General features: G+C 37.7%; 7 protein-coding genes across 8 annotated transcripts; 4 read left to right on the top strand and 3 right to left on the bottom strand.

Moving 5' to 3' along the window:
- Positions 1 to 3,604: 3,604 nt before the first annotated feature.
- LOC100888149 (signal peptide, CUB and EGF-like domain-containing protein 2) lies at positions 3,605 to 24,499 on the top strand. The gene is made up of 20 exons (XM_030981156.1): positions 3,605 to 4,237; positions 6,506 to 6,871; positions 7,410 to 7,838; positions 8,466 to 8,582; positions 9,234 to 9,362; positions 10,853 to 10,978; positions 12,038 to 12,157; positions 13,084 to 13,236; positions 14,027 to 14,152; positions 15,386 to 15,514; positions 16,341 to 16,463; positions 16,968 to 17,054; positions 18,129 to 18,239; positions 19,076 to 19,267; positions 20,116 to 20,340; positions 20,979 to 21,115; positions 21,588 to 21,690; positions 22,432 to 22,716; positions 23,992 to 24,165; positions 24,376 to 24,499. Exons 1-20 carry the CDS (start codon positions 3,982 to 3,984, stop codon positions 24,414 to 24,416), a joined length of 3,429 nt encoding a protein of 1,142 aa, XP_030837016.1. The 5' UTR covers positions 3,605 to 3,981; the 3' UTR covers positions 24,417 to 24,499.
- Positions 24,500 to 27,166: 2,667 nt separating this feature from the next.
- On the bottom strand, positions 27,167 to 34,664 carry LOC584680 (histone PARylation factor 1). The gene is made up of 7 exons (XM_784534.5): positions 34,403 to 34,664; positions 33,308 to 33,449; positions 32,614 to 32,751; positions 31,365 to 31,551; positions 30,687 to 30,785; positions 28,607 to 28,845; positions 27,167 to 27,681 (listed from the first exon to the last, which is right to left on the bottom strand). Exons 1-7 carry the CDS (start codon positions 34,526 to 34,528, stop codon positions 27,380 to 27,382), a joined length of 1,233 nt encoding a protein of 410 aa, XP_789627.1. The 5' UTR covers positions 34,529 to 34,664; the 3' UTR covers positions 27,167 to 27,379.
- A 247-nt stretch (positions 34,665 to 34,911) lies between these two features.
- LOC576465 (kinesin-like protein FLA10) lies at positions 34,912 to 53,263 on the top strand. 2 transcript variants are annotated; one of them, XM_030981155.1, is made up of 21 exons: positions 34,912 to 35,039; positions 38,165 to 38,320; positions 38,860 to 38,907; positions 40,937 to 41,083; positions 41,733 to 41,804; positions 42,839 to 42,918; positions 43,697 to 43,816; positions 44,736 to 44,827; positions 45,311 to 45,341; positions 45,723 to 45,778; positions 46,058 to 46,101; positions 46,578 to 46,715; positions 46,980 to 47,096; positions 47,606 to 47,710; positions 48,142 to 48,234; positions 48,518 to 48,614; positions 48,876 to 49,018; positions 49,814 to 49,975; positions 50,957 to 51,166; positions 51,933 to 52,083; positions 52,812 to 53,263. In XM_030981155.1, the coding sequence occupies exons 1-21, from the start codon at positions 35,037 to 35,039 to the stop codon at positions 52,892 to 52,894; spliced, it is 2,148 nt and encodes a 715-aa protein (XP_030837015.1). In that variant the 5' UTR covers positions 34,912 to 35,036; the 3' UTR covers positions 52,895 to 53,263. The 2 variants fall into 2 exon arrangements, with proteins under 2 accessions (XP_030837015.1, XP_030837014.1); XM_030981154.1 differs by lacking the exon at positions 46,058 to 46,101 and having other exon boundaries at positions 45,723 to 45,822; positions 52,812 to 53,261.
- Positions 53,264 to 55,860: 2,597 nt separating this feature from the next.
- Positions 55,861 to 62,988, bottom strand: LOC575056 (40S ribosomal protein S3a). The gene is made up of 6 exons (XM_774945.5): positions 62,878 to 62,988; positions 60,018 to 60,121; positions 59,330 to 59,517; positions 57,585 to 57,793; positions 56,889 to 56,998; positions 55,861 to 56,200 (listed from the first exon to the last, which is right to left on the bottom strand). Exons 1-6 carry the CDS (start codon positions 62,937 to 62,939, stop codon positions 56,076 to 56,078), a joined length of 798 nt encoding a protein of 265 aa, XP_780038.1. The 5' UTR covers positions 62,940 to 62,988; the 3' UTR covers positions 55,861 to 56,075.
- A 2,431-nt stretch (positions 62,989 to 65,419) lies between these two features.
- LOC756521 (PDZ domain-containing protein 11) lies at positions 65,420 to 83,703 on the top strand. The gene is made up of 6 exons (XM_030981153.1): positions 65,420 to 65,507; positions 77,969 to 78,098; positions 78,458 to 78,601; positions 79,101 to 79,199; positions 80,049 to 80,109; positions 81,005 to 83,703. The coding sequence occupies exons 2-6, from the start codon at positions 77,991 to 77,993 to the stop codon at positions 81,052 to 81,054; spliced, it is 462 nt and encodes a 153-aa protein (XP_030837013.1). The 5' UTR covers positions 65,420 to 65,507; positions 77,969 to 77,990; the 3' UTR covers positions 81,055 to 83,703.
- Positions 75,855 to 76,675, top strand: LOC105441457 (3'-5' ssDNA/RNA exonuclease TatD-like). The gene has a single exon (XM_011672572.2). The coding sequence runs from the start codon at positions 75,900 to 75,902 to the stop codon at positions 76,614 to 76,616; it is 717 nt and encodes a 238-aa protein (XP_011670874.2). The 5' UTR covers positions 75,855 to 75,899; the 3' UTR covers positions 76,617 to 76,675.
- A 1,733-nt stretch (positions 83,704 to 85,436) lies between the features above and the next one.
- On the bottom strand, positions 85,437 to 112,827 carry LOC576623 (probable protein phosphatase 2C T23F11.1). The gene is made up of 9 exons (XM_776910.5): positions 112,681 to 112,827; positions 102,539 to 102,647; positions 100,163 to 100,246; positions 99,081 to 99,212; positions 96,515 to 96,588; positions 95,563 to 95,704; positions 94,564 to 94,647; positions 91,692 to 91,837; positions 85,437 to 90,888 (listed from the first exon to the last, which is right to left on the bottom strand). Exons 2-9 carry the CDS (start codon positions 102,639 to 102,641, stop codon positions 90,703 to 90,705), a joined length of 951 nt encoding a protein of 316 aa, XP_782003.3. The 5' UTR covers positions 102,642 to 102,647; positions 112,681 to 112,827; the 3' UTR covers positions 85,437 to 90,702.
- Between the last annotated feature and the right edge of the window lie 5,118 nt (positions 112,828 to 117,945).

Here is a 117,945-nt window from a genome sequence, read left to right as displayed (position 1 = left end):
GTTGGGAGGTCTGTAAACAACTCCAGCAATAATGTTCTTTTTTTAGGTAATTTGATTTCAATAAAGACGGACTCGAGAGCATCCGTCATATAATTAAATTGCGGTATTAGTAGGGCGATCACACTGCCTGTGCACACAGTCTTCCCCGCGAACACACACACACACACACAACAGCAGTCATTTGGTAGAAATAGCAAAATTTTTAAATGTATTTAAAAAAAACTAAACAATATTTTAAATGTTTTAGTTCACATATATTTCAAGCATACCTTTAATTACAATTCTGTGTAGATTCATTGTTATAAGCATGTGGGAAATATGTTAAATGATTTAATTAGAATATTGTCTTTTCAGCCATTGTGTGACATGGCCCGTTGATCGCCCATTGACTCGCGCTGCTATTCTGCGTGGTGAAAATGCACCTCAATGTATAAAACTCCCCTACAAAAAATGCAATATCCTCATGTGTTTCGCTAATTGAATCAATTTGTTGTTTAGACTTAAGGTAGCCACAACTGTACTGCGGTCACCAAATTTTGTTTTTTTCTGAAAGTCAGTCCCTGTGGAATGTTATGGCCTGTTGAATGGCTCCTGAGAAAATCGTCATAAATCCTCAAATCTGACATTTTTTAAAAAGAAAAATATATTGTGATGTAGCTGAAAGTCTGCAAATTCTTATCATTTGATCGGTTTGATCTGAATAATTTGTGAAACACATGAGGAAATAGCTGTGACGGTGATCCAAGTAATTTCCATCGCCATACTTTATTGGCATTGCAAAAATATTTGGAATTTAATGTTAATATTTGGTGTAAATATGATCTATAAATATATGATTTAAAAAATGCCAACAAAATGAACAGTTTGACTTTCCTATATGTAAAATTAGCCGAAATGACCTAATTTGCATATTTGATGAATATTCTTTCTTTTTTTTCTTCAAATAAAACATATTTCCATACCTGTCTGATATACATAGGTTTCACTGATGTATCATGTTCGGTTTTGATTTAATTACATATGCGCATATTAATTAGGCGGACTTAGTTATTTTCACAACTTTTTCATATCTGCAGATTCGCAAAAATGGCAAAAATAACTTATTTTGTTGTTTTCTGTTTTCAAAATGGTAATAGATATATGAATTTTCTTTTTTGTATTTTTTACCACAAAGATGATATTTTAGTGTCTGATAATTTAATTTATTATTTGTGTCCGAGAAAGTGATGAATTAAGTTGTCAACTTTGTCGAATTTTGCCATTTTTGCCAATTTGACCATTTCTGGCAGGTTTTTCGGTAATTTTGCGATTTCAAAAAAATGATATAAAATCACAACGCATTGACCGATTTCAATTCTATTTTTTTGTTTTTTGAAGCTTTCATATAAAGCTTGATCATTTACAATCATCAAATAACATGTGTTTGTTGTACTTATGTTTGGTGCGCTATACCTAGTATTAGATCAGAGTTAAAATGATTTGAGATATATGTCGCGACACCGCAAATTTTTTTTCTTCTGTTTTGATTAATTAGTTTATATTCATGTATGTTATAATATTAGTGAGGGTCATTACGCAACCATGTCTCTGTTAAGCCTATCACTGAATTTGGAGAATGATGAGTAATTAAAAGTTGGTGTAGCTGAAAAAATTCAGTATCGAAAACTCATTTTCTTTCGTACATCTGATGTATTAAATTGATTAACAGTTAAACATTTCGACGAGGACAACGTGGTTACAGATTCAATTGGATCAATATGAAACAAGTATTCCGGTGTATTATTATTGAGTTCATCAGCAATTTCAGTTTCAAATTCTTCAGCACTTCTCGTAGACTGATCGTCTGTACTGATACGGAAGAGGTTAAAAGCTGGATTTGTGTATATGTGCAGGTACTGGCAGAGTTAAATGAGGAAGTCGTCATCCTGCATGAAATTAAAGGGAACAATGCTCATATCAGCCATATTTATATATTGAAGTCATTTTGTGCGTCGGCACGATTAATAGTGAGTGGCTCTTGCACAAGTGAGTATGCGAAACACTTACAGCGCGAGAATCGCGCTCTCTAGGGGGATGGGTGCAGTCCCTTATGAAGCGCGGAAGCTTTGACGTTTCATTAAATTATTAGAGAAAGGATGCGATTCGTTGTACCGTTCTCGACTCTTAATCCTTGTCTGAATTTTCAAAAATGTTTCTTTGTCTGCTCCTTTTTCTCCCTACGTCCTTTTTTTTTCTTCTCTAGTCTCTCTCTTTTCACGCCTGCCTTCATGCCTCAACTTTGATAGAGGCATCAGCATCGGGCTTTAATATTTCGGGAGTTTGGTGTATAAGCAGTCTACAGGCATACACCTTCAACCCGATCTCATGTACTCAGCTACCGTGAATGAGGTCTAATTATGTTTGGAGGAACAATAACCGGAAAGCTAAATTTTATTTCCGCCAAACCAGGCGCTTGTCTGCAATAAACACATTGGTTCTGCCAATCAAAACGATTGCTCCCGACCGACATTGAACCGAAATGTATTCCAAGTATAAATAGTGCCATTCATGAAAAGTGTCACTCGTCTAAATTCCGGCCAGTAGTACGTTCACTGCAATCACTAGTAAGAAGAAGAAAAAAGGGTAGAAGAAGAAGAAGAAGAATTAGAAGAAGAATAAGAAGAAAGAAGAGGAGGACGAACAAGAAGAATTAGAAGAAGAAGAAGAAGAAGAAGAAGAAGAAGAAAAAGTAGAAGAAGAAGAAAAAGAAAAAGAAAAAGAAAAAGAAAAAGAAGAAGAAGAAGAAGAAGTGGAAGAAGAATAGGAGAAGGAGGAGAAGGGGGAGAAGGAGGAGGAGGAGGAAGCATACTCCACCAATAGCTAAATCTAGTTTACCCTATTCGGGGAGCAAAGTGTTTTTTCTACTCTTCTGATACATGTGCGTGGTAGGATAGCTATTACGAAAAATATGCACAATGATCACGGTTGTACATTTAGAAATAGACTTTACAGAGCTCAGCTCCCAAAAAATACAAGTACCTGCTGGCCTGCAACGTGATCTAAATTCAGCTGGCCATTCCCTGATCGAACAGTCATATCAGATATGAAACTAATATCACACCTTAAACTTTATCCTTGATCCAGATTTGATTCAAGTTAAAGGTAATATTCAGAAATACTATGAACATGATTTCCTTTATTTAATTGTATAAAAAGGAGTTTATTAGGTCAGAGAAATCAGACTGAAAAAGTATGAAACATAATTATTGTCACCGATTGTGTTATAAACAGAGAGTTGTTTATTTTTTTATTTCGTAAGTTTATGTGCACTGCTGAAGGAATATACCTTTGTATTTTTTAGTTGAAACTTTGGGATATATAGTTGTCATATACAGAAAGTATGATGATGATCCTGAAGGGGATTAGTGATTCAAAAGTAGTCGGTGGATGAAGAAATGTTAGAACACTCCATGACTAAAATCATGGGATAAATTTGGCGTAAAGTCTCTTGAGCCCCAATTACTTAAATACTTTTTATCTTCTTTTTCCTCTTCTTTAGTTCAGGCATGACGTATTTTTTCTTCTAGTTTTGTTATTGTTTAGTACTGTGAGTTTTGAGTGGATTCTGCACAGAAAGTGAAAGGAAATTGATTCTTTGTATTTTTCCTGTCTGTTTAGAAAGTGTCTAACAGGAAGTTCACCGTGTAGTAGAGCTGGTTGACCTCAGGCTAAACAGAAGTCGAATAACATACAGTTGGATGAATATAAATACAATTGTGTTCTTGTCGTACACTCTTCCTGTATAACTTGGTTACGCTATTTATCACAACCTGAAGCTGAACATAGTTTGTCAGGAGTTTTTACCAACTATGGCAGAACTATAAAACTGACTCGTGTAACATGCCTTGATATCCAGCATACTTGTTTAAAAGGACCATTAACGGATTACTTGAAGTAGTCTACAATCACGTACATCCTACGGTGAACTAATCGCCATTCGGTATGCCGTTATCGATACTATTTGCTGTTGTCTGTCTGATCTCTGTGTTGAGTTTTCCCGCCAATTCTGCTGCAAACTCTGGATGGCAGTCGTATCGTTGTGGAGCCCCTAATCCCGTCAAACACGGATCCATGTCAATCATTGGAGAAGGGGCGTATGCTTCCTACTTATGCAACCCCGGCTTTGCATTGTATGGAGCACGAAAGTTGCGTTGCCTAGGCAATGGACAGTGGTCAGAAGAAAGTCCACTATGCGTAGGTAAGATATTCGAATCTATAATATCTGTGTCATATATACAGAGTGTCCCTAAAAAGGAACCCGAAGTTCAATGGGAAAGTACTAAATGATCCTAAATCAAATCTGTTTCGATGTATATATCATTAAAAAGCTTGATTTCTCCTCTTTCATAATTATGACACCAGAAATATCACGCATGACTGATTAAAGACAATTTGAAATGGCGGTGACGGAAACCTTATTGTCCAAAATAATAAATAGCAAATGACTATTTCTATTAGGTCATTAATATCATTAAAGAAAAGAAAACTTGGTATGATATATATATATGTGTGTTTTAAAGGGGGATACACATCATTTAAAAGCTCATATAGTCAAATTCATCATTTGATACCGTAATTATGATGGAAGGATCATATATGACTGAGCAGGCGAAATTCGTAATCTATAAGGTACATGGACAGTTGTTCAGCTAGCTCGTTCATTTCCTGCAACAAATTCGATGCGCATAATCAGTTGCAAATTATGCCGAATGTGCAAGAAATGTGTGATCCTTCCTGATCTCATATGCAAAGGGACAATTTGAGTTTGGAAAATTCATGTATTTTAAACAATTATTAATTTAAAATCATTCCTTATCTTTCAAAAGCACAATTAAACAACAGCCACCCCCCCCCTGATTTTAAACAATTGTGTTTTTGACTACCACTGTGACTTATTGATGGGGTTTTGATGTCATATATAATTAAGAGCAAATCTCGTTTATACATTTACCAACATAATCTGGAATTATTGATTAATTTACCTGAACATTTGGTTTCCCTTTTCAGGGACACCCCTTATTTTGGCCATATTTTCTTGCACGACGTGCTTCATGTCATAAATCAAGAATATTTGATTTGCACCCGGGTTTTATATTTAATGAATCTGTGCGTGTACTTAACGAGGTCCAAATGCACATGGTTTTTATTTTGTTTAGAGAATTGTGTAAAATCATAATGATTATAGTTATATAGATCATGAAAAAAGTTAATATACGGTAACCATATGTGAAATACATTTTTTAAATATAGTAAATACTGGGAAACAGTGGAGTAAGAATAAAGTGTTTTTTCCCTTTACTTCTGTTGTTCATAATTATATCTAACTGATAAAGATAATATGAATAGTGAACGAAGATTATGATTTATTGCTCAGCTATATAACCTAAAGGAAGTATATAGGTGCAGCAAAGCGGAAGAGATGGCGGAAATCACAAGGTGAAGAGACGTAGCTCTTCTTCTCTTTCCTCAGTAAATCGAATCAGACAATTTTACTTTCTTTCGCTGCCTGGCTCAATATCTATTCATTCACCAAGTCTCTTATACTAGCTACCAATCTCACTTATTTTCTCATAATAAATGACTTACAATTTCTAACCTCTCACTTTGATTCTCTTCATGAAGTTTCTCTCAGTAGGGCATACTCCTTCCAAATTTGCATTTTTTTAAACAACGCTCTACATAAGAGCTTCTTCTACATCCTTGGTAGTAATATCCTTAACAGAAAAACAAAAGTAGCCATTAGGATTGGGTCTTTTCATCTTTATAAGATGTAATTTTTTTACACAAATCGGATTTTTTTTTCCGCGCTCGCTTCACTCGCTCGCAAATGAATTTTCAGACCATCACATCCAACTGCAAAATATAATGCTTAAGCAATATATTCTATGATGTATACAAAAAAATATGGAAATCATCACTCATAATGAAATCACAATGTAGGGGTATATACCAATGTCTAAACAATTGTATATTTTCTCCTTGAGATTTCCCTTTTTAGCGGGTGCCTTTTTCAGAAAGTGCCCTTTTTTGTTGGTGCCCCCCACTTTGGAAGTCGTTCCGCCGTACAATTTATATGCATATATACAATAATAAACATTAAAATGAAACATTATAATGTGGTGAGAAAAACAATCAATGTTATTCCCAAAGACAATAAGATTTACATAAAATGTTTCCTCAATCTACTAAAACCAAGATAGAAATTTAAAAAATGAAAAAAATGAAACAAAACATCAACATATAGAATTAAACTAGACAATCCATTACAAAAACAAAAGCAGAAATGGCATTTAAATAAATGTGCAATCCTTACATCGATTATTTCTTAATCAGAACATGATTTATATGCCTAGTGTTTCCCCAAAAATTTTGCAATTGTGTTTACATTGAGTACCGTGTTCAAGATTTTAAATGCTATAAATACACATGTTTCAATTATATGTTTCTCTATGATGTTGATCTTCAGCTCGTGGTTGTAATCCTCTACCCAAGTTCTCTAAAGGGCGAACTTCGATCCGCATGAACGGAGCCGTCGTGGTCTATAAATGCCCACAGGGGAAATGGATCCGGGGTTCTAAGACCATCTTCTGTAATGGCGAACGCTGGAACGACACCGTCCCAACCTGCAAGGGTAACCCGTCCTCTCCAGATCTAGACTTCCTACCGATCTCCAACTGCCCGTTACCACCCAAGGCCCATGGCGCCGTTGCTGTGAAGGGTTTCGAATACGTGACCTACACATGTGTCAACCGTACAGTACCCACGCTTGGTTCAGGAATATTGAGATGTCTTTCTAATGGCGAGTGGGACAGGCAACCTGTGGTCTGTGCAAGTACGTTAAGTTTTTTTATATTCCTTTTTTTACTTATTTCCCGCTTACATCTACTTCACTTTCTACATCGTCGATATAATGAATTGATGATAATGATGGTGATGGTAATAGTCTTCACATAATTATTATAAACGACGATGTAGATGCTGATGGTGATCCTGAAAGAGATTGATGATTTAAAAGTAGTGGGGGCAGTGATGATAATGATGATGATGGATGTTGATGATGGATGTTGTTGTTGTTGATGATGATGATAGAGATTATGATGTTGATGAAGGCGCGGTCGAAACGACGATTCTGATGACTTTAAAGGCAGGCTTTACTACTTCAGCCAAAAGGGATTAGACCACACAGCGAGCCAGCAAGGTTACTGTGACAGCTGGCTATCTCATTAACTCAGCTCTCATTTAACATAAGAAAAAGAGGATCATGGGGGACCAACAGGCACCGATTGGGGAAGTTTTCTAAATAGAGGGAGCAAGTAGCTACAAGTAGGACAGTGTGCCTTTAAAGACCTATCTCGACTATTTAAATCTAGGACCAGGATGCTCCCGCCTCACTGAGCCAACCAATGGACTCATCATCGAGAAGTTCGGCCTTTCTGTGGCGGAATTCCAATGCTTCCTCAACTTTCACCTCCTCGGCTCCCCCGTCTTGTTCTGTGACGGTCGGCGATGGAACGGAACCATTCCCTCCTGCGTCCAAGAACTCCCGCCTGACCCCTCACCACCTTACTCTGGTCCCGAGGATGGACCCTTGCAAGAGTTTACCGTCCAGGACGGCACGAGCTGTGGTCAGTCACGAACCATCAGGCACGGACAACCCAGCTACTCTACAGAGTTGGATGACCGGGGTAACACGTACTGGGCTGTGGAATATCTGTGTGATCCTGGCTATCGGGTGCTTAGGAATGATAGACTGTTTTGTTCTGCTGGTGTCTGGATCGGTGAAGAGCCTCAATGTGTTGGTAGGTATAACATCCCAATGATCTTTTCCAATATTTGGCTTTGAATAGGTCCGTGGAGATTTAAGACATATATCGCACTCTTTATAACAGTATCGTGTACAAACATATTTCGATTTGTAGGGGACGTAACGAGAAGAGAAATAAGGCAAATCTTTCACTGCAAAATAGAGAGAAAGAAGTTCAGATTGAGAAAGATAGGGGTAGAGAGAGAGGGAGTCTGTGCCGAGTCTGTGATAGGGGGATGTGGGTGTGTATGTGCTTTAGTATATGAACTTGATGAGTTTGCTACGTGAGAAAGCACAGTCAGAGTAACAAGAGATTGAGGTAGAGGGAAAGGCTATATTGCAATGTGTGGAACAGACAAAACACATAGCAAGCAAGTGACTTTCTGCCAAACAAATGCGTTTCCCCTAACATTAATATAACAATTATAAGTACGTGTATACTGAGCTGAACGTAATTGTACGTCATTTAATTAAAGTAAAAACAAACGCAGTATATGATTAGATTTACAATGGTGTTTTAGTAACAGACTTTGCTTTGACATCATAAACAAAATATGACTTTTAAAAAGGTTGAGTAACTTAATGATTTATCTTATTGCTTGGAATAATCCTCTTCGTCCAGCTTTCTGTGGCATTAATAATGGGGGTTGTTCACACAACTGCCTTAGTATCAACGGGCGTGCAACTTGTACATGTAGACCAGGATATAGACTTCACATCAATGGGAGGAGCTGTAATGGTGAGTGTAGACGAGACACTGGGCCGTGTATACATTTAAGTCTTTGAATTCTTTTTTTAAACTGGAGAACGCATAAAGACTGAAATTGAAATTGACGTTGACATTGTAATAACTATCTTTTCATTTTACTGTCTGCAAGCTATTTAAATGTGATATTTTGATGGTCAAGTTTGATTTGTTAAATGTTTTAATTTGACTTTTCTATATTTAAGCATGATGTCTACATTATCGATATTCATATTAAGAAAATCTTCATTCAAAATTCGTCATCACTGTTCACAAAGTATCAATGGCTATATCGTAGAAGTGTAGTGGTCTGGTGGATACGTCTTACTGTGAATCACACGGTTAGCGATCTGAGTCCCGCCGCGGCGCTGATGTCCTTTGGCTAGATATTAATCTACATTTTCCAACCTCCACCCAGGTGTAGTAAATTGGTACCCGGTAGAAAATAATTCCTCTAGTGCTTTATCGCCGTATCACTTTAGCTCGGGTAAAGCCAGTGTATAATAATATGAGTACAGACCCCTCGTCGAGAACAGTATTAATATTGATGAGGCTATCTTGGGTAAACAAGACATATCATTTATACTATATTTTATTATTATTATTATCATGATAACTATTATTATCATTATTATTACTTCCTAGATGTGAATGAGTGCGCTCCAAACAGTGGACGTGGACCATGCTCTGAATCCTGCAGTAATCTGGAAGGTGGATACGAATGTAGGTGCCAGAGAGGATACAGACTCAACGTCGATGGGCATTCATGCTCATGTGAGTTATTTCGTTATTAACTTTGTAATACTCGTGTATTGAGAGTGAGGGTGGCGAGTCTAAATACTTGTGTAATGAGAGTGGGGTTGACGGGTCTAATACTTGTGTTATGAGAGACAGTGTGACGATTCTAATACTTGTATTATGGGTGACGAGTCTAATATTTGTGCATTGAGAGTGAGGGTGGTGAGTCTAAAAACTTGTGTAATGAGAGAGAGGTTGATGGTTTTAATACTTGAATTGTGAGAGGCAATGTGACGAGTCTAATACTTTTGTTATGAGGCGGAGGGTGACGAGTATAATAATTTTGTTATGAGAGGGAGGATGACGAGTCTAGTACTTGTGTTATGAGACGGAGGATGACGAGTCTAGTACTTGTGTTATGAGACGGAGGGTGACGAGTATAATACTTTAGCTTTGAGAGGGTGACGAGTCTAATACTTGTGTTATGAGACGGAGGGTGACGAGTCTAATACTTGTGTTATGCAACGGAGGGTGACGAGTATAACAGTTTTGCTTTGAGAGGGTGACGAGTCTAATACTTGTGTTATGAGACGGAGGGTGACGAGTCTAATACTTGTGTTATGCAACGGAGGGTGACGAGTATAACAGTTTTGCTTTGAGAGAGTGACGAGTCTAATACTTTTGTTATGAGACTGAGGGTGACGAGTCTAATTCTTGTATTATGAGAGGGTGGCTGACGAGTCTAATACTTGTGCTATGAGAGGGAGGGTGACAAGTTTATTACTTTTGTTTTGAGAGGGTGACGAGTCTAATATCTGTTATTTGAGAGGATGACGAGTCTACTAGTTGTATTATGAGATGGATGATGATGAGTCTAGTACTTGTGCTATGAGAGGGAGGGTGACGAGTTTATTACTTTTGTTTTGAGAGGGTGACGAGTCTAATATCTGTTATTTGAGAGGATGACGAGTCTACTAGTTGTATTATGAGATGGATGATGATGAGTCTAGTACTTGTGCTATGAGAGGGTGGCTGACGAGTCTAATACTTGTGCTATGAGAGGGAGGGTGACAAGTTTATTACTTTTGTTTTGAGAGGGTGACGAGTCTAATATATGTTATTTGAGAGGATGACGAGTCTACTAGTTGTATTATGAGATGGATGATGATGAGTCTAGTACTTGTGCTATGAGAAGGAGGGTGACGAGTTTATTACTTTTGTATTAAGAGGGTGGCGATTCTAATATCTGTTTTTTGGGAGGGTGACGAGTCTTATACTTGTGTAATGAGAGGCAGGATGACGAGTGTCATAACACAAGTGTTAGTTAATATTTGTATGAGCTGTAGCAGTACTACTACTACTACTACTAGTAGTAGTAGTAGTAGTAGTAGTATGTATGTATGTATGTATTTATGTATGTATATATATATATTGAATTAGAGTAGTGTTTACAACTAAAAGCTACGTAGTATATATGTATTTTATAATGAGGATGCTTAATCTATATTTGATCTTTACGACTTTAGATCAGCCGACTGATCCGTGTTCTCGCATTCGTTGTGCGTACGGATCATGCGTGTCCGTCAACGGGTCAGCGTCGTGTCAGTGCGCAAGAGGTTTTGTGCTTTCTCGAGACTTACGGACATGCACAGGTATGATTTATACACAGGGAGATTAGATTGGAAAATTTGGAATGTGATAAAAGTAAAATATTGATCCAGTTACTTGTCCATTGTTTCACAAGGAATTTTGGGCGAGAAAAGATTCTATTTTATTCTGCTGTATCTGAACCCCGGATCTGAACAGATACATTGAATATTTACCAATACAACAAGCTCAAGATTTTCTGTGATCTTCGGAATTAGTTATATTTTGGGGTGTGATATTTTGTAAGACGTTAAAATTTTTAACATTCTAGGTATTAAGCCTCGAATATAATATTTGCATTTACCTGTAATTTCTTCTTTTCAAAATTCGCATACATACAAATGAAAATTTTCAGCCGTGCTGAATAAGTTTAATCCTCATGTCTTTTTTAAGTGCCTCGTTACAAATTATTTCAATTACCTGTAAAGATATCACTTTACTTCGATAGTCAGAATACGATTTGCACAAATTAGTTGTTGCTAGGTAGAATAAATAGTATGGGTTGTCATACATAACAACAATTTGCATTCTAACTATTGAAATACAATCATTCGAAAAAGGTGAATGTAGTAATTTTTAACGCGTTAACGGGGCATTTAACAAAGACTTATGCATTAACTTTAACTACATTACACAAATGGTCACATTAACCACAAACGTGGGGTGGGGTTACGATGTATGATGTTCTGGGAAGGTGTATGTGTTTAAGTGTGGTAGGTTAAATCAGTGCCGATATTATGGGCAGGTTTGTTGATTTCTGAGTACATATATTGTTAGTAGATCCCATGGATGCAGACTTGCAGGTAAACGACAATGCCGTCGTACTTTTGGATAGTTGGCGTCGGCACACATTAACATTAGCGAAGATTAAGGTGTGGGTGGTTTCAAATTCCCGAAGAGCAGAGATTTTGCAGAGAACCATGAAGCATAATTTGTGTGTTTTATAACTGAATGAATTCTTGAAATCTATTCATTCATCCATCGCTCTTTGCATTCATTCATTTATCCATTGTTCACCCTCCTTTCCATCCATCTTTTCGTCCATCTTTCCATTCATTTCTCAGACATCGATGAGTGTAAGACAATGAGAGGACGGTGTGAGTTCGAGTGTCGGAACACATACGGTAGTTTCCAGTGTCTTTGCCCTGCAGGCTGGGCCTTGAATGACGGGGGAAGATGTCGAGGTAGGCTTGGGATAAAAACAGGATCCTCATTCCATAATCAGGATTCCAGGGAGGGGTGGTAGGGACGGGCTATCATTCTCAAATTGTCAGTTTCCCAGCAGGCTTATTATCATCAAAACCCGATGGTCATCCAAATGACCGGCTTATTAAACGGTACAGTGGCATAGTCAAATAAAAACACATCGTGGCTGAATCTCAGTTCCTTTCCCCCTATAGAGCGGAGAAGGGGAGGCGGATGAGCACCATGGTCACTACATTAAATACATAGTTAATCCCGTAATGATTATTAGTGATGGTTGGATACAACCGAGACCCAAGGATTTATGTTCCTGATCAAACGGTAGTATATTATCTGTCATCAAATCTCAATGCAGCCTCGATATCATGTTACCTTGGAAACAAAGTAATATGGTACAAAGACTAATTGGATTATACATCCACACAATATGTTACTAGGTGAAAAGACGTTAGAGTACCAAGTCACAGTCGAAATGTTAAAACCAATTTTATTTCCATTTCCTTCTCTTGTTTATATCATATTTGCCAAGTCTTTAAGGAAATATTATCACATACATCAATTCAATTCAATTCACTTCAATTCATTTATTTCCACAAAACTCATAAAAACAGTAAAATACTTTATAACATGCTAATTTAGTATATGTGGAGGGACTAGCAAAGGCCGAATGCCTATCGACGAAGGTTTGCTAATCCCCAGTGAGATTAAGATAAGTTAATAATTAAGCTAAAATAGTATGCACTCATTTAGAACAAAATATGGGACAATGTAAAAAAGCATATTTCGATCGTATTATTCTGACCAAGCATATGATTTTTTTTTAGATTACAGAAAGTAGTAAACGTTCTTCCATTTCCATCCATGCACATTTCTACCATTAATTAAAGTAGTGACTCTAATTTCACAGAATGTGTTATCAATACCTACGTGAGCTCTAATGGTAAGCGGTGCGTGGCATGCCCCGAGAACTCCAGGACTCGTAGCTCTGGTCAGACATCTAGTGTAGCATGCATCTGTGATGAAGGCTTTGAGAAAAACCCAGGAACAAGTTCCTGTGATGGTAAGATAAATATATCATACACTTTGATTAATCTCCTACGCACCCCATATGCATGAAACTATGGTTTTGATTTGTTTTTTAATCGTCGTAGAGTATTTCATACATGAAATCATCATTGCTGCCTAAATGAGAGTCATTTTAATGAATAAAATGTCCATAAGTTATCTAAGTGAATAATATAACTACTAAAAATTACCCAAGTGAATACTATAACTACTAACAATTAATCAGCTTAAATATTGTAGTTTATGGATACATGTTACTCTATTTTCTTTATGAAAAGAGATATATCTTTGTGGATGCACAATTTGTAAAATCCTACTCCGGAAACCACCTAATTTTGTAACTGGATCTAAAACGCCATTTTACTTAACACGTGTATAATAACTGTGTGAAACATCATATACTCGTAATTATTATCCGACTTCACCTGCATATACCAAATTTACTTGGATTTACTTGGATTTAGAGACGTAAAGCTTAGCTTATTTCCCCCCCCCCCCCCGTCACGTCGGGTAGTTTCAGATAGGGTGAAAACTTCAGTGGATGAGTTTTCAAGTGCCTCTCAAAAACAGATTTGAACATGTTAACACTAGTGGCAGAAAATGCGTCCTCTAGTAAAGCATTCCAATTATTTATGCTTCATACTTGATAAACACTTTCCAAAGATGTATATATATATATATATATATATATATATATATATCTTTGTGTTCTATGTGTTATATGGAATATATACCCCATACATTTACCCAAAGTATTTCAGCATAATATCCTTCCACCTTATTAGATATCAATGAATGTACCACACGTAACGGAGGATGCCAGCATTTATGTCAGAATACGGACGGATCATACTTCTGTAAATGCAGGCCTGGTTATGCGTTAGATACTACGGATCAACATTCATGTATAGGTAAGCTAATAAATGCTACATACAATTAGGGATAAATTGAATGTTGCTAGATAAAGGGCCGTATATATGGGAAGATTATTCGAGGTAGCATGCACTCACCTCCAACTCAACTCATAATTCCACACAAATTGAAATGTTTGAACTTTGACAGACAATTATGATGTACTGTCGATTTTCATTTCTAGTTTCCTGAATTTCAAATAATAATAATAATAATAATAGTGGCTTCTTATATAGCGCACATGTCCGTCACGTTGTGACGCTCCTGGCGCTGCCCCGATTATTACCCTGGCTTTAGCAAGGCAGCCACTGCGGCGCACTAGCATTTCAAGGAATTAATTCCTGCCAGGTACCCATTTACATCACCTGGGTTGAGTGTGGCAAATGTAGATCAATGTCTTGCCAAAGGACATTAGTGCCGCGGCGGGACTCGAACCGCGGACCATAAGATCGACAGTCCGTCGACGTATCCACTCGACCACGACACCTCTACAGGGTATTTAAACAAATAAATAAATAAACTAATTACAAGAATGTTTTTAGTGAGTTCTGATTAAAATATTAACACAGTTGTTGAATTAAATGCAAGAATGTTTCCTTTGCGAGTCACAAAAAACCAAAACGCACTACTCCTTTTGTTAACATGACTTTTGTTCTTTCACTCGATAGCCGATTTGCAAAGAGCTATGGTCGATAAAATGATCAACTTCAGTGATTTACTTTGGCATACATTTCCTATTTAAATCAGTACGGCAGTTGATACTTTTACTTATTTATTTCATTTGTAGATTTGAAAAGATGATTTTTACGTTTAAGATATTACAGCCAACATTCTGACCTTGCTGATGAGTACATTGACATTGAAATAAAGTCAGACAAAGTCTAAGATAATAATAATAATAATAATAATAGTAATAATAATAATAATAATAATAATAATAATAATAATAATAATAATAATAACTTCTGCTTATATAGCGCTTTTTGTAAGAGATTTATATCAAAGCGCTTTACAAAAAAAAAAAATAAACAGAAAACGACAAGAGAACAGTGGTGAAATTATCACACATAAGATACCAAGGTGAGGTAACAATTTAAGAACTAGATAAATATGACTTTTCCATCAGATTGGTTTTTAATTTTGGTCTAAACAAAGTAATATCAGACATACCACACATGAGCTATAAATTATTTGAAATTTATCTTTCTTATGTCATTGATATTGGTTTACAGAGATAGATGAGTGTGCCCTGATGAGCAATGGAGGCTGTCAACATGAATGTAGGAACTCACCCGGAAGTTATTCATGCACATGTATGGAAGGTTATGCAGTCGACCCTTACGATCGGTATCGATGCACAGGTATAATCAACTTTTAAAGTTCATTAAATGTATTGATTTTAATATTCCTTGACTGGACTTTAATTTGAAAGGTAGAAAATTCAAATACCAAATATGGTATGATAATCTTGTGGAAGGTTAGCCTTGTGCTAAACAAGTAATCCAATAAAGTCCATGCACTACTACTGCTCATAATAAATTTCCTTGATTGATTTTATATATTCAATGACTTCAATTTCAACGACTTCAATGGTAGGGTAGAGAGTTCAAACCTCTGCCCAGTACAAAGTAGAGTCGTTTGAAAAGACATTAATCTACGTTTTAATACTATTCTCAATCCTGCTGATAATGTTCGAGCGATGTGCTACATTAGGAGCGACGAACCTATTATGCGAGAAGTGAATATTGTTATTATCATCAACCACAATGTGTCCTTTTGAAAACAACAAACCAAAAACTGACTGCTTTCAATTGAATACCTCATCATTGCTGTAGACGACCATGTAAGAGATGTTTATACAATTCGTTTTTGTTCAAGAATGAACGTGCAAAACATGATTCAAAGTACTTTTTTTAACGACACAGTTCGCACGCATCATCGGGTTGAGCGAAGTTTTGCTCTCATATGATATATAACGAAAGCATAACAGTGCAACCGAAAAGACAATATATACGACATGATCTCGGACCTTGACAATAGTATAGTTTAATTAAGGGTTGAGAATACAAGCAGAGGATACCCTGGAACTTAAAAGTTTTTTTTTTTTGTTGCTTCAAATATAAATTACACTGACTTAAAATTTGTAATTCATCTGTCGATCGTGAAAATATTTCTTTTCTTTGATAGATGTGGATGAATGTTCCTTTGATAGCTCCAGATGCGAGCAAGTTTGCATCAATACTGACGGCGGGTTTTACTGCGAATGTAACTCTGGATTCACACTCAATGCTGACGTTAGAACATGTATAGGTAAGACATTCGAAAACCCGACTATGATGACTATGGGCGATTTTTAGGAGTAGCAACAGATTCTGGGGGTTGAACCGCGGAGAAAGAGGGAGAGAAAACAAATGAGGAGAGAGAGAGAGAGAGAGGTGGTCGGGGAGAGGGAAGAAGAGAGGAGGGAGAGGAAGAGAGATAGGGAGAGAGAAAGAGAGTTAACATTTTGTCTAACGTAACATATTAGATATCGCACAGTGATGATACAAAATGAAATGTATTTTTTAATATCAAGTTTATTTTTGTATCAATAGTTTGAGTTTCATATATATTTTCGCAAAAGACTTAAATACATAACTGAAAATTATCATTTATTCCCATTTAGTTCAGACTATGATTAAAATAAATATTTGTAAGACATACACGTGTGCTATCTACAAGTAAATGTCGTCAATAGAAAGTATAGTATGCATCTGACTCATTAACAATTTCATATGCTTTTAAAAATATAAAAATACACACTTTTGATGGCAGCTGATGTGTGCCCGCCCCTGCCATCACCAGACAATGGTCTGATCAACAGATCTTGTAGCATCGGACTAGGTGGAGAGCGTTTGCGAGGTAAGTATGATCTTTCCTTTTGAAAAGGGTGAATAAACATTGTATCTTTCCAAATCAATAATTTGTTATTTTATTATTTGGTAAAAAATGGTGCAAAATAAAATGTATCGTCTCTTCGGCATTATTTTCATTTGCAAAACGATAAAGATGAAATTAACTAACCTCATTACATGTTATCAAAGCTCACGTTTACATTATTTCAGCTAAATATAATAGAACGTCAGGAGTGGCAATGTGTCTGACATGATTGCTATATCCACTAGTATTGAATCATGGTTGAATATCACTGTAGTATGCAACATACTACAACTATTATGCCACTAATTATCCAACCTAGGCGGATGAATGAAGCCTGCATGTGTTATGTGTCAACGTGCCCCTCCCCTGTTCCATAGATGCAGGCCGGGTTACAGTGAAACACACTCCGTCCCTCGGATAGGACGTTAAATGGAGGCCACAAGTTGAGGAGAGTCACCACTTTTGCGCGTTAAGAACCCACTGCACTTTTTGTTTAAGATTAGGGGGAAACCCCGGTGTTGTGGTCCACCTGCACACCCAATTATTTATACCGGGAGGAGAGACCCGAGGGTCATAGTGATTCAGTTCACTTTTGCCTCCCAGGCACAGGTGACACCAAATACTAATAATAGTTGTAACCATATTCCATCTATTCAAATATATCTAGACACGCTGGGTTTAAGAGGATTGTCCTAGCTTAGTAAATGCAGAGCCAAGTAAACTAATTAACCAAGTCAGTGGTGCATGGAGGGGGTGAAACCAAGAAAAGGGAGGGGTAGGGATTGTGGAAAGGGAAAAGAAAAGGCAAAAGGGAAGATCTCCCGCTCGGTCGCTCTGTCCCCTCGTATTTCATCCATTAGTCTCAGTACTAATGCTCTCTTAGTGACTTCTTGCTGCGCTTTATCTGAACACACCCTATTCATATTTTTTTCTTCAATATCCTTCCTCCATCATCTTTCTATTCGTATGTTTCGAGCCGGAAGAGCATTAGCTCATACTTTAACACAAGTTTAATGCCTTCTGGCTCTGAACAGACGCTTTGTTTCTTCCAAATAGTTGGATCGACGTGTGTCTATGAGTGTGATGTTGGATTCGGATTGAAAGGAGACACGGAACGGTCATGCTTATCGGGTGGTCAGTGGTCTGGTGTTACTCCTATGTGTGTCAGTAAGTTAACGAATTCAACAAGTGGCGTCAAATATAATTATATATATTTATATACACTTAGCAACAAAAGTGGACACTATTTATAATTAAGATTTTCAAATAAATATTTGATATAAACTTATCTTTCATATAAACATAAACATACATTCATACTCTTTAAGCTGATATGCAATTGGAATCATACCATTCACGTAAGAAGGAGAGTGGCCATTTATTTAACGGTGAATGAGTCTCTAAAAGAAAATTGCAAAAATGGGGCATCTGGCCATTCAAATGATTATAAGCATATCCATTTTGAACAGTCAAATACAAAATAACGAAGAGAAAAAAAAATCAATCACAAGAAATACGAAAGTAGGGGCATCTCCACCGTGCATGCCTGAGACTACAGTTTGAAATCCAGATCTTAATTCTCCTTATTGTTTTTCATTGTTTGCTTTCATTGCTGAGCGAGACTGTCTTACATATACACATGTTCATTAAGATATAAATGGCTACTTGATTTTTTCTATTTTCTTAATCAAGCGTGAAAGTTTTAGACTCGATTTTAATTGATGTTGGTAGAGTGGTAATCTTCTTTTAATTTGATGTTTTGTTATATTTTATTGACGGCTAGCTTGTGCGAAACTTTTGAACAATACGAGTGTCCAGAGATTTTCTCACGTTGCTTGAAGAACAAATATATTGGAAAATACATGCTCTCCATGAATATTTTGCACATCTGATTCAATGTTTCCTCACCTTCCATTAAAACAAAAATTCCGCGCTACGCCACTTTTACCACCAACCAAAAATTAAATTGAAGATATATGCGTATTCCTCATTATTCCTGACAGGGATACAGTGTCCAACGCTCTCGGCGCCAGAGCATGGTAGAACGACGCCAGAGGTTTGCCGGCAAGGGCCCATGGCATCCGGGTCGACGTGTCGATTCAAGTGTACTAGTGGGTATAACCTGCTGGGACGTGCTACCCTGAGGTGCAACAAGAAAGGGGTGTGGTCGAACAGGGCCCCCATCTGCTCAAGAGGTGAGATCAAATTAAAGCAAGATGATTTCACGTAGTTTCGAATGTTTCGGAAAGGACTTATACTAAGTAAGATTGATTTTAAATCGTTTATTCCATTTCTAACGTTACATAGTGGTGTAGTGGCTCATTCATTTGACTCTCAGTCCAAGGGTTGAGGGTTCGAATCCAAACATGGGACTAACGATTTTGACAAAATATAAATCCACATGTGCCACTCACCACCCATCAGGCAACTACTGGGGTAATAATAATTGTATAGGGCCTCAGAAGAACATCATTAATGCTGATGAGGCTTCCTTGAGTAAACAACTATACTATTATTATTAATATTATTATAATAATAATTATTATTATTATTATTATTATTGTTATTGTTATCATTGTTATAATTATTATCAATGGGCGAATAGTCAAGATCTAGAGATCTTTAATCTTAATCCCAACCAGGCTCTGATAAGTTTTTGTATTTTGTACGCTTATAAGAAACAGGGGCGGATCTAGCTTTTTGCCAAGGGGGGGGGGGGTTTGACCCAGTGGTGGATCCAGGATTTTCCACAAATCGTGCCGTTTTACTGTTTTACTTTTTTTCTTTCTTTTTCCCACTTTTTTCCCTCCCCCTCCCCTTTTCCCTTGTTTTCCTCACTTGGTCGCCCAAGGGGGGGGGGGGGGGGGTTGACTGCCAACCCCCCCTAGATCCGCCCCTGAGTAACTGTTATTACTCTATGTGTTCCTTTTTTAAATGCTTTTTCTTCTTCATAGTTTATCATACACAGTCATGCACGTTTTATGTATTGAATTTTGTTTTGGTGAGTGATAAACGAATCTTGAATATTGAATCTGCAACCAAGATGCCCTAATACGATGTCCTGATGACGTCACGACCCGGTTACCACGTGGTGCATCTGAGATGGTCATCGACCTTCCCGATCCCGACCATCTTCTGGACATGGTCAATACCACCCATTCATTGACTGATCAGTTGTTTGGTGCTGGTCAAACAATGGTCACGTTTACAGCCTACACGATTGACCTCAATACTCAAGTGTCCTGCACAATGACAGTGACTGTCATAGGTAATATTTTTCATTCATATTTGATATTACAGTATCGTCTTTGAAATCAATGGTTTGTGGTGTATTACCCCTCTCCATCATTCTGTTAGGAAAAAAGTCAGTCTCCTGTAATAACTTACAAAATTGATTATATCAGGTCGCCAGAGGCCATGAGCCTGAGCAGCCGAATTGGCTATGGCTAATTAAAAATCAATCAATCTCTTACATATCCCACATCTAATCTAGTGAAACTTATGATCAAACAATTAAAATACTAATAGCTTTGATTAGCATAATATCCCTAAAATAATCCTATATGTTGATAAACGAAGAGACAAGAAGTGTGTTCGCCAGTTATAATATTACCTTTTCCGGAAGTTTTATCAAAATAAGGCAACGATATAAAAGAATGGTTAGTAGGCTTATTTAAAGAGAAAAAAAAACTACATTCGTGTTTTATCATTACAAATTGCAACAATGCACAAGAACTGCCTTGTGTAGCCCGCTTCTGGCGCTTCATGACATCCAATGAAACAAACCCGCCCTTCCACTCACATAGGGAGAAAAAAAGAAGACCCGAATAAAAATATCTCATTTGCATACCCGACGATGGAAACTATAAATTCGTCTTTTCTTCCCTTGAAATTTAATTCAAACAGACAAAGAGTCACCTAGAGTAGTACAGTGTCCACAGACACACACTATAAAGACTGAACAGCAATATGTGACGTCACTTGATGTACCACAACCTATCTTCAGTGACAATGTGGGTGTCACCAACGTTACAAGGACCATAGTGAGTTTACTACATGCTTATACAGTGGGTTTATGAGACGAAATAGCGCACGTGTGTGTATGTGTGTGAGTGTGCGTGTGCGGTGTGCGCGTTTGTGTGTGGGTGTGCGTATGTGTGTAAGATAGAGAGAAAGACAGACATACAGACTGAGAATGAGAAAGAGGGAGGATGTCGGATAAGAGGAAAACAAATAGTGAAATGAGAAAACTATATGAAATAGTTGATGCGTGTGTGTGTTTGTGTGTGTGATAGAGCAAGAGAAAAAGGAGATGGGGGTAGGGATGGGGGAACTATTCAATTAAATCATTACAAAGTCTGATATAAAATTCAAACCATATGAAAATATGCCTGGTTATTATTATGAGCCCAAACCGGGCTTTACTTCAGACGTAAAATGGTTAAACCAACAAACATTGTTGTTTGATAACTCTTATCATTTCCCCTAATGTTTTGTAATTCTTTGTTTGCTTAGGAACCTGCTGGTCTCATCACATTGGGTACATATACGATAAAATATGTTGCATCTGATAGCAATGGTAACACGGCTTCTTGCAGCACATCTGTTACTATACAATGTAAGTTAAGACAAGAGTTATCCTAATATTGTATATCATATGCGAATTTCACATTTTCATTGAAATTACAAATGTATCTAGTAAAGAAACACATAGTTCTCAATGGGAAGTTTACACAGTTCAGGTATTTCCCCAAAAGCAGGTAACAGATGTTATACAAAAGATTTCTGTGGAGTAAATTAAAATGTTTTCATTCTGCTGTAGTTTCTAAATTACGATTGCCTGTCACGTATATTATGTATATTACTTGTGTATACATTGTTTGTATTTTTAGGACCCTCAATGACAGCATTGTTTTCACCTTAAGTCAAGGCTGATGGAAGTTATAACTTATAAGGGTGACTTGCGATCATTAACGGAGCATTTTGGAGTCGTGATGAACTTAATTATTCACTTTTTAAAACATGTAGAATAGTCCAATTTTGTAGTTCTTCGTATTATTTAAATTAGTCTTTTTTATTGTGATTTTTATTTGAGAATGGGTGGTCTGGCTGTGAATTAACTAAATGTATCTGTAACCCGATTGCAAAGATATTCAAGAAGCAATCCTTGGGCAATTCAAATAGCATTGTCTTACATCTTTGAAATGTGCAAACATACCATAATGATGAAAGGATATAGACACTACAATAAGGTACTGAACTTACCCTTGAGTCGGTTTTGTAAAAGCCTTTGCGATTTTGTTCTATTTTCTATTTCTAAAAAAAAGTCTTATTTTATGTATCTGATATTAAAACGCAGCTCTTTCTGAAGATTGCGGGATCCTTGATGGTCCTTTGAACGGCAACCATTTCTGCACACCATGGCTCAATGGACAGATATGTCAGCCCACCTGCTTGCCAGGTTTCTTTTTCTTCGATGGTCCCTTGGCTACACCGACGTACATCTGTGGTCGGGACGGGCGTTGGGACCCAGCGAAAAAAGCGCCAGACTGCACGGCATTCTCATTCGTTGGGAACACGTCAGTGCCGTGTGCACCCGGGAAGGAGATGAAAAGTTATCCTGCCATGGATGGGGTGGCATGCAGTAAGATTGACTTCTATAGTGTACCGAAGCTGTGACATCATAAACATTTTTTTAATAGAATTTAACAATTTGAACTTCATTTTCTGAAAGAGCATAACAAATGATGTCCAAATGTTGAAAACCAATTGAATGTGTTGGCTGAGATATGACCATCCGAATAAATAGATATCAATAGGAAATCACTGTTAATTTGCCCTGGTTCGTAATATTATGAACCAGAAACAGTGATTTCCTATTTAAATAAATTCATTCGGATGGGAACACAACACATTCAATTGGTTTTCAACATGGGGACATTATTTTTATGCTCTTTCGGAAAATGAAGTTCAAATTTGAGAACTCTAAAAACTGTTTTTTGATGACGCACGCTTGACCACTCTATAAACCTAATTCAGTTAAGACGCGGCAAAACCGCATTCACATTTCTGTACTTTATTAACCTTTTAACCTTTATTGCAAGCAGTTGCCATTCATTTACCACTAAAAAATTAAAAAATAAGAAATTAAAAATATTTTAAAATGGGATTTTTTTTTTCTTGCGACAGTTTACCGCGATATATGTGAACAAACCTTTATATTTTTTGTTATTACTCGTAAAGAAATCCCTACAAAACGGAAATGTTGACGACCAGGCCTAAACAAATCTTCAATGTAGCTCTTTCAATCATGCAAACACGATAATCAACACAAGTCCTTTATACAAATTAAAAAGATACTAAAACCAAATCTAAACCCTTTTTAATTTTGGTGCCTTAAGTCAATTTCGATGCGTTCATCTTAGGTAGATGTAAAGCTAGCGTTGATTTAAGTCTGAAAGAGTGCGTCCCCATTAGAAAGTATTCACTGTGACTGATTTATTCCTTTATGGCAGCTTTCTTTTTAATACTATCTTCCTTTACCACTCTCTTTTTCTCCAACTATCTCTCTCTCTCTCTCTTTCCTCCCTCCCTTGCTCTCCCACTCTGTCTCTTCATTTTTCAACTTTCATTTCTCCCTTATTAACTCTGGTATATCCATTTGCCTCTCTTTTTCTATCACTCTCTCTATCTCGTTTTCATTTTCAACTTTCAATTATCCCTTAATTCCATCCACCCCCTCCTCTCTCTCTCTCTCTCTTTCTCCCCCTCCCCCTTCCTCCCCTCTCAATCTTATGTTATTATTGTAATCAAAATAAAAATTAAATCCATTTTTCTTGTCTTCCACGTAGACATGCAATTCTCTCTGATCACAATCACCTCAGTCTTTCACGATTCTTTTCCTATATAAATTTGACAGTGGATTGTCCTCGTGGTATGTACTCATCGGACCTCGGACCTGCCACCCAGCCCATCTGCAAACCATGTCCTCAGGGTCTCTATCAGGATAGGCAGGGTCAAATCTCCTGCCATGTATGTCCTAGCGGTACTACCACCACCTCCACAGGCGCCACCAACGTCAGACAATGCAAAAGTAAGGAAATCGGTTACTTAAATTGTTCGTCTGATTCTAGTAAGTCTACAAGACTTAATTGGGTAATTAACTCTTTGTATGCCACACATATAATCTCCATGCCCCACATTGTATTTATCATGGGATCATGGGAAGATTATTTAACTGTTTCCAGAGCAAAATTATTGATGAATGAATTTAATTTAATTTCTTTCTTTCTCATCAATACAGGTCTCTCGGCACAAGCTATCGAAGCAGAACCACAGCCCTAATCTTAGCTCACTGGGAATCATTAGCACAGGATATGCCTGCCTTTCTTCTAGAGAATTTCATGATATCTACTCATCCCTTCTTCATATTAGTTATGCCTTAACTTAGCAATATCAGCAGATTAACTTTTTCAATTTTGGCAGAGCTCTGTTCTTTCCTTTTTCAAGTGCAAGTGATGCTAAACTGTCCATTCTAAAGGCTTGTTCAGACATGGCACTGTTAAACCTCCTCAAAACACCCTGCTGCATTTGTTTCCAACTGCGCACAACAAAGGACTTGTGCATATTATAAGATAGAGAAATGTGAAGGATATTACACTTTTTAGGCGGTGTCACATAGAAGAATCCCTTGAAAAATCCCTTGAAAAATCCTTTCAAGGGAAAATTTTCTTGCTTCGTTAGAGGATTTTTAATGAGATAGTTGATGACAGACAGCAATAAAGAGGATAACTAAAATCCGGATATTTGGCCTCTGTGTGACATCGCTTTATATCTGAACTAGGCCGTAGGTCAACTTACAAATTTGAATGGTACAGTAACCTGGATGAAGTTCCCCTAATAAAGGTCATTGAGATGTGTCAAATCATCTTATGCTAATGAGTGGAAATGAGTAACTGCTAGGCTCACTCAAGTGATAAATTCACTTTCTTAGTATTTACATGTACTATTAATGCAATTTTGATAATATATGTACTTTATGCAATCAAACAAATAACATATTTTGATATGAAACTTTTGTGGAATGGCATATCTCAATTTTCAATTTTTCAAAGCCACACAAATAATGACACATATTGCTTTGGTGGAAGCACCCTCCCAAAGGGCAATTAAGTGGGAGTAGGTAGAAGGGGGGGGGGGGGAGTGACCATTGTACCAAAGCTCTTATATCAGGGGGCTTTGAAGCCAGTTACATGCAGAACATGAAGTTGGTGGCTACAGTCATAACAAACAAATCTTAGTAACAACAACTTAACAAAAGTATTTCAAATTTTATTTGAGCTATGTTTAACATACTTGTGATGGATATCAAATGCCTAAATGTACAAAGAAATCCAAAACCATTTTACCTTCATTAAGATTGTCCCTTGTACTTTTGCCATCTGTGCTTTTGTTACCATACTATGTAAATTATATCTTGCCTTCTCAAGACTTCATACATATACCGTACAGTAGACATTATAATAACACACTCTGTGGGATGGTGGGGAACCTAGAAGTAATCATAACATTGAAATATGGCTTAAAGATAAATTTGAGTTCTGGTCATGCGATTGCATTATGTAAAAATCAATCAGAAAAGGTTGGTCATCAGCTAGCATATAAGTATTGGTGTGTAATGCAAGGTTCTGGAATCATCAAAATGATAAGAAATTTGGCCCAGTCTTGGTAAAGTTACAAGCACTATACACTAAAAGATGTTTATGGGACTACATAAATATGTGGCATAAAAATCTCTCCTGATTTGTATGTTGTTACATGCCATATTTAGAATATGAAGGCATTTGAAGAGCCATGCTTTTCAGGAAAAATGTTTTATCTGATGTTCTTCCACACTTGCATAATAACAATGGTAACGCTCACAAATTATTTTTCACCTCTTCCCAGAACTAAACCTTCAATCTCTTTAAACACAATAGAATTGAAAGCTCTTTGAGTGGGCAAACTTATAAGAGTTTTTATAGACATACTCTAAACAAACTTTTCACTGTAATGAAGTTTCATGATTGATTAATAAATATTACTTTCCACAAAAGATATTCATGCTTGTTGCCCTTAATATAACTGCCTTAAACTGCTATTGTAAAATAATCCTTTCATCTGATGCTCTTTCTAATCCCAATCTTCTACATTTATAGGTTTTGGCTAATTAACAATTTATAGTTCTTTAAAAGGCACAGGTATTATAGGACATGAGAGGAAGTGGTACTTGAAAAGGTATGTGTTATATTTTTTTTCTGGCATTATTACTAGACCAGTTTGGAGATACCTCATGTCCAAGTGACTGCCAAATATCCAAATATCTTTTACATATGGAGAAGTCCTACTTTGTGCATTTTTAGCAGGGAAAAAAATACTTTACAAATTTCGGGGGCTACTTTTCAAGCTTGCTTGAATGAAAATAATACTCTTTAATTTGTTTGGTATAGAACTCTATGCAATTTTTTTGTGGCTCTTTTATGACTTTCGGGGGCTCTTTTTAGCATTTCAGGGGCTTATTCGCCCAGAGCCCCGTGTATTTTTTCCACTGATTTTTAGAATAATCACTGCCAAAATGATGGAGGTCATTAATGAATAACTTTCCATTTGCCCTCTTGAAAATAGTTTTCCACCTGTGTTCCATAGAATGTGCCATTGATGTATAAAGGAATAATGATTACATAACTTTCATGAACTCACATCCAGCAGTCATCTCAATGGGTTTTACAGTTTATGCAAATGACCTAACCAGAAACTGTCTCTGAACTGGTTTATTCCCCGATACCACAAACAAATTATTTCACTCTAAAATGGTATTTGCACAAAAGAATCTAATACCAATTTTCTTAACTCCTGGAAACATGCAAAACTTGAACCAAAATTATGCAGACAATGCTTGTACATCAGTGATTCTGAAGAAGCGGTCATACCTGAGAGACACCTACTTCAGAAAGATTGCTCGAGGCTTCCTTGACTTTTCACAATATCTACCTTATGCAAGTCAAGACACACATAACCAATGGTAAAACTGCTTGTTTGGAGTTGGAATCGCTCAATATTTTCTCTCACATAAACCATTCACAAGTTAGCTTTGATAATCTCTAATAACAGAACCACTACGTAAAAATCCAGTCATCTCTTCTGCATTTTGCTTGCTTCAAGAGCCTATTCTAACTGAAACAAAATGGTTTGAAGATTCCTTCTTCCTCACTGAAGCTATCTCTGACATCACTCAAAATGAACTTACCCATAAGAAAGTGTATTTTGGGCTATAAGATTTTACTAACATTATCCTTCTCGCGTTCTTTCAAGTGAGCATCTAGGATTTCCCCAAACTCTTCTCTCCCGAGAAGCTGGTAGGCGACCGACAGAAGCATTCCGATCATCGAATGAAAACGTTCATTTCCAAAGCAGAAGAGATCTAAGCCCAGCTCGTAGCCCTGGCCGTAGTCGCACTCATCGTTAGCAAACTGGATCAAGGTGATGATCTCCTGAAGGCTGTCTGAATATCGAGCTCTCACCTGCTCAGTTTCACTCTCAACGATCTTCTTCAGGATCTTCTTCAAGTCACCTAGGGTCAGAGGGGAAGGAGATACAGTTAAACGTGCTTTAGTGACCACCTGTCTATAAAGACCACATTTTTTGTTTCCCTTGAAAATGGTTTCCCATTGAAACATATATTAAAGGAACCTGTCTACAAAGACCACCTGTCTACAAAAAAACACTTTTTGTGTTTCTCCTGGGTGGTTGCTATAGACAGGTTTGACTGTACATCTTGAGAAAACGTCTTAAATTGTTATTTGCAGTAACGACAATCAACTAAATTCAGCTATTCATGAATACATAAAATGTAATCATATTGTAATTTACAGTAAGAACATGACAGTTACCATGAAGAATGGTCATATATTACAGCAAGAAACATAACTACTACAATTGCATGAACTTCCAAACAGTTGTCTTTGAGTAGCTTAAACAGATGTGAAAATATCCACAACTCAATTTAATCAACTTAAGAGAGGTTTGAAATTCCACTAGCTTACAGTACAAAACATATAATAACATTAGTGGGTTCTTGTAAAGTGCTCATGTCTGCCAGACTTGCCACTTTTAGTGCTCCACAATTATTACCCCAGGTTTAGCATGGCTAATATTAAATGTGCTCTAGCATTTCAAGGAATTCATTTCTGCCAGGTACCCATTTACCTCACCTGGATCTTGTGTGGCAAATAAAGATTGCCAAAGAACATTAGTGCCGAGGCAAGACTCGAACTGCAAACCATGTGATCCACAGTCCCGAGACATAACCACTAGACAACAACACCTCCACCTTATGTTATAGAATGACATTTGAATTCTGGTAGACCTGTCCAAGAGCCCTAAACCTCACTGAATTGTTTAATCCCAAGTTCAAACATCTTTTATTAAAAAAAAACACATTAACGAATGCAAGTTTGCCACCAATTTTACACTCCATAATAAGAAAAGACAATTACCATCTGTTTCTGGAAGTTCCCTGTAACCGACCCCCGTACTGTCCAAGGGTACAACGATTCCAGCCTTGTGGAATGTCTTAGTGACCACCTTCTTATCTCGACCTTTCATGTTCTTTGTCTTAGCTTCCAGAGAGTGGTTAGATTTCTTGGCCCACTCTGTCAGAGACTTATCCACCTTCTTCAAACCTTCTAACCTCTTCTTGTCCTTGGTCTGTTTGATCAGTCTATCTATGTGTAACCTGTGGAAGAGTTTAATAGAGAGGACAACTTTAAATAATAGAAAATAGACATTCACATCAAAGATTAAAGGGACTTGGTAACATTGTTCAGATGAGAGATAGTGGTGCTAAGGTAGTGACTTCAATGCTAGATGTACAATTAAAGATAATCTAAAAATTTGAGGGAAAACGGACCATTATTCATGGTACAACTTGGGAAAAACTGATCTGATCGATTTCTTAATTCTCCCAACTATATTATCACAATTTAATTACATTTTAGGTGAATGGAAATCATCACAAAGCAATAAAATGGCTCTACATGCCATTCCAGACATTTAAGTGTTGACAGATTTTTTATAGCCTGTTTTATGTCTTTTTTCCATGGAAAAACGGTTGGGGAAAATTCAAAAATTGTTGGGAGAATTTACTATTAATCACTGTTAGAGGGTGTTATACATCGACTCCTTCAAAGAAAACCATATATATCTTTGTGGTTTGAGAATTTTTTCAGGATTTTTTGCATGTCAGAGGGTTAGTACAGTAGAAGGAATAGTAAGTAACATTTTATACAAAAATTAAGCAATTTTTTAATCAACCTTCAACAATGTTACCATGTCACTTTAAGAGTTACATATTTGCCTCTGACTGCAAAAGTTCTTGATACAATAATAAATCTCTAACCGTGGAAAGGTTGGGTCTGAAAGTAACTGGTGGAAGTGTTAAAGTTACTTTGTCCCTTTTGCAGCCAACCTCAAATTCTGTAAAACTTGGCAGGAATTATGAATATGTCATGTATGTCCTATCTGTGAAATTTAAACGTTAGCAGTGTCCTCATATTCAAATTATGCAAGGAAACCCGTTTACTTGCTAGACTTAACTGTCAGACACTATTGAGTGACTGACTGGCTTTTTTTCTTCTTTGGTAATAACATACATGAAAAGAGTTGTAAAGGGTACATGAGCATTTGTCTACATCAATAACCCACTTCTTGTGATGGCCAAGATTAAACTGATTGAATCTTTGCGCAGCATAAAACGTATGACCATTCGGTACAATTGTCTGAAAATCAAGACTATTACATTTGGGCTCTATAGCCCTAAAGTCGATTTAACAACTAATAGTCATTATTTTCCCACTTAAAGACATTTTCAAGCCCCACCTTTTTAGGGAAGTTCTAAATTAGTACTATCTTTTAAATGCAATTGGAATTCAACTTTTTCATTTTTTGGCCTGCAAATGGGACATTTAAAGGGGATTGAGATGGATGGATCATGAGTTGAGAAAGTTAGATGATAAACCTGTGGGATTCAAAAGTGGATGGCATAAGAGGAAAAGGAAGACTGAAGGTTTCATGAGAAGATATGGTGAAGATAGAAAGCATCACGATTGGTCTAAATAAGGAGGATGCTCGAGACAAGAAGAAGTAGAGGGAGGATTTGTCATCATTGCGCAAAAGTCAGTAAACCCTCGTAAGAAGGAAAATACTGACTTTAATAAATGATGAAGGTGGTGATAAGTCTTGGATCTAAATTACGGGTGCAGTGGCAAGGCATGAAATAGGTCATCTTTTCACATTTCTTTGGTCTTGTCTCTCTTCCTCTCCCTCTCATTCTGTCTCTCTCGAATTTCTTTTCATTCCTTAACAGCTTAATCTGGTGAAAAATCCCCCCCCCCCCCAGGGTGTGCATGCAGAAGACTTTGAAAATGATATTTCAACAGTTTATGTTTGGTCCATACCAATGGCAGATGGAATAGTAAAGGGAAGTACCCCCATAACCTCTCAACCCCCCCCCCCCCTCAAAAAAAAGGGAGCCAAAAAAAGAAAAAGGTGAGAAGAGAAGTAAAAAATTATACTCACTTCACTGCAGCAAAGATATTCTCTCCCTGAGTTGTAATGGTACAGCCCTCTGTAGCTGAGTTTGACGCAATAAAAACTGGAACTTTCTGTGGTTCATCCCTGGAATATGAGAACATTGACTTTATTAGATTCAGCTAGAACATAGATCTAAACAGTTTTAAATAATGAATTCACATACAAGCTTTAGTAGGTTTGTGATCCTGCAAATCACTATACCATTGCTAATGAACGAGTCAATGTCTAGAGAATTAACAGGCCATTACAAAATAAATGTCCGTCCGCAGTGTAGAGATTATTTTTTTGATAAAAATGAATGATGTGCTTTGAGTATATTTGGCAGCAGAACCTGTGCAAAACAAAAATGTACATTTGCTGTGTGCAATCCAAAATGATGGTCAGCGATACAGTAAAACATCAAAATATAGTCTAGGCTCTCTGGAAGATTTTTTTGTTTACAATCTCCCAAATGTGATATTATCACATTGTTCCTCAAGAATTTCAGATTTTTCAATTACATGTACATGTATGGACACATCATATAATTTCTAAAAAAAGTGTAATAATGATAAAGGATTGAAACTTGAAAGAATCCCCACTTTGAAGAGGGTTTCTCTCTGTTTACCTTTGATGGCCTTCATAGAGAGATGACTATCAAACAACAAATTGAGACTAAATTACCTATAGTACCCCAGGTGATGTTGTTTCTTCTCGTCTCCTAGAAGCACTGTCTGAAACTCTGGAGGGTCGTAGAAGAACCTATGGTGCAATAAATAATTGGGTCTCTGACCTTTGACACATTTCAGCCTGCCTGCCATGACATCATACGGACCTCCAAGCACCAAGCCAATATCTTCTTTCAATGCTTCTACAAAAAAAATATGGGAATAGAAGAGTCAGGCAAACGTCCAACAACTGTCATTTTTAAGAATTAAAAAGAAGGGAGTGTCATTTGAAGAATGACTCAAAAACATGAGCAAGAGCATGAACCATGTAAAGGCAAAAACCTCTTAAATCTTAATTTCTTTTACAAATGGAAATTTAAGAAAAGTACAAAGATTATGATGGGCAAGGTGAAAAGGAAAATTGTAACTGGTCCAGGCGAATATTGATCTATATGTCTCTTCATAATCAAATGTTAATAAATTCCAAATGAGCAACTTTAGAAGTGATTAACAACATTAAAACAAAACAAGAAACACCCAAAATTAAACGCTACAGACAGGGTTGAATAGTTTCCATCAATGCCTTTATGTAATCTTAAGCCCCAGTCCCATATAAAGCCGGACCAGCACGGACGAGCACGGACCACTCCGGACCATCCCGGACCATGGTCTGGGGTGATCCGGGATGGTCCGGGATGTTTTGTTCAAAAAAGTGTGATGCTTTTAAGCTACAGTCCCATATACGTCCCGGACCGTCCCGGACCATCCCGGACTCCATCCGGGGTGATCCGGGATTCGGTCCGTGTTGACACCGTGTTGGCACCGGGGTGGTCCTGGATGGTCCTGGATGGTCCTGGGCGGTCAATAACTCACTCCCGGACTGCCACGGATCAACACGGACCGCCCCGGCGCCACTACGGATGACCCCGGACCCAGCACGGTGGCTACACGGATCACCCCGGATCAAACTGTTGTCCCGGACCGTCCCGGACCACCCCGGCAGTTTTTGACCGTCAAAAACATCCGGGGTCGACTCCCGGACCGCCCAGGACCATCCAGGACCATCCAGGACCACCCCGGTGCCAACACGGTGTCAACACGGACCGAATCCCGGATCACCCCGGATGGGGTCCGGGATGGTCCGGGACGGTCCGGGACGTATATGGGACTGTAGCTTAACTCTCACTTAACTACTTCTCCACTGAAAGGTATAAATAAAATCCCTTTTCATCTACAAAGGTGTAAAAGAGAGATTGTATAATCACCTGAAGGCTTGGCTGGATTGATGCTCTTACAGTAATCCCAGAAATCAAAGAAATCTTGTGGCATCTCAACTTTGAACTTTAACCTCAACTCTTCTTGGATGTCTATGTTTGGAGGAGTACCAGGGTTCTCATCAGCATCTAGAATAGTAAATATGGAAAGAATAGTCGTACTAAGATTTGAAAGTTAAGACTAATTGTGTGCATCCAAATGCTTGATTGAATGGTTGCAACAACTTGTTTGAACATTAAAAAAAAAAAAAAACACAACAACACTTATGCATACTTAATTCAAATACAACTATTTGGCTGATTCCCATACAAACTCTTCTCTATGATCCCACAAACTAAATCTAATTCATTTCAAATTTACCCTTCACACTGATAAATCACTCCTCCAACAGAAACAATAAGAACTCATCTAATTCATTTCAAATGGTGGCTCAGTCGTTAGAGCGCCCGCCTCATGAACGGGAGGTCGTGGGTTCGAACCCCGGCCGAGTCATACCAAAGACTTATAACAATGGGACCTTCTGCCTTCTAGCTAGGCGCTCAGCATATTAGATTGGAGAAGGGCAGTAATAACATATTATGTTATGCAGGGCCCGCTGGAAGAGCAGTTATATAACTGAAGTGGCTACCCTGGGTAAATAAAACATTATTATTATTATTATTATTATCTAGACCCTAGCTATACCTTCATTTTCAATTGGACAAGTTTCCTCCAACTCCTCTTCTTCAAGCTCTTCAGTTCTGCTAGGGAGCTGATTCTGCTCTTCACAATCCGCTTCTTGATCTTCAGACAGTTTTTGACGTTTTGATGGTTGACTTGTCAAATCCTGTGACATTTTAAAAGAATAATTTAAAACAGAGAAATATATTACTGATTAGGGTTCACATGACATTGTACTAGACTATTTCTACTTCCTGCATGGCGAGCTGGCTTGAAAGCTCAAGTAATATTATGACAATAATGGCAACAAATAAGCCTATTTATTATCCCATTGTAAAATGTTATAATCCAGAATACTTTTATTAACACATGTGTCATGACTCTTGTGACATTGTGCCTATTTTCATAAAATTTCATTATTCAAGTAGCCTAATATAAGGCAATAAGAATATGCAAATAGTCTAGAGTCGAGTCTATTTGAAACTCATCCTGAATTGAACATTGTTTGTAGTATTGACTATTGTACAATATACCATCAGGGCGCATTTGCGACAAACTACATTAATCAATTATTAAACACATCTCAGCTCACTCAACATCATTATGATTATCAACATTCTTTCTGATTAGTTAGGTTTATACAACACCTACGTGGATCCTTGTCATTTGATTGGAGGATTGTTGGTCACATGATATTCAATAGATGTTATATTGCACGGTCGTGCATTTTTGGTTATATGCGCCGTGCAATTTTGGTTATATGCAGCCTGCGTTCCTCTCAGCCGTGCGCGCGCGTATCCCTGCGTGTATCTGACGCGCAGGCAATCTGAATGTAATCGAGAAGGCTTGACTCCAACTTTAATTTATCTTTGATATAAGGAGTAAAGCATAATTTGTTGATAACGTTCTATTAGATCTTCTTCGATGTTGTATAAAACAAATAATGAATGTTTTTCATTCATTCAATGGTGCGAATATTTTCATTCGTTGAAAGATTAACGTTGATTCTATTCAACTCGGCTGACGCCTCGTTGAATAGAATGTTAATCTTTCAACTCATGAAAATATTCGCACTATTGAACTCATAACCATTCATTATTTGTATACTATTAGTATTACCGATTCATCCTCCTCCGAGGCCGAGTCCTCGTTTGTTCTCCTTGCTGGATGTTTGAATTTCTTGAGATGCTCCTCACTCTTTCGGTAACATTTCGCTCCATATTGACAGTTAAGGTTCTCTGCCATGTCAATCACTTTAATAAAGTCTAGGCTAGACTAATCTTTGTAATTATTAGCGCGAGTGTTCAACACAATTGTCCTTGGATTATGATCTGAACAACTTCAACATTCACTTTACATGTGTGGAGCTAGACCAAAACAATCCAGGCGCGCGCAATATTCAATACATAGCTCTTCTACAAGGATTAACCATTATTGATTAAATTATTTAAAAAATTTAATGAAAATAAACCAAGATCAAATCATTTACTGTACATTTTTATATAATTAAATTGCTTAATGAAGTGTTTTGCAAGAATTTAAGATAACAGTAATAAAATATATCATGATAGTATTCAATAATACCTCCTTAAAGACTTGGAAAAGGTCACTTGCTTTTATGGTCACCTGATTGATCCAAGATCGTGTATGGTTTACCGTTGACGTCATAGTTGCCTGGTTTCGGTCAACAGTTTTCTCGAGGATCCGGGAAAAGGACGATTATATTTTCAGCGAATTCTTACTATCAAGCATCATGGTTCGTATATTACTTGTGTTTTTGAATTTGTACATGTTAATGAATTAATGAATGTGTAGATTTGGAAAGCATTGATGCCGATATTTGCTAGTTTTGTAAACGTTTTTCATCATCCGTATTCCGTAATCATAACGAAACGGTAACTTCTTAAAGTAGCTTAGCCTTTATAGTGGCACTAGACTAGTGCACCGCGCCGCGGCTGCGGTGCCCTAAGGTACGGTAGTTTGTACACTTTCTACAATGTACGTGCCAGTATTAAATGATGTATGATCATGATGATGAGTACAAACTTAAGGGCAGACGTGGGCCATGTCGTGGGCTGTGGGCTGTGGAGCTAGCTAGCCTTCATCACCCCCTCCCTCCATTACCAGTTTGCAGGTGCATGCAATTGCAAACAAATTATTTTGTGAAACTTAATATGATGAATGTGAGTTAGGATTAAGCCAAGACTTCTTCTTTGTCGTTGTTTTCTTCTTTGTCTTACTTGTCTTCTTCTTCGTCTAATTCTTCTCCTGAAGTCGTCTCTTTTTTTCTCCTTTGTCATATTCTTATCCTTCTTCTTTTCCTCCTGCTCCTTCTCCTTCGTTTTATTTTTCTTCTCGTCTTCGTCTTCTTCTTCTTCGTCTTCTGTATGTGATGACAGATTGTCTAAACCATTTAAAAGACACTAGAGTAGAGTCTCCGGTTTGCGGCATCGCCCGGCTTGCGGCCAGGGGTATTTGTTTTAAAAACAAAATGAATATGACTCGATAATAATCATTGAAACCTACCGTGGACTCCACGGTAAGTTCTGCTTTGCCGAAAACGTCCGTAGCAGGTGCTCCTGTCGGTACGGAGTATCCGTCAGCGATGTCGGAAATCTACGGCACCAGTCGCCGATGAAAATTCCAGCAGGTGCTAACTTTTAAGTTAAGAGATCGAGGCATGACTAGATCAATATTGTAGCTCTATTTGTCCGATATTTGTCCGATTGGAGGTGAAATTTGATGTTTTTGTGGAAGTATGATGGCTGTGGTCTGTCTCCTATCGCAGATATTTTGATTGTGCCACCACATGGCCAGTTGCATGGGGTGGCCGCAAACCGGCACGTAATTACGTGTTTTTCTGGTTTGCGGCGGGGGGTGTTAATACACACATAACATGCGGGATCGTGTATGATGGTATGTGTGCTGATGTGTGTACCCGCTATGACCCGATAGTTTCTAGTAGTACGTACCCCCGTATGGGATGATCCATTCGAGGAAAAGGTGAAATTGATTCAGGGTTGTTTGATTTAAATCATGTCGATTTAAATCATGATTTAAATCGTGATTTAAATCACTTGATTTTTTTCAAAAAAATCACTGATTTAAATCAACTTTTATGAAAAAAATTAGTTTTCTCTATTTTCTCTTCTTCTTAACAGATGCTTTCAATGTAATCATTTTCATTTCTGTTCCACATGCTTTAGAGATACTTTAAAAGAATGATACACCCTCATGGAGTCTGATTTAACACCACTGTTTTATTTTCAAATTGTAAAACAAGCAAAACTGATGAAAACAACAAGTTTCTAACGAAGTAATGATAAATAACTCTCTGTATGTACACCAAACTGTTAAATCTTCAATAAAATAATATATAAAATCTACAAAGGTGCTCAAAGTCCACAACTTGGATACTTTTACAAAACAGCTGAACTACTTGTATGTACCTCCTTCTTGTTACTATTAATACCCATTCTTTCAATTACTTAAGTTGAAGGCATATGTGTACATTTGATAAGAATTACATGTATATTTGCATGCTTGTGTATTTTCTTATCAATACCCATACATTCAATTACACAATTTCAAAGTACACATGTATACTTAATAAGTAAGAATTTAAAAATGGGAAAGTTGCTGGGCAAGTGTTACTGTATGCAGCAATACAACTGCTGTGCTTGCTTGTTCATGTAATAGTTTGAAAAAACAGCACATCAATGATGTGGTGGACAGTGGTGCTTATCCTGCATCTTGCAACGAAATTTATTGAAGTTTTATTTGGAACTGAGGTTACACTGTAATGAAAACATAAAATGTGTATTTTGTTACAAGCATATCAGGAAGTCCCTATTGCAAATCTGGTTAAATATTACATTCAAATTAGATGTTAACGTACAGACTGATATAAAAATTTCAAGAGTTTAAATGTATACATAATACATAACATTACTTGGGCTTCCATAAAATGTTCCTCTCTATAATGCAAATAAATAAAAAAAAAATAAAAAAAAAAAATTACCTGTATATAAGTGGATTATTGTGTCAAATAGTACAATACACAATGTTCAAAAGACTACTTGACCACTATTATTGGTGTAAAACAGTTTAAATATAGTCTAAAACTTGTTAAGTGTGACCATTATTTTTCGTTGGAAAATTTTTAAAAAAATCTGATTTAAATCATAAAAATCCGATTTAAATAAAAAAAATCAACAACCCTGAATTGATTAAAACTTGACAAATTTACCGTAGCAACAGATAAACATGAGAATTTGGGTTACCCGCAGTAATTTGGTACATGCTTTCATCGTGACGTAGCGCATAAAGCTTTGTGACGTACGCGTGCCGCAAACCGGTAATGCGTGCCCGCAAACCGGGGAACTCGAAGCATTTCGAAACGTGGTCAATGCTGACCACGCTGTGGGTCAGTTAGGTTATTTGTGACTTCTATTTAATAAGTAAGTATATGGACTCTTTATTGAGGGTATTGATGAATTCTGTGAGTATTCCAATAAAAATAGAATCGGCAGTTCCCGCCGATCGGCCGCAGACCGGAGCCACTACTCTAGTGAATTATATTTGTTTGATATGTATTAGCCTTTTGGATTAGGTTAAATGTGTAGGGATGTAATGACTGTTGTAAATGATACTTTTATGTAAAGTTTATTTAGGGCCAGGTTAGTCTGGTTTTGGGATTAAGTTTAAAGTTAGCAATTGAAATAATGCTGCAAATGGACCATTGAGCAGTTGCCACCTGAGTAGATGTTGAAAGATCATATTTACGTCACTGGATGCTTTTCCATGCATCCAGTTTTGTCTATTGGTTTAGAAATGTCCATGAAGTCACCATTTAAATAATTTGTAATGCCTTCATTTTAGCCTGACTCCAAGTCTGCAGAGAAGGTAGCAGTGAAGGTGGTAGCAAGATGTCGACCTTTCACAGATACAGAGAAAGAGAAGGGTGCGTCAAGAATAGTCAAGATGTCTGGAGACAAGACTACATTGCAGAATCCACAACAGGGGGGTACTGGAAAGGTTTGTAAATTTTAGTCAGATTTCAGCGCTTTATTTTTATGATTTCAAAAAGTTTCCAAGTCTCATGATACTGCTGCCTCTCCTTCATGACCAGACATAAGTTGCCTATATTAGACTCATTTACCAAAGAAAACAGCAATCTTTTTCTATCAAACTTTTTGAACATTTTATCGGTATACAATTTGAAATACCATGATATTTATCAGCAATGCAATATTAAATGACTTCACCCCTAATTTGGCAATATTTCGTTATGCTATCTCAGTGGAATATATGTAATTTGGATGTATTTTGTTGAGCATGAGCATTTTCAAATTCATTGTAACATAAGTTCCGAGGGATACATTTATCTCTCACCTAGAGAAATTTCTCTGTTTGAAAAATTAGAATTGTTATAGTTTGTTGTATACATGTCTGTATCCTCTAGTCCTTGTAGACTTTATTGCATCATTGAATTTTGTCTTGAATACAGGAAACACTGAGATAGAACTAATTTACTAACTAGTATATGATCACATTTGTGTTTAATCACAATGTAGGAAGCTGTTTTTGCTTTTGATGCTAGCTACTTCTGGGACACAAGGACGGTGAGTATACTTTTACAACATTATACATTAGTTATTGAACTACTTTAGTGAGATCATAAAGTAGATACATATAAAGAGCTTTTATAATGGTTGCATGGATTTCTTATAAACCTCAGGATTCTATTCCTCAGATTCAATTCAATGTTTGAAAAAATATTGGCATGATCAAGCAACACAGTTTGAAATCATTTGCAAGTAAATGAGAGAGAGATCTAGGTGATATGAGAATGAAGCCTCTAAAATATATATCAACTGCTCATCTTGGCTACTATTATTTGTATTTTCCACTCTTTAATAAGTTTAAATTTATTAAAATGTGTAATTAATGAAAGCAGTATGAATGAAAATTACAAAAATGTAATAATTGTCAATATATATGTACATGAAAAGAATAATTATAAATTTCACTGTGCATTGCCAATTTAGAGGCTTTAATTATTATTTTTAATTAAATTGCTGTCATTCACGAACAACTTAAGATAATGCTGCATGTTTGCCTCAAGCTATCATATGTTAAGTGTTTGGGACCTGGGTGTGGTCCTTAGTGAGAGGCGTTGTTGCTCTCTCTGCATGTTTGTCTGTTTCTCTGTCTTGCTTTTTTGTTTGTCTGTGTTGCTCGTTGTCGTTTACTGTTACTCGTACACTGTAAATGTTAAAAAATTCCTCCAATGGCCTTATATGTATAAAGTAGTTATTGGTTATCATGATGTATAATAAGTTGAAGATTATTTCTATGAACTGTAGAGGTCTGGGAAACTCTCAGAAAAGAAAAGATGTACTAAACTATTTAAATGCAAAACATGCTAGCATTTGTTGTTTGCAAGATACCCACTTTGTGCCTGAGATAGAATCTGTTGTTAAGCAAGAATGGGATGGAACTTGTTTTTTTGCAAACAAATGCTCAAACGCTCGGGGGGTGGCGATACTCTTTGACGTAAATATTCAATGCGAAGTTAAAAAACAAATATGTGACAAAAATGGTAATTTCATTGCTTTAAGCATTTGTATGGGACAGTTGGAGTTTTCTTTAATTGCACTTTATGCCCCAAATGATGACTGTCCCATCTTTTTCCAAGAATTGGAGAATATTATATTAGATCTTAATGATCCTCTTGTAATTATGTGTGGGGATTGGAACCTACTTCAAGATTTTGATTCGGACTCTTGTAATTACGTTAGATTAAATAATAAAAATGCTCAGCGCAAAGTTTTGGAAATGAAGATCAGTTTTCATTTAATTGATCCATGGCGCTGTACCCATCCAGACATAAAACAGTTTACCTGGAGACAACCTAGTCCTTTAAAACAAGGGCGACTAGATTTCTTTTTGATATCAAACCAGCTATTTTCGTTAGTATCAGATTGTAAAATAATAGCTATAGATCTGATCATGCAGGGATTAGTTTGGATCTTATGTTCGGTACTGGTCTAAAGAGACACAAATATTGGAAGTTTGACAATTCTCTCTTAAAGGAAGAGCAATATGTACAAACTGTAAAGGATAAAATAAAAGAAATCACTTTAGATTATATTGAAAAAAATGATCAAGATGATACAAGGTTTGAGGATATTGACAAAAACAGTTGTAAATTTATTCTCAATGAACAATTTTTTTTTGAAATTCTTTTGATGGAATTGAGAGCATGTACTATTATATATGGAGTAAATAAGAAAAAAGAAATTGATAAAATAGAAAAACAATTAGAGGATAAGATCGAACAGTTGGAATTGAAGTTAAATTTGGGCATTAGTGATAAAGATAGCATATTAGAACTTAAGATAATGCAACTGAAATGGACTCGTATTTTCCAGTGATTTTTGCACTTCTGCTCTTGACATATGTACAATTTGTAATTCTAGATCAAAATATAAAACTAAGGGATCACTAAAAGGTGACACTAAAATAGCTGCTTAATAAAAACTGCAATTTTGTGTGAAAAAGTGACCAAGAGATGTTCCAAATCCATTTCACACACATGTGCTTCTTACACACTTTCATTGTTGTTTTGTTTTGTTTTGTTTCCTGCAGAGTTTAGTATACAAGGAGCAATGTGAGCCCCTATTGAAGAGAGCTATGGAGGGGTATAATGTCACCATCATTGCATTTGGTCCTACAAACAGTGGCAAGACCCATCTCATGTCTGGGCCTATGGAAGATCCTGGTCTTGTTCCTATGGTAACAGCATGTTCATTTTCAATCCATAAGACACATTTTACTTGCAGCCATTTTTCCTACTTAGAATGCATGAGAGCATCCAAAGTCACGTCATTCCTATTATATACTTGTGATTCACGTAGAGCTATATACAGTGCGTCCCAGAAAAAACTAAACCGAGAATTATCGATGTTTTACTTTTATATTTGATAAGTGACATATTTGGAAAGCTTAGATCCTCTTTCATTTGATGCAACTCATATAATGCATATTTCAGGCATGAGTGATTAAAATGAATTTTGAAGAGAGGAAACAAAAAAGTCATTTGGCGGAGGGTATCTGAAGTCAAGGAGAAAATCACATTTCTAAAAAGTTGAGTTTCTGCCCTTTCATATGACACCTCAATCAGGAAAAATGAGCAAGGAATCACAAAGTTCTGTTTGTTTAAAGGAGTGCTTGCATTTCCATAATTTTATCAAACGAATTTGTTTTCACTGGCTGCCTACCGTAGCAGCAAGCAATCAGCTGTAGACGAAAGACTCCATTTATGGCTGATTGTCAACGAAACGGTTGTCAATTCTGCTTAACACGTATGATTTTCCCCAACTTCTTTTTATTCCACTTGTAACTGATTTTAATAATCTATAGTCCCTTGGTTTGTGGTTTTCAGATCAATCGAAGTCTCTTCAAGCAGATCAAGAACTCCAAGAAGCAGTTCCTTATTACAGCATCGTTCCTTGAGGTAAGAAGCCACTATGCTGTCTAAATAGAACTTAAGTAGTGCTTTCAAGGACACTTATATCATGAACTTGTACACAGGGAGGGTATCTTTTAAAATGAAGTACTCAAAAGGGTTGATTTATATTGACCAAGAAAAAATATAGTCTAATGAGCTTGTATGAGCACTGGTATGTAGAGGTTCAACATCAGGCTTTCAGTCAGAAGGGGGAATGTTTGAATACTTGTCTGGTGGTTAATTCCTTAAAACCAGGCACTTCATCAACAATTGTCTCTCATTACCCAGGTGTAGTAGGTATAGGTACCAAGTAACATTCATTCTTTGAAATGCAGGGTATGCACTGTGCACCCATGATGGCTGATGGAGCCAAAGTCATAAACAACCCCATCCCTCATCATCCATCCCTCATCATCCATCCCTCATCATCCATCCCTTATCATCCATTATCACCATCCATCCCTCATCAGTTTAGTTTCAGTTTGGTTTCTTTTATTTCACATGGAAAAAACACACAATACATTAACAAAACATAGCATATTTACAAAATTGATATTCGTGAACAATGAAGACATCTACATAGCATAAGTTTGTATGGCATTTACACTAAATAATTTCAAAAATTACATGTGAAAAAAGGAACTTAATAAAAAGCATATAGCTTTTAGAATTTAAATTCCTCAAAATAATTTTGACACAGTGTCATTCATAGTAAGGTAGAAGTATAATAATACAAAAAGCAAAGTATACAGACAAAAACAATGAAATGATATGGATGATATGTAAGAAAGAAGAGAAATAGGAAGAGAAGGTAAAGCATGGGGGTCAGAAAAAGAATGAGGAGAGAGAAAAGGAAGTTTTTAGAATAGAATGTTTAAGGTCATCATCATCCATCCCTCATCATTAAAAACAAAAATGAAAACCCATAGAGATGAAATTAATGATTCATGCTCCTCAGAACAAAATGTGATTATTCCTGTATTATTGTGGCACTTTCTGATGATAATTGTTATCTTTTTTTCCCTTTGTTTTGCATGTAGGTGATGGATGAACACATGACTGATTTGCTGAACCCACACACAGATGATATGCAGATCAGACAACACCCTCAGATTGGAATGTAAGTGGTGTTTGATAAGATGAAAAATGCATTGATTGTCAAGTTATCCCATAAAATATTGAATTTAGCGAGCCATGAATGTTTAGAAATTTTGATCATTGGCTTGCTGCTCAATAATTATTATAATAGTCTGGGTTTATATAGCACTTATACATATACAACGTCTCTATGCTTTACAGAAATATTATCACTCCGGTCATATAGGATTCTTGCTTGCCCACACGCAACTTATATATGCACATTCTCCTCTCCCTGGGGAGCATTCTAGCCAGGCGCCATTTTACAGATGCTCACAATTCTGAGCAAACTACATTGACTTTCCCATCCTACAGGGTACCCATCTAACACCTTGGCGGAGAGGAGCAATCTCATGAAAGGACACAAGTGACATGCTGGGGATTGAACCCACAACCTTTTCATCTTCAGTCAAGTGTTACCGCTCACCTATGAGACATAGTTTGTAAAAATGATTCTTAAATTAAATCAACATAGATTATTGTTTTAGATTATGAGAATTCAGCTGTTAGAAATTGCAAGTGCATGATGCCATTATGTGTAGAGGTATTGTGGTCCAGTGGATAAATCTCTGGACGACGAACCACAAGGTACGGGTTGAAATACTAATGTCCTTTGGCAAGACATTAATATACATTTGCCACACTCTATCCAGGTGAGGTGAATAGGTAACGTGCCAGACATGAGCGCCATACAAGATTTCACTAGTATTATTGTTATTATTATGTGAAACTGCCATTTTTATATGAACATTGCTTTTCAGATTTGTTGATGGTCTGTCGGAGCTTGTAGTGAAGAGTGGTGAAGATTTGTCTCGATACTATGACCAGGGTAGCAGGGCTCGCAAGATGGGTGCAGCTGATATCAAGGCACATAGAGCAAGGTAAAAACAAGCTTTCTCTCTCTTACTCCCCCTCCCCTTGTCCTCTTTCCTCTCCCTCTCTCTCTCTCTCTCTCTCTCTCTCTCTCTCACTCTCTCTCCCTCTCTGTTTACCCCACTCCGGCCACCCTTCACTCCCTCTCTCTTTCTCTCTCTTTCTCTTTCTCTCTCATTTTTTAAATACTTGTCCATTTTACTCTTTGTCTGCCCTCTTTTTTTTACCCTGCCCATCATGTTACTCTGTCTAGCTGTCTTTCTTCTCTCTTAATGTGAGGTCAAATTCTGAAAATGATCTGATCTTTAATGATAGTGAAATGATATCAATTGTCAGAACAATTCAAATTAACGATAATTCATTGATCAATTACTGCGCAAGGCTGGCTGTGTTCAAGTTTAGTGAAAAGAGACATCTGCGTGTGTAACCACCAACGGTAAGTTTGATTTCGCGCAATTTGAGTTTGTTATGACAACTAACATAATTTTCCTTTAACAAGAAAAATAACCTTGTTTTAAGAATACAGCCCCTGATTTTGTTTTCTGCTTCACCCTCTTACATTTCCTCCTTTTCACCCACAGTCTTGACTCTTCATTGACCCTATTCTTGTCTCCTTTCTCCAGGCTTTCCCAGTAGACCTATATCCCTCTCTGCCACTTCTTTGCTGTCTCTCATCAGCTGCCCCCTCTGATTACTGCCTTTTGTACCTAAGTACTATTTTACAATCTGTCAGTTCTCAGTTTGTTTATACTCTTTAGATTTCTATCCTCTGTCCTTTCTCTACCTATCTCCTTTTTTTCATATTTTCTCTTCATCCAACATTGAAATCATTTTCCCTTTTCATGTGAATGTGTAGTTAGCTTGATTCATTTGTCACACAATTGTCCATTACAATGATCCTCAACTCATTGTGATATTTTCCCTTAGGGCTCATGGTATCTTCACTATCAGTATCGAGCAGAGAGGCGGAGATGGAGGAAAAGGACTGAGGAGCAAGATTGTATTGGCTGATCTTGCAGGTATATATCAATTGCTGTTTGTTTGTTTTGTTTTATTTATTCACTATGTAAAGTAATTGTTTACGGATAATAAAATTCAGTGGGTTACATCGAGATACACAGTAGGAACAGTGCATAAAAAAAAATGTTTGAAGCGCAACGTCCTTAAGATAACATAGTTGATACTTATTAGGTCTATATAGAACATGGCTAATTGAAATAAGACATTCTGTAATATATTGCTGACATGTTAATCTTTTCATAAATTCATACAGTAGATGTTTCTTAAATGTAGGAAACATGTATTCATAATTTTGATTGAATATGATATACTAGACTTAAGATCTTTCTTCTTTGTCATGTTTTTACTTCTGCATCTGCTTGACATTTTACAGTCCTTGTTTAGTTTTATGCATTTTCGTATAATTTGGAACTATATTACATGTATTTCCTTTGCACTTCAGACTTTGATTTCAATCTATCTGTTTTTGTTTTTTGCTTCAGGTTCCGAAAGCGTACAGAGTAAAGACAAAGGGTAAGAAATGAGCAATGAAAGTACTTCATCTGTAGGTTTTAAAATCGACTTGGAGTAAATTTCTTAAAAAATTAAGATTAAAAAAACATATGTATGCTTGAGTTTCCTGAACAACTTGAGATATACATGTATGTACTAGATTTGGGAATCAAAAGAAAAATGTCCATATGTTAATATGACTTTCAAGTACTTTTATACAAAGTGTTTTGGGAAAAATGAAGAAAAAAAGGGCAATAATTTACATGTTTATCTAAATTTTCTTCAGTATGAATGTGATGAGAGCATCTTCAAGGGAAATTATTGATGTGGTGAGAGTGCATTGTGCAAGGAAGTTACATAATTGTTCTCATTAATTTTTTCTTGTTTCATCTCTCTTCTCAGACTTGGTGCCCTAGGGGACGTGATAAGTGCCCTTGGTGATCCTCGTAAGAAAGGGGGTCATGTACCTTACAGAGAGTCAAAGGTCACAAGGTTACTTCAGGTAATTTGATAGTTTTCTCATTCACCACTTCCCATCCCCTCTCTCTCTCTCTCTCCCTCTCTCTCTCTCTCTCTCTCTCTCCCTCTCTCTCTCTCTTTCTCTCTCCCTCTCTCTCTCTCTCTCTCTCTCTCCCTCTCTCTCTCTCTCTCTCCCTCTCTCTCTCTCTCTCTCTCTCTCTCTCTTCTCTCTTGCTATCTCCCTACCTATCAATATGGTGATCCTCGTAGGAAAGGGGGCCATGTACCTTACAGAGAATCAAAGGTCACACGTTTACTTCAGGTACGTCCTTTCTCTCTATTACTCTATTGCAACTTCGCTTTTGAATATGCAATAATTTTCACAGATTTCTTAATATAATTCAAGATAATATTTTGTTAGTCAATTAATGATATCTCCTCTAGGCCATTTTTGTGATGTATTAAGATTCATGAGAGTTTACTAATCGCAACAAGCTATTACATTCACCTGTTGATTGAATGTAGTTCAATTGTCAGAATGTGAATTGCATACATTTATTATTGCAATGTAGGGCAAATATGGGTTTTCCTACCTAATAACATATACTGTACGCAATTTGCATTCTGATCATTGAAATTTGATTATCCATATCAGGTGAATGAAAGAATTTGTAATGAGGCCCTTCACAAAATAGCCTATATATAAATGAAACTACTACAAGGCAAATAAGGTCTCACCGATATATGTTATCATGTGAGTATAAATTCAATGTCATATGAACCTTCTCTATATCCCAGGATGCCCTTGGAGGTAACGCCCACACGCTGATGTTTACGACCATATCTCCATCTGATACCTGCTACAACGAGACACTGACCACCCTTCAGTACGGTCAATACTGCAAGAACGTTATCAATCACCCAGCAATAAATGTGGTATGTCATCCAGCCTCCTTGCTCATCTCAACTCAATGAACATGTTTACAATGCTTATAGGATCAGTAATTTGTATATATCGTATATTGTATATAATCTTAAATGTATCTTGTATGTAAGTTGTGTTGAAATGTATTCATTAAGCTTTTGCCTTTCCTTCTTTATTGCTTTAGTTAAACTATCGTATTTGGTATCTGAAAGATAATGCATGTTATTTCAACAACTGGTCAGAAATTAAATGTTTTTAACTTTTTTTTTTGGTAGGATGATAGTGAACGACTGACCACTCAGCTTCGTGAGGAGATCTCTCGTCTGAGAGAGAAGCTGACCGGTACATCACTCACTGAAGCAGGCAGCAAAGAGGAGGTGGCCAAACTACAGGTCAGTCAAAATGAAGTAGGGTCATTGTTTGCTGATGATGACCCATAGCATGGCGGGGTGTATTGATATTTCATGATTTCAGTAAAAGAAAATTAACCATCAACATCAAAGATAAAGGAAATAGAATATTTCAAAAACAATGTCTGATGTCCTGTCAAATAAAGTGATGTGAATTCAACAAGACAGTGAAGTACCTTTTTTCACAGTGGGCCAAAAATTGGGGATGCAGTTGATAAACAATGATGGATGGTTTATACACAAACTTATTTACAGTATCAATGTTTTCAGTACTTTAAAAGCAGTTGTAGCCTTCTGTTTTATTTTCTACAATGTGTGTCCTTGTGCCAACGCAGGTGGACAATTCAGCATAGAACTGTAATATTCTACATTAAGCTTGTTAGTGTGAAACATTGCTTTGAGTGTTGTTTTTTTTTGCCTCCAACAATTTAAATTTAGCATTAATTTAATTTTAAATAATTTCTGTTCTCCTTTCTGCTTCTCCCAATCAGGATTTGATCAAGGATCTTCAGATTGCTAAGCGTCAGGGATGGGAGGAGAAGGAGAAACTATCAACTCAGTATGAAGAGGAGAGAAGAGAGAACCTGGCCAAGAAGGTATCACACAAACATTAACTCTTCGGTCCCTTCATTCGCTTCTCTGCATAGTCGCATGTTTTCCACATGTGCTATTTTGCTTAAAGCAATAGCACTAATTGACTGAAGGATTACTTTGTGTAACACAATGGCTTTGCAATATTACCCATATATATCCAGTCTTGATTAGATCCATGATAACCCTTTTAACATAGGTATGAATTAATCTTATCTATAATAATTCCAATTAGAACCAAAGAAAATTCCTATACATGTATATGAATTATTAAGATCAATATGTTAGACATTTGTATCTCCTCCAAAACTCGAAATTTGTGCAACCAATATTGCCGTAGGTTTCTCTCATCATCACAAAATACTATGCACCTTAAATGGGTTGATATTATGATGATCGAAGATAAAATGAGATGAGATTTTTGTTTTCCCTACAGGGTATCTTGCAATGGGTGATGGCTGAGAGTGTACATAGAGACAACAGAGAGATGCAGGAGCGCATCTTACTCATGCAGAAGGAGAAAGATCAGGTAAGGTAAAAAGAGAGAGGAATCCAGATGAGGGATGAATGATGAGGGATGGATAAGTGAGTCATGGCTATGTGTAGAGAGATGAAATATCTGCTAGATTGTTCAAGTGTCGCTATGAAGGTTTTGCTTTTAGCTTTTTTCCCTCGATGATAGGCTTTGACTAGCTCAAGTGATTGCCCCTACTCTGCATTGTGACTATTTATTGAAATTTATTGGCCGTATTTACTTTTCTTACATGTTTCCATTTTTCATGTGTTTTACTTCTTTTCTTTTCTTTTTGTAGCTGCAACATGAATACAAAGAGAAGCGATCATTGGTTGATCGACTGAAGGAAGACCTACAAGCCAAGATTGTGGACTACACCAATATGGCTGAAAGTGGTAAGATTATCAATTAATTACTAAAGCTTTCTTCCAGTTTATAGAGATATAAAACAATTATATTATTTCTACCCCTTCTCTTTCTACATTATAAACTTACCCTCTAAATGCTCCCTCGGAATAGGATAGAGTCCTTTCAGTAAAACTGTACTTATTGTAAATCAACTCTTACATTTTCTTATTCTGTTGAGCTGTATTTCCATACAAGTTGGACGGTATAGAACTTTTTATAAATCTACGTCTGTGTTTGTTTCTTCACAGGGAAGGGGAGTGACTCCGAGACCAAGGCTAGAGTGAATGCTATCCACGAAGTTAAAGAAATGATCAAGAGAGAGAGCGAGCATCTGAAAGATGTCAAACAGAGACTCAAGGAGCTTCAAGAAAGACAGAAGAGGGAGAAGGAGGTGAGAGACATGGAGAAATATATTCTTGAAATCTGTGCTGTACTTGACCTCATGACCTCTGTCTGTAAATGTATTCCTAAAATTACCTTTCCCATAAGGCCTAAAGAAAAAAGATGTTGTACTGCTCTTTAGGTGCCAAAACATGGGTTGGTCGGTGGAAAAAAAAGAAAAAAAACTTAAAAAAAAAAAAAAACTCCCTCTTTGGGCTGATATTTTTCAGTTTTGAATGCTTTAATAGATTTTTTTCTCTAAAACACAGTTAAAAAAACACACCTTTTTTATAAATGCTGACCGTAGATTTCAAGATTTTCAATACAACATCTTTTTTGTTTAGGCCTTATAGACCCTAATAAAGTTACACAGTCCTTTCTAAGCATGGTAAATGTATATTTCTTCCAATTTATTTGTTATTTCTCCTCTGACCCTCTTCATAATCATGACTTTTCTCCTATGTTACATGTATTACACTCTTTCACTGTTGTGTATTTTAAAATATTTGTTATTGTCCAGTTTTTATCTGCATACCCACTCTTAATCTCATGGGCCTGGACATGAAAGGCCATTACAGTGTTATCATGACCTCAAATTTGAAAGGAGAGGTACAAATCCAAATATGGAAATGTCAATCGTACTATTGATAACTGAGTTCTTGGAAATCTCTGTTGACTTAAGCCACTCATACCTTAATCTAAACTGTTTACAATATATTTGTATAATAATCCTATGAAGAAAAAAAAGGTTTACCATGATATGTCAGGATATTAACCTTCATTTGATTTGTTTTCCTGCGTGCAGGACATGAGAAGCCAGCATGCTGATTTGCATCACAACTCTGACCTGCGTCGTCTGGCCCGTGCAGAGGAGCGGAAGCGCATGGAGGCGGAGCATGCTCTCTCGTTAGAGGAAGAACTTGAGAGAATGCGGATGGAGATCGATCACCAAAAGGCAGAGATTCAGGTATGATTAATTCAACATTCATGACAGTTACCTTAAGTGGTGTAACCGCTCTGAATTTGAACAAAACTATTTCAATACTATTAGAAACAATAGGTAACAAAATAATTACAAAGTACATGTATCATATGGAAAGCTAGACAGACAAGTCAACATTTGCTAGTCTTCCTTGTTTATTAAATCCTGTGGTACAGGAAAGTAAAATTCCCATTTTAGATATGTATATGTAGAGGTCCATCGGACTGTGAACGACATCATGGTATTGGGTTCAAATTCCTGTCGCAGGACTACTGTCCTGTGGCAAGACATCAATCTACATTTGCCACACTTTACCCAGGTGAAGTAAATGGGTCAGAAAGTCATTCCTTAAAATGCTTGAGCACTGTAATAGTAGTCGCTCTAAAGACGGGGTAATAGTAATGGAGCACCAGGAGTGACAGTGCATGAGCGAGACATGAGTGCTATACAAGACTCCACTTATATTACTATGCAGAAATTCATTAGAATACTTGAAAATATTTTTAAAGACTTTTGTTCAAAATAACAAGCTTAACTATCATCACCATCATTAACATCACATTTATCTTACTCATCATCATTGTCAATACCAACATAAGGACAGCAATTATAAAAAATCTAACATTCTGCTCTTGTGCTAGCTATCCTAGCTAAGAACATAATACCAGCATAGGGACAGCAATTGAAATTGAACATTCCGCTCTTGTACTACAGTCAAACCTGCTTTAGTGATCACCTGTCTACAAAGACCACCTGTCTACAACAAGCACATTTTTTGTTTCCCTTAATTTGAAATGGTTTTTCATTATAACATTTACTAAAGGAACCTGTCCACAAAGACCACCTGTCTACAAAGACCACTTTTTTTATTTCCCTTGGGCGGTCGCTATAGACAGGTTTGACTGTATTAGCTAAACAGCATGAGGGCAGCAAATAACATCTAACATTCCCCTCTTGTGTTATTAGCTAAGAACAGCCAATGGTGGCGCTGGATACAACCAGGAGCAGTCCATGCAGATTGAGATGAGTCTCGTGAAGGAGAGAGAAGAACGTCGGGTCGTTACCATGCAGCTCCAAGCTATGGATGCAGAGAAAGCTCTTCTCATTGCTGAGCTTGACGAGGCGTATCTTAAGCACAAGGAGGAAAACGAGATACAACAGCTGCAACATTTCCAGGTCAGAATTTGAAACTGAATAATTGGATGTTTACATTGTATTCGTTGCCTATGTAGAGGGACCCATTTCTCTTACTTGGAAAAGCAACAAGATATAAAATGACGCCCTTTTTTTATATAAAGTATCTGATTTTAATACAACAGCTACAGCGTATCCAGGTTAAAATTTGAAACTGAATTATAGAATGTTTACATTGTATTCATTGCCTATGTAGAGGGATCGACCCATTTCTCTTTCTTAAAGCAGCAAGAATAATGAAGCCCCTTTTAATATAAAGCATCTGATTTCAATGAGCATCATAATTAGATATACATGTACACATGAATAGGAATTCAGGCAGATATCTTATAAAATGTTAACTCTTTAAATTTTCTTAAGAAAAATATGATTCATGTTTTAATGTATTCACCTGTTAAATCTCTATTTCACAAATTTGCAAGAAATCACTTTCTAAAATGTATTTGAATATTCTTCTCTTTGACAATCCGCTCCTTATTTCCTTCAAGCATGGTGGCTCAGTGGTTAGAGCGCCTGCCTCATGAACGGGAGGTCGTGGGTTCGAACCCCGGCCAAGTCATACCAAAGACATATAACAATGGGACTTTCAGCCTTCTAGCTAGGCGCTCAGCATATTAGATTGGAGAAGGGTAGTAATAACATATTATGTTATGCAGGGCCCGCTGGAAGAGCAGTTTCATAACTCAAGTGGCTACCCTGGGTAAATAAAACTTTATCATATTATTATTATTATCTATCGCTCATTCAGACATTCCGTAATTACCGTGAGGCGTTTGAAGAGCAGAAGATGGCCCTGGAGCAGAGGTACCGGACTCTGCTAGAAGATGCTATCCAGGATGCGGTCTTTCTCTCTGCTCGGAACTCTGAACTAGAGCAGGAGAATCAAGCCATCAGACAAGGTAAGAGTCTGCTAACAGAGGATAAATATGATGCTTGGCAATAGGCACGCTCACAGAGCTCACAAAGCGCAATGAGCACCGAAAGGTGGACCTGTGCGCTATACAAGTAGCCACTATTAATATTATTATTATTATAACAATAAGTGTGATTTGGATAGCAAAGCAAAGATCAATTTTTTTATTTTTTTTGGGGGGGGGGGGCGACCATTCACACATGTCAATTTAGAGTGAATTGGATCACGATGCAAAAAGCTTGAGGCGACCATTCACACTCATGGAGAATAGTCACTCGACAGCAAGAATGCCAAACTGCACATGCGTGAATCTCGAAGATATGCGCGCTTGGAATCCTGGGATTAAATGAATCGATTTTAAATTCTCAATACCGCCCATTCACATACATAGGGCCTGGCAAACTATCCCGATTATTCTGAAAAAATTGCAAGACTTATAGTTACTGCTAATTGGATCACAATGCGAATCGCGAAGATCAGTGAAATTATTTTGTCCACGCACGAAGACAAAAACAATTGGGAGAATCGTATTCTAAGCTAACATATATCTGTCGTCTGAGGTGGGAAAATAAAACAAGTAATCAAAGAAAGACGGGTGAAATATATTGGAAGTGCATGTATTGAAGCTTTTTGCATCAAGAATGACCTCTTTTTTGTAAAAAATCAGTGTATAGTATGGAAAATCCTATAATCCTTGTATTTTCTCTTTGATAGATGTTGCTGAGTTGAAGGACAAGGTTTCTATGATGGGAGGCAGTTCTAGGAGTAGGCCATCCTCAGCAGCAAGCATACGCTAGATCAACAATCCTCAGGTTAACACCCGCAACCATGGAGAGAATTGACATGGGATGTGGTATATAAATAAAACAAATATTGACTGCTTATTTTTTCGGGTCATTGTTAAAACTATAGCTCCTTGGTGATCTCGAGGCTGCACTATGCCAGTACAGTACAGAACAGTTTGAGATCACCTTGGACGATAGATTTGAACATGCCCCTCAAAGCAGTCAATAATTGTATCCTGTCCTTTCAATGGAATGAAAGGCCAGTTATTCATTTATTGGCATCGGTGGTAAATGTAGTACCGTATACTGTCTTTGAATGCAAAGAAGAGAAAGGATGGTTTGGGTAAAGTTGTGGTAATAATGTATTTATAATTTACATATTGTCAAGAATAGACATCATCAACTCATTAGAGGAATCAGAATTTCTAGGCAGAAGCCTCTGTATATTGATACGTTGTCTGTTCAGATCCAGAAGGGCAGTAACAGTGTGTTGAAGTATATGAGTTGTTTTGAATAGATTTTGTTGTATCTATTGTATATTAAGCAGAAACTAGCCGCATAGGCTTGGAGATAGTAGACTTTCTGTGGACCTAACAATGTCCAACCTATTAAAGGCATCATTTAACAAAGTTAAATCTGAGATGCATGGCCCTACGTGGAGACAAAGTACATGGCCGATATAAACAGGTGGCCGATATACACAGGTGGCCTTTATATAGAGGTGGCCACGAAAACAGGTTTAACTGTATCTCTTTTCTTCTCCTTTGAGTATATCAATTGCTTCAGACATTTACTTGTTCTGTATCATTATGTATTCTAATATGAATTCATATTTGTACAGTACAGTTGAATGGTGTGGTAAAATAATCTCTAGAATGATATCTATTTCAACAAATCACAGCAAGAAAACTCAATGGTGTCTCTGTATGTTTAGATAGATGTGTGAAAATTATTGTTTATTCATGTGCGATAAGGACTTGAGAAAAAGGTTAACTTGGATTTGTATAGATACAGAATACATTCTTTTATATTAATCACGATTAGCTATTTTTAATGAATTTTTCAATAGAGAGATATTATATTTGGCTTATCATGTGCTGAGAATTTTTTTTTCAAAACATGGTTTTGGATCATGAAATGTACTGTAAAAATCACCTTGGCTATCAATAATTTTGTCCAATGATTTATGCAATTGCTTTTATAATCACCTTGATAAGCAAATTCTAGTGTGTTCTATGACAGTTCCGTCCTTTTATATGTATAATACAGTATATGAATTTTTAAATCTATTTTTGATAATCAGTGTTATTGTATATCTTCAATTCCATCCAAGTTCTTGTTTAATTATATTTCTTTAAATCATGTTTGTTGTGAGTTCTCTACATCCAATTATATTGAAATGAAACTTAATTGTTTATTTTGTAGAAAATCTATTTAAAAATATTTATTGTAAATTGTTTACTCATAGATGTATATTTACGACTCTACGAACTTATACTTGTGTGAAAAATGTTTTATCATGTAGATATCATTGTATATGTGATGCGTTCTATCCAACGGTGTAGTGCTTTCTCAGATCAAAATTATTACATTATTATGGGGAAAAGTATTTCCAACTGATGTCACTACATTTTTGTTGTCTTTCCCCTAAAATGAATCAATTCCATCACCATACTCTATTGAGGAATGCGCAAGTTTCAATCACTTTATACATTTATGGTAAGATTCCGAGGACAGATGTGTGGATGATCGACTAAATAGCACAACTAGAATAGGCCATACATGTATTCATAATGTAATCACACGTCTTTGATCCATTTCTCTATCGCAAGTTTACCAGGATTGCTTAGAAATTCATGTATATCCTTTTACCCACTACAAATTGTTTTTATAATGGATTTTTAAAAAAAGAGTGATACAAATTATTTATTAGAATATGTGTGTGTAGATGTTCCTGTTATGTCTTTGTAAAATAAATCTATTTAACTACATTTTTGTAGATATCTGTTCATTCATTAGAAATTAAAAGGGCCTGTGATATGGTATAATAGTGAAGCCTTACTAAAAATTGAGCTTCAAAATGATCATGAAGTGCCTCAAAAAAGTAAAAAATCTCTTGAGTAACTGGTTTTTACCATACCCATTTTCCCCAATAGACTGTAGTGTTATAAAAACTGTTCGGAAAACAGAAAATTTGATATTGATTTCCATGGGGTTCCTAACTGACCTAAAGGTTAATAATTATCATTGCAGCACGAGCTAAATCTAAGATTTTGTTTCAGAATCTGAGACGATGTTACCGAGTCACTAGAACATCAACAATTCTCTAACCGTTATTGTGGATCCTTTATCTTACTCTTTCTCATCTTCTCTATTCCTGATCCATTTTCTTTTTCTTTCAAAATACATACTTAAACTTCACATACCTTGTATCTGTGTAACCTACAGATATAAGGTTCAGATCAATGAATGTAAAGCAATTTCAAATTGGCAAGTATGAGGTCATGTAAGGGCAACTCTTCCATACACTTTGTTTTCTTCGTTTCATATACATACGAGTAGAGAAGTAAAAGGTGTAGAAGATGAAGTATATGTGGAGTACATATTAAATTGAAAATGGGCAGGTTTTGTTTTGTTTTATAAATAGGGATTTGATAATCAATTCATAGAATAGATATAAAGATGCAGATAGCCAGTGTTCATATCTACTGAATGCATGCAATCATTATTCACTTTGTCCTACAATGTTCTCCAAATAATCAAATCAAAGATCTGTATTCTACTAATGTTGAAACCCAACGCTTGGGTTGATTTTTGTTCAAAATCAAGCTTTGTTATTAGACCCAGGGTCGAGTATTAACTGCATAAGTAGAATACAGACCAAACACATTCTATCACTTAACCCCGTCAAAGATGACAGGTGCTGCGGCAACATTTAGTCAACTGCAAACACGTAAAGAAGACAGGACACAATAATATTGGTTTTTGTCATTTTATTTTGCATGATTCTTGCAAAGTTACATAGCTCGCTCACCGATGTTTGGCAAACGGTAGACAGTTTTTGTGAACAATGGCGGTTGGCGGTTCATGGTCAGAATGTTACTCTTTCATAAGAGAATAGTTCCTTTGTGATAAGGTATGAAGAAGAATTGGTTGACTGAGGGTGTGTTCATTGCTGTGGGGAGTTGTGTGTCTAGACGCTTTCTTGGACTGGTGGTTCGTAGCCGTCTGGCCTGTCGACCTGAGCTCCGGTGTCATCGGTTGTGGTCGTCTTTCCTGTGGAAGATCCCTCACCGTGGAGCTCCATGAGACGGGATACTGTAATCATTAAAACAAGATCAAAACATGATTTAGATTTTAAAAATAAAACAAAATGTGTACCATTTTAACTCATCTTACAGAGATACTCGTTTGCGGCTTTGAAAATGAAATATTACAAATACCACGTTACATAATAGCTTGTGAACGCATTGTCAATACTGACAGATGGATTACTATCAAACTCGGGACAAGTATGTATCTTGCAAAGCCAATGACGCGATTAGATTTTAGGGTCACAAGGTCAAAGTTCAAACGTGTAAATGAAAAATAGCTTGTAATCATGATATTCTGAGAACCTATTAATGGATTACAATCAAACTTGAATATTCAAATTTTGCTTCTTTTTTGGTTTGTCGAAGTTCCATGACTTTCTAGAAGAATTTATTTTGCCATGACTTTCCAGGTTTCTCCATGACCGTGGTAACCCTGTTTATATGTAAACAGTGTTTACGCATAGTTTTATCCAAAATGAAAGCAATAAATGATGAGAGGAAGCCAGGGAAAAATTAATATCTATTTTTCGGGGGCTACTTTTCAAGCTTGCATGCATAAAAATAACATTGTAAAATTTGTTTTGCATTGAACTCTATGCAAATTTATGAGGGCTCTTTTCTGATTTTCGGGGGCTAATTCGCCCCGAGCCCCCGTGTATTTTTTTCACTGGAGGAAGCAAGGAGAATCTTACCGTCAAACTTGGGCTTCCTGAGGACCTTGACCTTGCGGATGTGGACATCATGGAGAGGGTAGATGCGATGACAAGCCTTCTCAATGTCCCTGGCAATGCTGTCTGGGATCCTATTCAAATCAACAACACATTGGATAACAGTTACTCAATGGGCAAATCTAATCAACTAATTTTTTTAACTGATTACCATTACCATTACCTTTCATGTTTGTACCTTTCCTAATGCACTTATATGTATCATGTATTTCATCTTTTGCACAAGCTGCACCTTGAGCATTTGACTGTCAAGTGGATTTGGCACCTTATAAATCTAATGTATTATTATCAGGAAAAAAGACAACATGTAAGATGCAGAAACCGAAGGTAAATGCTAGTTGTTTACATGCCACACACCAACTTTTACTGCTAAGATATTATCACCATGATGTTGCAAAAAAGATTGTAGTATAAATATTTGTGTCTGACACAATTTCCCTCAAAAGGATTCAATTAATTTTTTCTATTCATATATATATTTTTCAGTATTCACACGTTTTGTGTTGTCAAACTTGCATGACCATGGCTCTGGAATATTAGTGCTAATTACCTACTGTACATGACAAGAATCTTTACAACCTTGAAAAAGCTGTAACATCCTGAAACATTTGAAGTGATTTATAATTTATAAAAAAAAGAGAATAGCTTATGTTGACTTACAGCTTGTTGACGACTTCCTTGAGGTCGTTGGCTGCGCACTCGCGGGCCATGATCTCAATCATCTTCCTGCGGATAGCACGGACCTGGGTGCTCTGGGCGTAGGACGTCTTCTTGATCTGGTTCTGCCTGCGCTTGGTGAAGCCGATGCAGAAGAGACGCAGAAGGTAACCATCGGTGGTACGCACGTCAATGTTGGCGTCGATCAGAGTCTAAGGAAATAAAACAAGCAAAAGAAATGTACCTCTATTACTTTATGACACCTGCAGAAGTAGAGTAGCTTAAAAACTAAGATATTTCCAATAAACAAGCAGGGCGCGACAAACCCGCTTGCCCGACGTCCCGGGGCAACCAAATTGAGCCGTCGGGCAAGTAAATCAAATTATCACTTGCCCGATTCGGGCAAGTGATACTTTTACAGTAATTTCCTAGTGTCCAAGAACTCTACCATTCACCCGTCAACTTCTTACCCGTCGTCAAAATCCAGAAGCAAAAAAGCGATCGTTCCGATTTCGAAAAAACTTCACAGACAGCTAGCCAGCTCAGCTAGCTCAGCGCGCATTCAACAGTGACACTTCAAGCCATGAATGCCGCTCCGCCTCCACGCACGGCCGGCCGTGAGCTAGCTAGAGACAGCTAGCGCGATCGTACCAGCTGCGAGCTTATTCGCGCTCTCTCTCTCTAGCTCTGCAGGCCGCACCGACAGGCCTTTGCTATTCTCTGATTGCCGATTGGTTGAATCACGCCAAATATGACGTCATTATTCTAGGGAAATGAACACGTGCGAATCGGAATGGAATAAACAACAGGGATTTTCTAGTAAGTACAAAAAGTCAAATGTTTGATATTTATTCATAATGACTGTTAATGATTGTGAACATATTATTTAAAACTCGCTGCTCATATAAATCAGATGAATGTTTTTGTCTCGTTTTCAATTTATTACTGCGGTCTCAAGATCCGACCGAGCGAGTCATTTTGATAATAGTATCGAGACCCCCAGAATATAAGCCGTTGTTGTTTTGTTTTCATGGTTTTAGCGACGTTGTTTAGTCTAGTTTTCGCATACTTATCCGAGATTTATCGTAAAATATCTTCAATATTATTATTTAGTAAGAATTTACAAATTTTGGCATGATATTTATAGCAGTGAATGATGAAATAAAAATGTCCGTACTTTATTTAAAATAGTTGATTACCCATTATTTACATGACGTTTCTTGATGGAAGAGTTACGAGATAATAAATGCTTTAACCTCGAGTCCTTTTTCGCTTTAAAGTTTTGGGCAAGTGGAAATATTGTTTGGGCAAGTAAATTGAAAACCCACTTGCCCGACAGGGCAAGTGGTGAAAAAAATTCTTGTAGCACCCTGACAAGTTCAAGAAAACTGAACTCTTCACATACATGTATATACAATGCTCATACAAAAATAAAGTTTTATTAACGTAAGGAAATAAATAAAATACATAGACATTTTGAGGAACAAATTTTCCTCTGCTAAATCCTTAATAAAGCTAAGTACAACTTAAGTCCAAACTAAACATGTTTGTTAACTTGAAACAGCTAGTTTTGGGGGCAATACAATTCATCATCTGACATAAACATTTACAACAAGCAAGCAGCAAAATTAGACCAAATCCTTTGTTATAGGTTGTTCCTAAAGTTGTATGCACCAGAAACAAGTGGAAAATATCGTGATCGCTCACCAAAGCGAGGGGATGGACAAAAATTGTCTTTCATTATTTACCTGCCACTTCTTGACCATGGAGCAGTACTTGTCCCTGGTCAGGTTCATGCCATGGAAGTTGGTCAGGCAGTTCTTCCCGCGGACATCTTCAACCATCAGCCTGAACTTGCGGAATGCAACCTCATCGTTCTGCAGATCAGCCAGAGAGACCTCAAACACACGTCCCTTCAGACCGTCAGAGGCGATTTCTGGTAAGAAAAAAAAAGATGAAGAGTATGGAGTTATAACTACGAATGTGACATACTGTTCTTTTCAAACAAAGAAATATTTAAAAAGAATCTGGCTAAAATGGATATACATTATGAACTACAATTCAAATTATTTAAATTTAAACCCGCTATGATCTGTAAATTGCTACCAAAGAAATTGATAATTAGTTCTTTCCACACAATCAGTAGAAGGATTACCATAAGTACTTTTTCAACCTGCTTCTGCCTAAAGAATTAACATTATTTTTTGTTTAAATGAACAAACTCATGGGCCCGAATTCACAAAGGAGGTTTGTCGACAAACCTAGGTTTGTAAAAAACGTGTCATATGAGTACGAAAACCAAGACATGTTGACAAACCTCCTTTGTGAATTCGGGCCAAAATGTCTTGCCCAGTTTGAAAGTTGAAAAAATTTCTTGGAAAAAAAATCAGCTTGTTATTTCTTATCAGGATAGGACATGAAAATGCTCTTTCTTACTTGTTCCCTGTGTCCTGGTTACGAGAGTCTTGCCGATGTTGCGGATGTTGAACATGGCTGGAGCCTTGACATCGTACCATTCTTTCTTGGTGAACGGATCCAGACTGTAAACGGGAAACACAAAAGAAAAGAATATCTATCAATATGATTTCAATGCATAATCAACAAGTTGGATAAATTAAGATGCTGATCCTGTCTGAAATACTTTATCATTTACTTCTTCATACCATAAGCCCAGGTTGGAAAATGCTATTGCAGTTAAATGTCATGTAGGGAATGAAATGGCAGGTTGGCAGGTCTTGGAGACAGGATGCCAATATAAAATCTGTGATCTAATACATTTTCAACTTGAGCAGTGCAATTTTTTTCCCCGCAAACCTAAGCTATGCAGTAGGGGTGCTGGTCCGAGAATAAGGATCTTCCGCATATAAGAAGATCGTCTTCGTAAATGCGGACAGACTTGTATGCAAAAAAAAGGATCGTCCGCATTTTCGCTGACAATTCTGATTTCCGATTAAAATGCACATTGGCTATGTGAAAAACGGATTTCGCAATGATTTTCTTGATGCATTTCACATCGACTTTGCACAGAGACTTTCACGTTATGAGTGATAAATCCTCTGGAAGACGGACAACCCATAAAAGTAGACGGTGAACTGGGGGTATTTTATTACACAGAATCAGTTTTGTTGCAATGCCAGTGGGCAGATCGAGGAACCCGAAATCCGCAGAGCGCCATTCTGTCCGCGTTTACAAGGATATCCTCGTTTGTGCGGATGATCCTCATTCTCGGCCTAGCGCCCCTAATAATTAAAACACCTCATTTATCGAGTATCACCTAGATCTACAGGATCATGAGCGATAAACAGTAGGGGCACTAGGGGGTTCATGTTACAGAACCGCCAGCTGGCGATGCCAAAAATGGATTCCCCGTGGGGAAATAACCCTAGTTCACCGTCTCCTTTAATGGTAGGGTGTCTGAACGATTTTTCAATTTTCAATTTGGGATCGTTTTTCACCATTTTTGTTTGATATCTGAATAAAAGATGTTATCAGAATAATACATTTCAAATTTCAAGTCTCACCGATGTTTCTATCAAAAGTTACAGCCCCTCCAAAACGCTGGTATATTCATATCATTTTGGTCAAAATCGACGAAAAAGACGTCTACGCAGAGTGATGTTGTTTTGCTAAATTTAGCCAAACAGCTGTATCGCGCGATATGCAAGCGTATGCATATCGTACGCATGCTGCTAAGCCAATCCGCGACTTGCAGCTTGAGCTACGCTGTCTCCGCGACATGTGCCATTGACTAGTATGGTTGGCGTTCGTCGCACAATAAACCCGGAAGTGAATGCACGTTATAGTCAATGGCAATATCGCGGAGATGTCTCCGCGATATTGCCATTGACTATAACGTGTATTCACTTCCGGGTTCTATGCCGCGAATGGCCACCCATACTTGAATTTGGGGTTTCGTTCGTGCGCAGAGATGTTACGCGATGTAACCATGGTTTGGACTGAGCGGAGCGCACGCCCCCTAATTAGCTGATCCACCAAATAGCGAGAAGGGTATTTTTAAACTGTTATCAGTTGTGATCCCTGGGGGCTAGCGAAAATATAAGCACATAGAATTGTTCCTTAGGACTGGGACTACTTATCGATCGGGGCGTCATATCTCAAAAGTGACAAACCTCAGAGTTAGCCAGGACACAATGTTTCAATTGCTGTTTTGACCAAGATATTTTTAGAATTTCGGGGGCTACGCCCCTTTAGAAATATTGGAATTTACCTGCTCTTTCATATGACACCTCATTTATTGATTATCACCTTCAGGATCACAACAGATAAAGGTTTGAATCTCAAATTGAAAAAAAAAAATTGACTTTTTTTGCATGGTCGCGCAATGCACGTAGACTGCATAGGGATGCGTGTAATCTCTATGGGAAGAATTTTAGCACACAACATCGGGTGCGCGATCAGACACCCTATTAATGGGTTGTCCGTCTTCCCAAGGATTTATTGCTCATAATGTGAAGGTCTCTGTACAAAGTCAAAGTAAAATGCATCAAGAAAATCATCTCAGAATCCATTTTTTGCATCGCCAATGTGCTGATCAAAAATATGGAACATCTGCTTTTTGGCAGACGATCCTTGTTTTGGAGGACGCATTGGTCAGCGTTTACAAAGACTATCTTCATTTATGAAGACGATCCTTATTCTCGGACCAGCGCCCCTACTGGTTACCTGAAACCCACAGAGCGCAGATGAAAAAAAGTCCTCGAAAATGCAGACGATCCTTTTTTTTGAGGACGCATTTTGTCTGCGTTTATGAGGACGATCCTCATTCTCGGACCAGCGCCCCTACTGTCTACGGGAAAGTTTTAAGCACACAAAACCGAGTGCTCAATCAGACACCCTAGTAAACTGAAAGTTAAATTAACTCCAACATGCCACAATTTAAGGGGCACAGTGCAACAGCAACACATTATTCAGTAAAATGTTAATGTTGAGTGCGCCCTCAACATCTGAACGTTAGCTCAAGTAATTAACAGAATAATAAAGATTATCAATGTACATAAAGAAAGACAAGTTAATATACTAGATTGAACAAATACAATGACATTTGACATGCAACTTCTTAAGAGAGAGCCATGTTTTGTTGACACGAATCGAAGTGTCGAGTGTGTGACTCGCGTGCAACGACGTACAAACCCACAGTATGGGCATCGCAGTCGTGTCATACAGTCATCACAATCTATAAAAATCTATATCATCCTTATATTTCTATACACATATGTTCAAATACTATTGAAAAAAATATATGAAAATTACGTCTGAAAACATAATATGTTCTTACATCTTCTTTTTGGAGCCTTTCTTGCCTCCTTTTGAGAGGCGTTTATTCTTGCCCACCGCCATAGTTAGGGAGCTAATCAAAGAGGAAGTTGAACGCGAAATGCACGCTGGGATAGGAAATGGGGAGTTAAACCTCAAAACATGCATTTTTTATGGATTTGTATGTATTGTAGTTGTATTTCATTTACTAAAACCTTTTTTAAAAAAAATTGATATAAAATCATAGTAAATAATGCAATATACTACAAAAATCTATAAAAATATAATTCATAAAACCGCTATAGGTGGATATTACTAGTATTAGGTGTAATGTAGGTGTTAGCAGACGACGGGTTAAAAATACTGTAAACGATCGAACGCATAATTATGTTCGGGGGCCATGCAGACAGAAACACAACTTGTCAAGCCTCAAGGGTCATTTGTCATTGGCGAGATACCAACACTAATATAATGAATGTGTATTTTTCATATACCTCCTTCACATCGCTAAAAAAACGGGTAAACTTAACCGAATCCAAACTTGCCTTCTTGGTCATTAATTGGGAAGTATTTCTATTATTCAAAAAAAAAAAAAAAAAAAAAAAAGACTTTACGTGGGACCGCACCTCGAGATTTTCCCTCTCATAGCTATAGACTTTTTATGAATTTATTACAAAAGGATTTTAAAAAATTGAAGCAAATGGCCAGAGTGAAAATAAGAATGATAGACAGATGCATGGAACTCGATTTAGCTCTTCCTGCCCATATAGGCGACAAATAGCTAGCTAGCTATTATAGCTATAACTTTATTGATTACACTGGTTATTAGAGCTATAATATGGATCAAACCGGAAAAACATGTGCCAACACAATGCATATTTGATAACAATATTGAAGTTATTATATCATGAAAAAAAAGAATTTTTAAAGATTTGTGAGGTCGCAGTGCGAAAAATTAAATCTTTTAAAGAAGAAAAAAAAAATCCCCAGGGCGGCCAAGTGAAGAAAAAAAAAAAACAAACATTATTTTTCGAATTGAAAAATCGGGGGCAAAATGTTTTTTGTCTAATGAGCGAAATATCGGTCAGCGCGATTTTGGCAGAAAGCTAGATCCGCCCCTGATCCTGATGGGGTTATAAGCACGTTCTCATAATGGACGACTGAAAAGACCAAGTAACATAAATGTATCATCTATATAAATTGCTCTTAGTCGCTTTAAATTAGGGGCACGTGTAATGATGAGAGAAAAGGGTGACACTTATCAAAAGGGATAGAGACACTTATTAGAAAATATAATAAGCACGTGTCAAAGTACAAAAGGTAATTATCAGAGGTGAAAGTGGGGCATTTCTCACACCTGAAAAGAGGGTCTCACCAGAGATGAAAAAGGCATTATGAGAATGGCAAATGGGTATTTGTCGACGGAAAAGGGGCATTTATCATGTAAATGTGAAAAGGGGCAACTGGAAATTATTAAAAAGGAAAAGAGGCATGTATCAACAAAAAAATGTATAAAAATGGCACTTATCGCAAAAGAAAATATACATTATATTGAAAGAAAATGGGCACCGATCAAATATTAATAGGGGTGTTAATTATTAGAGTTGAAAATGGGCACTCATCAGAGATGGAGAGAGCAGGGGTAGGCCTAGCTACTTAAAAGTCAAAGTAAAACGAGCATCTCTCAGATTTGAATAGGGGCAATTGTCGGAGGTGAAGGGGGCACTTATGAGAATGAAAAGCGACATTTATGAGAAGATAAAGGTGCTCTTTTTTGTTAAATGGGGGCACTTATTAGAAAAGAAAAGGAAAGGGGCACATGCAAAAATAAAAGGTGCGCTAATTATCCGAGCTAAAAAGGGGTAGTTATCAAAAGGGAAATGAGAACTGCTTACAAATTAAGGAAGAGGGGCACTTGTCAAGATTAAAGAGGCAGCTCTGACATAGGGCAAATATTAGATGTGAATCCCCCATTCACATCTTATATAAGTGAGAAGGGGCACTTTTCGTACCTGAAAAGGGGCACTTAGTAGAGATTAAAAAGTGCACTCGTGTAAAAACGAAATATGGACACTTATTGCAAAGGAAAATGGGAACTTGTCCAAGAAAAAGCCCGGAGGGGGGGGGGGTAATACTTTAGATTTGGTGTGTACGGGGGTGTGCCGCTCAAGCCTCAAAACCCCTACCAATTTTTAAGAGTCATTTGGGGGATTTTTCTGAAAGTAAAGCCCATTTTTCACAATTTTGTGGTGTCAAAAGCGAGAAGGGGCACTTTTCGTACCTGAAAAGAGGCACTTATCAGAGGTGAAAAGGGGAAGGGGCACTATATAATCAAAGTAAAAGGGGCACTTTTCCTACGTACAAAGTGGCACTTTAGGGGTAATGGAAAAAATGGGGCACAATGCCCCCCCCCCCCCCGTCACCGCCGCCTCTCCAGAAAACTTTTTTTTTTTTTTTCCAAGTAAAAATTAATGCTCATTTGAAGCGCTCGATCATTATTTATAGCGCCATCTCATATATCGGCGACAAACGTAAACACACAATTGTATTCATTTATTACTGCTCTGAACTGTGACTCTCACTCTGTCTCTGCCATATCTGACGTCTTGCATCCTCTTTTTCACTCTTGTGTCAAGAACATATACCAGCGAGGTAATATAGACTACATCTTTGTATTTTTATTGAATCTAAGTCAGAAAGACAACATAAGTTTACCAAATCGAGATCGAGTTAGGCGTGTCGTTCTTTGAATAATAACTCATTGTGTGGTCCCATAAGCTTAACTTTGTGTTTGCAAGAATGAATGGAGATGTCAGGGCGCTAGTTCAGAAGCCTATCCAAAATTTGACTTGTAAGTTGTAACTCCGGCGAGGAGATGGCCTACTAAAACATACCCAAAATGAAGTAAATATTCATTAAATGTCCAAATAAGATCATGAGTTAAACTTCGCTATGTTTATTACCTGTTTTGTGTTGATTTTCTTGTTATTTTTGGAGTATTTTTCGGAAAAACGTTGATATTACTGTTAATTAGTAATTAGTATACACTTTTTCACAGGTTTCACGGCAAACCACTGCACAATACAAGTGAATGCCGATGGTGGGTTGCGGGCAGGCGCGCGCCTGTTGAACTTATCTACCGTGTTTTAGACCAAGCTTGAGTTTGAGTGAGAGAGTGAGATGGAGCCTGTTCTACTTTGAATGTGCCTTTAATTTAAATTAGTCAATGTCCAAATTTGTCATCGAGAAGGCCGTTGAGCTTTGCAGCCGTACATTACACATAAAAAAAACCTCTCATAAAGACAATCATGTTCAAGTTGTGGAAATTTCAGATATCTTACAAACACAAAGTCATTAGGTTTATGGAACTCACAATTAAATGATAACTTTTGATTCATCATGTGAATTGTCTTCATTAATTTCGGTAAAAGTAATTGTGTCATCCTGATTAACCCCAACCAATGTTTTGTATTTTGTATTTAAAATGTTTGAAAGTGTAAAGAATAGGTGGAATGGTATGAACTATGAAGAAATGAAAAATCCTATTTACATGTACCAACATCTTGTTTATGTATGATGACTTAGGTTTGCTTTGTCAATTTAATTTAAATCTAACTCTAAGGAAATCAATAGATTTATGGGGAATTATTAATATGGACCGCACGCATGTGCGTGCGTTGGATGGCGTTCCATACTTGATTAGCACGTACATGCGTGCGTCCTATATAAGCAGGTTATCCGCACACCGTCGGGGCAGAATTACCAGTAACCAGATAACAGAAGTATAGACTACGCATCGGAGTGCACTACAAGCAACGGAGATCATCACAGCAACCAGCAAAGGACAGCATCGACGGATTCTGACATATAGTGACGACTCTGGTGAGTAGATTTTACTTTAGTGGCGCTGCGAGACTTCGTTCCTGCGCTATTTAATTGACGAATTATCGTTGATATTTGTATTATTGAGTGTGTGACTTGATTCTTGTATTGTGTACGTTAGTTTGTGGTTGACATGTGCGTGCCGTATTTTGGCTTGTACATGTGTACGGCGTAATCACGGACAAGTTCGTGGATCCACCGAGCTAGTATAACAGGTTAGTAGTATTGCTTGTTATTTTTGCTTTTGATTGATTGGAGGTTATATTTTTAGATTTTTTTCCGTGGAGTGGTGGTTTGAAGGCAGTTTTCTTCGCGATTTTTTAATTTTGGGTGTGGCAGGGGACGCTACGTCGGCACGCCCTAGACGCTGTTATTGCATTCTTTCTTTTGTGTACTGCGCCCAGGCTCGCACCCTATGGTAGCTTATTGTTATACTGGGGTGGAGTTTTTTCGGGTGCGTACCTTGTATGAGTGATTGTTTGAGGCTGGGTTTATCCCTTCATTTACCTTGGCTTTGGCGTATTATCTTTGATATTTTTGATTGTTTGGGAGTGAAAGTATTTGCTTGGTGTGATTTAGGGTTCATTCACCTCTTGTTGAAATTGTATTTTCCACCCAATTTCGGAGTGCCGATTTTTTGTGAGTGGGGAGGGAGAGTGAACCACAGTGGTTTGTTATTGCATTGTTGCTGGAATTAAATCATCGCTAATTTAATAAATCATCGCTAATTTAATAAATCATCGCTAATTTAATTAATCATCGCTAATTTAATTAATCATTTTTTGAATTAGAGTTGCCCTCTTACAATTAATCAGTTTGGAAGCAGAGTTGCCCTCTTACAATTTTAAGTAACGGGCTTCTCGCTCCGAATGATTTATTGGGCATATAATTAAATATACTGTTAGGGTTTATATTTTATAAATCGTAGTTTAAGTTACTGTAGTGAATACAAATATATATTTAAAAATACAAGTTTATTAAGCTGTTGAATTGGGTCTGAATGTTAAAGCAGTGACATAGTGACCTAATCAACGGCTGTGAATATTGTGTTTGAATATATTGTATTTAAATTTATTGATAGGAAGTTAATTAATTTATTAATCGTAGGGTAAGTTACTCCGCCAAAGATATATTGCGGGGACATACAAATATCTTTAAAGAATACAAATTCATTTAAGCGGTTGAATTTAGTCTGAGTGTCCACAGCCAGGGACATAGGGACTTTATCAGCGGCCTTGAATATTGTGTTTGAATATTTGGGTTTGAGTTTGAATTATTTGAGGACAAGTCTCCTTCTTTGAATTAAATTCTGTACTTGAATGTTTGAAGGTTTGAATATTTGAGTGTGAATTTGGATTGAAATTATTTGGGTTTGTTTATCAGGAAAAGTCTCCGTTTGTAAATTAACATTCTGTATAACAGAATAGTAAATAATTGTTCGCCTGATTGAACAATTCTCGCGTAATATTTTAATAGTAAGTTAGTGAAGAATTGTTCGTTTGATTGAACAATTCTCACGTAATATTTGTATAGTAAGTTAGTAAAGAGTTGTTTGGTTGATTGAGCAATTCTTGTGAAATATTGTAATACTAGGTTAGTAAAGAATTGCTTGTTTGATTGAGCAATTCTTGCGCAGTATTGTAATACTAAGTTAGTAAAGAATTGTTTGTTTGATTGAGCAATTCTTGCGCAATATTGTAATACTAAGTAGTAAAGGATTGTTCGCTTGATTGAGCAATTCTTGCGCAATATTTGTATACTAAGTTAGTAAAGAATTGTTTGCTTGATTGAACAATTTTTGTGTAACATTTTAATACTAAGTTAGTAAAGGATTGTTCGCCTGATTGAACAATTCTAGCGCAATATTGTAGTACTTAGTCAGTTTTTTCAGGTTGGTACGTAAGTTAGTTGTATTGTATCATGCCGAAGATACAAATTAATTTTTGTAAGGTAGAAGAGCTGTTGCAGGTTCCCGGCATCGGCAGGACTTTAGCCGACCGGATTCTGGCTCTTCGAGAGGCGAGTGACATCACCGCAGAGTCGCTTGTAGAGATTCCTCATATAAGGAACCCCTCTGAGATTATCGAGCACTTCGATTTTGCGCCTTTTACGGAGAGATTGAGCGTTAGTGGTGAGCGGTCTCCTTCTAGGGATACTCCCACACCCGAAGCCAGTCGGCCACCTTCTCCGTATCCGTTTGATGCGTATCCTAAGGATGCGTTACCAGCTCACATTGTGAACCCGACGGAAGGGGAGGGAAGCCAGTCAAAGGTGACTGAGGACAACCCAAGGGAGAAGGCGAAAGCTATTGACCGCGAGACCTCTCCACAACATAAGGCTGTTAGTTTCGATTCGCCCAAGAAGTATAAGTCTTCGACTCGGGAGAGGGTTTCTCCGGTTTCTTCACCGGATCGCAAGGATCGCAAGGACTCTCGGAGAGATTATGATGACGAGGGTCTCTATTCAGATTCTCCCCCTCGAAGGTCGCGGCAGGGCCGTGACCAGTACGAAAGTAGGGGCGAGACAGATCGCAGAGGGAGTCGCCATGACTCCCCTCGATCAGATCGCAGAGGGAGCCGCCATGACTCCCCTCAATCAGATCGCAGAGGGAGCCGCTATGATTCCCCTCGATCAGATCGCAGAGGGAGCCGCCATGACTCCCCTCAATCAGATCGCAGAGGGAGCCGCTATGATTCCCCTCGATCGGAGCGTAGGGGGAGTCGCCATGATTCCCCTCGATCGGAGCGTAGAGGGAGTCGCCGTGACTCCCCTCGATCGGATCGCAGAGGGAGCCGCTATGATTCCCCTCGATCAGATCGCAGGGGAAGTCGCCATCATTCCCCTCGATCGGATCGCCGAGGGAGTCGCCATGATTCCCCTCGATCCGCTCGCAGAGGGAGGCGTGTCGATTCACCTCAAAACCGGAGGGAAGGCCGGTACGATCATGATAGAGAATCGAGATATCACTATTATGACCAGGATTCCCCTCGAAGTCACCGGAGTGACCGTAGTGAATCTAGAGGCCACAGGCATAAATCTCCTTCCCCATATCGAAGATCCCCCCGTAGGTCGCATGATCTGCCTAGGCGGGATCAGAGAGAGGAGAGTAGCGAGGGTGTAGACTTCGAATTGCCACCCCGTGTGAGAAGGACGGTTTACCATCACTCGCCCAGACCCATGAGAGCGACCATGGATGAAGGGAGGAGCGTAAAACTGGTGTCTCTTCCCAAGTCCATTGCCTTCAATGGGACTGGGAACTGGCAGGCGTTTATCGCCAAATTCAGGCTATACGCCAGCGAGAGTGGTTGGGACTCCAAACAATCTCGCAATTACTTGTCTTGGGCCCTGGATGGGGATGCTAGTATATATGTGGCTACTTTGCTTGAGCGGGAACCCGGCACCACATATGAGGTACTGGTAGGAAAATTGGAGAGGCGTTTCACTTCTCGGGAATTACCTGAAGTGTCTCAAATGCAATTTTCTTATGCCAGGCAGATCCCCGAGGAGGATATCGTTGAGTGGGCTGCCAGGCTATCAACTTTAGCCTCCCAGGCATTTCCCGATTTGCCGGAGCACTACATTCAACGCCAGGTCGTCATGCGTTTTTGCCAAGGTTCCGCGGACAAAGAGGCAGGTCAACATGCCTTGAATTCTCGTCCTAAGACCGTAGAGGAGGCAGTTGATCTGGTCAAGTGGTACCAGCACTCTCATAAGGCCATCTATGGGAAGCCCAGGAAGGAAGTGAGACAAGTCTCACAGTCCATTGAGGCTTCCACTGTCAGAAAATCGATCTTGCCCACAACAACCCCTCCGGCACAAGGCGGTTTGGAAAAGAGGGTTGCTTCTCTGGAGGGCAAGATGGACTCGGTGATTCAACTTGTTGAATCATTGAAGACGTCCCTTGCAGTGATGGGGCCTTTACAGACGACAGTACAGAGTCTGGTTGAGAGTGTGAGGAAATCACAAGCTTCTCCCGCCCGCTTCAGGGGCAGAGCCTCTCCCGCCCAGGGGAATTTCTCACCGGGCCGGAGTATGGCTTGCTACCAGTGCGGGAAATTAGGGCATTTTAAATTAGAATGTCCCGAGAGAAGTCCCGGGCTGAAGGTTTCCTTTGTCTCCGAGGACCCGGGAAACGACTCTGGATCGGCGGAGGAGGTCCAGCCCCGATCCTGAGGAGTGAGGACCCCTATCCAGCTGTGGGGTTGGACAAGGGTGGACCAGCGGACAATGCTGTAGCATTTGGAAGGGATTCGCCTCCCCCAGAAACAGGGATTAATGGTGTTTCCCCTGATGTTACGATTATTAATAACATCCACGAATCCAAACCGATTGGTGGCGGCCAGAATAGCATCGGTAAAGTGGAAGGGCCGAGGGAAGTTCCCAACCCAACTTCTAGTCAGAAAGAGCTTCCTTCGCCCTCCCCTTCCGAGAGTGCGACCCATGGGATCAGGCCTCCGATGGAGCCAAGTCCATGGCTGGTACCCCCCTGGCCACCGCCTACCAGTCAGAATCCTGACAACCCAAAACTGGAAACGGACGTAGTAGTTTGCCGCATTAAATCACCATCTACTTTCAGTGTAAGCATATGGATGGGCGACAAGCCCATTCGGGCAGTAGTAGACACGGCTGCAGAGGTGACTATTATATCCGATAGAATCTATCGAACACTTCACCCCGTTCCCCCAGTTGTCAAGACTGTTGTTTTGCATACTGCTGGTAGGAATATGAACATGACTGGAATGATTGTGGGACCGGTTGATTTGATTTTGGGTGGCAGCAAATTCAGTGAACATGTTTATGTTGCCCCAATCGATGATGATATGTTGTTAGGAGCAGACCTCCTGCAGAAACATCGTGCATACATCAATATACCGGACTCCTTATTAACCTTTCAGGATGAGTGTATTAAAATGACTTGTGGCGAAGATGCGAATACGTCTCGAGTATTCCTTGCGAAGTCAGTAACCATTCCCCCGATGACGGTCAAACGGGTGCGATGCACTCTCGATTCATTACATATGATGGACCAATTCATTGTGGAGCCGGTTGTAGCCTTGGCCGGGTTTGTCCCGCGTACTCTACATGGTGGGAAGGGTTCAATACAGTTGTATGCTCTTAATGCAACTAATGTGTTTCTAAAATGGAAAAAAGGGAAACTCATTGGTGAAGCTCTCGGAGCCTCTGTTATGGAACACACCGAGTCAGATATTCCAGCCCAGAAGATCCGTCAAGTAGATTTGATAGGGGATGCACCAATTCCCTTCCATCTGCAGGATCTTTGGGAACGTTCTTCCGAGTCTTTAATCCCAGAAGAACAGGGAATATTGAAGGGCTTGTTGATAGAATTTGAATGTGTCTTCGCCAGAGACGAATTTGATTTGGGTAATTTTACGACAATTACTCATTCAATTGATACAGGCGGGGCTGCCCCCATTAAGCAGAGAATGAGGCGCACTCCCATGAACTTTGCACAGGAGGAACGAGCATGCCTGAATAAAATGCTGTCAGCTGAAGTTATCCGACCTTCAATGTCACCATGGGCATCAGCCCCTGTACTGATTAGGAAGCGAGATGGAAGCGTCCGATGGTGTATAGACTATCGTAGACTAAATAATGTTACGAAAAAGGACGTCTACCCCCTTCCTTGCATTGAAGAGTGTTTGGATACTCTAGCCGAGAATACATGGTTTTCGAAACTGGATGCCAACTCGGCTTATTGGCAGATTAATCTCAGGGAAGAAGACCGTGAGAAGACAGCATTCATCACCAAATATGGGCTATATGAGTTTGTTCGTATGGGTTTTGGTCTATGCAACGCCCCAGCTACATTCTCTAGAGCAATGAACCTCATCCTTAGGGGATTGACTTGGGACATTGCATTAGCCTTCTTGGATGATGTAGTAGTCCTTGGCACCTCGTTTTCCGATCACGTCAACAATATCAGGAAGGTGTTGGAGCGTTTTAGGGACTTTAAGCTCAAGTTAAAGCCAAAGAAATGTGCCCTCTTCCAACGCCGGGTAGAGTTTCTGGGCAGAGAGGTGGATGGAAGTGGTCTACACCTTAAGGAAGAACACATACAAGCCGTAGTGGGCTGGCCGACCCCTAAATGTACTAGAGAGGTGGAGCAGCTCCTCGGTCTTGTGAATTACCATCGAATCTTCCTTAAAGACTATGCCCAAGTAGTAGGACCATTATATGGTCTTACGGGCAAGAATAAGTTCCATTGGGAAGAAAAGCATCAAGATGCTTTCAATCGAGTCAAAAGACTAATGACCACCGCCCCTGTACTTGCACTACCCAACTCTGTGGATCCGTTCATTCTGGATACCGATGCGTCAGGGATCGCCATTGGTGCTGTGCTTTCTCAAGTTCAGGAGGGACAAGAACGAACTATTTCATATAGTAGTTTTTCCTTATCCCCCGAACAGCGACGTTACTGTGTTACCAGACGGGAGCTCCTGGCAGTGTTAAGGTTTACCCGGCAGTATAGACACTATCTGCTGGGCAAGCCATTCACGGTACGTACGGACCATGGAAGTTTGACGTGGTTAATGAACTTCAAGGAGCCACAAGGGCAGTTAGCTCGTTGGCTCGAAGAATTGGGTCAATATGACATGGCAGTCAAACACCGACCCGGCAAGAAACACCAGAATGCAGATGCATTATCTCGGATACCCGACGGTGAATTCCTCTGTGAAAATTACCGATTGGGTACCGATCCTGAAAGTTTGCCTTGTGGTGGTTGTTCATACTGCATGAATGCTCATAAGAACTGGGCAAAATTCACAGATACTGTGGACGATGTAATCCGACTTGCACAGAGAAATAAGGTCTCGGAAGTAGTAACTCTTACCCCCAGAGATGATGAGGACCTCCTGATCACTCATTTAGATATTGGTCATATGGATGGCCCCTTCTCTGTTAAGGTCAATGGGGTGACAATTGACAATACCGATCTCCGGCCTGACGTCGATCTCACCTCGATGGAAGTTCTCCGGAAAGAACAGGAGTCCGACGATCAATTGACACCCCTGCGTCAGTGGTTGGTTAGTAAAGAGGAACCAGATGAGGGTATCATTCTTTTATGGGACCCCGCTGGAAAAAACCTCTGGATAAACCGAGAGCTATTTTTCATCAAGGAGGGTGTCATCTGGAGGAAAAAAGATGATGACACCCAGCTAGTTGTGCCACAGTCCTTGCGCGAGGAGGTGATGAAGTTGAATCATGACCTTCCCTCAGCCGCGCATGCTGGTGTGAATCGTACGACGAGTAAACTGAAGTCCAAATACTTCTGGTATGGAATGTCTAGGGACATCCAGGAGTACATCAGAAGGTGTGCCACCTGCAACCTAAATAAGAAGGCGGTGAGGTATGGGAAGCACCCCATGATAAACTATCATGCGGGAGCCCCCATGGAGCGAGTCCATCTGGATTTCATGGGCCCACTGCCTAAAACCTCACAAGGGAATGAGTACATCCTGATGATGGTGGACCAGTTTACTAAGTGGGTCGAATGTGTCCCCTTGCCCTCCCAGACGGCTGAGGTAACTGCCCACGCTGCGGTAAGTGAATTTTTCTGTCGGTTTGGATACCCATTTCAGATATTCACGGATCAGGGCAGGAACTTTCAGAGTAAGCTATTTGTAAACATGTGTAAGTTGTTACACATACACAAGGCTAGGACTACCCCGTACCGACCCTCAGCTAATGGCCAAGTTGAACGCTTCAATCGGACATTAATGGATGCGGTCAGATGTTACATTGGGAAGTCCCAGAACCAGTGGGATCGTAATCTCGCTCAAATAGCTGGGGCCATTCGCTCTACCGTTAATCGAAGTACTGGATTCACGCCCAATCAATTGATGTTGGGGCGTGAAACCAATCAGCCAGCAGAGTTAGTTTTTCCCCTTCCCCCATCTGTCCCTGACCGCTCACTTGATGAATATTCAGCGAAGCTGGTAGAAAGTATTCATAATGCACATAATGCTGCGAGAGCTACCCTCAGGTCGACGCAGCGACGGATGAAGCGGGATTATGACGTAAAGGTATATGTACGTCAGTTTAAGGAGGGTGATAGGGTGTACCTTTTGGATTTGGCGACCCCCAAGGGAAAATGCAGGAAACTGCAATCTCCCTGGAGGGGTCCAGCTTTGATCGTACAAAGATACACACCCTATGTATACCGAGTGGTATACCGTAACAAGGCCCTGACCTTAAACCATGATCAGTTGAAGAAGTGCTCTGATCATAGTGAACTTCCCAATCCCAACTGGAGAAAGGAAAAATACTGTTATTGCAGGACGCCTGACGATGGTTCCCTTATGATTCAGTGTGATGGGTGCGATGAATGGTTCCATGGTGAGTGTGTTGGTGTTACCCCGGCAGAGGGAATGAGTATGGATAAGTATTTTTGTCCTTTCTGCAAGTGTAGGTAACCCATTTCCTTTCTCCTTTGCAGTTATGGATCCTGACGACGCGATGGAAGTACATGCCGGCGAGGCATTGGAGGAAGTTCCGGAGGAAGTTGGGGGGGGAGACCCGGTAATCGAGGGGGGAGACGACCCGTTAAGAGCAAGGATGGGGCCAATCCCACCCTCAGGGTCAGCCCGTAAGAGAACTTGGCTCCGTAAACTCCGACGGTTGAAGGGCAAGCTCCGTGCTGGGACGAGGGATTCGCCTCAGTCGGCTTCGGCCACTGGAGGAGTTCCCCTTGCCCCAGCCGGAGCTTCGGGTATACATACTCGTCCCAAGAGGGGGTTTGGTAGGGGGCGTGGGGCTTTTGTCAATTGCCCACCCACTACAGTAGGAAGGGGGAGAGGGTTTGTTGATAGAGGACTTGGTAGGGGGCTTGGTAGGGGGAGGAACCCACCTCCACCTCCAGGGGGTATGGGTAGGAGGCTTGGTGCTCCTCCTTTGAGGAGCCCACCTCCTCCCGGGACGAGGGCAGGGTTTGAGGCTCGAGAGAACCCACCCATGCTGGGGGGTAGAGGGAGAGGCATGCTCCAATATATGAGCCGGATCATGGCTTCCAGCCCTCCGAATGCCATCCCACTGTCCGGGTTCGATTCTCATTTTCACCCGGATAGGTGTGGATGGTATGGGGGCAGGCGTCGGCAGTCTAACATCTTGCCTGAGCACCCGATAGGGTTGGTTGGGGGGGTTATGAACTTTTGTGACCCCACTACTTACAGGGAACCCAACTTCCTTAGTCGGGTGCTAGCCTTACAGTCACCGGTTGGGGGTAGTGGCTGGAAGCTAGCCCTTGGAATTCATCCCAAGCATGCAACAACATACACGGAAGAAGATTGGGGTACATTTGTCGCCCTGTTGCAGAACCCCCTCGTAGTTGGGATGAGTGAAGTCGGTTTCGACTTCTCTGTCCCTTCCCAACGGTGGCCTGACCAGGAGGCGCTGTTCCTTCGCCTTCTAGGTCAGGGCACCCAGGGGAGGGTCCTCATCTTGCACTTACGAGGGGGGGCACACGCAGACACAAGCTATGCGGTGCACAAGTTGAGCCGGAGGCTACTCACCAGACAATGCTCCCCACTTCAGAGGATCCATTTACACTGTTATAACTCTGATGAAGTACAGGTGAAAGCCTGGGCCATAGCCTTCCCCCATTGTTATTTTGGTTTTACGGGGTTGGCCCGGCATTTCAATGCATCACAGGTCAGGGGGTTGCGGGCGGTGGCCGCAGATCGCGTGGTCTTGGAGACCGATTCTCCCCATCTCCCCCCTCATCCAGGAATGGGTGATAATTCACCAGACTTCCTGGGTGATGTGGGGGCGATAGTCGCAGATCTGCGGGGGCTGCCCCTAGCTGACCTGATGAGACAGACAGTAAGGAATGGGCAAGCGCTGTATGGCATATTTGGCTAAATAAGCTCATTTATTTCCCTTTTTTCCGCAGTTTTACCTTTCCCACTAGGGGGATTAGCTCCGAGTCTCTCGGATCCTCTCTAGTTTTGGGATTGGGATATCTGCGGATAAATGATTCGGGATATAAATGAATAATATAAGTTAGTTAAGTAAATAAGTTAAGTAATTGAGTAAATAAGCAATATTATATTAATATATTAAGTTAGTTATGTTAAAATAAGCAAGTCAGTCAGTACTGAAGAGAGCTATATAAGAACTAGCTATTATTGCTTTATTATTGATTACTATATCAATACACTTTACATGAATACATAATACAAGTAGTATTGAGTAAAATGGATACATTAGACATTATACATATAAATAATGACAAGGTATAATACAAGTATAGTATTGTTCAATTCATGGATCTGAGATGCACGGTCCTAAGTGCTATCAGGATCTATGATCTATATTCCTTTTTCCTAACAGATGGTAATGTTATAAAATTAGTTAGAAAAATGAAAAGTGGAATTTCGTTTTCCAGTCATAGATGTCTGGATAGTCAAATGCAGACAGGCGATCTGTTTGTGAAAGTTATGGGATTTTTTAGTGCCTTTAATTTGGAACATGATAAATATAGAGTATAATTTAATCTATTCAGTTGGGAGGAATATGGGGAATTATTAATATGGACCGCACGCATGTGCGTGCGTTGGATGGCGTTCCATACTTGATTAGCACGTACATGCGTGCGTCCTATATAAGCAGGTTATCCGCACACCGTCGGGGCAGAATTACCAGTAACCAGATAACAGAAGTATAGACTACGCATCGGAGTGCACTACAAGCAACGGAGATCATCACAGCAACCAGCAAAGGACAGCATCGACGGATTCTGACATATAGTGACGACTCTGGTGAGTAGATTTTACTTTAGATTATTAAAAAAGAGTAAAAATAAAAGAAAGAATTACCAAGGATTTAAACGCTTACCGGTAACAGTAATAGCCAGCGAGATTCATGTCAACTTTCTCTGATGTACTTAAATGTATATTGTTGTGCACCACAGTTTTAAAAAGGTTTCATGTGTTGGAAATAGAAAGTATTTAAAATATATTTTGTTAGTTACATTTTTTAATAGATTAGTGATACATAACATTATCTGAGTAGCAAACCAATTTGATTTGCCTATTTTGGACTCTCCTTTATGCATGAACTGATGTTGATACCAAAGGTGGCTATTGTTCACAATGGCACAATATTTCATGATTTTAGTGGTCTTGATACCCCTTGCCTTGGAATGATTCCTCCAATTTCTATCAAAGTTGTCACTCTTTGCTTTCTTTTCTTTCTTTATTTTCTGTATTCAGGAGCGACACATGATTGACCAAGATGAGTTATGAAACGTTTCCCATGGTTCCTCACAACGAGGCAGCATTCAACCAAGCTAATCTCCCTCCCAGATACCAGACACCACCTCCATGGATTCCACCTAAAGAAGTAAGTCAATGAATGCATCCTTAAATCCTGTCCTCTTTTAAGGATACTATTTTAGAAAAACTTGTTTATTCTAATATGGGAGAAGTCCTTCAAATTTTGTAACCGTATTATGAAAGCAAAATATTTAGATTCAGAATTGTGAATGATAAAAGCTATAGCTTCAATTTTTTCCAGCAAATAATTCCACCAATGATATATTAAAATACATTCATATTCTGCATATCTTCAGTACTTTGTAGCAGAAAAAAAATGAACCAGTCTTAGCTCTGTAAGTTCATAATGAACTTGAAAAAAATCTCACTTCTTCATAAAACAGTTATACAACCCATAACATTACTGATATATCTTTTTCTTCACAGAGGGTCGGGCATCCAGACTACGACAACAACCTGTCCAAGTTTCTCCTCCGCTCTGTCAAATTCAGAAGATCAAAATCAAATGAGCAGTTAGGATTCAGTATACGAGGTGGTGCTGACTACGGCTGCCGAATCTACATTTCTGGGGTACGTTGAAGTCTATATCTATAGCTAGAGTGCCCATGTATGCCCAGCACCCTGGCTGCCACAAAAAGCTGCCACAGGTTTTTACGCGTAAATGAATGTCAGCTGCGCGCAACAAAGGACTTGCACGTATTCAATGAGCTCTGTGTTATAAGATACAGAAATGTGAAGCTTATTACACTTTGCATCATTAAAAAAAACTCTTCACGCTTGTTTTTCTGTAAACTGTTGAAAGCTCATGTCCAATTACAAATTAATCAATTCAATTAATTAAATTAAAAATTAAATTTCCTTTTCCTAGTGGTTGAAATTATTTGTCAGTAGGCTGTTGTAAATACAATATTTTAGGAAAGACAGCCCGTCAATGGGTTATAACTGTTGCTTTAACTTGTTTTTCATGCGAGGTCTTTTAATTTTATGTGGATTTCTCAGATAATCTCTGATTCCATGAACATCAGAGCACCAATGAGCTGTAACTATTTTGTACTCTTTTATTTTTCAGGTTATCCCTGATTCTGTGGCCTTCAGAGTTGGTATGAAACCAGGAGATCTTATCCTCAGTATCAATAGCGTTGACTTCTCCAACATCACATATGATGAGGTGAGTAAATGGTTTACTGAGTACAAGAAGGGCTTTATTAAGAGCCACATTGTACATGTAGTTTGTGTGTATGTTTATTTCTTCAAAGAATCGATATCACAAATTATTTGCCATTGATATCAATCACAACTATGTCCATGAGAGATCGGAGACTGCAAAATTGCGATTGATTGGAGGATTTATTTTGATCAATCGCAACTCTTTATAAGACGGGCTTAGATTTGGTTGATTTACCAGTCAATGTGTGAACCGGTTTCTCAGGTAGCGAAATTTGTCCCACTAGAAAATACTACAGCTTACCCTCTTATCTTATGAGTGAGGGAATGTTTTAATTATGATGAGAATTGCTTAGTGAACTGACATGTAGGTCATAAAGTGAAGGCCATACTTTGCGATCCACTCACCTTTTATTGGATAAACACTGTAATGGTGTCAATTCCCCATGTGAACCCACTACTATGAGCCTTTCATTCTGATCAAAAAGAAGTGCTAAAAATGGTAGCCGTTTTCCAGATGCCATTGACCACATAAAATCCTGCACAGCAACCTCAAAGTCCTGCCTATCTTGTCTGGCTGGCAACCTAGAAAAATCTCATATTTATAATTATTTACTGAAAATGACCACCAAAAGTTGAATTCTGCAACATGAGCTATTGTGTAGGTCACCCAGCTGGCAACCAAAATTTAAGAGGGATTTGAATGAGCTGCCCTCTAAACAAAAAATAATACATGTTTGATGTTCAATGTAATACATATACATACACCTTTGCTTTGAAATGAATGTTATTTTAATGCATAAATGATAGGTTCTCAGTGTAACTTGTATTCAACATTCCTCTTTATTTACAGGCAATCAAGGTCTTGAAGAATCTAGATGAAATAGAGGCAAGACTGAAGTACTATCCTTATGGTGAGTGGCTGTCATTATCTAGGTTAATACTTAAAGGGAAATCCAACCCTGATAGCAAACTAATCTTGTCTAGAGGAAAGCAGAACAATCAGAGGAATAGACTGGTTAAAGTTTGAATAAAATCGGATAAAAAATGAGAAAGTTGTGAATTTTTGAAAGTTTTAATCACTATAGGTATGGGCTCTTCAAATTGGGTGTATCAAGTAATTTCCCGATATTCTGTTTATCTTATTTTTCTGCTTTCATACAAATGAACTTATTACAAGGGTTGGATTTCATTGGGGTCCATGCAGGCTGTGCCTTCTTCTCTCTTATATTCTACATGTATGATCAGATTCACTATTATGGAACATAGTATGAAATGAATATGGGCACAGTATCCATCCATAGATTAAAGGAACAGGTCAGGCATGTTTGTATTGTCCTTAGTGGTATTTGACTTTGTTCATGACTAAGAAAGAGTACTTCACTGGCATAATTGCTCAATTGCATCATCCTGGATATAATTGTAGCCCAATTTTTAAAACGCGAGTGAGCAGACTTCGACTGTTCAGAAGCCTGACGTGCAGTTCCCATATATATGTAATGTGTTCAAGCAAACACACGATTTGACAAGTTTAATACTGTAATACGAAACAACTGAAAACTATCCTAAATGAATTCGGTAAACCAACAAAGTTCAAGTTTCCAGAAAAAATTCTAAATTAGCAGTGTCCTCTTCAATTGTTACTCACTATGATTCCCTTTATTGTAAACTGGAGCAAGATTATTTTTTTTAAATAATTTAATGAAAGGTTCCCCCAATCCTTTTACTATACAACATTTATATATTCATCTTAACCAAATTAATCCCCCTCTTTCTTTCATTGTGTCTTCTTTTCTTCTTCTTCTTCAGGTTATTACAAGACATACGAGAGGACAGGGGAAGCCCCACCCATTGAGTGATGTGGAGAAACAAACCTTGCCTTTTTTTGTTATCCAAAGCTTTATATAAAACTGTGATGTAAACTTTATGACTATCACTGCTGAAATTATTTATCATATTTTACAGATTTGTTTAGGGTTTCATTAGTCTTGTTAGGATGTGTTTATATTGTTTATGTATGTAGAGGTGCTGTAATCTAGTGGACATTAACCTATTGCCTGCTGGCACCATGTAGCCCCTGTATTTAAGCCTATGGCAATATAATTCAGTAGTCAGGGGGTTAAGTCACCAGACTGGATCTAGTAGTACAGGTTTTGAATCCCTGCCACAGCACTACTGTTATTTGGCAAGACTGTAGCGAAAAAACATTTCACCTTTTGACCCCAGTGAGGTTACTGGTTACCTGGTAGGGTGAACAACAATTCTTGAATGTGTGAGCAGATATCGTTGAAGGAATTTCAGATCTCAAACATATGCAAGTATGCCTGCATCAAAGATGCATTGTCAAATGCAGTATAAGTCTTAAATTGTCAAAGGGATGAAATGTTGTATTCATATACAGTACTACGAGTCAAACTCCTGTTCGTTTGTGGTAGGGATATGGTAGTGATAGAGCTAAAGACAATACTGTATTAAATATATGTTAATGTTTTATATAAATATTAGAACAGCAACCATAATAATACTCTACAAAGAGATTCTATTTTTAACTGCACTTGTATATTGTGAATATCCTTTTGATACCCAAAGTTCCCAAACAAGTAATATAGTTTTTGTCCAATTTTGCAAAGGATCTGTAAAAATGTAACCATACACTGATCGTGACATAGGGGTAAAAAATTTGATTACATGTGAATTGACGGTGTTCTGAAACTTGCCATCGAGCTGTCATGAAACATGAACTTTAACCTTTATATTTCTTGGCAAAGTTCCTGATAATGACACTACTGATCGTGCCAAGACATGACATGGACCCACATCAGAGAAGAGGTGCCCTAAATCGTAGTAAGAGGAGGGAATATTTGATAGTCATGATATTATGAGATAAATTTATCTTTGCTCAGTTAAATATAACCGTTATAGGTGCATAAGGCATTTTTATACATTATTTAGAATTGAGAATTATAAATTATCCACTGCCTTAAATTTTTATATGTGTACATACATTGCCATCATGAATGTTTGATATATTTTGTATTGTCTTTTTATCTGTGTAAACGATATTAGATTTTACTCGACTTGATTTTTGACTTTACTTATATTTCTCTGTGGCATGTATTATTGATCCAAAAGTGGGAGAACATAACTTCTTTTATAGTCTTTTTATATAGGATTGCATTTGGCCATTTGGAGCAGATTACATAAATGTTATCACAAATGTGCTTTGTATAGTACTAATTGAAATGAAATGAAGTAGATATTAGCAACACAGGCTCTTTTCTATAGCTTTGATATTATATGTATTTATTGATAATTCATAGGTGCTACATGATTAATGTTTTGTACAATTTATCACCCGTTTTGTAAAACTCTTATTCTGATTGTCGATTCTTGGAAACACGGTTTTGATCAAAGTCATGGAAGTTTGTGGAGACATGTTTTTCTATGCGCATCTATATTGTTTTGGGAGAAATGAAATTCATTTCCCTTTTGCTGGACCTGAAATTAAGGACCTTCATGTCCTTGTGATGTTGGAGTTCATATCCTAAGGTCAAAGATCATTTTAGGTCAAATGTAAGTGTTTACCCACAAGACTTTCTTATGACTAGTAACTATGCATACTGGGGTACGTTGTTCAAAATTAAACCAAACTCGGGTCAGGGATGCTTTTTTCCAACATTCATGTAATTTGGTCACAGGTGGGCGAGGCACGATCTGGTTACCGTAAATCTCTGTGCATATTAAGACGCACCTTTTTCCTGCCGAAAAAAATTCAAAGTTGGGGGTGCGTCTAATACACAGGTACAAGAAAACAAACCAATTTGTTTTTGTTTTTGTAAGAGCCGATTTATGCCCCTCCACCTTGCAATGTCTCCCAACCCGGTCATCCATGGTGTGTTGACTCACCACTTGGAAACTAGAACAACACTACCTGTATGGCCGGATTTCTGTTTGGACAAAGAGGAAAATTTGTCTGTCATCTTTAGTTTTAAAAACGACGTTGTTACTATTATTTGTGACAAGTTCACAAGCACAAATCAGCGACTTACACAGGTGCGTCTTATACACAGTGATTTACGGTATTTCCTTAAGTTTATTTTGTTGCATTGCATCTTTCAAAGTATGAAATTAAACCACCTTGATTTAGTTCTGAAATAATTCTCAGATGTTACAATCATTTCTAAGTTGATGCAGCAATTTAGATTATCTCAGTACTATTAAATATTGTTGAAACATTGGAAGAAGGGCAGCAGTTTCTTTTATATTCTCATGAAAACTGCCATTGAAAGATGAAAAAATATACCAGTATGTGTTTTCATTATTTTGAGCTATAATGTAGAGCTTCACTTTGAATGTAAGCATTGTTTTGTAACATTTCATTCACAATAGAATGAGGAACAAGGCACAAGAACAATGAATAAAACCGAACAGTTGTAGTTATGTGCAGTCTTTCAATGTATGAATAAAATCATGTATGCATCCATGTTTGTTTTGCAGACAACCAACAACTTGTTATGTCAACTATGTCTAAGTTTTGTGACTTTTGTCCTCGTAAATCTCCCTTTATGATGTGGTAAATGATATAAAGAGTATTAACTATGAATAATAATAATAAGATGAATTTTTAAAGTGCCTAATACTATGTTTCTAGGCGCCATGATGCTGTTGTCCTTGCAGCCATTAGGTAAAGCATAGTACTTCTACCCAATAGAGAAATAGGACAACGGCATCAAAATTACAACACTTCATACCAGTGCATGTATTACATAATATAAGATGCTGATATACCGGTAGTATGAACTACAAAATATAAGCATAGATATATATTTTTTGTTAAAGAGAGAATTGCTTAGAGGGATTTAAATAAGTGTGTTTTTAAAATGGTTTAAGTTGTGTAGGGATTGAGCACTGTGGATATGGATGGGGAGGGAGGCTGTTCCAAAGTTAGAGAGCGGCAACATGTCACAGTGGCGTACGCAGGATTTTTTCAAGGGGGGGGTTTTAAAATCGGGTCCAAAATTTCGTAACGACTCAGGAAAATTTGAAAATCGAGCCGGCCAAAAAGTCGCTCAGTGGGGGGGGGGGGGGGGGGGGGGGGGGGGGGGGGGGTAAGCGGCCACTTTTTTTTTTTTTTTTAGGAGTCCAAAAAAAATCGCAACGACTCAGCCAGCCGAAAAGTCGCTCAGTGAGGGGGGGGGGGGGGGGGGGTAAGCGGACACTTTTTTTTTTTTTTTTAGGAGTCCAAAAAAAATCGCAACGTCTCAGCCAGCCGAAAAGTCGCTCAGTGGGAGGGGGGGGGGGGGGGGGGGGGGGGGGGGGGGTAAGAGGACACTTTTTTTTTTTTTTTTGTCTCGAAATTTGAAAATTTGACATTTTGCTCCGTTGGGGGGGGGGGGGGTAAGGTCACCTTTCTTAGGTCAGCCATGGGGGTAATTTTTTTTTTTTTTCTTATTTTTTTATTTTTAATAATTTAAAAAAAAAAAAAAAAAAATCCAAAGGGGGGGGGGGGGGGGGGGTTTAGGGATTTTTTAGGGGGGTTTACACACTTAAAAATACCAAAGGGGGGGGTTTAACCCCCTAAACACCCCCCTGCGTACGCGCCTGACATGTCACCATGCATATTTATGGGGGGGGGGACCAGATATACATTGGAGGTGGGAAGAAATGGAAGCCCAGTACATCTTCTTAGGTCTTATAAACAGGAGTAAATCTGAAGTCTTATTTTTTTTTAACAATAGTGTCGGTTCCATATTATAATAGTTCCCTTTCCATTTGTCTCCATAGCTCCTCTCTCACACACACTCTTTACTCTTGCTTCTTTTCTTTCTTTCATTTCATTTATTTTGCTGTCCCTCCTCATGTATTCCCATTTTTTTTCTTCATTTATACTCCCTCTCCCTCTGTTTGTCTCTGTCTATATCTCTCTCTATGTTTGTCTCCGTCTGTCTGTCTCTCTCTCTCTGTCTGTCTGTCTCTCTGTCTGTCTCTCTCTGTTTGTCTTTGTCTGTCTCTCTCTCTCCGTTTGTCTCCGTCTGTCTCTCTCTCTCTGTCTGTCTGTCTCTCTGTCTGTCTCTCTCTGTTTGTCTTTGTCTGTCTCTCTCTCTCTCTCTCTCTCTCTCTCACTCTGTGTGTGCAAAATAACCTTATTACACAATCTTTCTCATCCAGACATCCTTGTTTCATCTTCTAACGTTATTAGACTACCAATAAGATTCCAATAAATCCTCCACAAGCATTCAAATAAGTGGAGGCAAACCAAGGTGGGTTTAAGTTTTTATTTACATAGTGATCACATACACACAAGTCATCTTCAATTCATTATTATTTGTTTTCTTCAAAAATATTCAAATGCAGTACTCTCTAGAACATCAGTTAGCTAACAACATGAACGATAGAGGGGGTTTACAATGAATTGGTCTGTTTGGAGCCAGAAGGGTGTTAACTCATGCTTTTAATAACACAGAGTTAACAGCCTTCTGGTTCTGAACAGATGAATTGTGTCTTCATTAGAGCAATCATTACACATCAGTACAAGTGTATATCCTAAAACATCACAGCACAGGGTTTGCAGAAATCACCAATCCTGCATTATATATATAATTTTTCTTTGCAATTAGATGCACATGTATGATGAATTTCATCAGTACATTTAATCTTTTAAACACGATACAACTTGATCAAAATCACAACACAGTTTGGTGCCCCAACGTGTGAGACAAAAACACAAACCCTCTTTGATGTCAAAAAGAATAAACCCACAAAACAAAACGAGATTACGGGAATGAAGTATTTATGAACTCGGTACAAAATGGCTGAGATTTGTGAGGTAAGGGATTCATTTGCAAAGATGAAACAGCATTCTGAGCTTCCGGCATTAATCTTGAATTCTGTCTGCTTCTTTCAGTGTTGAAATTATTGTGGCGGTGAATTATAAAATGGGAAAACATTCGTCTTGATTAATGTAATATGAGTCAACAGAGAATACTATTTTTACTGGAAATGAACAACATCTTGTATGAAGCTTATTGGGCCTCTTAAAGTTTACTAAACTGTGAAATATGAAATCACATGATTTAATATTCTTATATATTGAGAAAAATAGAGAGAAATGAGAATGGTATCCAAGAATCCAAATTTTCAGAGAGCAAAACAATGAAATGGGTTGATAAGAGACAAACTAAGAGGCAGAAAAATGGTATATTTATGAGAAAAAAAATCAATGCTTTTCTGTTTCATTAATAGTTTAATCTCGTCATACAATTCACCGCTGTACAAATACATACTTCTATCATCAAAGTACATGTAAACCCTTTTATTCAAGCAAACTCATAATCTGTCAAACTAAATCAAAAGATTTAGCTGAAATGCTATTGATCCAGACTACTTGGATTAATCAATAAATCAGAAGTCAATAGCTTTGTGTTATATCAATGCAATATATTAATTCTTGAAAAAAAATGTAAATACATAGAAGATATGATATGCTGAGAGCCAGTAGGTCATTGACCCTTAAACTTTCACACAGAGGTAACGTCCTTGTACATGTAGGTGATGATATGCACCATGCGATTAAAGTTCACCGGAACTTTACTTATCCTAATTTTGACTCATACAATGCCAATCAAAATACCTTTTATTTTCCTGCACTCAAAATGTTCCTCCTAATATTCATGTGCGTGAAATTAACCTTCAATACAGGTGTTGCTATGTTTTACAAAAAGGCACAGGGACAATATAAAGCAGAAAAGGAAATGATACAACCAAAAAATAAGCAATAATTTAATAAATACACTAAAATGATTGAATAATAATTGGGACTTCCCAGCATTTAGATGTATCATGGGCAAAATGGGACTATTAAAGTATGGAAGACCAGTGTTGCCGCATTAATGTAAACATTGGGCATTTTTTGTTTTTATTTAAGTATCAGCTACATCCTTTCTTTCCTACCAGAAACAGAGACCAGTGTTTAACTCATTAAAGGGGTCCAGCTGTAGACATTATAATTGAAACGGTCAAAATGTCTTCTTTTTGCCCCCACAGACAAACCTTCATCCTTGACTAAATGTTGCTTCTACATGAAGATAACTTTCTTCTCTGCAGTAATATCATTTACGATATGTGCTCTAAAGTTTAATACGTACCAGTATGCGTATTCTCAGATATATCTGGATATGACTGAATGGATTTAGCACTATAACGAATTTACATAAAGGATCTATTCCAAATTTTGTAAACAGACACCTAACAAATGCGTTAAAAAGAGTGATTTTGTAACATTGGCAGTTCTGACATGATCATAACAACACCCAAGAAGCATACAACTTTAATAAGGAAATGGTATTCACAAACTGAGATACAGTCAAACCTGCTTTAGTGACCACCTGTCTACAAAGACCACATTTTTTTGTTTTCCTGGAAAATGGTTTATTATTGAAATATGTACTAAAGGAACCTGTCTACAAAGACCACTTTTGTGTTTTTCTTGGGTGGTCGCTATAGACAGGTTTGACTGTAGTAGCAACATCAACCTTGGTCAGAGCACATTCCATAAATCAGTATGCACAACATCCTACTTTTGTCACCACACCTCAGGAACTAGCGGTGGAATATTAACAGTACAGGTAGTAGTATGAACAAAATACCAAACAAACTTGGTAGTTTTGGACCACAACGCTATGTTGTAGTAATTACACATAGCTGCAGGATTAAAATCCACATCTCAGATGCATGCTAATTCCACTTACCCAAGCACATTCAGATCCTACAGATCACAATTTACGATATCAGAAAAGAATTCTCCATATTACAAAATATGCATCCAGCACAAATACGGTGGCATTTGTTTTTCTTCAATGCAGCAGGATGTATTTCGTTGAATGGAATATTTTCTAGGAAAACAAGCATCCCATCTTTAAATTGGCAACTTGAGTTCACCCTAAATCTTCTCATACAAATTGGCAAATTGTTAGCATCAATATGAATATTGAATATATATGTTACATTTCCAATGTAGGAGAACAATGCTTGTAGAAGCAGTAAGAAATACTTAGTGTAGCCAATTTGAAGAGCAAAAGCTGAAACCATTTCTCTTACAATACAGGCTGACTGACGGCGTTTCCAAAATAAGCATTTTAGTCCTATAAAATAACCCTTGACTTTTTGAACAAGCAGCAAACGGCATTTGAGTTTGGCTGGCTGGCTCTATGTAACAACACATGGTCGGAAGACCTCCATTTGAAATACAGGTGCATCACGTCATTAAACAGGAATCAATAACAGTACACTAGTTACACACTCATACTATATTATGTTTGATTCCCATCTTACATGTGGATAACACTCTGAATACATGACATCATATACATACAATCTATTCTTTTCTTCTTTTTGTTTAATTACAGATTCATGTACAATTCAGAGAGTCAACTTTTAAACCCTTCTGAAAAAGTTTTAATACAATTAACATATCTTACAGTTATTGACAAACAACAAGCGATAAAATTGTGCATCTTTTCACACACACAGAACTCTAATTCTCTTACCGGTACTCGTTTATCAAATCCCACCTTCCACATCGCTTCCAGACTCAATGCCTATTCCGGATTTTAACTAACCTTATCTCTGTTAGTGATTTGGGGCACAAGGTATTAGCACCCTTTAAATCAACATCACGCTCTACATTAATCTATTTGACAGTACAATCTACATGTACTCGCTACATTGAAAAACACAACATGAAAAATCATACGTTTCGAGAATTCAATAGAACATTGGTAGTATAAAATATATCTATGCTCAATAGAAAACATCCAAGTAAATGAAGAATGGTTTGCGTTTTGTTTTCAAAATCATGTTTCATAATCAATGGGGATTGTATCGTGCTAGAAATAAAGATGTAAATAAAATAGAAATCTAAATCAAAAGGTGAACACACAATTTACAACATCACAGGATAAAAACAAATGTGTAGACATCACATAATCATAAACATTTTCAAGAAAATGTACAAGGGCGGGCCTGATAAGAATGTCTGAAATCTCCCGATATATCAGATGTTGTCAAATGATGATGTCGGAACACAGAGTCTGAATTAATCCTCAAACAAAGCCACTGGTTTTTCAATTCAACTTCTAATGTTTCATATGTACCCTGTTAAAAGTGCTTTGTGGTGCTTTGTAATGCTTTGCTCTGTAAGTTATGACAAACTGATGCTATGTGAGGTGTACAGTAACATAATATTCTGTATTAAATGGGTACCGGTAGGAAGGAATTCCTTTGAATGTTGTGAGCATCGAAATCGGCAGCCTAGCATAGCCGGGTAATGTTGGAGCGCCTTGAGGACCTTGCAAGGTCGATACGTGCGCTATATAAGAATCCAATATTATTATTATTTTAGTAGCTTTCATACATGACCCTTGACCTATATTTGGCATTCTTTTTTCCTCCACAATGAACAATATGATCTCTGCATGGATTTGAGGCATATGAACATCAATCGGTTTATGTGATAGGTCACCTCGATGAGGAAGTGAAAAAATAGAAAAGAGGATCAAAAGAAGTATGCAGGAAGAAGAAATCGGATCCCTCGCGAAGATGGCTGGCTCAAAACACCGGCTCAAAATGCCCAAGGAGACACTAGGATAAGACATGAGGGCATCTGGTCTCACCCCAGCGGATGATGAAGACCGGACAGCTTGGAGAAGGGCAATAAAGGAAATGAAACGCCCTAAAGCGTGGTGTAGGAAAAACGGACGCTCAACAATGATGGTGATGATGAGTGTTCTCATGACCAAACACAAAACGCATACAGCAAGTCAAAAATAAGCTGAGCTCTACTGAACACAAACTCAATATAATCATACTGACTATGAGATGGATATCACTTTGAGTCTTGTGATGTATTGAGGTTAATAAAGGGGTAAACACTGGACTGATGACAACCTCCAGTAAGTGCGTGGCTTGTCTCGTTATGATGTCAAAATCATTCGAGAGAAAGCAGAACATCATCGGGATGACATCATCACTACTGCATTCTGGAAGCACCTCCGGAACAAGGGGGCAATTTCAGAGTGGGATTCCAATAAGAAGGTGAAAGATCATGATTTTTTTTATGTCTGCCTACCTCCAAATTTGAAATAACTAGAAGGAGGCCAATACATTCTTAAATTTTCTTGTTTGGCTCTGACAGGATCAACAAAATACAAAGAAACAAATTGTTGTGATTTCTGTAGTGATCATGAAATAAAACACACCGCCAATGAGGACAATGTTGTACACACACGAAAACCAGAATTAACAATGAATTTCTTTTACATATAAGATGGAACAGATTTGAAGAACATTCTCACGTCTACACACAGAGCATTATCAGGGGGGAAATGATCACAAAATGCTGATACATACACAAACCAGCCATTGCTTGCTGTCTGTCTGTCCATGCTATTGGCTTTATCCAGGTAGCGTTCACTTTGCAAAATTGACAGGGATTTCTACCGTCTCCACACCTACAGCTGCACAGGAGCGATCTCAAACGGACACTTATCAGACTTTGGTTTTGCACATTTTGCATTGAGTTCATCATATGATTTTCCTTGGAGCAAGCACACGAGGACGACGGTCATGTTATCACACCCGAGCCCTCCCATCTGACAGTCTGGAGCAAGACATCTTGTCATCAAGTCTTCACATATCTGTTTGAGATGGATAGAATAAATAATAACAAGAATAAGAAAGAGAAAACATTTTAAACTTAAGATCAACGGTCAAGACGCACAAGTGCAAAACAAAATTACATAAAAGCATTGCACATAAATATACAGTAAAACATCAGTAGGATAGAAGTCTTAAAAAACATACCACAGTTAATTGCAAGACAAATCTAATTCTATTTTTGAGCATTTCAACTGATCTGTTATTTCTAAGCTCTCCAGGGAGAGCATCACACAGCAAAGCCCAGCATGAGCAAATGTTCTCCTCCCCCTCCCCTCCCCCATTCTATATCCAGCTTAGAAAGTAGATAAAACAAGTAATCCACAGTTTTGAGAGAGCATATACAAACTCACAATTTTTTAAACAATCTAATCTAGAAGGTATTGATAAGAGCACTTACAAAGCGCTTGACAAAATTCCTCCCAAGTCCCATATTATTTGATACTGATATATATTTCACTGAAGGGGACATATATGTTTATCTCCAGAAATTTCAATTCTGTCAAATTTTCCATAAAAATGAAAAGTGGTTCATAATGAAGGGAACCCTTTTAACTGATTGATTGTGTGGTGCTCTTTACAAATGCAAATATTTCCTAACTTTTTTTTCCTTTATTGATCTAGTTAAACACTCACTTATCTTTCTCTCATGTTACTGCTTTATAAAGTGGGTATCAGGGTGGATTCAGTATTAATGTGAGTGGTTTCTGCAGAAAACATGTATATTTGTAGGAGGCAAGTAATATTCATTATTTCTATAACATCAAGTCAACTTATGGCTTACCTTTTCTGGATCCATTTTATTCCCTATCCTGCTTCGTACAAAGTCCACTACTTCCTGATTTGTGAGCACATCCCAGATACCATCACATGCTAATAATAAGAACTCTGAATCGGGGAGGATTTCTGTCTCTGTTACATCAGGTACAGCTGTAAAGAGAGATAATATACTATTAGACCAATCACAGACTAGATACCATCACATGCTAATAATAAGAACTCTGAATCTGGGATGATTTCTGTCTCTGTTACATCAGGTACAGCTGTAAAGAGAGATAATATACTATTAGACCAAACACAGACTAGAAACCATCACATGCTAATACTAAGAACTCTGAATCGGGGATGATTTCTCTCTCTGTTACATCAGGTACAGCTGTAAAGAGAGATAGAATAATATTAGACCAATCACAGACTAGATACCATCACATGCTAATAATAAGAACTCTGAATCTGAGATGATTTCTGTCTCTGTTACATCAGGTACAGCTGTAAAAACAGAGAAAAAAAATAATACCACACAAAAATGATCACTGTAAATAAATTTTCAGGACTGTGACTACCAGGTACTTTTATTTGTTTTTAACAATAAAGATTACTTTAACAAATAATAATTCAATCACTAAAATTAATAAGAAAAGAAGGGATAAACTGTCAAGATATTCCAACCCAGTTAATTAAAGGATCAGATGGTAAACCGGGAGCACCAGGAGTGTCAAATCTGACAGACATGAGCGCTAGACAAGAACCCACTATTATTATTATTATTATTAATTGAGAGCATGACAAGCCCTTAGCGCTAATCATTTCTGTCCACACCATTTCAAAAATCACTATGCTCTTGAAAGTAAGCATCTTTAATAAAGCAATGTTTCTTCTAATGAAGCACAGGAAATGTGCACATCGGTAAGGAGCAAACATAGGGAAAAACATAATATCACATGTTCATAGTCCTCATAGGATATATATTCACATATTCTTCAGTTATCCCAAGTACATATACCCACCATGTTTCACCATGTATGAATGATGCAACATATTGTCATAGATAATGACAGGTATTCCTGCATAATCACATGATCATAGAAGAGGCCTAGTCTAATCATATTAGACATTGTGCACTCATGCACATTTCCATCATGCCGTTTAATAACAGCAGATGATATCCATCAAATGCCATCATTGATGTAGTAAAAGAGAATAACAGAATCTACATGGCATTTTCATTTTAACAGTTATAGACAACCAAAGTAGAATGCTCATATAAAAAGAAAGGACAATGTCTTGGTGTTTTGGGGCATTAGCAAATGTCAAGAGCGATAATGTTCAACTGATTCCTAAGTGAACTGTATGTTTAGAATCAAGTGGTAAAGCTGAGGAAAACACATAAATGTCCTTATTTCATAATTGTTAACGTTATGTTTAGTAAAATATGTCACTTAAAGATAACCACTTGAAACTTGAAACAAAGCAACCCAATTCAAAGATATTACTTGGTTGTCATCCTAATACTAAACTGTTACAATATTTTATCAACTGCTTCATGAGGTTCACATGAAAAAATAGTGTTGCATGAATACATAGGTTATACACAATCATCATGATCATCCTACTTTTTCCAGGATCTTTTAAATCATCTTAACATATTAAAGAGAGTGGCAGGGACCAACATTGTTAAATTGGTAACGGTATGGAGGAGTTCCTTGAATGCTGTGAAAACCAAAAATGGCAGCCTAGAAGAGCTGAGGAGTTAATTGTAGCACCCTGTGGATATGTGCACAATACAAATATCCAATATTATAACTATTAACATTATTATTTTGAGTTTCAAGTTTTTTGAAAGTCTATATTCATATATGCAATTGATATAATTTTTAACAACACCACTTCTTTAGCAGAGGAAATGCTTGAAAAGGAAATGGACCTTGATTACAGATCTTCCTTCAAAAGACTATAGTTTTTACATACCAGTATTATCTATATCAAGATTCAACCACAGGAAATCAAAATACCAGTATCTCTCACTTTAATGCAGTATCATGCTCATAAATGCAAATGCCATTGTTGCGGTTTACCTAGCTATATGTCAACCAACCTTTAGTCTTAAAGGTATAGACCAGTTTTGGAAACGCCAAAAAAAAATGAAATGGAAGCTCTCATTACCAATCATGTGAAAGAATATGTTTTGACTAATACGCGATGATACAAATTCTGCCAGGAAACCACCTACAGGTACTAATTGATATATTTGGTAAATTATCATATCGATCCGGCCTGGATAGATATCTTGAATGCACTTGAACATTGAAAATTTGGGCATATATTTCTGATTTTTTTTTTTGCGAATTTAGATTGAACTATTGCTATCTTAACCTTTGAAGGCAATATTTAAACAATATTGAATGGATATCTCAAACCCAAAACCCTTGAACCGCAATTTTACCACTACCGGTCTATATCTTTAAAGATAAAGACCAGTTAAGGTCATGCGATTGCATTTTGAAAGAAACGTTGTGAAATCGATCAGAAAAGGTTTATCATCTAACATACATGTAGATGTACTGCAAGGTTCTGGAATCATCAAAATGATAAGAAATTTGGCCCAGTCTTCATAAAGTTACAAGCACTGTACACAGAAAGATGTATCGATGAAACACGTGTGTTTTTATCTCTCACATAATAGATAAACTAATTTACCAAATATATCAATTAGTAAGCGGTTTCCCGGCAATTTTTTTTGTATTTTTTGTATTATCATATATTATTCAAAACATATTCTTTCACATGATTGGTAATAAGAGCTTCTGTCCATTTTTTGAAATTGGGGCGTTTCCAATACTGGTCTTTACCTTTAATATATATGTACATGTACATACCTGTCACTATCTGCTCCTCAGGTCCTTTACTCAGGTTTCGTTTGAAGACAAAATCTCCTAATGCTCTTGATAATGCAAGGTTTCCTAAACAAAACACAAACACATGGATTACTTTAGAGAAAACACATATATGGGCCATGTCTTATAAACAGTTACGATTAATCACAACTTATTTGCCATTCACATTAATCGTAACTATGTACATTATTGAGATAGGAGACTGCAAACTTGCGATTGATTAGAGGACTTGCGATTGATTCGGATCAATAGCAGCTCTTTATAAGATGGGGCCCTGGTATCACAGTTATATCTTCATTAAAATCCACAAATAACGGTAGAGAGCACATTTATTTCAGAATTAAGTAGTTTTCATCATTTTTCTTTTTCTAATATGGTTCTTGATCATTTGCTTGTACCCAACTAAATGTGAGGTATACTGTCATATTGTAGCCATCAATCCCAACTCCTGGTCTGATCGTGTCAACTAGTTTGAAAAAGTTCTTTAACCAGGTTCTGAACCCATTTGCAAGTTGTTCAGGAAAGCAGGAAACTACGTCTGACAGCAATAAATGTCGGTTCTTCTCCATTGAGGATTTATGGTTAGTTTTGTTACATTGTGACACCTATTAAAGACGATATTCCAACCAAACCAGGAAAGGTTCAAAAAGTTTTTTTGGTCATTTTTAATTTTTTTAATTTACTGATTTATCCATATATTCTATTTATTTATTTTTTCTTTCTGGGGGGGGGGGGGGGTGGGGGGGGGGGGGGCTCCTTGGGGAATTTTTGCATTCATTTTCTACATGTGCCTCATGAACTTTTTTTTGTGGGGGGGGGGGGGGGAGGAGAAATATCTCTCTAAAACCGCTACTGAGCCAAACATGCTCACAAATATTTACAAAAAATGCAACTTTCAGGGTGATAAAGAGGATTTAGGAGGGGGTCACAGTGCCCTCCCTCAGCCCCAATCTCCTTTATCACTGCAGGTCATGAACTCACCATTTACTCTATTGAATTCTACCCATCCTCCAGCTGCTATTATCCTCTTACTCTCGTTCTCATTGCTTGGTTTATGGTCAAATGATAGTGGCTTTGCATGCCCACTGATACTCATTACACCACGCGAGTCACCTACGTTACCCTGTCAAGATAAAATACATCAACATCAATAATTCATTTCTAAAGTGTTCTATGTACATATTTGGAATAAACATGTTACCAAAGTTTTAAAAGAATACTATAGTTTATTGAACTATTAAAATTTCAGTTCTTATCAGAATTGATTCTCTTCCACAAGAGAATCTTATTTATTATGATTACTAAGGTATACAAAATACGGTCAAACCTGCTTTAGCGACCACCTGTATAGAAAGACCACTGTCTACAAAGACCGCATCTTTTGGTTTACCTTGAAAATGGTTTCTGATTGAAACATGTACTAAAGGAACCTGTACATGAAGACCACTTTTCTTGTCTCCCTTGGGTTGGTCTTTATAGGCAGGTTTCACTGTATAATTATATCTCCTATGACAAAATTCTTTGAAAACTTGAATACCAAATCTAAGCCATTTGAGAGATGCAGTAGGAATACCTTTGTACGGGTAGCACTTAATTAAGCACCACATTTATGAAGTATCAACTTTTCATTTGAATAAAGTGCTACAGCTCCAAAGATTTTTAAGCCAGTGTGATTAATTTATTCAATATTAACCCCTCAACTTATTATCATTTAATACTACAGTGAAACCTGTCTAAAGACCACTCAAAGGAGAAAGGAAAAGTGGTCTTGATAGGCAGGTGGTCTTTATGTACAGGTGCCTATAGTTCATATTTCAACGAGAAACCATTTTCAAGGGAAACAAACAAATGTGGTCTTTGTAGACAGGTGGTCACTAAAGCAGGTTTGACTAAACTTATATGCACATGACAGGAATATAAAGAGAATACTTACACAATAAATTTTATTATTTTTCATCACAGTAATTAGAGCTGTGGTACCGGCTAGTTCGTCTTTCATCGCTTCATCTGTAGAAATGAATCAATAAGAAAAGGCAATAGTTAGAACTAAAAAGTATTTCTACAGTCCCACTCATTGTAAATCTTGTTCTCATATGCCGTGGTAAAGACTGCCATGGAAAAATAAAATCACGTACAGGTAAGTAGTAACCCTGGCAACTGAACTGCAGATAATTCAGGTTGGAAAAAAGAAATGAAAGCACTATCACTGATTACATGTATATTATTTACATTTTGGTTAATAATAAAGTGGAAAAGGTGAATGCTGCAAAGCATTAATACTTCCTTCCTGGTAATTCTTTTCTTTTCAAACAAACAAGAGTAATTTTTAAATATTTTTTACTCAAATATGAATTTAGAGAGAGATCAGCCCCCCACAAAAAGAAATATATATGTTAGGATGCAATTTCATCAGACAAAACAGGCAATAAAGGAAAAATTATCAGACTTTGAAGAAAGGCAAATTTTAAAAAAAAAACCTCATGACTCTCAAAGTGCTATTATTAAACAAACTCTGGTAAAAACAAGTTGAGAAATAAAAGGGAACTTCTTTCCTTTCATTTTCATTAGCTTTAGCTAGACAGTAACAATGCATAATATGAGCACCCATTTCAAAGAAGTGTGTTATTTATAGATTATGGTTGGCTGTGTTTTTGCTTCAGGCAGCATTATGTACAAAAGACAGCTTGTTTGTGGAATGTTGTTCATATCACAATAGGTAGGCCCTGTCTTACAAAAAGTTGATATTAATCAGAACTGTTTTGCGATTGTATTCAATTGCAAGTATGTACAAAAGAGATAGGAGATTGCAAACTCGCGATTGATTGGAGGACTTGCGATTGATTTGGATCAATCGCAACTCTTTGTAAGACAGTACTCTTAATGTTGCAGTAATACACTTGAGAATTTAAAAAAAAGATTGTTAACAAAATTCAATTACCGGAAGAGAATAAAATAGCCATATAGATAAAAATAGTGCCAAGAAAATAAACCCTTTATATTGATGTCAAGTGATGAAGGGGTATATACCGGTACTACATGGCATAATAAAAAGATCTGTCCATAAGAGAGGACCCGATGACACTTGACATTTACTAGACTGATGATAGCCAGCCAAGATGGATCAATGGCATAATATATATTTCAAGGGGAAATTCCCTTGTTTTCTAGTGAGCTCCTTGCTCTGGAATACCATGAATCTTTTTGATCAGATAGTAATCCCCATGTAATCTCTCTCATGAATCATTCTCCATAGATCCATTCTCTCATCGCAATGGATCATGGGGCCCCATTTACACTGACAAAAAAACATTTGAAAAATCACACTACTGGAAAATCCTGTAAATAAAACGTATATCGCTATGCTAATTCTGTTTTTGGTGGGGTTTTTCGGTGCGCAGCGAGGATGCATGACTTCTTCCTGCTCTCCACACAATTCAAATAGCACAGAAATAGGGAGATTGACATGATCGAAAAACAAAATAATTCCCCAGTGATTTTGAGAGCCTGCATTTACACTGCAAAAAAGAGCAAAGTTTTGGCCCGAGTTTCGAATAACCACACTCTAGAGATGGGTTTTCATCATGTTTATGTGTAGTTGCCTAGCAACTTCCAACAAAACTCCAGAATGTAAGAAAATCCCAGGATTTTTGCATGCAGTGTAAATGCCCCTATAGTAGGGATACAAAATATTTATGAAGTGATGCATGGTTTATTCGTCACAATACCGTATCTAAAGAATTTCATATCGTAGTCACGCCGACATGGTAATTTGTACGTAAGACTGGGGTACCAAGAGAGGTAGAATGTTGCCATTAGATGTATTTACTTACTATCAAGGCCTACACAGGTAATCAGGACAAATGTATCTGAATTGTGCATACAAAAATAGTGATTCACCTTCTGATCTTGTAAAAGATAATCTCCATTTCTGGTACCATTACCGAGATTGACAGAGTTTTTCAATACATACATGTTCTCATTTTATTTAACTTGTATAAAAAATAAATCCCAAGTCACGTATACGTTCAATCCATGGTTTCTGATATGTTACTGTTCTGTTATTGATTTCCGGTGATTTTTAGAGCAAATATCTAAAAGCGACTTTCAATTTATTTGAGACTATAGGTCTTCTGAATGTGTACAAAACCAGCATACTCTAAATATAAGTGCGCCTACCCATTGTTTGCATTGACTAAGCCACACACATTAGATGGAGAAGGCTACATGAATCTCATGAAAAGGAATGACTCAAGAAGAAGAAAAAAGGCATAAGATCGCAAATAATTCCAGTTTCATGCAACAAATGTTGAGTGCGTAGCGTCCTTCCCTTGTGCATAATTTATATTTCAACCTCAGTCTGCAGCTTCTGTGTAATATAATATCACTCGAGAAAATCTGAATTTGACGGTTTATAATTTGTTATTATAAAACTCCTGGGCGTTCAATAATTGTATGATATTGGACACCATACAAGCAGGAGAGAAATGAGCTTTACTTACCTTTGAGCATATCTTCATCTATTTTTAAGAATGATTCTCTAATAGCTGTGCTGATTTCTCCTCTCTTGTACGTTGACTGGTTGGCTAGCTTACGGTGCAGATGTTGACCTGCGTACTGAGCTACTTTGGCTCCTATAAAACAGATAAAAAGACAAAAATATAACTTGATATAGATGAACAGGCCCCCAACTTGAAAAGAGTTGTGATTGATCTGAAACAATTGCAAATTTGCAGTCCCCTGTCTCTTACGTACATAGTTGCGACTGATATCGAATGGCAAATTAAGTTTTGATTGATCCCAACTGTTTATAAAACGGGGCCCTGATTGAATACATGAGTACAAGAGCATAAAAGTTATATCTTTTCATTTGGTGAAGTAAAACTGGTACATAGCGGTTTTTACTAGCTGCAGGGAGATAGCCAGTGGAATTGAGTTAAAACAGTGAAATATAGACATAATTCAATAAAAATTAGGCTCAAGGAATTTCAAAAAGATTTGTAGGAAAAAACGAGAAAATATAGAAGCAAAGTCCAATTAAACCTCAATTTATTTATAAAGATTCTCAAATTAGCTGTGACCAAAGATCATATAATTTTCAGAATGATGAATAATGAACTACTTATGGTATTTGACTAAATCAAAACAACATGACATGTAGCTCTTGTTTTAATCATATATTTACATGATAATAAAAACACAAACACCCAAAAGCGATGTAATAATGGTAACATCCTACAACAATATCATCTTTCATAAAAGTATTAGAAATGCATTAAAGATGTGAAAAAGTAGCCCATCAAAGTAATTTAAGTAATGTTTAAAAGTATTCAAGGGTAAATTGATCACAACCGACTCGGTTTCATCGCAGAGATGATCTCGGGCTATACTAACTTCCTGAGCGGAAGATGAAAGAAGACAGTCCCCAAGATCACAGAGGTTTTTTACTATCGCTATGAAGTGTCAATCTATCATTTGTCATGTGACCTCATTTAGACCAATTGTTTTGCACGGTTCTTGGTATGTTGGATGTAATCACGGATATCCTTCTATTTTCTCTCTCTCATTATAATCAATTTCTTACCTCCATGGCCATCATACACTGCAAAGAAAGCAGAATCCTTGTCATCATCGATAGCAAGGATCTGTGTGTGTGCATCTTCCATGTCTGGTTAATGATGTGTCAAGGGACAACAACTCACACAAAAGTCAATGAATGGGACAAAAAAGCAAAAGAAATTCATTTTTCCCAAGTATGTGTATGAACCGTACAGAAATATCTCCCTATTAAACCACATATGCACAATTAAATCACTTTCATTATTTTTTTTTCATCATAAGCTTTTTGAACAACAATTAATCTCTAAAATTAGACAATAACCCAAGGATAGATAGATGCTCAGGACAGAGTACAGATGTACATGCAGCCTTTCTGAACTACTTAGGACTCTCAATACTTCAAGAATAACATGGAAGTATACGGCTGGTCCTTGGTCAGGACTCAGTAGCCACTACACCACAAACCTTAACATCTCATTTTATTCAATGGTTGCAAATGAATAAAGCCCCATTCTAACAATAGACCCATATCCCCCGGTAGGCATACATGCACATGCAAATACAAAGGTCCCAGCCCCTCCCCTCAATTTTCCCTGACATCTACAATAAAAGCCAAACAATATCTTGTGTTAATGAAAATTTCAACGGAATAGGAATACTGTAGCTCAACAGTTCTAGTAGGAAATCATTCACAAAATTGGACACATAGGCCAACATGGATAACTGTTGAGCATTAATTGCCATCTGTACTATGTAAGCTACAAACTGTATAATGACTCTTTTCATGAATGAACATCAATCGTAGTACGTGAATGAATGCACATTTTTCTGATTTCATTCTTGTGGTTAGCTATCCCAGGGTTATTATGGCGACAAAACCAACCCTTATCAATATTGACTTTGACCCCATTTTGATGTGGCTGTAGACCTCTGTACTCACATTGATATTTATAAAACTTAAGAGGGTGGGTTTGTTCCAGCCAGCAGTAAGCATACCAGATAATATACAGAGTAGACCTTGACCTTTGGCAAACTACCAATTACTGACTGACTGCAGATTTGTTATCGAAGCTATGTTCGCTTGGGACCATCATAGTTTTAAAGTTTAAGTTTGCAAAACCTTGAAGTAGTACATAACGATCCCTTAACAAAGTGGCGTGGTTCATTCACTTGACTATCAATTGCCACTCTCCACTCTGGTGTAGATGGGTACCTGGCAATTGCTGGGGGAACGATAACTGCACGGCCCTCAGGAAGAACAGCATCGGTGCTGATGAGGCTTCCCTGGGTAAACATCTTTTTTAATATTTGTTATTCATATACAGAAACAACATGTATTCATGGTCAGCTGGGCAAGCAGTCATTTCAACTAAAAGCTGGCATAACCTTGAATTTGCAGCACATAACTTCAAGTGGGGCGAGTGAGGATCCCCCCCCCCCCCCTCCTCCCTCCTTTCCCCTGCTTGTACATATAACTTTTATGCTAACCTTAAGATCGCTCATAATTTATTTAAAAAAATTAAATTTTAATTAAGAACGAGTGGGTTTGCATGGTTCCTAATCAATAGATAACTTCAAAGTTTATTAAACCACAGGCTAAATTTAAATTTGATGATCTGTCATGTGAACCTAACTTGAGCTTCCTGATCTGATGAAAGGTCAAAGTCCATCTGTCTATCTCTTAGGCCTGTACCCTTGAAAGAAATATATGGATCATATCTTGGACTTTAAGATAATCGTACATCACAGCTATAAATGTACTAGAGTGTTCAATGTAAATATTGAATGTCCACATGCCATACTTGGGAGATTGGTCAAAGATATTTACCAATTTTTTAAAAAACTCTCCAAACCGTTGAAGTAAAACAATTTGAAATAATTTCATGTGATTTGTTTTCTGCTGCATTGAAGAATCAAGGCAATTCATGCATACATGTACCTGCAATGCATAACACATTGGCATGTACATGTGTATGTACCATTTGGCTTCCAAATCGCATACATTAGTTGTTGCTATGGTAGGACAAACATTGAGGCTTGCCCTACCTAACAACACTAATGCAATTTGCATTCTGACTACGGTTCTGAAATACAATTATTCCTAACAGGTGAATGAAACCGTTTGTATTGAGGCACTTACATGTATGTACTATGCTTTTGTTCACATTATTAAAGAAAATAGCCTATTAAACAACATATATACATACTCTATGAAGATGAGATCCAACTCTCTTGAAGTTTTTCCTGTTTACCTGTTACAGATATACTGGATCCACCTTCATGTACTGTATGTACACTACAATATGACAAAAACATTCATGTACATATGAAGCTGAAAAAAAGCTTCTATATAAAAAATCACTTTACCAAAAAAACAAACCATGAATGATGTAAAGGATACTGATTCGCCATCCCTGCATGCAGGAGGCACCGACCTTGCAAAGATGGTTCTCACATCCTGACGTCTCTTTGGCAGTGACAGGTTCGGATAACGTCTGACCCATCTCTACCTAAAATCATCACAAAATGAAGAAGAAGAAAAAAAAAGGATTTAGAAAACAAGATTTGACACAGTCGGTATGCCACAATAACGTTTGATCGATCTCTACCTATATACATATATAAACAGGATAAATGAAAGTAGGAATTAGAAAACAAGAGTAGAAGTGACTCAGTCAGTATGCCACAGTAACATCTGACCGACCTCTACCTATAAACAAAATATAATGAAAGTAGGCATTAGAAAAACAAGAGTACAGTACATGTGACACAGTGGGTATGTCACAATAGGAAGGAGGTGGAACTTGAATACAGGATGCGTACAGGACACATGTACATGTATGTACCGTACTCTGTCTGTATAAAGTATACTGTATACCAGGTTGCCTTCATGTACATGTACAATGTAGGCCAACACGTACAATATGTAAGGTCGCTACATGTACAGTACATGTATGTAATGGCCTACATGTATGTACCTGTAAAGTGTCACTGTAAACACAGTGAACAATTCTGGTAAAAGACAGAAAATATATAAACCTACTTTATTCAGTTGTTTACACATACATGTACACCTCCTCAAGAACATTTGCAAGTATGAGGCCTAGATGTACTATGCGTAAATAGTACTACAGTATAATAAAATGGAGTACATGTACACTTAAGATTGAAAGCGCACCGACCATGTGATGAAAAGCTGGCAGTCCGTATGTTTCCTACTTCTGTGATATCCTTTGAAGCACACATGAAAGATACATGTACGGAATATGTACAGTATGTCATTTATAGTTACATTGTACCATTGTTATTTCATTGTATGTTTTCCTACGATCACATTACAAATACAATGGTGCATGTATTATGTAAACTACAAATGACAGACATGTATCCTTCATGTGTGCATCAAAGAAAATCAAGGAAGTTGTAAAAACCTTTAGTCTATCCTACTGTAACATACACAATCAAAAAATTATTAAAAATAAATTATATACAAAAAATATATATACATGTAGGCCTATTTAGACAATTCAGTTTTTATTTGTGTACTGTGATGTACAGTGTACATATAGCCAAATGTAAGCTACTAAGCTTCATTGTAATGTTATAAATTCAACATGCCTATGTGCTTGATGAATTGATTTGTATGTAATTACTACAGAATAGGATATAGGAAACCATTAAAAACAGTCATAACAATGTGCACTGTACTCTACATGTAGTTTCTATTACCGTATACAGTTCAGAGAACAAGTTCTGTAGTTTGGATCAGCTGAGGACAATCTAGTATCTTTGAAACTAATTTGTAGTCTGGATGCAGATTAAATTTTTTATAAATTAAGAAACAAATTTCGCCAAGCCAAGATCTTTAGAAATTCTAGACTGCAACCATCTCCGACCTCATATTACTGTTACTGAGATACAGTCAAACCTGCTTTTGTGACCTGTATAGAAAGACCATCAGCCTATAAAGACCCCTTTTCTTGTCTCCCCTGTGTGGTCTTTATAGACAGGTTTCACTGTATATATATTTATTTATTTAGAGGCAAAAGCTGATGCTGGCAAATCTACCAACCTTCCACAGAAAAAAATCAAGAATCTCTCAAGGCAACATTAGGAATACACATTAATTTGTATTTGCATGCTTTTAGGCAGAAGTATTCAGAGGGGGGGGGGGGGGTCGAATCTAAGTTGTAGTGCTCGTAACATACAGATTGAAGACAACAAAAACAAAAGACACGATAGGAATAATTCCAACATCCAAATACACTGTACACATAAGAAAAGGTTCCGGCTACTGTATGTCCATATGGGTACCTCCACATACGATGTCATGGTACATTACCAGGTGCAGCATACATGTAGGTGTACCTTATAGTTTCTTTGTGAACGATACATGTAGGGCATCAATCACCGGGTTGTCGGCTAACACATGTACAGTAGGGTAAACAATCATCTATCCATCAATCATTACTACAGGACAGTAATATGATTACAATGGATACATGTATGTATGTAGATAGTAGGAAGTTCATACTCTAGAAATCATCTTTATATTTAAGGGAAACAAGACTCAGAACTTCAGAAGGCTCATGTAAACACGTCTGCTTTTTAGTAGACATTTTATTGCATTCAAATACAGACTCATGACAGCTCTAAAAGACATCTTACACGCCCCCCCCCCCCCCTCCCCGAAAAAGATAAATCTGTGCTTAGTGCAATTTATAACTTAGTGCTTCAGAAAAGTTGTAACAGTTTCTTGTATGAATGAATGTATGAATGAATGAATGTATGTTGTCAAGCGTAAAGCGAAATATGATGTAAACTTATACTGTAAAACAGCAGCTCCATTATAGGTTAATGAGAGAACTTGAAACAGAATCAAAGTTAAATTAATTTGTATGGCTGACTGTGACATTGCCAGTACAACACATTGATTACTGTACTGACGATGTACTGGCAAGCACAATATTTACTAGCTACATGTACTCAATATGCGCCTAATTGCCACGTTTCAACTGCAACGCTGAATGAGTAAGGCTGTTAGATTTAAATCTTTTTTCTCTCATGTCATGTACTTTTACTTCTCTCTGCCATTCTAATTAAATTCCACTTGACTAAATGAAGTGCAATCTTCATTTGCATGCTGCATTAACAACAAGTGAAATAATGAAGCTGCACATGTACAATGCATACATACCGGTACATGTAAATGTACATGTATATCAATTATTTACAAATTGTGTCGAAGACTGCTCGAAATGATCCTAATGTTAACACAGAGTAGCTTTCAAATTAATAATTCCCCAGGAGTCTACAAATTAGGAACATGCATGTACACTAGATCAATTACATTTGACAATTGGAAGCTTTCGAAATGTGCATTGCATGCAGATGTCATTGCACTCTCTGTCAATAACTACATGTATGTTGTACATGACATGTGTAAGAATAGTTTTCTATTTGGCTGAGGTTTATCATATTCAACATGAAAAATTGGCACATTGGCGGATTACCTCTATCCATACAATGGATGGAGGAAGGTTGTCATTACACTAGCCCCCCCCCCCCCCCGCCCCCCCCCTATTCTTTGAATTTCATGAAGTATGGATCAACAGTAACTGTGCCAAGTTATGATGTGTTTTTTTGATTGTCTTGCAATTCTTTTGATAGAAAATTAATCAGAATGCTTTTGTGTCTATTTTTCACCCCAATGAGTATTCGGGTTAGAAGTACACCAGGGGAGCGTTTCACAAAGCCTTTTTTCAATGACAAATGACAAAAATCAGTGACAAATCTGCTGATAATCAATCAGGAGCAAGGATTTCAGTAGCTTATAACCAAAACTGTCATTTGTCACTGATGATAAGTTTTGTGAAACGCCTCCCAAGGCATGACACTCTACATTTTGAAGTTTTGATGTTATACTGTACGTGGGACTCATGCATACCGAACGTAAAAAGTTAAATCCGGACCCCCTTCAAAAAACAGTTTCTGTGCAGCCCTGTGTACACATTAAATTTAAGGGAAGACTATATTTTTTCTTTTGAGTTTTCCCTTTTGCCTATTCTGCGCTGTTGCAATCTTATTCTAGATGAATTTATAGGGGAAGTTCACCCTGATATGAATTTTGTTTTAATAGAAGCAGAAAAAGTGAGAGAAACGTGGCAATGAAAGTTTTAGAAAAACCCGAGTTATGAATTTTTGAAGTTTTCGTCAGTGAAACACTATTTGATAACTCTGTGATGTATCTTGCGAGCTCCCCATTTGACCGTACTAAAAAATCCACAAATTTATATGTAACATTTAGAAATTGTTTAAATCATATTCATCCTATAAATATAATTAACGGTATAGCAAATATGTTTTTATACAACCTCTGTATGAAACAAATCTATTCGGTCATTAATAACTAAGAAAATAAAAGTTAATTAAGTTTTCTTTACAGAGCAAATTGGAGAAAAGCTCACAAGATATGTCACAGTGTTATCAATTTGTGTTTCACTGATGACAACTTCAAAAATTAAAAACTATCCTAATTTTAATAGGATATTGCTCAGACTTTCACTAATTTGTTTCTCTCATTTTTCTGTTTCTATTAAAACCAACTTCCCCTTTAAATGTACTTTCTACTTGTAAAGTTGGAGGTCACATGAAGCTACATAGGCGCATCTGGTCAATCAAAGTCTTACTCTTATGTCATTTAGGAAATACCAGCACCTTTTGGGGAAAGCCCCTCTCCTCTGATGACTAGCTAAACCTCTAAGTAAGGAAATTTGTCATTTAAAGCATGAAACAATTTTGCGTGTAGTTATTTTATTCTGGAAAAAATATGTAATGTCCCTCCCTACATGTATGAGATTGAGAAGCAATCTTGCTGCTGAATGAGGATGAATGTTTATGGGCTTGCTGTTGGCAGTAGTAGAGCAGCAGAGGGCAGCAAATAATAAATTTCACAATGACCTTTAATATTGGCTAAGGAGTACAAGGTTAAACTTATAACCTTGTAGATTGGACGAGTACCCAAACACAAGATACCAGTACTCATTATTACACACATGTAAAATGTGCATGTTAATGTATTCTTTACAAGATGAATTTATTCAAAACAAAATTAAATTACCAAAGAGTATACAAAACTCAGACTTTATACTTCTACCAGCAAATATAACTGAGGCACAAACTACAATGTTAGTTAGTACAGCATGCAACACTTCATCATGCACATATTCTGCTTGACTCAGTACTACTGTAAGTAGCGATTTAAATGTACGCATGATTAGTGAGCTTAATTAATTAATTCATCAAAATCTACATGTACATCCAAATGAATACTAATGCACAAAATTTTGTTTTTATAAGAACAAATATCCATACACTTCTAAAGTATCACTATGAACTACATTCTTCGTCTAAGACAGTACTAATTCTAGTCTGTTTCAAATGTAGTATATCATGGCATGCCATACTTGAATGAAAGCAAAACTGATTGTAACAAATCATTAAAGTCTCTAAATTAGCAAATTTTTGATTAAATTTTGCAATTTTCTTTTATAACTTCATTGATTAAACATTTTGTTGGTAACAATTTTTACCCATTTGAAGACGGAAATATTAGAAAACTCTAAACTGCTATAGCAACATGTATAGTCTGCACAATATAACATATTCATAGCTTTCAATAGATAGCAGCATACAGCCTGCACAGCATCACATATTCACTGCTATAAATAGAAGCATATACCCTGCAAAACATTATTCATTGCTTTTTACCTGCACGTCACCAGATATTCCTTGTTTTGAATAGCAGCATAATACAGTAGAGCCTGAATGAACACTTAATTCACCTGCACACACCCTCTTGCACACACTTGCAATTTTTTCTTTCTTTCTTTACTTTCTTTGCACTTTTTATTAGATATTTTCTGAAGAAAAAAAACTTAATATGTGACACTCTATTCTCCTACTTATTTTTAAGTTTTCAAATATATATATATATATATATATATATATTTATACATGTGTATTTATGTTGTCACTCTTTATGTAAATCAATTATTCTATCTATATACTATTATTGTTATTTGAATGTTTTATATTTGATTTATCAATAAATGCAGAAACATAGATCTGCTAAAAAAAAAAAAAAAAAAAAAAAAAAACTTGGAACTCATCTAACATTTAACACACCTCCATGCATCAAGTGAAATATAATTTTCTTGGGTAAATGTTTTTTATTGCAGAGAAAAGTTCTGGCAGAAATACAGAATTAGTAGCTGCTTGAATGATTGAATGGATTAAAAACCAAATGCAAAGATCATATTTATTTATTTATTTTATTTATTTTATTTCCAGGCAAGATGATAACATACAAAACATCACAAGGTTGACAAAATGATAAAGCATTAACATAAATGATATTTAGCACCAGCCAATGCACTGAATGAACTGATGGTTTTTAAATGTCAAACTTGAGTCATACATGTACCGGTACATGCTATTTGTCTTGTTCAAAATGCAAATTGTATCTTCAGCGCTTTACACATACTGTACAGTGTACATACAGTAATATCAAAACTTATTAGATCAAGATGAATTATTTGTCTTTTCAAACAGGGAATATCTTCCTGTTTTTTGGCAGCCCAATACAGTTAAACAAGTGGGCTGTAGAACTATGATCACTTAGTACACAATGTGCAGAAATATTGATGTACCTGTATGTAACTGTACTACTGCTAAGAAAGTAAGAAACTGAATCAACCAACAACAACAAATCAAAATTGTGATACTGTACATGTATGCTCAAAATTCAACACAGGCACTGAAAATTAAAATCTAATCTATTGCTAAATGTAGATACTCTTTTGTAGGCACACTCTTTTTTTTCTCAATGTCATTATAATACATAATGGCGGCTCACATGTTTTGGCCTTTACTTTTAGACTAACTTGTTTAATTTCAGAAGCATGAAAAGGCACTATCTGTACACGTACATGTATGTAAGCATCAACAGACATTGTCTACACCAACACCAAATGACAAAATGATCCCAGTTATGAGCTACAAAGTAATTTAGGTATTAGAGTGCTCAAAATTATCAAACTTATATAATTTTTTGAGGCAGATTTGCATCAGATTTCCCTCCCGATCTCCCAATCCGATACCAATATCGGGAGCCAAATCACCAATTCGATCATCTGATTGGATCATAGGCTCATAGCTCGAACTTACTGCGTCATCTCATTATCTCCTTTAGTAGTTCAGGATAAAGACTATATTTTACTAATTTACTCACTTTACAATATTTATTAGCGATTAGTACAGCATACAAAGGCGCATGCACAGAGTTCACTGAAATTAACAAACTCCCTGCGCGCATGCCTTTTTTTACACTAATTGCTATAATCGTAAAGTAAAGTATATCAAGTAAGTATCAAATTGGCAACGCAAAAAACAGTGTTTATGTGTAAACAACACGTCTTATTATTTCAGCTGGAACTTAACTTTTTTTGTCATGTAAAAAGCACCTTTATAATTATCATCAGGAACACATGGAAGGTAAGCAAATCGCTACCACTCTGTTAGCAAAATCTGATATTTCATACTTATTCTTTGACCGATTTTAAAATGCTTTGTATGAGAAGAAAGAAGAGTCCATTAGCAAACGTTAAACCCACTGTGCAATACTCGTCGAGTGCGGGAAGGGGTGATTTCGGACGCATTTCTTCTTCTTCTTCTTCAGGATAATCTGCCTCCTTCTCTGCTGAAGATTCTTGCAGATGTGTACATGCATGTGTGTGGCGACATGGGGATGCCAAGGTGTGCAGGTGAAAGGTGTACATAGTGCCAGTAAAAATGTTGCTGGAAGTTACTTCCTGCCTGTCTTTAGTTGTCGCTGGAAGGCTTCCACTGACGGAGCCAGGACAACCTCAAGAGGGAGGGTGTTCCACTGTCGAACAGTGCAAGGAAAGAAGGAGGAAATATGTTGCTCAGTTCGTGACTGCATGACACGACAACAGTAAGGACGAGACGATCTTGTAGTTTTTATGACTGTTGCTGGTTGGATGTAGTGGTGGATGTCAAAGTCAACCAGAGAGTAGTGCATCTTGTACAGAAAGCTGAGACGTTGATGGTCTCTTCTCTTCTCTTCTGGAGGGAGGTCCATCCAAGTTGACTCAGCATGTCAGAGATGCTAGATGTATGATGATAGCTGTCGAGAATAAGGCTGTGCAGAACCGTGTAATGAGGTACACTCCCAGGCTTACAGGCGAATACTCAGGACTCGGCGGTCATTTTTTTTTTTTGCCGACGTTGTAGGAAGCATTCCAAAGTCTGACTACGAAAACCCACGCTAATTTTCTGCGAGATGAAATTGAAGGCGCCGATTTGTGCTTGTAAACTACTCACAAATAATAGTAACAATGTTGTTTTCAAAACTAAAGATGACAGACAAATTATCCTCCCAAGTTCAAACAGAAATCTGGACATTGGCAGCTAGTTTGGTCCTAGCTTCTGAGTGGTGAGTTGACAGTGACACCCCGTGTATGATTGAGCTGGGAGACATTTTTACTCACGGTACCCTGCCGGTGCTTTTCTGGGCATTGGGTGAGCTTCAGCTGGTCGGAACAGTGCCAGGTGGAGAAGAAGAAAAAATCAGCAAAAAACAAACAAATTCGTACTCGAGTAGTTGTCAACAGTGCGAGTACTTACTCGTCGCAGCCTTTAATAGTTGAGAACATATCTCGCTGCTTGTCTCTAGACCATCTCCAACTGGGTTAGACATCTGATGGTGTGTGGATCCCAGACAGCACTCCCATACTCAGGAAGAGAGCGAACGAGAGCCTGGTATGCAGTACCATAGTCCTAGCTGAATGGAGTTGACAAGCAGGTTCCTTCTGTTACACATGCATCAGCTTTTAAAGCCGGTTTCGGAGAAGGCCTCACCCCTGCAATTTGAAGCCGCCACGAGATCATCAAACCCCTGTTACACGTATCTTAGGCCCGCAGTTTTGTATCTACACACAGGCTGGCCTCACGTCGCCTTTTTACGAGCTGACGTTGGGGCACTCCTGATGTAATGTTGATATAATAGGGACTTTTAGATTTGCGTGGACTGATACGTGTGACGTCCGTTCAAGGCAGTGCATTAAAAGGACGTCGATCGTAGCAATCCCCATTGTCTTTGTGCGAATCTAAAAGTCCCTACAGATGACAGGTCACTTCACTTCCGCTTATAAACTGGCGCCGAGTCCACTTTGGTGTTACACCTACTGATTGCGGGACTGAGTCCGGACTCAGGCCGGCGTCAAACCACATCCAGAGGTGGACTGGATGGAGGCAGCCTCAGTCCGGCTTTTCAAAAAAGTTGATGTTACACATACATGTACGTCGAGCCGCCTCCGGGGACGGCCTCAGTCCACTTCAGAGGTATGTGTATCGGGGGTCTAATAAAGGCTAGGGTGTTGTTTACCTGCCTATCTGCACAGCTCGGGTCTATAGCCTATGGGTGCCAGTTAAGGCTTGGTGATATCATTATCATATTTTACATTATCACCAAGACCCTTAACAGTAGGGGCCCTGGTCCAAGAATAAGGATCGTCTGCATAAACACGGACAAATCCAACCTAAAGTAAAGTCTAGATCGACTATAGACCTTCTCTAACTTAAAGTCTAAGTCTGGATTGTCTGCATTTTCACGAACGTCCCATATTTCTGATCCGCGCGTTGGCGATGCAAAAACCGGATTGATGCATGTCAGAGACGACAAGGTAAAAGATCGGCAATGCGCGACATTTTCATTTTTTCGGCGCGCAAGCGCGCATGCGAGGGTATAACACACGTATAGGTATGGCATTTTTTTTAATCTAGTGCGTGCGCCGTGCGTGAGAGCCGTTTTCAGACCCTCCAAATGCGTGACGTCACGCCTAATGCGTGACACTTGGTAGCTCTGATCTGGCATGTCACACTTAGATCTAAAAGCAGCACAGAGACTTTCACGTTTATATGAACGATAAATCCTCCGGAAGACTGACAACTATTTTATTACGTGGAATCTGTTTTTTGCATTGCCAGCATATTCGGATCGGTTACCTTACACCAGCAGTGCGCCGAATAAAAAAGACGGACGATCCTTATTATTTAGGACACGGTTGGTCCACGTTTACAAAGATATCCTCATTTATGCGGACGATCCTTATTCTTGGACCAGCGCCCCTACAGATCTACTGCTAAAGTAAAGGCTTGATAAATGCCAGGTTGATCCCCATAGGCCAAACAATAAGGTTATTTTAGTATTAAACTCAAACGTAGTGGGTCTACGTTGCACAACCACAAGCACTCACTTGATCTTGGCTTCAAAAGACAAACACACACACAGAGATCACTCGGCACAGAGAAGACAGCTCAGTCACAGCACAGGACTGTTTGAAATATAATAAATTTAACTTCTCCAACTCAAAGTTCTAGTCTACAGACACTCGATAAAAGACAAATGAAGATGATTAGAAAAGATGTATATTTTAGAACATTTGTATGTCATTAACTCACCTCTCCTAAGTTAGTACGTTAATCAAAGCGATCAAAATGTCATGAGATCCATGTATTTCGGCGTTCTTCTATGAGTCTTCCTATTCTATTCACGCAATATAAACCGTGCATTTGATTGAATTGATCAGGTACGAAAACATGGCTTCGTTTTGCGAATTATCTGGCGCCATCACTCGTCTTGAGATAGACAACCGTCAAAAATCTAAGGAACATCGATATCATTTTATAGGGTCCTATTGGGTCAAAGACAATTCACACTGGCTTTAGTTTAGAATTTATTTTTTCAAAGAAAGTGTTTACATCTGAAGATTTAACTGCAAAAGTGGTATATAAGAGTCAAATTAAAAAGAATGTAGAAACAAACTCGGCAGGCAGCAATTTAATGACACTTTATAATATTTCAAGAAAAGAAGTAGAAAAAATATTTGTTCAACCAAGGATAGAATTTCAGTTCAAACTATTGTATAATATTTTATATACAAATCATCATTTACATAGATTCAGGTTCCATGAAAATGGGTTGTGCTCATTTTGCAAAAATTTTGAAGAAACTTATCAACGTGTATTCTTTTGATGTAATACAATAAAGGAAGTCTGGGGAAAATGTGCAGATAGACTTAATTTACCAATTCTGAAGAAATTATCCTGGAAAGAAATTCATATAGGAATAGATGACACTACTTTTAAAACAGAGAAATTATTGAACCACATTTTGATTTTGATCAAATATATGATTTTCCACAATAGAGAGAAGGGAAACCCTCCAAAAGCAAAAGAAATAGAATATAGATTATTGGAAAATAGAAATGAAGAGAAAAAGCTTTCATTGGAAAGAGACACACTTTCAATTCAGTTAAGGAAATGGGAAGCTTTAGAAAGTTTAGAATAAATGTTTTCTGTTTTTTAATTTTTTCTCAATTATACAACTTCCAGACCCTGCTCTCTTCTCTACTTTTGCTTTAATTTTTCCCCCTCCTTTTTTCTCTTCTTTACTTTTTCTTTTCTTTTGTTTATTTGTTCGTTCATGTTGGTGTGTGTTTTGTATACTGTTGTACTTGTTATGTGTTTAGATGTTGTGTGGGGCGGGGGAAGTAGGTGTAGCTCTTTCTCTTTTTACATATATAATTATTTTTGTTTCTAAAGGAAATTTTAAAGGAAAACAGAATATTGTGGAAAAGAAATAATTTGAGATTTATAATCAAACTGGTCGAGAAAATAGTACAAACTTTTTTTGCGATTTTTTGTTGTTCTTGTTGTTGTTGTTTTTGTTTTTTTAATGGTGAAAATATAATTTTGTTTAATATGTGAATATTTTTCATCTGTAAATGTGTAACTTTAGTTGGAACCTTGTATGTAAATGTAAAAGTTCATTTGCAAATTTATTAAGGCCTATGTTAAAATTATTTTGTTAGTTTGTATACAATGTTATAAATTATGTACAATTTTCCTTATGAGACAAATGAATAAAAACCTATGAAAAAAAAATAATGATTTTATTATACTTGTAAATTTGTTTTCATGTTTGCTATATAGTTTAAAGATACTATGTCCCTTTTGCAGCCAACATCAAATTCTGTAGAACTTTGCAGGAATTATGAATATGTCATGTCCTATCTGTGAAATTTAAACGTTAGCAGTGTTCTTATATTCAAAATAAGCAAGGAAACCCGTTTCTCGCTAGACTTCACTGTCAGACGTGTCAGACACTATTGAGTGAGTGACTGGCTTTTTTTCTTCTTGTAATGACCAAAATTAAACTGATTGAATCTTTGCGCAGCATAAAACGTACGTCCATTCGGTACAATGGTCTGAAAATCAGACTATTACTTACTGGCTCTATAGCTCTTAAGTCAATTCGACAACTAATAGTCGAATTATTTTCCCACTTGAAGACATTTTCAAGCCACTTTTGTTTATAGGGAAGTTCTAAATTAGTATTATCTTTTAGTATGCCGTTGGAATTTTACCTTTTCATTTTTTGGGCCTGCCGATGGGACTTTTAAGCAAGCTAGCCTCGATGCCAGTGCGTTTTATTCTGCTCATGAATAATTGTCTCCAGTGTGTCCTGATAATGGTTATAATTCGTTAAATCGAGATACCCGATGAATTGTGCACTGTTCAATTATTATCGACCTATATTCACAAGAAGATCTGCGGGAAAAGAAATAGAAATCAATGCATTCATGTAAATTACAGATCTTTATCATAATTTTTCAAACGATTTCTTTATTTTGTTCCTCTTTGTCAATTATTAAGACATTCGTGATTGGGATTACGGAATTCTGCCTTTCTGAAAGTCCTCCCCAGACCCAGGCCGTAGCCACTTGGGGGGGGGGGGCACATGCCCCCCACAAATTTCCAAGATCGGTTGAACTTTTTTAGACCCCTTCCCCCCCAAAAAAACAAAAAACAAAAAAACAACAAAACAAAACAAAACATCAAAGTATGGCTGCGGCCCTGCCCAAACCCCCAGTGCAAAGAATTTGTCATGAATCGGGCTGTAACAAACGAGGTGCATGAAGGTGTTTGTATTTTTTGAGAGGTGAAATACATTTTAAACGAAGATTTCGTTTAGATGTTATTATCCAATTGGAAACGTTTTTGAAATTACAAACATTGATTGACTATTATGACTGAGTTGCAACTCACTATAGCACCCCGAGTCTGTACCAAACTTCTTCCTCTCTTAATATTAAGCTACTGTATAATTTTATTTAATCGCTTTTTTAATGTGTGTTTATGTTACCAGTGGCGGATTCGGGGGAGGGGGGGGGGGGGGGGGGTACAGTGGGTACGTGCCCCCCCCCCCCCCCACGGTAAAAAAAAAAAGATGGGAAGATGGGAAGAAAAGGGGAGAAAACGAGAAAAAGGAGGGGGAAAGAAACAGGAGGGGGAAAAATAAAAGGGAAGAGAGAAAGAAGAAGAAGACAAGAAGGAGAAGAGAAAAGGGGAGAGGAGAAAAGGAGGAGAAAGGAAGAAAGTGGGAAAGACGATGGAGAGAAAAAAGGGAGAGGAGAATAATGAGAAGGGAAAAGAAAGGGGGTTGATATTATAAGAAGGTTTTTTTTACCAGGAAAGGGGCGGGGGAAGCGATTTTGCAGTGTGCATAATATGGGGTCCCTCTTGCCAGGCGTCTAGCCCCCCCCCCCCAATAAAACAAAAAGCACAAGAGGATCAACAACAAAAAAGAGGTGGAAAAGGGGGAAGAGAGAATTAAAGAAGAAAGACAAAATCAATAAAAGAGAATTAAACAACGATAGAAGAGAGGTGCGAGAGCATGAGGAATTGCATTTCTTTTAAAAGAATAATGGGACAATAATAACAACCAGGGGCGTAACTATAAAAGGGGGGGTGATGGGGTGTGACAGCCCCCCCCCCCTCCGCCCCCCCCCCACCTGTCAGGATATTGTCTGTAAAATTGCGCTGTGGAAAAATGAGAGAGAAAGGGAAAGAAAAGAAGAAAAGAAAAGGAAAAGAAACAGTTCAGCAGATCGCCTACTTTCTCTAATAATTTCATGAAACGTCAAAGCTTCCGCGCTTCGTGCGGGAGGGGGAAACCGAATTCAGACAAAAATTAAGAGTAACGAACGGTACAACGAATCGTCTTCTTTCTCTCTAATAATTTAATAAAACGTGAAAGCTTCCGCGGAAACTGAATAAAGACAAGGATTAAGAGTTGAAACAGTACAACTACGTCTTCTTTCTCTAATAATTTAATGAAATGTCGAGGCTTCGCTTCAGACAAGTATTAAGAGTAATAATTTAATGAAACGTCAAATCTTCGCGCTGGAGGGGAGAAACTGAATTTAGACAAGGATCAAGAGTCGAAAACAGTAACGAATCGTCTGCTTTCTCTAATAATTTAAGGAAACGTCAAAGCTTCCGCGCTTCGCGCGGGAGGAGAGAAACTGAGTTCAGACATGGATTAAGAGTCGAAATAAGTACAACGAATCGTCTTCTTTCTCTAATGATTCAATGAAACGTCAAAGCGGGGAGGGGAAAACTGAATTCAGACAAGGATTAAGAGTATAGAGAAAGGTAGGCCTACAACGAATCGTTTTCTTTCTTTAGTAATTATATGAAACGTCATAGCTTTTGCGTTTCGCGCGGGAGGGGCGAAACAAGAATTAAGAGTCGGGAACGGTACATCGAATCGTCTCTCTTTTTCTAATAATCTAATGAAGTGCAAAAAGCTTCCGCGCTTCGCGCGGGAGGAGGGAAACTAAAAAATAATTTAGTTCCTGCCCCCGGTTTATTGAGTTAAATTGGTAGATATTGGGACATTGGCATTAATATATTTGTCGGTAATAGGTGGCTATAGTTTTGTTGGTAATCGGCGGGCTCTACACCCACCCCCAGCAAACCTAAAAGAAAGAAAATCCTCGTCTGGATTCAGGTCCCCCCCCCCCCCCCCCCTCTCGCGCGACGCGCGGAAGCCTTTACGTTTCATTAAATCATTAGAGAAACAAGACGATTCGTTGTACCTTTCTCGAAAATAATCCTCGTCTGAATTTAGCCCCCCCCCCCCCTACCGCGCGAAGCGCGCAAGCTTTTACGTTTCATTAAATCATTAGAGAAACAAGACGATTCGTAGTACAGTTCTCGACTCTTAATCCTGGTCTGGATTCAGGTTCCCCCCTCCGCGCGAAGCGCGAAAGCTTATAAGTTTCATTAAATCATTAGAGAAAGAAGACGATTCGTTGTACCTTTCTCGAAAATAATCCTCGTCTGAATTTAGCCCCCCCCCCCTACCGCGCGAAGCGCGCAAGCTTTTACGTTTCATTAAATCATTAGAGAAACAAGACGATTCGTTGTACAGTTTCGACTCTTAATCCTTGTCAAAAGTCACCCCCCCTCCTGCGTGAAGCGCGGAGGCTTTGACTTTTCATTAAATCAATAGAGAAAGAAGACGATTCGTTGTACCGTTCTCGAAAATGATCCTCGTCTGAATTCAGTTTCTCCCCCCCCCTCCCCGCGCGAAGCGCGGAAGTTTTGACAATTCATAAGATTATGAGCGAAAGAAGACGGTTCGCTGTACCGTTCTCGACTCTTAATCCGGCGGTGGAGAGAGGAGAGAAAAAGCCTGAGGACGTACGTAGGAAGAAAAAGGAGCAGACAAAGAACATTTTTGAAATTCAGACAAGGATTAAGAGTCGAGACTGGCGGCTGGGTTTGTCGGTAATCGGTGGCCTCTACCCCCCCCCCCCCCCCCCCCACTGAAACGGTCTAGCGACGCCCCCGCATGTATATTGTAAACCTTGTTCA

This window comes from Strongylocentrotus purpuratus, unplaced genomic scaffold, assembly GCF_000002235.5.
Source record: "Strongylocentrotus purpuratus isolate Spur 01 unplaced genomic scaffold, Spur_5.0 spur5_scaffold_11, whole genome shotgun sequence".
Classification (NCBI taxonomy): Eukaryota; Metazoa; Echinodermata; class Echinoidea; order Camarodonta; family Strongylocentrotidae; genus Strongylocentrotus; species Strongylocentrotus purpuratus.
Note: the sequence above shows the minus strand (reverse complement) of the source record. Positions and strands in the feature narration are given on the sequence as shown.

Excerpts from the sequence above, each read along its gene's own strand:
- LOC100888149 (XM_030981156.1), top strand. The coding sequence starts at position 3,982 with ATGCCGTTATCGATACTATTTGCTGTTGTCTGTCTGATCTCTGTGTTG. Across the intron at positions 6,872-7,409 it reads GCAACCTGTGGTCTGTGCAA|GACCAGGATGCTCCCGCCTC; the intron begins GTACGTTAAGTT and ends ATTTAAATCTAG. Across the intron at positions 21,691-22,431 it reads CACATCTGTTACTATACAAT|CTCTTTCTGAAGATTGCGGG; the intron begins GTAAGTTAAGAC and ends ATTAAAACGCAG.
- LOC584680 (XM_784534.5), bottom strand. The coding sequence starts at position 34,528 with ATGGCAGAGAACCTTAACTGTCAATATGGAGCGAAATGTTACCGAAAG. Across the intron at positions 32,752-33,307 it reads TTGTCCAATTGAAAATGAAG|ATGCTGATGAGAACCCTGGT; the intron begins GTATAGCTAGGG and ends TTACTATTCTAG. Across the intron at positions 27,682-28,606 it reads GGAACTTCCAGAAACAGATG|GTGACTTGAAGAAGATCCTG; the intron begins GTAATTGTCTTT and ends CTCTGACCCTAG.
- LOC576465 (XM_030981155.1), top strand. Across the intron at positions 47,097-47,605 it reads AGGAGGTGGCCAAACTACAG|GATTTGATCAAGGATCTTCA; the intron begins GTCAGTCAAAAT and ends TCTCCCAATCAG. Across the intron at positions 49,976-50,956 it reads ACCAAAAGGCAGAGATTCAG|CTAAGAACAGCCAATGGTGG; the intron begins GTATGATTAATT and ends TTGTGTTATTAG.
- LOC575056 (XM_774945.5), bottom strand. The coding sequence starts at position 62,939 with ATGGCGGTGGGCAAGAATAAACGCCTCTCAAAAGGAGGCAAGAAAGGC. Across the intron at positions 60,122-62,877 it reads AAAGGCTCCAAAAAGAAGAT|TCTGGATCCGTTCACCAAGA; the intron begins GTAAGAACATAT and ends TCCCGTTTACAG. Across the intron at positions 56,999-57,584 it reads AAGGAAGTCGTCAACAAGCT|GATCCCAGACAGCATTGCCA; the intron begins GTAAGTCAACAT and ends TGATTTGAATAG.
- LOC105441457 (XM_011672572.2), top strand. The coding sequence starts at position 75,900 with ATGAACTTTTGTGACCCCACTACTTACAGGGAACCCAACTTCCTTAGT.
- LOC756521 (XM_030981153.1), top strand. The coding sequence starts at position 77,991 with ATGAGTTATGAAACGTTTCCCATGGTTCCTCACAACGAGGCAGCATTC. Across the intron at positions 78,099-78,457 it reads CATGGATTCCACCTAAAGAA|AGGGTCGGGCATCCAGACTA; the intron begins GTAAGTCAATGA and ends TTTTCTTCACAG. Across the intron at positions 79,200-80,048 it reads CCAACATCACATATGATGAG|GCAATCAAGGTCTTGAAGAA; the intron begins GTGAGTAAATGG and ends CTTTATTTACAG.
- LOC576623 (XM_776910.5), bottom strand. The coding sequence starts at position 102,641 with ATGGGTCAGACGTTATCCGAACCTGTCACTGCCAAAGAGACGTCAGGA. Across the intron at positions 95,705-96,514 it reads AAAATAATAAAATTTATTGT|GGTAACGTAGGTGACTCGCG; the intron begins GTAAGTATTCTC and ends TTATCTTGACAG. Across the intron at positions 94,648-95,562 it reads AGAATTCAATAGAGTAAATG|GAAACCTTGCATTATCAAGA; the intron begins GTGAGTTCATGA and ends TGTTTTGTTTAG.